This window comes from Psittacula echo, assembly GCF_963264785.1.
Source record: "Psittacula echo genome assembly, chromosome: Z".
NCBI lineage: Eukaryota > Metazoa > Chordata > Aves > Psittaciformes > Psittacidae > Psittacula > Psittacula echo.
The window spans coordinates 66146338-66290516 of NC_137742.1; the positions used below are offsets into that span (position 1 = coordinate 66146338).

The 144179-nt window shown below is 38.9% G+C and overlaps 1 protein-coding gene across 1 annotated transcript; it reads left to right on the forward strand.

The window, feature by feature from the left end:
* Positions 1-46860: 46860 nt before the first annotated feature.
* SNCAIP (synuclein alpha interacting protein) lies at positions 46861-95257 on the forward strand (the record flags this gene model as incomplete). Its single annotated transcript, XM_080638038.1, has 11 exons — positions 46861-46917; positions 54694-54766; positions 63730-64592; positions 66540-66719; positions 69873-69986; positions 75385-75510; positions 79414-79583; positions 85175-85267; positions 87727-88783; positions 90544-90614; positions 95173-95257. The coding sequence occupies 11 exons, from the start codon at positions 46861-46863 to the stop codon at positions 95255-95257; spliced, it is 2889 nt and encodes a 962-aa protein (XP_080494164.1).
* Positions 95258-144179: the final 48922 nt, after the last annotated feature.

The following is a 144179-nucleotide window of genomic DNA, read 5'->3' on the forward strand; positions in this document are numbered from 1 at the left end:
GTTGATAGGATAGTTGATGTGATAGTTGAAGCAGGTTAGAAATTAAATTCATTCCATTGCAGCATGTTCATCCTACCATCCCCACCACATTTAGCTTAAGCAAAATGCAGTAAGAATGAAGCAGAGATTCAGCTCGAAGTAGCATTTTTCATTACTCGCCAGTGTTGTGATGCTGACCATAAGGAAAAATGCAGGATAGATACAGCGTGAAAGTATGGAAATGCAGGTTTCTACAACTGGTCTATCAAAATGCAAGGAGCTAAAGTAATAGAAGGAGAGAGAAGATGAGTGATAAATAGATCACATCCACTCCAGAGAAGTTAGATGTGGCAAGTAAATTTTCATTTTGACAACAATTACCCGTGTAGTTACATACACAGTTTTGGATCAGATGATGTTATTTTGCTTGCTTGCTTTTTCCTGATGATACTTTTTTTGAGGTTCCTTTCTTATTTATTCCTTGGTTAGTGTTACATATGAAAGAATGACATGAACTGAAAAAAAGCAAATAGGGCAAACAGAAGGGATATGTCAAGTCATGGATATCAAATCTAAAATAGCAGCTGGCTAACAGAATGTTTGGCAAATGGAAGAACAACACCAGAAATAAGCATCTTGGTGCTGGGTCAGAATTACTTAATATTCAACTGCATGAAATGTCTTACTATTTCCTTTAAGTCAATAAGGCACTGAAAAGCCATTCAGCAGTACAAAGACAAGCTATTTCAATGCAATGTCAGAATACATGGTTAACAATGAGCTGTTACTGGCAGTGGCATTGGATTTTTTTGTAAAAAGACAAAAAGAATACATGGAAGAATTCCTCCGCCTTACAAATGTCAGTTAGGCACCTGCCTTATGAATGTCAGTTGGGCACCTATATGGGCACTACTCTTGTTTTCTTCAACAAAAGAACAATACATTATATAATTACTCCATATGGTCTGAAATTCCTTGAAAGTGTTTCTCTTACAGTTAACACTGCTCTGACCTATTTTCTCTCTGGATCTGCTGACTGTACTCCTGACCTTCTTACACACCAGAATCTAGTTATCACCCATTCACACTAGACCCAGTATAATTCCTCTCCCGTATGTCTCCTATTTTTCTCTATCCATTGTGCCTTCCTTTTCTGCTTTCAGGATTCTCTCCACTCTTATATTCCAGACTATATTTGGAAAAAATTTGTGAAGTCAGAGTGTTTAATCTTGACAGGTGCTGAGACTGTAAATTTCCCTGCTTTCCTTAAATGGGGTGGCTTCAAGGGGAAATGTGGGGTTCTGGCCCCTATCAATGTCAGATCACTATTACACTTGTCTATTTTACCCTTAAAAGTCACAAATCCTTCTTAGCTAATTCACAGTTACCTCCATGATCTCCAAAGCTTGAACTTTCATGTATATTTTACTTCTGCTTATATCATCCTTAAGTGAAAGATCTGACCTCATACTCTCAGGTCTGATTCTAAACTTGGCCTTTTCATGCTTCACCACTGCTAGATACCCAAAAAGAAATAGCTGGCAAAAGTACTTTTTGGCTGGACAGGAGACAGCCTGTTTTGACAGATGGAGATTTGGCCAGGGTAACCAATGAACCTCTGAGCCTTCAGGCTTCATCATTGCGGCGTACCATACCTGGCCCAGAATAATTTCCCACAGGGTGAAGGATGTGACAGCCTATTGCTGTACAAATTCTGATACTTATAGATACAGTATCTTATCCAGTAGGTTTCTTGGTTAAACTCCAAATTCTTGATGTAGATTCTTTGAGGCATTCAATTTGGACTTGGCAATCACATAAAGGGTGTGGGGGGATGAGGGCTGAATAGCTCGATACTCAGGTTGGTCCAATGCCAGCTCCCAGTTTAAAGCAACCAAAAAGAATTTCTAAACTATACCAGCTGCTAGCAGCTCCAAAGGAACCATTTGCCAGGTTAGCACAACACAGTGCAGTCATGCCTTCATTGTGCAGCTTCCAGATCATGCACTGGAAGGACAGATTGTGTGTAAGAAACCAGCTAGATGTTAACATAAAGCTTCCTTTCAGAAATTCTGTTCTGGCAGGTGACAAGTTTCAAACCCTTCTGTACTTCTCTTGTATGGCAAAGAGACTAGAAAGAGAGAAGATACAATTCTACATCTTTATTTTCCAAGCTCTCAGTAGGCTAAGTATTCTGGAGTTGTTCTCATTATGCAGGCATACCACAATAACAACAAATATCTAGAACAATGGAGTTGTCACTAAACACAGAGACTGGTACTTCCATGGTGGCCCATGGGTGAGGAACATGCTGCCAAGAGAGATTCAAATAAATCTGTTTTCTTCTGGAGAAAAGAAAATTGGAACCTGTTTCTTTGCCAGTTCAAATGACAATTATATCTCAAGAGAAAAGACACAAAAGAAAGAGGAGGAGAAAAGGAAATGTCTGGAGAAAGAGAAAAATAACTAGTGTACTACACAATACAAGGAGGACAAATACAAAGAAAATATGAATCCTACATAAGATGTGTTATCATTGGCTACTATTACGATCCTTATTGACATATTGAAAGGAAGAAAATGAAAGATCAGAGCTGGAATCTCCATGTGTGTAAATCAGCATCATTCTTCCTTGACCGCAAAAAGCTATGGCAATTTAGAACAGCTGTCATTTGGCCCATATTGGGTTTTAGGGGTTTTATTTATTTGCTTTATTTTTGTAAATCACAGTGATGATCACGGGACAGAGCTGTGAATCCCATGGGACATGTCTGCTGTTTCAAGTTTTCTAAGTCTTTTGAATGCTTAATGCAATGCTATTTGAATAACTAACAAAGTTTTTTTTGGCAGAAACCCTATTTGGTATCAGAACAACTAAAAGATTACTTCAAATGATAATTACCAAATTGTGTTATTGCTGGTTCATAATTGCATGTTTCAGTGTTGGGAAAGCGAGAAATTAAATTCTGCATCATTGACCATGTCAGGAGAACTGTTATTCTGAGTTCAGAGAGAGTTAGTTTAGACTTCAGTTCAGCTTCTGCTTTGAAAAATGCTTTCCTCGTTATAAAGAATAACATGGTGTTCCTTAATTAGGTTTTGCCCACAGAACTTACCTGCTTGTCAAGTTTACAAAGAGTACCATAATCTCATATGCCTTTATAATTGTGAGTCTTTTACAAATTATTTATTGCAGACAAATATCAGTGCATATTACTTAGTAGCAAGAGTGGTATTAAAAAAGAACATAAATTATTTCTTCTTTAGCTCACAGTACTTTAAATAGATATGTGCTAGACAGCAGAGCTGGCAAACATAAATAATTACAACCGTGAAAAAAAAACAGTAAAATACAACATAGCAAAGGAAAAGGCTGTTTGAAATAATCTTGTTTGTAACTGCCTTCTACAAGAGTAAGAAAAATAGGCTTCCATTATACAAGTCATGCAGTAGTCAGTTTAAGTCAGTTTGAAGGTTCACAAAACAATTCACTTTGTCCTCTAGGAATGTATAATACCACATAAAAAATGTTTGATTTGAAATGCTGATTATGGCAAATGAACTATTCTCCTGTGCTTTTCTTAGTTCACATTACTATTTCAGACCTTATACATGAAAGTTCAGGCAGGGAGGCCATTTTAGTAAGCTCTGGTGAACATAGGTCTGCTAAATAAGAACTCATGTGAATGGGATTTTTTTCTTAATGTGAATTCTAATGTTCAGAAGCATCTTGTCAGCCACTGAGGAAGTGAAAACTCCAAACACCTGATCACAAAAATGAGATTCCCTTTTCTTTGATGCTACAGGTGAATTGCCTGTTGCTCAGCACAAAGCAGCACCTTTGGTGAACGTGGCCATAGCCTCCTGTCAACACTCACCACAAAATGTGGATCTACTCAGCTTCTATTTAACTGCCTTTTTTTTTGCCATCATCTGTCTCAGTATATTGAAACTTTGATATTATTTTTACCCAAAGTAGTACCTTTGATCTTGACAGTATTTTGAGAGGTTGTTTAAGAAAGCATCACAATGATGTGTCTGTAACTGTAGTGTGGCTGCTGTTAGCACCCTTACTTTTACGAGAAGCAATGCAGACCACTGCATAGTCTCATTTATTAAGGTAACACAAAAGATGAATCCTGTCTTCTAAGTGATTCACAGAGAATTAAGAGGGGTAAAGAATCTGTGCTTACTTCCAGTAACTTCGAGTTTTAGCTATCACTGTGGCAAGTTCCTTTTATATAGGTAGACCATGCAGACAGATGTGTGTATCTGTGTGCATGTGTTGTGTTGAAATCCAGCAGGAAAAGAAAATAGAAAACAGACACCTCTCTAACTGCTTAGAAACTCATCATCTTGTTCCCCAACCTGCCTCCACTGATAACTATTGCAGAACTCTTCATTTCAGCAGAGAAGTACCAGGCCCCAGTACAGGCATTTGGTCAGCTCCCAAAGCTGAACCTTTTCCATCCTAACTTTTTAATGAGAAATAGTTCTCCTTTCTCATGTGGAGACTTATTACAAAGTAGTCTTCAAGTCTTGCTTTATCTTCCTCTTAGGCCTATGTCACACAGTCAGATGGTTTCCAGAGATTTCTCCAGACTGTTTTATTCATTATTTTAGCAATTACCTAAAGATTGATTGAAATGTCTTGATTTGACCTAATTCAGGACATGCACCCTTCTGCCAGGAGATTGACAGTAAGCACGATGTGAAATTTCTCAGAATAAAATTATAAATGGGGGCATCTTCAAGACAGTTGAATTAGTAGTGATGTATTGATTATAGCTATAAAATTTTTCATTATTCCATAGGGTTGCTGTGATTAGAATTCACTTCTAGCCCTTACAAGAAGTAAGGTACAGATTTTGCTTAAGTGAAACACAGTATTTGGTCTTAATCCAATTTAAAGGGTTGCCTAGTCAGGATTTCCTCTAGTGACTCACTCATACCCCTACCGAACTGGAAAAGATATGTGTAAATCAACATTGAACTAAACCTCCAAGGCTTTTGCCTTCTTATCTTATCTTTATATTCTAATCATAACAAAAAAAAAAAACAAACCAACCAACTGCTCCTTTTTTTCTTTGTTTTTCTTGTCTAATGAGGTCACATCAAAGAATGCAGGTCACACATAGAGGATGGAACAAAAGTGAGGTGTAATTCTGGACAGCCAACTACACATGTACTCCCAGTATAAAGCGGTAGCTGAGTAATCCCACAAGCATCATAATGCCATGAGTTGACGGGGTTCAGCTACTCTGTGGGATCTGCTTCTGTGCATGCTCACTTTCTGATGAGTGCAAGCTCACCTGCCACTTAGCAAGAGCACACTTGCCACTTAGCAAGTGATCTGATTTCAGCACAGGAGGGACAAGGAGCTACACCAGGGCAGTTATGGAGCAGAGATTGTAATCTGTTCCACGGTCCATTTTACCTTGTGGCAACCTATTTACATGGCTTATATTCAAAGGTGGTCTCTGTATGTATTGCAGAGGAATAACAGATTAAAAAAACATGTATCAACATCTGTAATTGCTTTGAAGACCACTCTTAAAAGCTTTCCAATTTGCCAACATTAACTTTCAGAATGAAAATCTGTGATGTGAAGTACTCATGAATTTGAAGTTGTAGGTTTTATTATTGTCGAAATCTCAGGGAATTAAAATATATCCTTTATAATCTATCAAAAAAAAACCCAAACCAAAACCCAAAAAACAAACAAACAAAAAAAACCCAACCTCCCCCTCCCCCCAAAAACAAACAAACAAACAAACAAAAACCCACAAAACCCAAACAAACCAAACCAAAATGAAAACCTTTTGCAGAGAGGCAGAAATAAAATCCGTGAGAATGGAAACCTTATTTACAGCAGGCAAAGGCAAAACTAAAGCCAGTGTCAGAACTTTGAAACTCCTAATAGCTGGAGGAGAAGGTGGACCAAGCATACATAATTTAACAGTGAAGCTAATTATCTACTACAGCAATGTTGTTAGGAGTGTAGTGATCAGGATTAGACCACTTTCTGAAAAACATTCTCTAGTTCAAACAAGAATTACGGGTCTTTACGCCAGAAGCTAGGGTAGTTGATTATGGTAATAGTCCCTGCTATGTACTAGCTTTCAAACCATACATATTTGTTCTGCTGTTCTGCACAGTTATGCTGAATGTGTAAGCAGGACCTTGGATGCCACATTGTGAAATTCCCTATGTGCTTCACCCAACAAAACAGATCAAATCAGTAAGTATTTAATAAGGCCTAGGTTTGAGACTCCTCTCCACTCATGCTTGTTGTCAAGTAAATGGCTTCTTACAGCTGCAGAAAATACCTTCCTGCACATTCCCAGAAACAAAGCTGCATGCATTGAAAGATGTTTTTGAACTAATTATTCAAGTAATGCTGTCTCTTCTTCTGGATGATGATCCAATCTACATTCTTTGCAAGGCAATCTCTTGCTTTCTGAAGTTCATTGAGAGCAGAGCAGCCCATTGAGATCAGGTTCAGACATTATGAACATTGAAAACAGTACAAATACAGAGCAGAAACCCAATTATTTTTTATTGCAGTTCCAGGTATGCAGTCTCACGGTTCATTCAGATGCAGCAATTTCATGAATCTAAGATGGCAGACTTACTCATCAGCGAGTGGTATTGTTTGTTGTAATCAAAATGAAACAGTGAGTCAGTATACTTCCAACAGACTACGCAATCTTGTTTTCATTCTCTAACAGAATTACCCTAAACCTCTAATTGCTGTATTTTTACATGGTTTCCAGAATGAAAGTGTTTTTCTCAATTGTGTATATTATTTCGTATATTCTAGGGGAAATTGAAGATAGGGAAAACTAAAACCCATGTTTTTTGAAAGTTAGATACAAGGTTAACTTGATCTATCTCCCATTTAACTGCATTCAGAAACTGAAGGTAAATATAGGAACAATGCACCTCATTGGGGCTCACTCTTTCAAAATGAGTACATGAATTTTGTTGTGCTCTAAAATTGGTAGTTATACTGGTTCTCAACGTTGAATGGGATTTATTTTTCTAAAAGAGAACATCCAAGTGCCCTGATGACTGCTTTGAACGACTGTGAGTCATCAGGGATCATCATATGACTGAGTTAAAGCTTATTCTTTGTTATTTCAAAAGATGCACTTACTCTGTAATTGTTAGGTTTTGCTTAATATGATACTGCTGGTGATGTTTCTTGGTGGAGATATCACACATCAGCAGTTCTAGTCACCATTTGGAAGTCCACACACTGCCTTTATATATAAAGTACTTTAAAACCTCTGCAGCGTTACCTTTCAGAGCAAGGCTGGCCTGAAAAAAGAATGACAACATAGTGTATCTTACTGGACTCATCTCTTCTAGGCTCCTTTTGCCTTCTTTGTGTTCCTGCCAACCTTTTCCATTGCAGGACTGCTACACACTTCCAGGAACAAGCATAAAGACACCGAAGTTGGTCCTGCAGAGAAACAGAAAAGCTCCTGCAGGATGTGTCTGAATGGGCTTCATGTCTTAACTAAAAGGTGTTCATGTCTTCTTGAGCAGCATAATTTTCTCTGTGGTGAAAAAGCACCACACTTTTAAATCACCCCAATGTCATCTCTTGAAGGAATTTCAAAAGTAATGGAGGGTTTTTTCCCACCTTCATTAACATCGATGGATGTGATCACTGACAGATGCTGCTGGATCACTCATGGATGCTGATGGATTGCTACAGATTACCATGAGCCCTTGATGGGGGCCACAGAATTCAGAAGGCCTGTCTTTTCCCATCTGCATCCAACCATATGCTGTGCAATTCTGACACAAATATCAGCCTTAGCTTCATCAAGTAGAGACATGGAGGTTCAACAGACCATTAAAGGATACTGGAGAGATGTATGAGAAAGCAATGCACAACACATTTTTGAGCCACTTACTCCACTAGGAATAAGATTATCAATAAGAAGTTGCTTCTATTTCTGCAAAATTGTGTATCTGCACACACAGTAAGAAAAGTGCTAGTGTTCTGTGATTTTATGTAGGACAAAAAGTAATGATGGTGCCATGTAACTGGCAATAAAAATTAATCCTGAAATTTTTCAAGAACTGAAGTTATATATCATCATATAGCTTTTGTGCAGCCCTATAGCCTAATCAGCACTTCTTACTCAAACAATATTTCCAGAAATAAGTTCAGAAGTAGTTATATAAACAGGGCTATCAGCAGTAACTGAGATACTATCACATGTCACATGAACAAAGACATTTGGCAAGCTTTTATCTTACAAGTGGTATCTGCATATGGATGGTGGGGGTCTTTTTCAGTTTTCGTTTTTCATCAGTGTTGTTCATCAAGAAGGCCATAGTCCAATATAACATTGCGTTCTGGAGCTGACCTGCATTCCTTTCAAACCATTTAATCACACACAGCTGACCAGCATTCCTGTATAAAACCACCTAATCAAACGCATTACAAGCACCCCAAATGGGTACTTAATCTTCATATATGTACAAGTGTGAAACGTGCAGTGTCCAAATATGTCCTTTAATAAAAGCGAGTGACATAAAAGCAAAAGACTTTTCCAAAGTAAACCTCTACCCCACCACAATCAGTACAGACATTCTTAATGTGGTTAAGATAGTTAGCCTTGCACATGAAGATTAGGATTCACTGTAATTAATATTCAAGATTGCTTTCTACTCATCTTAAAAATGCAGTTTAAGAAGAAAGAAATGTAACAGTTTTCCACTTCTGGGCATGTATATCAAGTGAGCTGAAAAATATTTGAAAATGCATGACGCTGGGCAGCTAGATAGCTCGAGGAACATACCACAGAGGACTATACTTCCTTTCATCTGGAAAGTTGCTAGGTTTGGATGAAAAGCTTCTCGAGGTTGTTACTGTCTGATGACTGTGTCTCTGGATCAAGTGGAATGATTTATTTTTCTGTGCCAGTAGCCACACTTTGATTAGCACTTTCACTAGAAATCCCTATAGAAAGAACACAAAGCTGCTGAGCTGTTTCCCCAGTTTCCAGAAACACTCATCCAGAGCAGCGTTAACATGCTGCCTGATGTGGGCACACTTGTGGTGCTGCTAAGTGTGTCCTGCCTGCAACACTCTTCCAAAATGCCAAACTAGCATAAATTTACTTACCTACATGCATCTTTTGGTCTTTTGCAGCGGTTTGCTTATCAGAGAAAATTACATCTAAGGCGGCCTGTGTTTGAAATGTAAAAGCACAGAAAAGCAGTAGGAGATGGAAAGGTATATGAAGGGATATATTTAAGAGACACGATGGAAAAAAATGTGCCTATGATAAATAAGGAGGAGAGAGGGAATAAATGCTTGTTAATGCCGTGAAAGCAGGGCTCAAGACAGGCTAAATGACAAAGAAAACCGGCCCGAGAAGGTTCACTTTTCTGCTTTTCTCGTGCCACCAGATGCCCTGGTTACTTGGGCCGACCCATCTGCAGGCCCGGCGAGTCGCCGTCTGTCGGGCTTACGGGGCGGTCGGGGCGGTGAGGGCGACGGGGCCAGCCCACCCTTCGCAGTCCTGCTGACTCCAGCGCTGTAGCTGAAGGCACGGCTCAACCACCGGGGCAGGTGAGACGTGCTCAGCGGAAAGGCGATCGAGGGTGTCACCAGCCCCATCCGCGCCAAACAGAGGGAAGGCAGCAGCGACACTCTCCAGCTTTTGTAGCAGACCAGACCCCCTCCCCACCCGCCCCAACCCACTCCAAATCCACCAACTTCTTATTTTACACAGATGGGCATGGACCAACTCGGTATTTTCAGGTATTTTTACCTCACCACTCGACATGACGGCTTCGGTGCCGCGGGCACGGCTCCGTATAGCCGCAAACTCCGCTGGGGGGCATCACCACCACCTCCACCGCGGGCCCACCGCGGGGCTCGCCGGCAATGGGGTGATGTCGGACGGGGAGTGTCGCCGCCGGTACAGCCCCCGCAGCCAGTCACGTGGCAGCGCCCCCCGCGCCCCGCACCCGCAGAGTGCGGCGACATTGTGACGCAGCAGGCCCCCGCCGTGGCGGGAGAAAGCGAAGGCGCGGCGGGTGACTGGCCGTGTGTGGATGCGGGTTCCGGCCCGGGCAGCCGAGCGAGCTGCGAGCCCGTCCCCCAGTCTGCTGCCGGCCGCTGGCCGGTGGAAGAGCGGGAGGCGGGGCGGGGGGAACGGGAGCCCTCCCTGCACCGGCGGGGAGTGGCGGGGGGCGGCAGCCGAGAGGCGGCACCTGGGTTCTTCCTCCGTCTCCATCACTCCGCGGCTGCCGAGGAACGGTCGAGCGGAACGGAGAGGGGTGAGATGAGGCGAGTGGAGTGGGCGGGGGGCTTTGTTGCAGTCGCTGTCCCCCGGCGCGATGGCAAGGGGGGTGCAGGCGCAGGCCCGGGGTCCCCTGCAGAGGGTGCGGATAGCGCTGAAAGGGCCCGGCGCGTCTGAGGGTTCTCACCGCCGGCCTGTCACCGGGCGGCGAGAGCGGGGGGCGGGAGCGGGAGGAAGGGGGCTCTGTGTGTGCGAACCCTGGCCCCCGCCAGCCAGCCCCGGGGAAGTGCTTCCCGCATGAAATCAGGGCTGAACGCTGGGGTTTTATTGAGACTGAGCATATACGTGATGTCAGCTCTGCGAGTACCGCTGCACAGCCCCTCGGAGCACAGCGTAACCGACTGACACTCGAAGCCGGCGCAGATATGCTCCCGCTCTGCTCGGAGCCGGCGTCCCTGGCGGGCGCAGCCGTCCACACTCTCTGACCCACCGGGGCTCTCAGAAGCCTGGAGCAGAGTGAAGTAGGAGTTGCATGTGTGTAACTGTGGAAAGCAAATGCAAAGTTGTCTGTAGAAAAACTGCGCCTTGGGTCAGTCCAAGAGTGGTTTTGCAGCACTGGGGTCAGACGAGCGTTTTGATGTGAGCAAATGCAGTTTATGTGAAGGGGATCTCGAGGATTATGTCCTAATGGTACTGGATACAAACCAGCTCCTAAATAGCCTCAGTCTTCACTGTCAATGTTATCACCTCATGGCACTTTCAATGGTTGGCTTAAAGCCACAGCTCTTAAAGAGAGATTAATCAGTCACAACTGCTTCTCAGAAAGTCTCCCCCCACTCCAAAACCCACCAAAAACCTGCCAATGCCTATGTTTCCATAGAAAATCTTGGAAGCATGGCCTTGTTGTACACTGCAGTGATCCTGCCACAAAAGATAACTAAAATAGTTTTTAAAAAATGTATTCTGAAGGAAATCACTTTATAGTTGGACCCTTTTTTTGGATATTTAAATAGCTGAAGAGATACAATCTTAGCACAGGAAAATCAAAATGGCCTTGCATCTTGTGCAAAGACCTCCAGTCCTGCATCCAGGAATTATACTGAATGAGGTGCACATATTTAAGCCTTGCGCAGCATGCTGTAGCAGACTTTCATAGTGCCCTGCCCTTGTTGTATTTGGTAGGTGCATGTACTATCAGCACTCCCAAAGAGCCATAAGTGATACGACCCATTGGCTTACTACCATCCATAAATATGATCTTCTTCACCCTAAAATCGTCTGCACCTAGCTCATGGGCTGCAGGCTGAACATGGCTTCTTCATGGCTTCTATGAACACCACTTCTGTCTTTGTACTGCGAGTATGCCTGGTGCCATACTGGAGCCATATTTTGAAGATTTTGTACCTTAAGCTGGAAACCTCATCTTGAAAGGAGGCTTGAGGGGTTGCTCAGGAAGGAATTCAAACAGTGAGAAAGGATTTTGATATAACTAAAACAATTTCACTTGTCCAGCTGTCAAGAAGAAACTTGTCTCATTGCTATAGTTACAGTTCCAAAATTTTATAGTAACTTTTCGTTTAGGTATTTCTTCAGGTACATAGAGGCATATTGCCCATGCCTGGTGTGAAAAGGCTCCCTCTGTAAGATGGGGTGTGTTTCTTTCCTGTTTGGTTTTGTGTGTCAAAGACTGACTGTTCCACATTACCCAGTTACTTAATGGCATCTTAAACCAGTTCAGTCATTTTTCAGGTCTTTTTGTTTTCTGATATGTGTCATTGACTCAGTGTGCTGCAGAAAGCAAATGTGACTGGAAGAAGTGGGTAAAATAGGATTGTATCAGAGAACCAGTGGAGAGTTATCTCCAAATCCAAGGAGCCTGTAAGAGAGCAGCCTGCTAAAAAAACAAAACCAAACCAAACCAAAACAAACAAACAAACAAAAAAACCCAAACCAAAACAAAACCCCAAACCAAAAAAACAAGCAGCAAACAACCTCCTCGTTTGAGCAAATAATCCAGTGTGGACTTCTCAAAATACTTTAGGTGACATTTTGGCATAAGGAGATGAGTGGTCTTTCAGATAAGGAAGTCATACAGAAGGTAGCAAATTATATTAGATGGAAACTGCGCCTTTTTGTACTGTTCTTTCTCTGATGACAGTGATGCGGTAAGTATGACATGATTCTTTGGGGCCAGCTTCTGAGTTTACAAAAAGCTGCATGTAAAACAAAAAGGCTGTTGGACAGGTTGGATGAGGTGACTGAGTGGTGCCTTTGGAGATGCAGTCCCTCCCCTGAGTACCGTGCATAAGTGATAGGTTACTTTGCATTTGGGTTTTTTTATGATCGGAAAACCATAATCCCAAAAATACAAATTTTTGTAACGATTTTTTGACAAGGCATCAGCAGAGCTTCAAGAAATTGGAAAGTGCTTCCCTATTGTTCAGCCTTTAGGGCAATTAACTATCCCCATGCAAACTCCATAGCTTCAAGAAGTCTCCATCCCACAGGTACCTGAGGTGGGATACTGCCTGCACTGGTACAGCTCTTGTTCTCACACAATCCTCTTCCAGGGCATTCCAGCCCTTGTTATCTCTGCACTCACAACAGCTCTGTCCTGCTTGGACACTTGCCTGATTACAACCAGGAAGGGGAAAGCACCACAGCATTGCTGCAGCTGTTCTAGTTTCTGTCCTTTGAAATGCAGACATGGGGGTAGCTCTGCCTCCACACTGTGATGTGGTGCCAGCAAGAAAGGGGAGCACATAGTCAGAGGCAGCCTGGTGGGGGGACCCAGCCATCATGGGCAGCAGCACAAAAAACATGTTGGCAATAGTGCTGGGATGACAGCACTCATAGTTGTGGCATCCTTTGGTGGTCATATATGCATAGAGTGGTGTTACTGCACCTCACAAGCACGCAGACCAGAGGTTCCAGCAGTCTTTGTGGGATGTAACATGTTCCTTCACCTCACCTGGTTTATAAACATTTCCACTGACTAGATGGGATGTGCAATATAGTTCTGTTTCCACCCCTGTCTGTTTCTGATTACGTGCATGAAGCTGCAGAAGCAACCCATGGCTCACGAGCATAGTTAAAGGAGCAAGGAGGGGAAGAGAACGGAACAATTACCATTTTAGTTTTGATTTTGCTAGAATAAACCTACATATATTTCAGGTTGAAGTTGAAGGTAAAATGCCAGAATGAGGTTATGCTCCTCTTTCCTTATGCACCCATGTTAATCAATGCTAACCAAAATAAAGAAAATTTTATATTTTTCTGGTGAAAGTCTTTGTAAGGAACCCATTTGCCAATGCTTTAATGTATGTTAGTTAGAAAATAGAGTGATTGTGTTCATTGTCAAGATGAAAAGTATGTTAAAAGAAGTTGAGAAGGATTGGACTTTGGAAGGACAAATAGTTGTTCTTTTCAAATGCTGTCAGCATAGGACCATAACTAAGCTAAAGGAAATAAAGCTTAGATAATTAGCAAGAGGACTTGGATGAGCGTTGTGTCTGTGCTCTCTCTTTTTCTGGCAGACCTGCCTATTTCTCAAAGTAGGCAGAGAAGATAGGCTTACATGAAGCAGGTGCAGAGTAAACTCAAGGGAATTTGTCTTTAAATGCAAATGTGGTTGTATAGTAGATTTATATTCACAGTGGAACCATTGGAAATGAGAAAATAGAACATACGCATCAGATACCTTATTGATTTAAGGTCCCAAGAGAGTTTTTAACTGCAGGGAAAAAAGTAATTAATTAATTATTGTGGTAGAAATATCACCTGCTGTTTACCTGTCTAAGGTGGAACTGTAATTTCATCTTCTAAGATAAAATCTGAGTCATTCAGAGATCTGAAGATCTTAGGGGTATCAAAGGGAAGTACAGTCCAGCTGCCATAGTTTGGCAGTTGGTGCCATCCTTCATTAGCTGTATTTACTAGTATGTTAAGGAGCATTTAGAAAAGCTTGTTTTGAATATGAATGCAGTTGATTTGCAGTTTGATTTCTTTCTAAAGAATTATTGAGTAATGCTTGAAAATATATTTTTCAGATTAAATGAAGCATTATGTTTCTAAGGTTTGCTGTAAACATTTCCTTTTCAGTTCCATTTCCTCCCCAGCTCTTGTTTGCAGTCAGACTGCTGGCATCATTTTTCTTTGTTTATACCAGAGAAAAAGGCATTGTATCACTTATCTTTTAAACTCAGTCCGGTGCACTGCATGACCTCTCCTTGTGTATAAATCCTCCTGCTTCTCTCCCCCATCTGTTTTATTGTTACTGTATCAATCTGGAACTCACTATTTAAAATTAAATTCCAATTAGGAATTTAAATCTTCCCTTCAACCCCTCCCCCCCCCCCCCTTCCCCCCTTTTTAGCAAACCTATTTACATTTGTGAGTGAAAATTAGGCTGTACTTCACATGCACATGACAGGGGTATGTACATGATTATGATTTGAAGCTGCACTGCTCTGCTGGTTATTCACTCATGTACTTGTTCTGCAGGATCTGGCCATACTGACTAGCATTTTGTTAAGAAATAGGAAATACCTTTAACTGCTCAGACTAGTAGCATATAACTGCTGGCATGTACATATCTTGTGTTCTCTTTTACAAAAATACAACTGTAAATATTCGGCCTTTTTATGTGAAGTTGTCAGTTCCAGTTGAGTCACAGTAGTGAATTTATGAAGAGCCCAAGAATTGCTTTCGAATTGGCTTGAGGTTTTAGATATTGAAGTTGTCAGCAAGGTGAGAGATTTATTTCAATATTTGTAAATACACCATCCAAGATGTTTTTAAAAACAAAAACCAGTCCAACAAAATAAAGCAAAATAAAACTGCGAAATTTAGTGTACACAGAAGCAGAAGAGTGCTAGCAAGGTAAATAGGCTTCATGTCACATTCTCTGACCCACACTTCTGTCAGTCTAAGAATATTCATTTCTTGCACATTCAAAGAGTCTTAAGGTATGTGTCCTAATTATGTTAAATACTGGGATATTATCATTTTGGAAATTCTTACATTGAGCACTGGATAAAGCACAATATTTGTGCTTGTTGCTAGGACATGGGCAAAAAACTTATACTGAGTTACAGAATGGAATCACCAGGAAATTGAGTTATACTTACATAATTAATTATTTGCTTTTCGTTAACCTAAACCAGATTTTAAACTAGAGGTAAAGGGATTTATGGTGGCTAAATGTGAGCAACTTTGAATAAATATTGTAATCTTGAATTCCGCCAATGCTTTTCAGTTCATATCTGTGGACTCCTAGTTACCAGGGCCGCTTGACTAACATGTTCATGTTTAAGTTAATCTGCACCCTTGTCATAGATGTGAATGGAGTGAGGTGGTGTACCCGTGGAACAAGCAACAGGTTAGAAAAAGGAGCATTCAGCTTTTCGCTGTTCTTTTGAATATAATACTTTCTACACCTTCTTGATGCGGTATTTGCTTAAAGCAATTTAATAGCATAATCTTCAGGAGGCTGAGTTTGTATTCCTCTGTATACATCTTTGCATTAGTTATTTGTGCATAGCATTTTAAGTTTTCCATAGGAAAAGGAGAACTACTTGTAAAGTCTCATGATAACAGTAGGTGCTGTTATGGCTGAACAGGCCAGATCTTGGGAAAAATGCTGTCAAATCAATTAGTTGCAAGTAAAAGAGAATCAGATTTGTGATATACTGTTACAGAGCCCATGGTGCAGTTCCAAAAATTAATGTTTGGAGTGTTTGCATTTAAATTAGTACATTTCTGTTAATGTTTGTTTGTGTTAGTGAACCATGTATTATCTGTGATAAATGGTAATGAACTGCTTTTGATGATAAGTTGACTCTTAATTCTAGATTCAGGAAGCCTCTGTTTACAAATAGCTCAATGCAGCATTTTTTTGAACAGATTTTTGAGAGCACCAAAATCTGAGAGATTAATTTATTGCTTATTGTCCAGCAATATGAATCTGCTACTTGTGTGTATTACACAGATACAGCAGTTATCTTGTCTGCTCAGTAATGCTTTCAAAAGCATTGATACTGTCAGTCTAATGGGTAGGTTTTTCACGCCATACTTGGCAAATTTAGCTGTCATTCTCTAAAAGTGAACACAGCAATTAAACTCTCACCCACCTGCTTATAGTTGTTCTCGAAGGTCACAGATGAAGTGCATTAGCAAACAGAGTAGTGGAAAATGTATATCTGCTCTTTACTATGATGCTCCCTATGTGAAGGAGTTAACCACTGGCTCTCTGCACTTCCCTAGAAAGCACTTCACGAATCTGAGATGAAATGGCTGGAGTGGCACTGCCCAATGACTGGAGGTTAAGCTGTGATTTGAGTGCTGAGATGCCCAGGTCTGGAGAGCTAAGTGGAGCACAACTGTGCACGTGCTCAGGGTTTCCACAGAGAAACAGGCAACAGCAAGAGATTTTTATCCCCACACCCAGAACTTTCTTAATTTCACTGGCTCGCTTCTTCCCATGGTAAATTAGCCTATATGTAATCCCTGCTGCTGTGATCTGATTCCTACCACAACTTCAATCATCTGAGTCAACGCTAGCTTGTGTGTCTTTATACTGTCCTCATAAGGCAGCTAAGTATGCTGAAGAGCTGCATTCCTTCTTGACTCGTCTTCTGGCTGTGATTTAGCAAATGCACACAAAATCTCCCTGGAGTGAATCATTCATTACACAGTCAGTTTAAGAACATACGTAAATCCCTTTGGTCACTTGCTGGATGAATTGTAGTAAGCTATCCCCAACAGGATGTAGTGTCTGTAGTAGTTTATATTTTGTACCTAATAGATGATATAATGTTGCAGCTGAACAACAGACCACCATTTCAGGGGAGGAGATCCTGAATTTGAAGTACTTTAGCAGCTCCTGAGTTTCTGCATCACATCAAGTTCTGCCACTGGTAGCAGCAGTACTGGATAAAGGCATTGTTGGTTATCATGTTCTTCTGAAATAACTAGCCTTGAAATGGTAAGTAACTAATATGCCTGCTTAGGTTAGGGCTTCAGCATCTGGCATTGGTACTTTATTCAGCATCTGGCGTTGGTACTTTATGAAGAAGAACAAGTGCCATTTATACATGACATGGTTGCCTCCAGCTGCCTGTAGAGTGTAGCTGTGTCTCTTCATTAGACAGTAAAACTGGGTGAGACACTGTACCTGAAGGATCAGGTTAATCCAACCTCACGCTGTGAATCCTCATAGGAAAGGCCAACCAGCACATTATCATGTCCTCCAGGAGTACAAGGAAAGCATATTGTGTAGGGAAAGGAATTAGCCCAGCTAATACAATTTAGCATAATGGACACTTTCTCTAGCATATGTTCCTCATCACGTCCCATATGCTTTATGGTATGTTCCCAGGCTTTGGTTTTTGCAAATGCAGTTCTTAGACGAACATATCTACAGTAGCACTATTTCTGGATATGTCTACATTGTAGTTGAGTAGTATGATTACAGGACATCCAGACATATCTATACTAGCTTTGATCTATATCTGATGTGAAGAAGTGCCAGCCTAGACTTACTAGAGGGCTGTCCAAACCTTTTGGACAGATTGTTAAGCCATGCTGAAGTCTGCTTTTATCTGTTTGCACTGCTATTTTTAACTGTGCTGTCTAGATTAGCACTACCATGGATGCTCCTGCACATGCTGACATAAATTCATGACTTCATGCCCACTGCTTCCCTGCAACATTGTCAGTGCATGCTCTGCATCTGGGTCTAAGTCCCTTATTCTTTGTACTCATACAGTCTAGTTTTCTTTTCCATAGAGTTTAGCCAGTTATTTCACTGTTTAATTCCCTTGTGTAAGGAATTACAGAAAAGACAATGGAGTATAAGAGAGACTTCTGGCAATTATCCACTCTAAAAATTCATTTTATAGTCTCTCTTCCAAGTTTGATTGCTAATCTCTGCCTTGAAGAGCCTCCAGATCCAGGCCACACATTTTTTGCAAGTGGTAAAATCCAGATAAGAGAACAGGTTGATGGAGCAACGTTAGAAAGTTTGCATTTTAAAATGTTCTTTATGAAAGTATTGAATCTAGAGCACAATTATGTGGAAAAAAAAAAAACCCATTGTGAAATTATATGAAAGCTATCAAGAATGACAGTAAGGTTGTTGTAATAGGTAAAACACGGTTCAATTTTATTAAGAGGATTTGAATGCATTTTTAAGAGAAGTAATGGGGTTTTGTGTTCTGAATATTTCAAGGAAGAGCCCAGCACGACTGAGAGTTTCTTGTGGGCTTTGCTTTTTTTTGTTTTTTTGTTTGGTATTTTTTGTTTGATTTTGGTTTTTTTTTATTGTTTGGCTTGTTGCTGTTGTTTTTTTTAATGGATGTCGTAATGGTTGGTTTTGCTCTGTCAGATCAATTTTTTAGTTGCTCTATGGTTTTGTCAGTGAAGTGTGCTTTCGACTAAGGTAGCATGTTGTAAGAGTGAAGTTTGACAAGTATGCTTGCAAATGAGATTTTTTTTTTATTCAGAAAGACACTTTCCTAACCTTGTAAAAAAACAGCCAACCAACCAATACCTCAGAAAACAGGAAACTGATCTCCACCTAAAGATATAGTCTGAAAAGGTCTGTTGAATATCCAGTTCTTTCACTGTGCAGTATTCATAGTATTTAACAAAGACAAGGGAGAAAACATGGTTTGGAAATGGAAGTTAGGGCATAAAAAGATGAATTCATGCACATTTTTTCATTCCACAGAAGTATTTCACAAAAAAGCGAGTACTGTCAAAAAAAAGAGGAATACAAAATAGACTAACAAGGTGTATATTTCTGTGACATGAGATAGGCTATAGAGGAGTAAGGTGAAACTGAGCTTTTCAGCCTGGTGGAATGTTGCAGCTTACTTATCTGCCAAGAAAATATTTTGTTTCTAGATAAATGGTTGAACTGAAAGAAATAAAATATCCTCTCATCTTTCCTTAGTTATTTAAAACAACTATTTCTTATGTCTGACCTTGACACCTTTCAGAGGAAAAAGAACAGCCTTGGTTCACCGAATGGAGCGCAAGAATGCAGGAACAGACTAGCTAAACCTGATTCTAGCACTGCATAGACTTGAATAAATTATCGAACTCATTTCACTTATCCACCTATAAAATGAGAAGAAAATACGTTAGGAAAGTACATTAGCAGAATTGTCAATAGCAACATCGTTTTGTAATATAGAGATCTAACAATGTCTAATCTTTCTCGCTATGAAAACAATTATGAAAAGATTATTAAACGATTTTTCACTATGAAAAAGAGTCATCCTTTTTGCTGAATAGCTCCAGTACCTTCATAGGTGGTAGCTTTTAAATTAAAAAATAGGAGAGCCACTTTGTGCTGTCCTCGCTCTTCCCTCTTTTTCGCAGGTTGTGTGGTGATCAAGGATGTTTAACAAATACCCTTGCCTCATTAACTAATGGAGCTAGAAGGCACGTAGATAACGTGGTAGTACTGAATGTACTGAAACTACCACTATATATCATTATATAAGAAATGATAAGAGGAACTTGTTTCAAAGGATATGGAAAAGGTGGTAGTACTGAATGTCTTGCTTGCCTCAGCCACTACTAACAAGACTGGCCTTTGGGGGTGGAGCAAGGGGGATGTACCTTGGGGGTTAGGACAGTCAGCAAACTGAACATGCATAAATCCAAGGGTCCTGATGGGATGCACGCGAGTGCACAAGTATGAGTAAGGGATTGGAGCATTTCACATGAGCATAGGCTGAAGGTAGTGAGGCACTGGAACAGGTTGCCTAGAGAAGTTGTGGATGCTCCATCCATCACAGTGTTCAAGGCCAGGTTGCTTCTTGATTGGGGGGCTGGAACTAGATGATCTCTAAGGTCTCTTCCAACCCAAACCATTCTGTGTTCCCATGATTCTATGGTCTGGGGCTGTTCAGCCTGGAGAAGGAAGGCTCAAGAGGACATCTTATCAATATGTATGAATTCCTGCAGGGAGGGTGCAAAGAGGATGAAGCCAGGTGGTGCTCAGGGACAGAAAAAGTGGCAACAAGCAGAAACTGAAACACACAAGGTTTCTTCTGAACGTCAGGAAACACTTTTTTTACTATGAGGGTGACCAGCACTGGCACAGGTTACCGAGAGAGGTGGTGGAGTTTTCATTCTTGGAGATATTTAAAAGCCACCTGGATGCAGTCCTGGGCAACTGGCTCTTGCTGATGCTGCCTGAGCATAGGTGTTGGGCTGGATGAGCTCCAGATCTCTTGCACCAACTCTTGGACAATACTGATGAGCATCCTTGAAAAAGCTATAAAGATATAAATGATTTTCCATACAGGCTTAAACAGACTATTTAAGATTTAGACTAGCTAACTGCTGGATGGGGGAAAACCAGAAATGGAAATTGCTACCTGATATTTCTGAGTAGCTTTAGCTGTGCCCTGACCGAGGTAGATATCCTTTTGTAAGACGTGAAAGTGTGATCCTTCAGATAGACTCTGTATAAAAATCAGTACAAGCAAATGAATGTCCCCATGCGTAGATTTTGTAACATTGTAGTTTCTATTGTAGTGAGGTTTATTTCTTTAATGTAGTTTCAAAAATGTAATTCAGTTTTCTTGAGATGTCTCTCAAGAATTATTCAGCTGCTCGTCACTGAATTTTTCAGTTTCCCCAAGCCTTAACTGAAATAAAAAGTTCTTCTTTGACAGTGCTTACATTTACAGTAGTTTACACTGTTTACCTTCTAAGAATTTTTGCAAACAACATCATAGACTATGTTTAGGAAATAAGATATGAAAAATTGACAAGTTTTTGTCCTTTCCTCATTTAAATTTTGTCAAAATAAATATATTTGCATGGATGCTAATGGTCAAGTTCCATTTCTAGTTATGAGAAAAGTTAATATGTGCAGTGTAAGTGTTAAATGCTTTTTAATAGTAAGTTCGCTTTTAAAGTAAATACCTCGCAGCCCAGAAAGCCAACCGTATCCTGGGCTGCATCAAAAGGAGCGTGACCAGCAGGTCGAAGGAGGTGATCCTGCCCCTCTACTCTGCTCTTGTGAGACCTCACTTGAAGTATTGTGTACAGTTCTGGTGTCCTCAACATAAAAAGGACATGGAACTGTTGGAACAAGTCCAGAGGAGGGCCACGAGGATGATGAGGGGACTGGAGCACCTCCCGTATGAAGACAGGCTGAGAAAGTTGTGGCTGTTCAGCCTGGAGAAGAGGAGGCTGCGTGGAGACCTCATAGCAGCCTTCCAGTATCTGAACAGGGGCCTACAAGGATGCTGGGGAGGGACTATTCATCAGGGACTGTAGTGACAGGACAAGGGGTAACGGGTTCAAACTGAAAGAGGGGAAGTTTAGATTGGATATAAGGAAGAAGTTCTTTACTGAGAGGGTGGTGAGGCACTGGAATGGGTTGCCCAGGGAGGTTGTGAATGCTCCATCCTTGGCGGTGCTCAAGGCCAGGTTGGGTGAGGCCTTGGGTGGCATGGTTTAGTGTGGGGTGTCCCTGCCTGTGGCAGGGGGGTTGGAACTAGATGATCTTAAGGTCCTTTCCAACTCTAACTATTCTATGATTCTATGTATACAGTCAAATTTGTGTGATTCACCAAGTAACCTCAAATGAAAGTGGGCTGTTCTGAGTGACATGGAGTTCTTTTTGAGGGAGTTGTTGAATTCAAGGTTTGCTTTTTTGGGTATGGCCACAGTATATCCAGATGTATGCTCTGTGTCATGCACCCTGCCTAAGGCTGGTTCACATTTGGTTCATACCAAATGGAAGTGTAAGGCTGGTTACCCTCTGGTGCAACAAATCCTGACTGTGAGTAAAACCCCCTTTGCATCAATAGGAAGTTTCACTCTGAAATTTTAAGTATTAAAGTTTGTTAGAGATTAGTTGCTGAATGTCCTAGTGAATTTCAGTGTGCAAAGGATGGGACAGTAGAGTTGGTTGTCCAAAAGTGAAAAAAAGAGAAAATAAAAGGGTGATGGTCAAGGACAGTATAGCAAAGTGGATTGGCCCTTGTTGCAGAGAAAACATGCCTTCCATAGATGAGCAGGGCAGTGCGTCAACTTCACACAAATGGTGGATACATTGAATATGTTGTGACCTTTGCAGGGAATGTTACTTATATAGAAGTTTTCCCTTGAATTTATAATTAAAGATCTCATGAAGCAAAAAATCATCATGGGACTAGATGCAGGATATATATTTTGGCAGGCGAATGTAAATGAGGCAAGTTCTGAATTTTTTACTTCAAATACAGCATTTGAATATTACAAACTTTAGAGTGTACCATTTGGCATTAGTTCTTTCCCTGGATATTTCTAGAAGTAACAGAGCAGACTGCTGTGGGACTACAAGGTGTTGAAATTCTAATGGAGGATTATTGAATTTGGGTTGAAGAATTTAAATGAAAGATGAAAGATGCAGATAAGAGTTTGAAAAATGCCTTTTTCTCATCCTAAGAATAATAATAAAATAAAATTTAAAAAAAAAAAAAAAAAAAAAAAAAAAAAGGCAAAACCCGACATGACCTAACAGATACTTTCAGCATTTGAATTACATTGAGAAAAGATATCTCAGATTACTTGGTTTATTGAAACAACAGTTTGTAAATGAAATATGTTCTTCAATGAAAAAAGCATCTTAAGAAGAATTATGGGGATGTTATACCAATCAAATTAATCCCACGTTTTTCTGTGACTGGTGTCACTGCAAAAGATAAGATGAGTCAGGGTGTTGCATGGTGCTGAGATGAACCAAAGCCAGGATTGACCAGTGTGTCACAAAACTGCAGTTTCAGATTCTATGATTTAATTGAAGTGATTGTACTGATACTAGAAAGTTATGAAGAATCCCGGCCCCAGTGCTACTGCGCCCAGTGCTTCTGCTGTTGATTCAGTGGAAAAAGGAGAGACCTCAGTTTCTGATTTATATGAGAGTGCAATGAGTCACATCTGCTTTATTAAAGATGTTGATACAGAATTCCCTACCTCCCCCCAAACCAATGCATGGTTTGGAAAGGCTGAGCTATGCTATGCTTGATTTCATCCTAGCACAAGTGCTGGAGCCTACATCAGCAGTGGTAGTTGCCATAAGCCCTTTACTGCTCTGTCTTACTTTGGGGCCAAGTGTCTGGTTCCTGGTGGATGCTGTTACTAGGGTGTATTATTTTTGGATTTTTACACAAGAACTAGGCTACCAAAAGAAGGCATTTTTTCATTTCTGTAGTTCATGAACTTGCAACAGACCTGCAGATGTTGAATATTCATTATCTTTGCCAAAAGACTTCAGAAGCTGTGAGCACTTTTATGGCACAGTACTTTTCAAATTGTACCTGGAGTAAACTGTTGTTAAAACAGAATATCATGCATATTTGTATGTGTCACTGTGAAGTTGACATGGAATCATATGTAACCATTAAGTTCCTGGATGTTATGTTTAATTCTCCAAGAAGTGCATGTGCCTGAAGTTTTGCTTAAGTAAATACATGTATAGTGTGTACACTCGCACACACTTTCTCACTTGTTATTTTTGTTTGTAAAGTTTTACATTTCTATAGAATGGTTTTAGGTGACACATAGGCTTTATACTTTCAGCCACCATTCAGAATATAATGGTTGAATTTTCATTTTTCGGTGTGTTTTCCGTAGAGAACAAGTCATCGTTGTGTGGACTGATCGTTCATGGTATGTTATGAGGCTTGATAGTAAATGTGGAAATGCAAAGCAAGACATCCTTAGTATTCAAATAGTTATTTCTTTCTTATTTGACAATATTAGTGAATAGCTGCATAAGGCTCTGCTCGCTTTTTGCTTACATTAGCAGTGTACTGATTGTGTTGAATAATTTAGGAGTCCTGTCAGCTGATCTCCCAATTGTCGTTTAGTAATTGCCTCCTGAATTAAAGAAAAGGAATAAGTACTGGCTTTAATGTGGAGTGCACTGTATTTCAGTCACTAATATTCTCTGAAATAATGAAGTGAACTGCAAATAATTCTGACATGAAATAGCACAGCATTTTATGTCTCTCTTTCACTGTTCCAAGCAACCATGACTTGATTCATATAAGTCTTTGGTTCAGTCTCAAATATAAGTTTAATGGAGGATTTACAGAAATGTTGAACAGCACAAGTACTTGTGCATGATTGATGCAGTGTTCTATATATATTTTACAGATCTGCATTATAAATTATTTGGTGTTTTAGTATTAAAACCAGATGACAACTTACAGGTTTAGTATTATATATGCTTAGAAGATGGATATATACTCATACATACTCTCTTTATTTGTGATTGTTGAATGTCTACACTGTATTAAAATGTATTATTCATTTCTGCCAGCAATCATGAGTCAGCACAAAAAAATGGGCGCAATCATTTGAAAAATGTGCACTCACAATTTGCTTATATTCATCTCAAAGTTCAGATTACAGATGTGTAACCATTCATTTTACTGTTCTCAGTAATGAGTGAAAGCCTCCTGAGGATTCACATTTATGAACTTCTTGCATTGACACTGGTATTTAAAGTAGAAAAGATAGGTAATATGGAATAAAATTTATTTCTGCCATAGAATTTACTGGTATAAGAGGTAGCTATTAAAAAAAAAAAAACCACCATCAACACTCAACCTGATTTTGTTAGTTCAGCTGCTGTATTTTCACTTGTAAAGTCGTAAATTCAATTTGCAGTGGGCTTTTCCTAGTAATTCCAAATACTGCATGTGCAAGGAGCCACACTTTGGAGGTGAAATTACTTTTTTCCCTAAAATTTTGCAGGAAGTAGAGGAAAAAGATTAGTATTTTTTAGGCTTGCTTTATTAAGCAAGATTTTTCTGGTCAGAGCTAACAGTTTTAAAATGTCTGAACAACAGAAGAGTTAATTCCTGATGTTTCTGCTCAATCATAATTTTCCGTGGAAAGTTATGTCATACACAATCTCCTGATCTGTATGTGAATGTATTATTTTAACCTGGTTTTGGTGTTAGCGTTAAATTACTGGTACTCAAAACAAATGTATTTGAAGACTTTTTTGAGTAGCTCTGCTTAAGAAAATATTTTTTTAAAGCACAGAGGAGGTACAATGAACTAGTTACTAGCTGCACAATTTAAGCTTAAGCCTTTGTATATTCAGTGCTCCAAAATATACCAATGGCAGATTTCCCACTGTTGTACATGTTCTGTTACTGATTGTTCCAGATTGTGCTGCTGGTGTAATTTAATCTTATTCATAGTGTGATAGGATATGTAATTTTATTCATTTGATTCAGTTGTTTTTGTTTTGTTCTAGTTGTTTTGTTGGTATTATATAATTTATATTTCTTCACCATTTCAGTAAGCAAAGGAAAAAGCCCTTTCATAGGCCTTCTGCACAGAGCTATTTTTTACGTATTCCTGAGATCTCTCACTTTCAGAGGGTGTTTTGATTAGGGGGACAGTGTATAATTATAAATTCAATCTTAATAAAACCTCCATAAGAAAATATTGCAGTATCAATCCATTGTTGTATTTTTGGCTCTTGAAACAGTTCAGAATGCAAAATTAAAAAAGCATTTTTTTTCTTTTTTTTTTTTTTTTTTTTAATTCTTCAAACGTGTCAAGATAGATTGATGTGATGGGTGAGAAAGTGAAAATGATGTTTTAAATATAGGTATAGGAAAATATAATGCTCCCTAAATCTATTTTAGACCTCCAAGTGCAACATGGAAAACACGAGTTTCACCAGGACCAGCAGTTGCAAAAAATTCTTTCCCTGTAAATGGAGAGGTTTAAAACAAACAGGATGCTTGAAAAATTACAACACTTACAAAATCTTTTAAAGATATTTGCAGATTACAGTTTTTCTAGACATGGGCCTCCAGCATGGCAACATAATAAATAACCTGCTTTGGGGGAAATTGTTTCCATAAAATTGAGAAAGTGAAAAAATCACCAGTGCTGCATTTACATCACCATAATTCTGAAGAGTGAAGGAAGTAACTGTTTTTCTTGCTTTGGAAACTAAATTTAGTGTACATTAAGAAAGAGATAGTAATCTTTTTCTGTTTTGCATCCTTCACTCACACCATGTGGAGTACTCTGAGGCACCCTATCCTGGCTGAGAAAGATGGTGATTTGCAGCCAGCGCAGCTGATGCCAGAACTGTTAGGTCATTCATTGGTGAAAGCAGGAGGATAATCAGGGCTTATTCTTTCATAGACTCTGAAAACAGTGCTTTTCAGATTTCTGCAACTACCTTCCCCTGAGTTTAGTCTTGAAGAGTGGCTGATCTGGCAGCTCTGGTTTTCAGGCAGGTAGATAAATCTCAGTTACATTAGCGGCAAATCCTGTCTGGTTGTGCAATGTAAATCTGAATTTTAGATTCTGTATTATATTAGAGTGTGACATTCTGTAAAATCACTTGTTATATGTACTCTTGATTTCTGTATATCTACTTATGTAGTACACAACAGTGTATTTTCTGTCCTAGTGAGACTGCTGGCTGATTCTGAAAGATCTTGCTTAGACCTGACTTACACCCACTTCCCTTAGGATAGAAGTAACTGCTTAAAAGGTCCTGCTACATTTTAAGAGAATTTGTACTAGCCTTAACTAACTTGCAGGCAAACAAAAAAGCTGAATTACCTTGCAGGGAAGAGTGTGGCTTCATACGTATTTTGATGATGGGCTCTTTGAATCTAACAGTTACAGGATAGACTGCTGTTTCTACCACTTATGGTTCTATGGATGTGCATAATTTCTTGTCGGAACTCTCCCAGTAGTTTCTTTGTATGACTCCACTGCACTTCTTATGGCTCTGCATGCATTTCTGCAAACCCACTGCAGTACCGCTACAAAACTTAGTGGCTATCTTCGCTTGTGAAAGTATTGGATCTTTGAGTGAACAACCAAAGTAGGTGAAATTCTTCATAAATGGTCAGAGCTTTGAGAGCACAGCTCTGGATGAGGGTTGGACATCCTGTTGGATCCAGGATTTCAGGCAGATTTAGAATTCACTTGCCCCTCTTATTCTGCCTTCTCTAAACTCAATTACATTTTTAAGGTAGTCAAGTTGCAAAATTTATAGTGTGAATAACTGCCTTTTCAGCACAGTATCTGCACTGTAGTTGACATACGGTTTTACTATGATATCAGAACTATTCACAAGAAAGAACTGATGGTGATGACATAAGAGGCATTCATATTTTACATAAGCCTGAATCACCAGTTAGCAGAGGACTCTTGACAGCTGCAGACAATGTACTCTTTTCTTTGCCCAGCCAGGGTTCTTCTGGAATCATAAGACATCATCTCAAATCTTCTAAGAGCATTGGTGAGAGTTACAACTGACTTTTGAGTAGCAAAAATATAGTTCTTGGAAGATGGATTTACTAGAAAACAAGCAACCTAAGATCGTATTTGCTGGTAGCAGCTAAGTGCTGAACTGACATTTCAGTCCAGAGTTCCTTTTCAGACTGTACAGCTATGATAAAAATCAGTGAATCATCTGTATAATTGAAACACCATATGAACATCCTGGACCACATAAGGTTCCCAACTTCGACAGTATTCCACAATCCAAATTCTGGCATTGGCAATCCTTTCTTCTGTTTAGTAGGATATATGAACCAGGAAATCCTTGTTCCTCCCTGCTTACCAGATGTAATGCCCCTTTACCTTGCAACAAGTGAGTGGAAAAGACTGGAGCTGGTTTAAAAGGAATAATCTCTTAAACAGTTGCAACTGGCGCTGATTTGTTCTGAACAGTATTAAAGCTGTCTTCTCTTCCTGAAACTGAGACACATCCTACCTGGAGTGTTGTTGCTTGTTTCAGCATATGTGTGTGTGGGAAAAAGAGGCAGTAAAAGAAATACTCCTTTGTTGAAAAATGGAATAACAGTCTTACAGTACTGCCTAGCCAGCTGCATTTATTCCCAGTAAAGCAACTACACTTGTAACTTGGTCATATGCCAAGACTGATGATTTGCTTTATAGATGGATAAATTTATGTTAATAAAACTACAAATTATAGTGCTATTATCCACAAGCACAAGCTTTCCTATGACAATATTGTTTACTTGAAAACTAAACATTATAACATTGATGCTAAATTACTTGCACAGATTTTAAACCAAATCTAGCCAATCAGTGTTTCTGCTTACTTGTCAGTTGCAGATAACTAAATATTTGCTTGTGAAGCTAAGCTGCTGTCTGCCAAATGTTCTCAATTTTTTTTCTTCCCTCAGTAAATAGATGTATTCCCAGTTTCTAAATTTATTCTTTTACACCCTCCTAGGACTTGGAGTAGAAATGTTGGTTGTTGTAATTTTTAGTGAAAAAACAGAGATTGTGGTATTTGGCCATGCATTCTTTCAATAATCCCTGTCAACAGATTGTACTAAACATAACAGCTGTTTCTGGTGGGCCCAAGAGTCATTACTAGAGAAGAGTTCAAGGGTGCAGTACAGGCTAACTCAGTGGAGGTGGAGGAGTTGGGGGGCCTGCAAATCAAGATGATAGCTCAGTGGTGAGAGCTTAGTCCTTCTGATTTTATGATAAGAAGCTTGGGCATACAGTTTCTGTATCTCAAATTGCAGTCCCTTTCAGAGGTCATCCTAAGTGGTACGGTTGCATAATTTTCACTTGTGAAGGCTAGTGACTAGGAATTCAAATTGGATATCAGTTGATTGTTACTAGAGACCAGAACCATCTGGTTTTGGCATGCTTTCTTGGCCCTTTGAACAGAAATGTAGTGGTGTGGACAAAAATGAAGCTACTGCTGAGTAAAAAACAGTTACAAATCAGTCAATATGTAAATGTATTTCTGGTGTCCCATTCTGATTTATCACCAGGCCCTATCTGGTCATCTTCAGCTATTAAATTTCCTGGTTCTCACTGTCTAGCTCACTGCATGGTTTGATAGCACTGTGAATGATTTCTTGTTCAGTGAAGTTTGAGTAGAATATGTAGAAAGAAAATACAATGTGCTTTTAACAGTTTTGAAAGGTTCATCCTTGTTAATATTTTTGGTTTCCTGTTACCTTTGAAAATTTACACAGTTTCATTTTTCAGTTAAAAAAAAATTCATTCATTTGAGGCAGATTTTTGAGCTTCTTCATATGCTTCAACAAGAGGCACTAGACTGTTTCTCTCAGCTGCAAACATTTCCTGTTATCCAGCTCTGCTTTTTCCTACTGTTGTCACCCATGTCCATGCATTCTAGTGTTTTTCCAGACAACAAGACTGCTTTTTGGCTCCTTCATTTCCTTTCCATGTGTCCTTAATTAACAGTGACACCCACAGAAGTAGCTAGAGTCCTTTGAGGCAGAGCACTTAAAATATTAGGCTTTAAGAGAGTCACATGTAGTGGAGCAGGGGAGTTTGAATAGTTGTCTGGAGATTAGAGTCCTCCTGGATGGAAAGTAACAGAAGTGTAAATGAAAAGTTTTCCTGTTTGTTTTAGTAATTTATAGTGTGGAGTCAAACCCAGGAGATGGATTTAAACTTCAGTGGTAGGACATTTGTGGTCTGGTTTCCAACTGTAGTAGCAAGTCATTGTGGCCAGCTGACATCCAAAAAGTTAAAAATACTATTGCAATATTTTTGCATGTGGTAAAGGAAAACACACTGGTTTAGAAACTAATCTTACCGTTTGTGATGCTTTAACATGGAGAGCATTGGTTATAAATTCCTCTATGTTCATTAAAGCTCTGAGGTTTTTTCTTTCTCTGCATTTTCTGCAGCTGTTTCTACCAATACAGAATAAGTGTGAGAGTACAATACTGATAAATCAGAAAGGAGGAGTTCCAAATCCACTTTTAAAAAATGTAGTAAATTACGCAGGGCCGAAGTGCATCCATCGCCTTTCCTTATCTGTGCTATCTTTAAAACACTCGATTTAAACTTGCACAAATTATTGCTCCAGTTAGTGGGAGACAGTGGGGCATGCCTTTTCATCTGTCTGTTAAACAATTCTGGAAAATATAGCTGCTGAGAGAGGATGTGATTCTTGCTTTACACGGACAGTAGTCCTGGCAGAGTTCTAGCTGCTACTGGTTCTGGTTTTGACAAAAATAGATAATTACAGTAGGTGATGCTTCCCTTCAGGAAGACTAATTGCTAGGTGTCTGATTTGGAATATGGAAGAGGTATATTCAGAATAAAAAGTTCAAGATATTTTCTGCACTTTTCTTTGATTGCATTCAAAGTGTTTCCATGTCTCATGTGGTCTCTTTCTTTAACTGAATAGCCTTGTTAGATGCAAGAGGATAAAAACTCAGAAAAGAAGTAATAAAGAAAAAACAGCTGAGGAAGTCATGCTGTCCGTTCTGAGGAAGTCATGCTGTCCGTTTTAGATTGTAAAGAGTGATCTACATTTTTCAAGTGGTGAAGTTTTTTAAGATTTTCATCAATGTTAGTGTTCCCCATCCAGAAATCTGTGACTTTTGCATGTCTCTAATGGCTTATAGATATTTAGCTGAATGACAATTAGTAAGGTAGCTATGTTGATCTGTTTGTGTTTTTTGATGTATCAGTCAATAGTAATAAAAAAACTGCAGCATCAATTTCAAAGCCTCTTAGCAACAGCATAAAAAATAACAACTGCATTGATTTCTTTGATAATTGTCCTGGAAGAATAGTAGGAGTTAAATGCATTTCATTATGTTTGTATCATTAATCAATAGCCTATGTGTTGGCCTTACTGCATTAGAAGCCTGCAGTAAGATGCTGTCAGTGGAGTGTCTAGATACAAACTTTTGTGGCCTCTTTCATTGACTGACAAAGTACAGAAATCATGAAAATGGGAGAGAAAACAAATACTGCAGAATACCTGTAGCGAAAGGCAGATATTTGAAAGGAAATGCAAGAGTGATGCTCTCTTAATTAATCTAGCAAGTTCCTTAAAAGGACGTGAAGCATAGTCTGTTGTACATATGTTCTAGATTTTATAGAAGGGAGTTTGTGAGAAATATTTTCAGAGCCTGCTGGGATGTAGTCAGGATTATGGCAATTTCCCATAAGAACATGTGTTTACCAGCGCCAGCTTCCTTTTGAAACACTGCAAAGAATTGCTTTCATGAATAGGGTTGTTTTTTTTCTGTTTGAACAGGGAGAACAAACAGGATATTTTGGTCATAATGAGCAACATAATGAAATGATAAGTACATCCTAATTACAGCTTGTTTATATCATAATTATGCAAACAATTATTTTGATAGGTATTTCTGTTTCTGCACAACCCAAAAATTCTTTAAACAGTATTATTTCTTTTTTATTTCTCTTCTCTGTTAACTATTTCAATATATAAGGAAGACACTAAAATCAAAATGCATTGAAACCATGCCAACCTGTAAAAATGTACATAAAATGCAAAGGCTTAATCTCTGCTTTGGGTTTAGTTTTCAATGTTGTATATCCTACATTACTAGCATTATGATATCCAGTGTTTGAAATGAAAAATTTGTTTTCTTTAGATTCACACAAATTTATAAACCAGAAAAATAATAGACAAATAAATGCTTAGAGAAAGAAATCATTGTTAGCATAGTAGCCACCAGTACTGGTCCATACATCTCTTCAGATATCTGCTTGGAAAAATCCCATGGGTTACAGCTCTGGAAAGAAAAGGAGTCTGAATTCACTTGTTGATATACAAAGGCCACCTCTAAGCTGAAGAAAAATCCAGCTCAACAAGCAGGAAATCAAGCAGAGGTGGCAGCAGTCAGTTCTGCTTATCATATGGATGAGCCAGGAGCTCCTGAGTGTACTCAGACATGAAATGTACAAGAGTTGGAACAGGGGCTGGTAACCCAGGAGCAGTATAAAGTTCTTGTCTGATCTTGCATGGATGAAAGCCAAGGCTGACCTGGAGTTGAGTCTGACAAAGGATGTGAAGGGTAACAGGGAAGGCTTCTGTAAGTACATAAGCAGGCAAAGAAAGACTAGGGAAAACAGGAACCTGCTGCTGTATGGGGAAAGGGAACTGGTGACACCAGACACAGAAAAGGCCAAGTTACTCAGTGTCCTGTGTCAGTCTTTATGGGTGTAACAGGCTGCAGGAATCCCGGGCACCCGAGATCAGAGGAAAGGTTTGGAGCAAGGAAGGACAGGGAGGAGGACAAGGTGAAGGACAAGGGAGCGCTTAAACTGGACACACCTACATGGGGCCTGACAGGCTGCACCCATCAATGCTGAGTGAGATGGTTGATGGCATTGTGTGACCAGTCTAGATTATCTTTGAAAGGTTATGGTCTTGAAGGCTGGAGAAGACCAAATGTCAGTCCTGACTTCAAGAAGGGCGAGAAGGAAAACCTGTGGAAAACCAGAGTTTTTCCCCAAAAAGAAAAAAGAGATCAGCCTTACCTCAGTCCCTAGTAAGGTGATGGAGAGAAACTTCCTACAAAGCGCTTCCAACCACCTGAAGTGCAAGAAAATGTTCTAGAGTAGTCAGCATTGATTCAGGAAAGGCAAACAATGCATAACCAACCCGACAGTGTTCTACAGGTGGGTGGATGCAGGTGAATAGTAGGAGAGCAGTGGATGTTATTTGCTAAGATTTTTAACACTGTGTCCCATAACATCCATATAGACAAGCTGACAGAAGTTGGCGTAAGTGGACAGGGAGATGGATTCAAAACTATCTGTGTGGCTGCGCCCAGAGAGTTGTGATCAGTAACACAAAATTTAACTAATGGCAAGTCATTAGTGGTCTACCCCAGCAGTGAGTACTGGTGCCAGTACTGCTTCAGATCTTCATATGAGCTGTTGAACAGACCTGGACAATGGGACAGAATGCAGTCTCATGAAGTTTGCAGATGATACAAAACTGAAAGGAGTTGTGCTGCCATTAAGAGGGACCTGAACAGAATGATGGACTGGGCAGAGAGGAATTACACAAAGTTCAGCAGTGGGAAATGCCAAGTCCTGCATCAGGGGAGGAATAACCCCATGAATCCACACGTTTGGGGATAAGCAGCTGGAAACAAGCTCTGTCAAAGAAGGACCTGGGGGTCTTTGTGGACACCAGGCTGACCATGAGCCAGAAATATGCTGCTGTGGCAAAGGTAGTCAACAGACTTCTGTGCTGCTTTAGGCAGAGTTTTGCCAGCAAGCAAATAGAGGTGGCCCTTCCTTTCTCTTCAGCCCCTGCAAGGCCACACCTGTAGTATTGGTCCGGTTCTGGGCTGTCCAGTACAAGAGAGATACGGACTTATTGGAGCAAGTCCAGTGCCAGGACAAGAAGATTAAGGGACATGAGCCTCTTTCATATCAACAGAAGCTGAGGGAGCTGGGACTGTTGAGCCTGAAGAAAAAAAGGATCAGGAGAATCTTACCTATGTGTATAAATACCTGATGGATAGAATGAAGAAGAGGGAACGAGTCTATTCTCTGTGGTGCCCAATGACAGGACAAGAGGCAATAGGCACAAAATGAACCACATGAAATTCCATCTGAACACAAGAAAGCACTTTTTTTTTTACTGGTCAAACAGTGGCACAGGTTGCCCAGAGATACTGTGGAGTCTCCATCCTTGGAGATACTCAGAAGCCAACTGGACAGTCCCAGGCTTAACCTACTCTAGCTGACCCTGCATGAGCAGAGGGGTTGGACTAAATGATCTCAGGCCCCTTCAAATCTGAATGATAAGAATATCACACTTTAAGTAGTTTATTTTTTTGGGGTGACTCATGTATCTCTGGATGACTGGATTTTAAATTTATAAGTAGATAATTTTAAATGGACACTAGTATTTTTTGTATAACAGAGATTTGAGAACTATTATTCGCTATATTAAGCAGAAACACTTTGTCACTTTAGAGTCACACTGTCATGAAACATTAGTGGCGAGACTGAACAAGTTCATTTTGAGAATGAGCCATAACTGAAGATAACATGAAATACATATTTAAAGAACAGTCTAAATGAAGTAGCAGGAGCTCCTTACCATTTAAAGACCCTTTTTAGACAAGTGAAGGGAGAAACTGTCATGCCCAAATAGGGTCAGCGGCTGTCAGGAAGTAGTACTCCACAGCTTAGGTAAATGGGATGAAAAGTAGAGTGGAAATAAGTAGAACTACAGGATATTTTCCATGCTTGACTAGTTTAACACCCTGTAATATGAAATGGCTCAGAAGAATGAACAGTGCGTCGTTTCATTTTATCTTCTCTCACATGTAAAATCTTTTTTATATGGAGAACTGCTGAATAAGTAATGAGCTTATTGAAATTAATGGTTAAAGTTACTTTGTGGTCCGTGTGTGGGAGAAGTATAACAACATGTCACAGAGGAGAGGAAAGGATGCTGCTGCAGCATGCTCAGTAGAAACTATACCTCTGTGCATGGTACCTTGGTTAAAGCACTGCATTTCTTGCTGACATGAGTTGGCAAGTGGATAAAGTGGCAGAGCCAGACCACGTCCCACTTCTAATGCAAAAGTTAAGATGTTAGAAGTTGTAGTAAATCCCACCACCTGCTTTACTTGCAGTTTGGCTGTGGATTGCCTCCAAGGCAGCAACGCTATGTTCCAGTGTTCCAAATGTGCACAGAGCATCCAGTACAACTACTATCCTACTTTAGACTCTGCTGTCACTATATCGGTACAAACAGTGGCACTCTAGGAATAAATTATGGTAATAGTTATTGCTGTGTATTCTTGTGAGGTTTCTGTCTGGTCTTCCCCTCCATTTATACATATATGTACTTATGTCATTTACGCAGGAGGGTTGTTTGATCTGGTTTGGATCTGCATGTCAGTGAGTCTTAAAGTCCATGGAGTTAGCTGGTTAACTGAAACAAGTTGCCATATAAGCTTGAGTACAATGATGTAAGCATATTAATTTTGCATGACTGTAAGGTATTTTGTATTAAAAGCAAATAACTTTATAGTAGTTCAAAGGAAATAAAACCATAAATTAATCAAATAGAGCCAACTAAATAGCCCTTTTTCAACAGATCAGTTGACCTCTTATTTGTTTTGATCCTCTCATTAGTCAGACAGTGCCTTAGCTTTTGCACAATACTTGAATCACGTATGCTGTTTCAATTTTAAAATAACAGCTGTTAATTTCCAATTCCAAAGGTTTCTCCATCAAGCGTAATTGAAACAAACAGGTTTATTTTTCTAGGCCTCAGTCCACAATGCTCAAGTGCATTTATTTTGGCTGAATGCTTGAAGTCTAGTTTTCTGTATGCTTGAATGTTGAAGGAAATATAAACTGTGGGGTGGAAAGGATGGTTTAATTATGAGAAACCTGGGGTGGTTTGCAGTGAGCAGATTTCTTTCTTTACAGTAAAAACAATTCTTCACTTAGTCAGATCACTCAGTAGCCTGAATATTGATTTGGTTTTCATAGAATCATAGAATAGTTAGGGTTGGAAAGGAACTTAAGATCATCTAGTTCCAACCCCCATGCCATGGGCAGGGACACCCCACACTAAACCATGCCACCCAAGGCTCTGTCCAACCTGGTGTTGAACATCGCCAGGGATGGAGCATTCACAGCTTCCCTGGGCAACCCATTCCAGTGCCTCACCACCCTCTCAGTAAAGAACTTCTTCCTCATATTCAATCAATCCAAACTTCCCCTGTGTAAGTTTTAACCCATTACCCCTTGTTGTATCACTACAGTCCGCAATGAAGAGTCCCTCCCCAGCATCCTTGTAGGTCCCCTTCAGATACTGGAAGGCTGCTATGAGGTCTCCACGCAGCCTTCTTTTCTCCAGGCTGAACAGCCCCAACTTTCTCAGCCTGTCTTCATATGGGAGGTGCTCCAGTCCCCTGATCATCCTCGTGGCCCTGCTCTGGACTTGTTCCAACAGCTCCATGTCCTTTTTATGTTGAGGACACCAGAACTGCACACAATACTCCAAGTGAGGTCTCATGAGAGTAGAGTAGAGGGGCAGGATCACCTCCTTCGACCTGCTGGTCACGCTCCTTTTGATGCAGCCCAGGATACAGTTGGCTTTCTGGGCTGCAAGCGCACACTGAAGCCAGCTCATGTTCGTTCTCTCATTGACCAACACCCCCAAGTCCTTCTCTGCAGGGCTGCTCTGAATCTCTTCTCTGCCCAACCTGTAGCTGTGCCTGGGATTGCTCTGACCCAGGTGTAGGACCTTGCACTTGTCATGGTTAAACTTCATAAGGTTGGCATCAGCCCACCTCACAAGCGTGTCGAGGTCCCTCTGGATGGCATCCCTTCCCTCTGGCATATCAACCAAACCACACAGCTTGGTGTCATCGGCGAACTTGCTGAGGGTGCATCAGTCCCACTGTCCATGTCACTGACAAAGATGTTGAACAAGACCGGTCCCAACACTGATCCCTGAGGGACACCACTCGTTACTGCTTTCCAGCCAGACATCGAGCCATTGACCACAACTCTTTGTTTGCGGCCATCCAGCCAGTTCTTTATCCACTGAGTGGTCCACCCATCAAATTGATGTCTCTCCAATTTAGAGACAAGGATGTCGTGAGGGACAGTGTTGAACGCTTTGCACGAGTCCAGGTAGATGACATCAACTGCTCTGCCCCTGTCCATCAGTTCTGTAGCCCCATCGTAGAAGGCCACCAAATTGGTTTTGTTAGGTTGCTGTTTTCGTTTGGGAATGAAGAAGAAGAATTGCTCTCTCTTAATACTAAATTTAGTGATTATTCATGAGAGCACTAAATGGAGTAGTATTTACAAAAGCAAGAAGGAAGTACTTCCTAACAGCCAAATAGATTCTCCTTAAGGTGTGTGATGTCTTAGTCATACAGAGATTAATGGCAAAGCTTGTTTGTACTTTACTGGAGCTCAGATGTCATCCTTGGAGTAATGCTTTCCCTTTGTAGTAAGTTACATGGAATACAATTCAGCCTCCTAAAAAAAACCCCAACAAACATTAGAAACTGTGTCTTCATAACCACACTTTATCTTCACTCTGTTGGTCATGACAAATGTTTTCTTACAGACTGCATAGTGTCAGTCATTGTAGTTATTAAAGATACTTGATGTTAAAATGCCTCAAGTTGTGATGAATTTTCCATACAATTCATGGGGGTAGGTGAACCATACACTATTAGCTACCTTTAAGTGACTTCTTTGAAATAGAATTATAGAACCATAGAATAGTTTGGGTTGTAAGCTCACTTAGTTCAGCCCCCCTCCAATGAGCAGGTACATCTTCAACTAAACCATGGTGCCCAGAACCACATCCAGCTTGGCCTTGAATGTCTTCAGGAACAGGACATCTACTACCTCTCTGGGTGACCTGTTCCAGGGTTTTACTATCCTTGTAAACAATTTATTCCTTGTATCTTATCTTAATCTACCCTCTTTTAGGTAAACCATTACCTCTTGACCTGTCACAACAGGCCCTGCTAAGAAGTCTGTTCACATTTCTTTTATAGGCCCCTTTTAAGTGTTGAAAGGCCACAGTAAGATCTTCTCGAGTCTTCTCTTCTGCAGGCTAAACAAGCCCAACCTTCTCAGCCTTTCTTCGTAGGAGAGGTACTCCAGCCCTCTGATCATTTCTGTGGTTCTCCTTGGGAGCTGCTGGAGCAGATCCATGTTTTTCTGGTACTGGTGACACCAGAGCAGGAAGCTGTACTGCAGTTTTTATCTCACTAGAGTTGAGGGGCAGAATCACCTTCCTCGACCTGCTGGCCACGATCCTCTTGATATAGCCCAAGGTACAGTTGGTTTTCTGGGCTGCAAGCACACTTTGCTGGCTCATCTCCTTTAAGACTCGATAAGACTGGTTTATATCCAAGCAGTATGTGATCTTGAGGTCTAGGCAGACAACCAGGAAAAGTTCATTTTTGTCTGGCCAGAAACAAATAGATTTGTTCTTATCTAAAACCAGTGACTTTATTAGGAACAGAACTGGGCTCAGTATTCGTGCCTCTTCAGAGCTGTGGGTATATTGTTTCCACATGTCTGAAATGCAGGGTTTTTCTGAAGTTAAATTTTAAAAATAGCATCTTTTGGTCTTGGAAAATTGTTGTGCTTCACTGCATTCCTTCTTCCTGTCCTGTCAGTGTAGCTTGTACACTGATGGTACTTGCATGGTGATTAAAAGCAGTGCTTTTATTTTTACTTGCTTTAGAAGTATCATACTGTTACAAATTGCTGCTGTGAACTTTTAAACTCAGGAAAACTTCTGTATAAATGTGATAAAGGATAAGGTAATCCTGGTCGCAGAATTCATTCCTTCACGGAAATAAATCACGTCATTTTTCAGCCTCACTGTTAACTTTTTGGTTTGGTTTGGTTGTTTTTGTTTAACAATACATTGCTATTTAAAATTAATCTTTACTCTTTAAAATCTCCCTTTCTACTGAGCCTTCCTTTTATATATTTATTTTAAAATTTGACTAGATAGATAATTTCATTCACAATATACTTTTCTTGGAAAATAGAAGGAAGAAAAGTAAATAAAAGAAACTAGTACAAGAGATGTGATCAGTCAGTAAGACAATCCAGACACTGAGCATGGCAACTAACAGAAAAGATGTTATTTCATGTAAGTGGAAAAAGAACACTTTGAGACCCCTAGAAGGTTACAAAAGTTGGTTGCACAATGCACTTCACTGCATTATAATATCACAAATCCTTGTGTGACTTGGAAGTGTCAACCGAGTCTAACCATATGTCAGATTGTCATTTTATTTGACTGAATGAAGCGAAAGTGGTATGCTTGAAAAGAAAACGAACCTCCATTTGAGCTATAGTGTCATTCTTTCTATTCTTGAAGTCATATGCTTGAATATCGATTGATTTTATCCAAGTAATTTCTCACTTAGGACCAATGAAGAGAATGTAAATAAGAATGAGAAGCTGAGGCCTTCTACAAGTGTATATGTATAGTATTAAATATAAAATATTTCTCATGGCTAGATGATCATTGTAGGTCCCTTCCAACTGAAATTTTCTGTTATTTCTGTTCTATTATGTTCTGTTCTAATTCTGTTCAGATGAAACCGCAAGCTTTCTGTATCCTTGATGCTTTCTCCTTGTATTCTGCATTTATCACAGCTAGGGACCAGGGAGCATAAGAAGTAGTAAGAGGTGCGATAGCTGAAGAGGCGGTGGTGTTAGCCCTGACTGGCTTTGCTGGGATCCAGTGAACAAGCTTTCTTGCCTTCATTAAATAGTTCAGATCTCATATCCCCTAATTATAGCAGTGCTCCTGAACACAGCCTTTCTTTATACTATGTAAGAAATAGGGTTACAAGGAAAAATCAATTTTTGGTAGAACTTCACTGTTACAGAGGAATATGAGGATGGAGGAACTGAATTCAAGGCTCTAGATATTTCCTACTGCTGACAGATGATGTACCTTCCTGAACCATAAATTTTAATTGGGTGCTGGGCTTTTCACTGCATGCTGAATAGATTTAACATAATGTAGCATTACACTGTTCTATTTATATCAAAGTGAAGAAACTTGGGTTTATGCTCTTAGTATTTCTTAATGTTAGGGAATAAAATTCAGACGCTTACAAGATTTCAAACATTACTTGAAAAACATACTGTACACTTAAATTAAAGATGTAAGGTCTTTCCTTTCTGCCCATGAATCTTGTTCATCTTGAGCTGCTATAGTCTCTGATGCTTCGGAAAGGGCGATATGTTTGTTTTGTTATCTTAGAACTATAATTGTATGTAACCTTATCTCTTAATTAAAAAGCAACTGTCATGGCATTCTGGCGTTTAAAGCCTAAATCTTTAATATTAACTGTGCTTAAGGAAACAGCCTTTTGCCAACCACCATAGAAGTATTTACATCTGATTTACTTTATATTTAATTGAAAGTTTAAGTAAATCCTCAAATATTTTGGTGTAGCAGTTCTGAGATGTGGAAAATAAAATCCCCTGTGGCATTTAGTAGGATTTCTTACAGTTACAACCGAAGTAGACATTTAATTGACAGCAGATTATTTTATTGTTATTTGTTCTTGTTGTCTGTGTATCCGTAAATAATTAAAATAATGCATTCTTAATTAGTTATTTTGTTTTGGCTCAATAGAGGATATTTCCCCTGTGCTCCCTCTTGGATTTAGTCTTTCATGTGGAGCCCTGAGACTGTTTTTGGCTGAGGTACTGGATCAAATTCCTTTCAGAGCTACCGTATTTGCTCCAACCTTGTTGCAAAGGGCAAATCAGTTATGTTTTTTCAGTCCGCAGTTTTGCATTGAGCAGACAGAACAAGAAACAGATGCTTACCTGCTTTCTACCTGCCATGCCAGTCTCTCCATTCACTCAGTTAATTGACAGACAGCAAATGTTCACCTGTATGGTCTTGTTCTTGCCTCATGTGCTGTAGTATGGATGAAGAGATGCCCATGGGCTTCATAATACAAAGTCAGCATGAGGACTGGCTTTTAAAGCAATCCTGCCATTCCCACATTCAGTCTTCTTCATCCTCAGAAGGCTCATCAGCCCCTAGGGACTTTTGTTAGTGTGATTGTTTTCTTGAGATTGTGTGGTGACAGAAATCCAAGTCTTGATCTACCTTAAAAAAGAAATCTGTGGACAGTGTAAGCATTTCATCTCTAGGTAATGCATACCCTCAGTCTAGAGTGGAGTTTTAGTGTTTGCAGAAATTGTTGCATTTGTTTTTCTGTATCTAGTGCTTAATTGTTGGGGTGTTTTGTTTTGCTTTGTTTGGTTGTTTGGGGTTTTTTTAACTATCATTTTACTGGGAGTTGCTTTCTTTGCACCTTTTTTTTTCTTCATTCACGTAATTGTATTGAATATTTGTCAGTAACAGGAACTGAGTTCAGACAACTACTTTAGCTAAGAAGGACAACAGCAGATGAAATCTATCTTTTAGAAAAACAAAAAGGATTTCTGCTGCTGTTTGAAAAGGAGAAGGATGAGTTTGGGGTTTTCTTTTTGCTTTATTTCACAACCTAATCACTGTTTAATATCTGTTGCAGTGCAACATATGCAATATGTTATTATACCAGTACTATTACCACATTTGTGTGTGGTAATTTTTAGCTGGATTATTCCTCCTGGTGAAATTTTTTCTTCTAACTATATAAAAAAGCAATTTTTCTTGAGCACATATGGGTGATGTTTATGCAGCTTCTTTCTTTTAGCTGTGAATTCTGAGAGGAAACAGGATTTCTTTTACCTGTATAAAATGTAAATGTGTGTGTATATGTCTCTCTGCAAGCCAAATTTCCAGACAAGAAATGCCCTTTTCTGGATTAAATTTTGTGGCAGATTTAATGACTAGCTTCCAAAATGCAGCTAGGAAAATTGATCAGACATTTCTGCTGGCAGGCTAGAGACAGTCATCTGTATTGCTTTGGTCTTAATGCTGGAAATACATTATTCATCTCATGTCATTCTTTGCTGGCAGTTGCAATTTTGATTGCACTTATTTCTACCTTGAATTTGACCAGTTGTGCTTATAGTCTGCTAGTGAGTGATGTTCAGATTGTTTATACTTCTGGTAATATGCTGGATTCAGCCATCATTGGTCTCAAAATAGTCACAACTCTGAGCACTGTCCTTACCATATGGTTTGCATTATATATGGTGTAGTTCTACTATGTTGAATTGTATCAAAAAAGTGCACCTCTTGAATTAGACTCCAAGTATACTCATGGGAAATCATATTTGGCCATAGTATTTGTCCTGAGTTGCTGTACGGTTTTACCTCATCAAGTAAAAAAATAAAATCTTACAGCAAACAGAATGCATAACTCTCTTGCCCTTTCTTTACATATAACTGAACACTATTTTCAGAAAGGTAAGTTTTCCATAGAGAAAATATGTTTGTTTTGGTTACCAGTTTTCTCTTCAGCCTTTGTGTGTTTCATAGTCTTCATGTTTTGAGAAGACGGAAGATAACATTTTGGGGAAGTAATGTTGCAAGGCTGTGGAGTGGCACGAGGAGTTTTGTACACCTTTAGGTAAAACGTAGTCCATTTGTCAACCATGGCGGGATGCAGCTGGGGGTTTTTTTTCGGTTTGTTGGGTTTTTTTGGTGGTTTTTTTTTTTTTTGCTTAGTGGCCTCTTGCAATTTAGAACTAAGTAAGAAGTTTGAAAGGTTGAGATCTTTTTGTTCTAAAACCTTCAGATATGTGGTAACGAGGAATAGTAGTTCTTTTATTAACTCTATGCAGGTTTATTTTTTGGTTTGTTTTTTTTTTGTTTGTTTGTTTGGTTTTTTTTAACCTGAATATATCAAGTTTTAGCTGCAAAATAAAAATTTTATGTCTCTTCTTGATTCTGGCTTATTGTGTGTCATGCTTAGAGTAGCTTTATTTATCTCTTTCATTGATTTTTAAACATACTGATGAGGGGTTTTTTAATCCATTTAATTCCAGTGAAAAACTGAAACTCTGATAAGTTGTGGTTTGGTTTTAGGTTCTGTGCAGGTGATATAATCTATTTATGTCTTTAACCTTTAAACTTTTATATTTTAATTCTCATTCATACTTCATACATGTATCACCTTATGGAATAGTACTGGGTAGATTCTACAATCCTGTAATTTGTGTAGGACAGTACATACGGAGTTGTCACTTACCTTGCTTGTAAAACTGGCTTAATTACTTAGTTTCAGCTGGTAGTCATGGTGATAAACTGACAGCTAGTCTTTACCTCTGTGGAGGGATTCTGTGGTAAGTTGATTTTGCTTGACTGTCAGATGCCCAACAGGACAAGAAGAGAAAATAAGATTAAAAGGTTCCTGAGCTGAGATCAAGACAGGCAAAGCAGACTCAACTTGAGGTAAATTAATTTCATTTGTTGCCAGTTAGAAATAGACAGGATAGTGAGAAACATACACAAGACCTAAACACCTTCCCCACACCCCTACCTTCCTCCATTCAACTTCACTCCTGTGCGTCCTCCTCCCTCAGCAGGTGAGAGGGATAGGGTATGGAGGTTGCGTTCAGCTCATTATATTTAGTCTCTACCACTCCTTCCACCTCACACTCATCCCCTGCTCCTGCGTGGGTCCCTTCCATGGGGTGCATCCTTCAGGAACAGACTGCTCCAACGGGGGTCGCTGTGAGGTCACAAGTCCTGCAGCAAACCTGCTCCAGTGCGGGCTCCTGTCTCCATGGGGCCACAGCTCCTGCCAGGACGCTGCTTCAGCATGGGCTTCCCTCGGGATCACAGCCTCCTTCAGGAATCCCCCTGCACCAGTGTGGGGTCTTCCATGGGCTGCAGGTGGAATCTTTAACACCATGGACCTCCGTGGGCTGCAGGGGCACAGCTGCCTCACCATGGGCTGCACCATGGGCTGCAGGGCAACCTCTGCTCCAGTGCCTGGAGCATCATCCCCACCTCCTGTCTGCAGGGCTGTTGCTCTCACACATTCTCACCCTTCTCTCCCAGTTGCTGTTGCACAGCAGGGTTTTTTCCCCTTCTTCTGGGATAATATATTCCAGAGGCACTACCACTGTCACTGGTGGATTCAGCTTTGGCCAGTACACGGACAGTCTTGGAGTCAGTTGGCATTGACACAGGGGAAGCTTCTGCTGTCTTTTCACAGAAACCACCCCTGTAACACCCTGTTACCAAAAAGTTGCTATGCAAAACCAATAAAGTGTCAGTGCACTTTGCCACAAGTAAGCTATAATGTCACCCAAATGCAACATGTTAAAGCATAAACCTTAGAATCATAGAATAGTTAGAGTTGGAAAGGACCTTAAGATCATCTAGTTCCAACCCCCCTGCCATGGGCAAGGACACCCCACACTAACCATGTCACCCAAGGCTTTGTCCAGCCTGGCCTTGAACACTGCCAGGGATGGAGCATTCACAGCTTCCCTGGGCAACCCATTCCAGTGCCTCACCACCCTCTCAGTAAAGAACTTCCTCCTTATATCCAATCTAAACTTCCCCTCTTTAAGTTTTAACCCATTACCCCTTGTCCTGTCACTACGGTCCCTGATGAATAGTCCCTCCCCAGCATCCTTGTAGGCCCCCTTCAGATACTGGAAGGCTGCTATGAGGTCTCCACGCAGCCTTCTCTGCTCCAGGCTGAACAGCCCCAACTTTCTCAGCCTGTCTTCATATGGGAGGTGCTCCAGTCCCCTGATCATCCTCGTGGCCCTCCTCTGGACTTGTTCCAACAGCTCCATGTCCTTTTCATGTTGAGGACACCAGAACTGCACACAATACTCCAAGTGAGGTCTCACGAGAGCAGAGTAGAAATGCTGAAATTCTGTGTTTCTGTTAAGAAAGCAAAATCTTTAATGTGGAAAAGAACCTATAGACTTGAATATGTCATGCCTTTTCACAAGAGCTAATTCCTCTCATTACAGGGATTTTGGCTTATTTTAGTGGTTCCCTTTAAGAATAAACTTAGCATTTGGGAATTGTGCTTCTCACTAGTTTCACATTCTAGCCTCTTCTATTTCCTCATATTGAGCTGACTGAGGGCTTTATACTGTTTTTATCTTTTTGTATCTATCTCATTTCTCACTGCTTCACTCAAGTCTAACAGTCTCAGTAAGAGCCAGTAACAGGTAGTTGTGGTGGTTCTTAGATGCTGCCTTCCTCCCCAGTTTCTCCTCCCCAGGAGTTCTTTCTCTTTTTGCAAAAGAACACAAATACCCTAATACATTAAAGAGAATACATGCTTTCCCCCTTTTCCATCCTCCCTTTCTCCCCTTCCCTCCCCCTGCCCCCCACCTGTTTTCCTTTCTCATTGTCATTGTTTAAGCCCATACAGCAACCAAGCCCCTTAGAGCTGCTCGTAGACTTCCCCTCAGTGGAATGAGGGAGAGAATTGAAAGGGTACAAGTGAGAAAACTCGTGGGTCAGTAAGTGAAGCAAAAGCCATGCACACAATCAAAGCAAAACAAGGAATTCATTCACCACTTCACATGGGCAGGCAGGTATTCAGCCATCTCCAGGACAGCACAGCTCCATCACGTGTAATGGTGACTTGGGAGGATAAACACTATCATTCTGAATATCCCCCCTTCCTTCTTCTTCCCCTAGCTTCATATGCTGCTCATGACAGCATAAGGTGTGGGATATCCCCTGGGTCACTTGGTGTCATCTATTCTGCCTGTGTTCCCTCCCAGCTTCTTGTGCATCCCCAGCCTCCTCGCTGGTGGGGTGGGCTGGGAGGCCGTATGTGAGTACTGCTCATCAGTAATGAAAAGGTCCCTGTGTTATGAACAATGTTTCCAACGCAGATCTAAAATATAGCCCCATACAACCTATGATGAAGAAAATCAACTTTATCCTAGCCAAAGTGAGCACATTCATTTAGAAAGAAAATGATGCTGAATAGTGCTTTATTTTCAGTAACTTTCTGAGAAATAAATAAAAATTTGCTTTTTTCCAGCTTTTTCAGCTTAAAACTGTAGGTTTGCCTCTTGGTTCTTCTTCTAATAACTTTTCAAGAATAGGTGTCTTAAGATCATCTGATCTTTTCTCCATGGGTGCGGTGTTATGAAAGGACATTAACTGAGATTTTGTTTGCCAGCAGCACCTGCAGAAAAACATTTTCTTCCCTTTTCCTAGAACATTCTTAACTGCATATGAATGTTTCACACAGTGTTTTTATTTAGACCTACACAGCTGACTTCATTATTCATGGACATATTTCTTGGGAGTTGTCAAATGAATGAACTGGGCTTGTATTTTTTTTTTTTTCTCCTTCAGGCATTTCATTTTGTTATGTAAAAGTACTAGAAGGTTTTAATTTGCTTTCATAATAATACTTGACACTTATGCAGCACCTGTCATTATTTAAAAATTTTATTTTTCAGCTTCCTTTAAAATAGCTTCCTTGTGCAGTTCTGTTGTAGTTGCCTGTAGTGATAATGCACACCTTCATTCTAGTTAGGATTAAGAAAGTAATGAGGGTTTTATTGTCTTTGATCTTTTGATTGTTTAAGCTCCAATTTATTCAGAATTACATATTGCCTTTCCAGCCAAATTTCTTGCTTTGCAAAAGAGTTTTCTCTTCTTTCTCCCTTGATGTAAGGAAATGGTTAAAGCCACAGATAATAAGTTCACATTGATGTAATTATATTTTTGCCTTGGTTACTCTTTTGGGAGAAGTGCCCTTGCAGGCTGAGGAGAGATGAATCTCCCATGTGTAAGACACGGACTGCATTATGTGTTAGATTGCTTGTAAGTGGAGATAAGGTGTGATAGGATTTTGTTTTCTGTGCACAGCATGAGTCTTAATTCTTCCTTACCTTCTTGGGCAGAGGACAACTATAGTAACAGAAGTTGCTGTGTTCAGGCACGTAAAATAATATCATCCTTAAGGAAGATACATTATAAATGTAACTACGATTGCAGGGTTTGTGAGGATGCTCAACAGCTTATGTCTTTACACCTATACTGAACTTATGGAAGGACTGAGTGATGCTGAATCAAGTATTTTTGACTTCTGGTTCAAGTATTATTCTCCCTTAAATTTTAAAAAGGCTTCTTCATGGTATGCAGAGTAGAGATGGCAAATTGCATTTAGCTTTTAGTGTTAAATTATGAAAGACTTGACTATACAAGTTAAACATTTTCAGTAATTTAGCAACTATATTAAACCATTTCTGTGTAATTTTTGGCTCTTCAGTAGACAATCAATTTCTTTTTTTCTTAATTAGGTCTTTACTACTATGCTGACTCACCCAAAATGTCCATAGAAGAATAATGGAAGCCCCTGAATACCTTGATTTGGATGAAATAGATTTTAGTGATGATATATCGGTAAGTACAAGTCTTATTTTATTTGTTCAAGTTGAGATATTCTTAGATATCTCAATCCTGGTATAGCAAACTACACTATTATTGGAAGCCATACTCCTTTTTACTTCCTATGTAACAATGTTTAAATAAGTTGAATTTAGGTTACAATAATGTGTTTTTTAAAGGAGGTCTTGATTCCTGTCCTCCAGGTACTAAAAATTGCTTGTAAATCAAATTAATAAGAGAGTTATATTTCTGGGTTGCTTGTCTACTCTGCTGTCTCATATGAGTTATATGCACTCTGATGCTAGCCTCAGACACCGAAATGATGTTTACCTTGTTTTTAACTGAATGTATTTAAGTTGTAAAAGATCTCCTGCCTCTCTCACTTCTGAATTGCTCCTTTTCCAAATCAGTTTTCTCTCTGCCCTTTCCTTCAGTAGCCGTCTCCAAATATAACAAGATTTTATCAACAGGTGTGATACATCTACCTGTGATATGGTAAAGAAAGAGGCAGAAAGACTTCCAGGGATTCATAGACAACACTGATCCTTAGTGTCACAATTAAAACAACTGCAGCTGTAACTGCAAGCAAAAATGCTCTTCACCTTCATTGTTAGTGGTTCTTATAGGAAGCACTGATACAGTATATTCTATTATGATAATGCTCCTACTGCTAGTGTTTCTCCTTTTTGTAGAATAGAATTGATAATACTTTTAATGTCCATTTAACAATGGACTTGAATACATAATTTAAATCCACTAGAAGATAATTTATTAATTCAGTTTTCAGATCAAAGAAAGTGTTCCATCACTTCCTTCCACATTTTCATAATTTTATACTTTCTTTTTTAAAAAAAGAAGTTAAATTAAGGACCTGGTTTTCCTTTAGCATTTGGGACTCTTGATTCATTTTAAAACATTCCAGATGCTTTATTTGCAGACAGATTCCTTTTGGACAGGATTGGGGTTTTTTTAACCTATTGTAATGTTGAATTTTTATTAAAAAGGAGTATGGCAAATGTCCAAAATATTACAAGACAATGAGTCAATCTTAAGTGAATACTTTATGCTGGGCAACTTTCTTTTTATTGCACCTATATGCTAGATCATGTCCTTCTATCTGTTTCTATACTCAGTTTTGTAAAACTGTAAAACATAATAGATGTAACCTCTCCATGTCTCTCCCATTGTGGCTGTTGCTGCATACTGGTGGGTTAGGTTACTCATTTTTCCGCTGAACAGCTCAGGCTGCCTGCTTTAATAGGCTGTTCTTTCACTGGACACTGAACCTTGAATGAAAAAACAGCACAAATTATAGAGGTAACAGTTTTACTCCTTGCTTTAGCAGGTAGGAGAACAAAAGATTTGTTGCAAAAATACAGATTAACAAGAGAATTCATGATTATGCTAGTGCTCTACTCATATCTCACCATATACAATTTAGAGATACCTGACCTTCACATTTTATCATTAGCCTGCTGTGGAAGGAGCAGCTGCATAGCATCAGTGTTAGCAATTTATATTGTTCCTGTTTGCCGTCTGGTTCTAATCCAGTGCAGAACAATATTGACTAAAAATAATGGCAGCAAGAAGGCTGTTAAAAAGATGCACTTATAAATGTACCTGAATTAGAAAGCCATTGTTTATAGTCCAGACCCTTGTAGAACATTTCAGCCAAAATGACCAAAATGACATAAAAAATAGGAAATTGTTTGAAAAGGAAAATAGATATGTAAATGGGCTTGTTACTTTTTTTTTTTTTCAAACGTCTAATGCATTTGTGCATTAGAAAATGAAACTGTACATTTCTCAAATATTATAGATGCAGAGAGGTGTTCCATCCTTTTGAACCTTTTCATGGCCCTCCTCTTGACCCGCTCAAACAGGTCCATGTCTTCCTTGTAATGGGGGCCCCAGAGCTGGGTGCCATACTCCAGGTGGGGTCTCACGAGAGCAGAGTTGAGGGGGAGAATGCTGTGTAGCCCAAGTACAGTTGACTTTCTGGTCTGCAGGTGCACATTGCTGGCTTATGTCCAAATTTTTATCCACCAGTATCCTCAGGTTCTCTTTTCTGCTCTCTATCCCTTCATCCCCCAGTCTGTACTGATACTGGGGATTGCCCTGACTCAGCAGCAGAATCTTGACCTTGTTGAACATCATGAAGTTTGCATGGGCCTGCTCCTCAAGCCTGTTAATGCCCCTCTGGATGACATCCCTTCCCTTAAGTGAATCAAGTGCACCACCCATCTTGGTGTTACATGAAAACTTTCTGGGAGTGCATTCAATCCCACTGTGTCATTGATTAAAATATTAAATACTATCAGTTGCAGTATGCATCCTAAAGGGACACCACCCATTACTGGTTTCCTCTTGGAGATTAAGTTGTTGACTGTAGCTCATTGGGCATGGCCAATCTCTTATCCCTCTAACCATCCATCCATCAATCCCATACCTCTCCAAATTAGAGGCAAGGATGTTGTGTAGAGCTGTGTGAAAGGCCTTACAGAAGTTGAGGTAGATGACATCTGTAGCTGTTATCATTCCATCATAGAAGATCACAAGATTTGTCAGGAACGATTTGCCATTTGTGAAGCCATGTTGGCTGTCTCTAATCACTTGCCATGGTCTTACTGGGCACTGAGATGAGGATGACTGGTTTGTAGTTCCCAGGTCCTCCTCTTTACCCTTGTTAAAAATTGATGTGATACTCACTATTCTCCAGTCACTGGAGACTTGAACTCACTGCCATGACTTTCCAATATATGATTGAGAATGGCTCAGCAGCCACCCCTACCAATTCCCTCAGGGCCCTGAAATGCAAATGAGATGCTTATTTGGAAACTAAGATGGTACTATTCCAATATCCACAGTATATTTGACTGTGGTTGACACAGCAGAATAGGTTTCTGGGACTCCTGTTTACATTAAACAAAAATAACATTCTGTCTGCAATGAAGCAATGACATTAAGCAACCAAGCCGTATATTTTCATTTATTTCTTCATGAATAACTACTCACAGAAAGGAAGAAAATAATTGCAACATATAAGTTGCATTAAATGGTAGATACACTATTAAAAGTATATTTTAAACTTCCTGCTTTTTCCCTTAAATTTATTCCTGGCTATAAGTTGTATGCTATTGTTAAGGTTACCTGAAGGTTTCCTAATCCTTTAATTAAAATTCTATTGCACTGGCAGATTGTGCAAATTTAAACTATTTTATTTCTTTGTTTGTTTATTTGTTTCTTTATTTGTTTACTGAAATAATGCCAAATGCCTTGGTCATGATCAGAGCTCCTGGTGCTAGTTAAACTGTTTGGGGTTGAGTGTATATATTATTGTTCTGATCATTCAAATAGCTCTGCATGAATAAAAGCCTGGCTCAGTGGTGCCAGTGCAGGACTGGGCCTGATCGGAAAGCTTGTGAAATGTGAGCGCAGTAAGTTAATTCAAACATAATTAAGCAGCTACTGAATTTTTTACAGATTTTGAAACAGCTTGAAAACTTCTTCATGTCAACCTTTGTCTTGCAGGGCAGATGTGAACTATGTGTGGTCAGGAGTATGGCTAATGATCTAGCCTTCCATTTATTTGGCACAGGGCACCTCCTGAGCCTATTGTCATCCTTCCTTGGCAGTGGAAGGAGCTGGGTCACCCCTCAGGCTTTTACAGGTGTACAAGCAACACACAGCTAGACTTTGCCCACCCAGCTACCAGGGCTGAGCAGGGAGGATCCTACATAGCTGTTCAGGCACAGTCCCACTAACTGCAGCAGATTGATTTATTTCCCGTGCAGCTGATGAACTGATTGATAATTCTCTTTTGTCTGGGTTTTGGTTTTGTTTTTTTTTTTTTTTTACTCTCTGCCTTTTCAAAATGAAACAAAATGCAGAAGGCCACTTTTAGTGCTCATAGAAAGTGATAGATTCAGGCAGAAATTTTGTACCCTTAACAGTGTTAGTAGTGTCTGTATAGGTATTCTTTAAAGGGAAGGGTGACATACAAAGTGCCTGTGTAAGATGCTATAAACAATACATAGTGCAAATAACCAGTGATCCAAAGATGCTGATCACAGTCATTAAGTGAGAAGTTTATTTTGTGGAGTTTTTTCTCACATGGACTATGCCAGCCTAATCTGTTTTGTCCACTTTTTTGCTCTGGAGCCACTAAAATTAACACTACTATTGGGAAAAGTACTACTTCAGGCCAAGTATTGTTGCTTTACTCATTCCCAGTGGAGCTTGCTATTCCCAAATTAATGTCTAGGAAAAAGGCGTTGTACAGTTATAAATTATTAAATCATCAAATGTAATAAAAAGGTATGAATTTAATGGAATTTAAATATCAATGAAACTGTTTTTCACTATAGCAAATAAATTAAAATGGGATTTAAATGGCTTACAGTAATAACAATACTGGAAACAAATTATCTGTAATGAAGAAGATGTCTGTTGTCTCCATCTACACAAAAACAAAGAGCTGTGAATATAAGAGCAGTCACTGTTGTCTTGATGCAGTGGAGGTGAATTTGTTGAGTTTTGATACTGACTTCAGTTGGAGCAGGATATGGTCCTTAATGTTTTGGAGTTGTCATGGTTTTGATGAGGTGGTCTAAGAATTACATTCTGTGTCCAACTTTGCCCATTTTTTATTTTTTTTCCCCTAATATCTCCATTTCAGGAGACATTAAAGGTATTCTCCATAACAGAATGCTAAGAAATAACTTCTGTTTTTTAATTTGCATCTTTAAACTATTTAGTATATACATTACTATGCTACTATTCATGATGCAGTATTCCTTCTTTCTGATACTTCTCAGACACAGGTGAATCTGCAAATGGCATTTAAGTGGCACAGCACAAAACAGCCTTTCTAGAGATTAAAGGGGGTTTTTTTGCATGCGTCTTTTTTAAAATTCGTTGCATTAAAATTTTAGAACCATGTGAAATTGAAAAGGTTAACATTTGCATTAATTCAGATTCTGTAGTGCAGTTGCACGTAGTGAACAAATGTTTTGTACAAGGGAGGTTCCATTTTACCCTGAATTAGTAGTGTCAGTTGAAGAAAATTGGGAATATCTTGCATTTGCATGGAATACTTTTCTCTTGCTTGCTATTGATCCTGTTCTTCCATCTTACAAGGTTCTTAAGGGGTTTACTGAAATTCACTATTTCAGGTTGGACATAGAAAAAGAACCCAAACCTTGAGCATTCATTATCCTGGGAAGAAGCCAGAGAAGATGCTTTTAATTTTGTTACCGAATTTACCCATCAACCACAACACACTTTGATTAAATATAAAAGATCACAGTAAGCATTGACTAAGGAAGTGTCTTGATGTGCCTAGCTCTCACATTGTCACACCTTTGGGCATGGGCCTTGGCTCTGGTTGACTTGGTTATCCTACTGGTGAAATGTAAGAAATGGTATTTAATTTTGTATGTAGAACAATTCAAAATTAATAAATGAAGAGTGGGAAATAATCTATTTTAAATGCCACTGAATAAGCATGAAGCCTAAAATTCTGTTCCAGGGGAGGGTTGCAATCTCAATTGCTTTGCAGTCCCTCTGCGATACTTCTGATAACCTTGAAATTTTTTGTTGAAGAAAAGCTAACAAATATTACTAATTATCAGAGCTGGGGATAAGTGTATGAGAGAAAGTAGTTCTAGAGGGAAGATCTGGCAATGGATTGTGTTTGTGGTTGGGAAAGGTCCACTTTAAAGAGCAATTTTAGTTGCTTCCTGGATCAAAAGCCAGTTATCCACATGTTGACCACAAAATACAGATGGCAGAAATGTAAATGCATTGCAGGATGGAGGTGAGTGGGAGGAAATCTGTTAATGAAATCAAACCAATATGATTAAAATGCATAATGAAATTTAGAACATATAATAGATTTTTGGTGATCAGAGGTGGTAACTGGATACATTTTAGTGCAGTGTCGAAACAGAAAGAAAATCTGTTCTTCCAGGAAAGAACAGCAAAAAAGACAAAAAGAAAAATGGCTTTCTGTTTTTGAGGTTGCCTGACAAAACACATAGCAATGGAATACAAAAAGCCTCATTCTAATTGAATTACAAACTGTGTAATAGTTTAAACTGTACCAGCTGGTCTTATGAAGCTACCATATTCCTTGGAGACATGTTTCTTGGATTCTCTTAAGAATCTTACTAGACTAGTTCAACATTGCCTTCTGAGTCTTTGTGCTGAAATAGCAAGATGTATAGCTTAAAGCTCCATCATTATTAAACAGTAACCGAAGTGAAGCACAGCACATGGTGTTTGGGCATGTGTACGTTTAACTCATATTAATTTGTATTTAGTAGCATCTTTCTCGCTGTCTTTGTTCTCGTGCTCTTTGTTGCTTTAGGCTGTCACATCCTGCAGCCACAGCCTTATTAGACTACCTCTTATTTAATGGGATTGGAATCAGTGGATAGTTCTGTGGTGTGCTACCCATTTTAATTAATAAGTTTAGTATTGATCCTGGGAATACTTATGAAAGACTCTTGTTGTAGTTAAGCCTTCTCAATACATCCCTGAAGCAGGCCAACAAGAGAAAAAGTAAGGCATGGGAGGTTTTTGAGGCTTAATAAAGTAACTACAGTTGATTGAGCAACAGTCTTAAACTTGCGCTGGAGAAGTAAATTACTTCTGCAATTGGTCACAGGAGGTTAACTTCAGCTTGTTTTGAAGTAGATTGCCAATTGTGATTAGAAGCGCATCAAACTCAGAATGACAAACTGTCAGCAAAAAGCAGAAAAATGTATGACCATTTATTTTTTGTATGGAAAGCTTATGTGGTTTTATACGTAGTTGTTTTGCTTCACTGGTCAATAGCACACCAGCTAAAAATATCTGTTTCTTTGAAAACATATGGTGTTTATATATTCCTTAAAAATTTTCAGTTGTGCTAACCATAAATGCAGTTTTGTGTTTTAGTTTCCAAAATACTGGTTTTAATAGGGTTTTTTTGAATATGAGCAAAACCATTGATCCTTCACAGGCATAATGATTTTCATTTGTTTAAGTGAAGATTCCTGTAACATTTAAGCATTTGATTAAGGAAGGTTTGCTATTAAGTAACTTCTGTATGTCAGAAAGCATAGCTTTATAGCACTGGATCATGTGTCTTACCAAGAATATTCCACAAGTTTATAAGAATAAGATTTTCTCCTTAGATACATATGTCATCCCCATTTTTTTTCCATTTTAATGATGAATTCAGAGGATAATATACTGATTAATATCAGACATATCCTGTCACATCAAAGTAATAATGCAAGTGTGTTTTAATAAAGCCTAGGTTAGACAAATGAGCCTGTCATCTAATATGTGTATGTACGTGGATACCCCTCTGAAATCAGATCTCTACAAATACAAAATATTGTCTAAATATAATACTCTACAAGTACAAATATTCTGCATTATTTCTACATATTGATTTGGGAAAGCTTGATGTTTACTTTGAAGCCTAGATCTATTCTCACCTTTGATGTATCTTGCATCCCATGGAAAGGATGGAGATATAAAATGTGTTTGTGATTTGAATAATGGTGATCTACAGGAAGGAGAAAATTGAGGTGGGGAGACACTTTGCTGTAGCTTGAGGGAAACATCCCTCAAGGTGGGACACAAAAGCAGATGTCATCTACTTTTCTTGTGCAGCCTGAGAAGACCATCAGCCTGTTGGAAGTACCCCTGGGTTGCTAGATATAGGCTGTGAGCACAACATTACTTTTTTTTTTTTTAAATGAATTTACTTCATATACATTTTTTCTTTTTTTACAGTATTCCGTAACTTCTCTCAAGACCATTCCAGAATTGTGTAGAAGGTGTGATTCACAAAATGAAGACAGATCAGGTATGATGCCTACTTCTGTTCACACATAGTTTTCTAGGCTGCTTTGTATCGTGTGCAACTTGGCAACAATAGCTTCTTGGCAGTGTTCTGTTGTTTTGTTTTCTCTCATTTTTGTACAGCTTTCTGGAAACATGACTTTTTTTTTTTTTTCTCCCCCCCCCCCCCCCCCCAACAGATGTTAGTTCATTAGAAGGAAAAAAGTTCCAAAAAAGGATTTGGCTGTATACAGATAAATGTAGGGCTTCATCTCAGCAGCTCCAAACCACAGTATATGCAACAATTTACTTGAAAACCCAAGAAACCATTGGTGACAAGACGCAATAATGTAGGCGCCAATGAAAAAATGTTGGATACATTTACTACCCATATGGCCATGACCAGTTTGAGGGATGATGTTTTGCCAGAGTCTGAAACCGTATCAAGGATGCTACATGATAGAATCTACTCTAAGGCATACTGTAATAGTTAAGATTAAAGCTGAGTTTTTTAGTTTAATAGTGTAAACTAAATGAAGAATCATGGCATATATATAAGAACCAGCTGGAGACCTCCCCCCTCCTCCCTGACAAAAAGTGCTTTTAGTGTTGGTTTTCACTCTGTAAATCAGATTAATCTGCTTTTGTTTTTCTCTTTCTGATGGAGCGGAAATGAATTGGTGAGAGGAGCATTTTTGTTGAGCTATGAAAAGTTTATTGCGTTTTCTGATGTTTTAATTGAACTTCCATTAATGTTGTTTCATCAAACACTTTTATAACAGAAATGCAAGACCTGGAATTTATGGGATGGTAGAAAGTTTTAAGAACTGTGCTATACTTTGGCAACCTTTATTTCTCTATTTCGTTTCAGAGAGTTGTAAATGCCAAGGTGTGTAGCTAAGTCAAAAGCTTCTGGGAGCTACTTCTTCTACCAAAGTCATTAAAGGCCAGGTCATCACAACTGTGTGCCACTGCCCTTGGCAATAAAAGAAAGCAAAGTTCTCCTTAACATACCTGTTTGCCGTGTTACTGCCCTCTTATGGCACAGCAGTGATAGCACATGCAGTATTACCTGCTGCAGGTGGATGCAAGGAAGAAGCAGAAAGGGAGAGGACCCCTGATTTACCCCTCTCAATTTAGGATCAGAATCATAGAATAGTTAGGGTTGGAAAGGACCTTAATATCATGTAGCTCCAACCCCCCCTGCCATGGACACCTCACACTAAACCATGCCACCCAAGGCTCTGTCCAGCCCGACCTTCAACACTGCCAGGGATGGAGCATTTACCACTTCTTTGGGAAACCTGTTCCAGTGCCTCACCACCCTCACAGTAAAGAACTTCTTACTTATAGCTAATCTAAACTTCCCCTTCCTAAGTTTTAATCCTATCACTACAGTCGCTTGTCTCATTGTACCATTTCGTGTCTCATTCTACTGCAATCTTCCTCCTGTCCTCTGCCATCCTTGCCTCCATATTCATAGAACCATAGAATCATAGAATGGGGTTGGAAAGAGCCTTAAGATCATCTAGTTTCAACCCCTCTGCCACAGACAGGGACACCTCACACTAGACCATGTCGCCTAAGACTCCATCCAACCTGGCCTTGAACACTGCCAGGGATGGAGCATTTTTAGGTTTTCCTGCCTGAACTTGTACTGTCACTTCCCTATATTGGACAGCACTGGCCAGTGATCTGTACCAGTGGTTCATGTGGTCATGTGGTTCATGTGGTCATGTGGTTCCTTCCTCACCCTTTTGCAAGATGTGTATGGAAGTCATGCAGTCATTACAATCTCAGTCCTGACTCCTTTGCGTTCTTCCTTGGATTTAGAGAATTCTGACTCAGGAAAATTCTAAGGGACCTTTGGAGTCAAAGTACCCCCAGATGACAAGGTAAAAGATACATGAGATTGGAGAAAAGCTACAGGGCACATCCTGGTTTACCCCCAGTAAAGCGTGATTAAGGGTAGATATTTTCTCTACCATCATGCTTCAAAAGAGTTATCTTTTTAGCTAGCATATTAACCACTAAGGTGGGCATTGTTCATCTTCAAGATAGAAAATTAGAGTATAAAAATGGATCTATCTAACTAAACTTTCTGAAATTAAGTGTTAGCCAACCTGTCCATTAATTTCCAGCACTGACTAATGTAGAATGATGAACTGAAACAGAAATCAGTCCTTTATGCTTTTGTTATTAAGCATGAAATTGGTTGCTTTCTTTCTGAGCAGATTTTATACTGAGCAGATTTTATAAGGCCCCATGAGCAAATAGTGCAAGACATCTGTGTTCAACAAGCTTCACTGAGCCATACAGTTGTTGAAGTATATTCTGTCAGCTATGATGACTTTCGGTTGTCATTAAATGTATGTCTCAAATGAGGACAACCTCCTATTCTAAATCTTTATTCACAGGTTGATAAAAGGAAGTTCATTTTTAATCTCCAGCAGTTATCCTTCTGCACTCTATTCATTACCAAAATAGCTGTTATTCACAAATTATTCAGATTTGTTTCCTATTTGAGAAAAAGAAATAAATCAGTGAATATGAAATTGAACACACTTTCAGTCTAAAGCTCATTGTAGTTATAAGAAAAATTAAGGCAAAATTTGGTCTGGAGGCAGTGTTAAATGGCATAAATTTCACTGTTGTGCTCCAGATACCTCACAGGTAAATATATCTGAAACAGTGAGTATTTATTGATCGAATACTGAAGAATTTTCTCAGAAAAAAACAACAATTAGTGTGCATATCACAGTGACACTTGTGATGCCTGTATATAAGCTCCTTTTCTACCTTGTTTTCACATCCTGCCTCTTCCTGTTTTGCACATTTTGTGCCAGAATGACCTCTTCTGATTTTTCAGTAGAACTTTACTTACTACTTTGCTTTCACATAACTAGATCAGTCTGGACAATGGTACACACAATTTATTTATTTTGATATTTTCTTTTCCTCTTCTATATTCCTCTACTTTAGAAATTACAGCTTTTGTATTGTTCTTCCTCAACCCTAGGTAAAAAAAAATTATTAGTTCACTGAGGCTTGTATTAATGTTTGAATCTCCTGGAAAGTGCATTGTTACTTAAAAATATGAATTATTATTTACCTTGTTTATCATTTCTTTCTTCTTTACAGTAGCTTCTAATTCTACTTAAATGGGAGTAAACCTTCTCTGTTCTTATCTGTGCAGGGTTCTTTAATTCTCATGTGACAGATCTTACATTAAAGAACCTAAAATGTATTTCTGGAAGTTATTCATATATTAAAACTGTAAAACAGTGCCACCTTCAGTTAAAATTGTTAAATATGATTTCAGTGATATTAATAAAATAGTAAATAGATATTCAGAACTGGTTTTGATTATGCATTTATATGAAAGGCACATCCCTTCCTCCGTCGCTTGAAGTCCCAGTATTGCTGCCAGTGTTGGGTATAAATTTATGTTAGTAGCCATGATGAATTTTCTAAAAGTTTCCCTAGCGTAGACAACAGCTCAGTGTCCGTATACAAAATGAGAATCACAGTGCTCTAAATGGACCTAGAATGAGTAAAAGTCTTAATTGATTCAAGAGTCTGTGCTGAAGTCATATCACAGGGAAGAAGCTGAAGCATTTCTTTCACAGGACAGTAACACTCCAAATGTGAAACTTTGTACATACTTACTGCAAGCCCCTAAATGATTATCTAGTACATGAGCAATACAGTCAAATACTGCATTTTAAAAGAATATTTAATAGCATAGGTAGTTGTCAATGAAAATTGCAAGCTTCCTTAATGATGATGATCGAAAGTGAAGAAAACTCCAAAAGTGAATTTTTAAAGCAAGGAGGAAGAGTTTTAGGGAAAAAAAAATCATTTGAATGCATTTGGCCTTTGTGGCAACGGAGTCAACCTAGCAGAGTTTGTTCTTATTTATATAATCATAGAATCCTAGAATGGTTTGCATTGGAATAGACCTTCAAAGATCATCTAGTTCAACCCCACTTCTATGGGCAAGGACAGCTTTCACTAGACCATGTTGCTTCAAGCCCCATCCAGCCTGGCCTTGAGCACTGCCAGGGATGGGGCAGCTACAGCTTCTCTGAGCAATGTGTTCCATTGTCACACCACCCTCACTGTAAGGGTGCAAGACCTTGCACTTGGCTTTGTTGAACTTCATAAGGTTCACACGGGCCCAGTCCTCAAGCCTGCACAGGGTCCCTCAAGATCATTTCCCTCAAGCAGACCAGCTGCACCACTCAACTTGGTGTCTTCTGCAAATTTGCTTAGGATGCCCTCAATCATGCTGTCGATGTCATTAATGAAGTCATTGAGCAGTACCAGTCCTGACACAACCCCTGACACAACAAGCGAGGAACACCGCTTGTTATAAATCTCCATTTGGACATTGAGATGTTGGCTGCAGCTCTTTTGGGTGTGGCCATCCATCAAACCTATCTCTTTACATCAGTGATAAGAATATTGTTGGGCACTGTGTCAAATGCCTTACAGAAGTTGATAGATTACATCAGTAGCTCTTTTCTTGTCCACTAATACAATTGCTCTAACATAGAAGGCCATTAAGATTAGTCAGGCATGATTTTTCCTTTGGTAAAACCTTGTTGGCTGCCCCTACTCATCTGTCATCCGTATAACTGTGATTCAACCACAGAGGTTCACGGACTATTGAAAGATAGGTATGATGAACTCATCAAATCAGCAGGTAGTCTTACCATAGTCTCTGGGCTTACAAGAGTTCATGTAGTGCAGTGTTCTCCATTATTCAGTTTTGCCATAGTTATTGATTGCACAAGTACGAAAAAAAGTTTGAAATGCAGAGAATTTAGAGATAGCACAGCCTGGATGCAGGTCAGGTCATTAGGTGAAAGTGTTAATGTCATTGATGACTGATGAATGTTTGGATAAAAGAAAGTCATGCAGTTTTTCCCCTGGACAGTGTTTCAGTGCAGTTTGCTATAAGACACTGCTCTGGACCAAACTGAGAAGGAACAGAGACAGCAAGCTAAGAGGCTCAAGAGTTTCACTAAGGGATGTAGCATAGTAATGGGGATCGCTGGTTGCCCCCTGTGGAAGAACAGGAGTGAATTGATGCTCTTTTTCATTCCTGTTAAACTTGTGTGTAGGGTGTAAAGTGATCTAGTAGAGCAACATGGACTTATCTGTCGGCCGATCTGCAAATGACTCAGATCTTTACATCCAGTTTCCTGCTTGCCAGCACCACTGCCTGTTGTATGTCCCAGCTGTTCAACAGCAACATTTGTTGTTACAGAACACTGGTCAAAGCTTAAACCTAAATGAGTCCGTGGTGATGAGGACAGAAATACACTGTTCCGAGTTTGACCATTTCCTCAGGCAGTCAGTGCTCTTTGAATGTGAGCCGTTCTGGGTTCATGAAGATCTGGCGTAGCAACATTTACAAATACCACTCTGCAGTATGTTCGGTTCGTTTTGTAATGATAGTGATGTGTGATATGCAGCCTTTTGCCACCTCCTATTTGTGTTACCAGTGCTGTAAACTTCATGAAAACATCATCATTTAAAGAACGCTACTGTACCCATATGCCAGGGAGACAGGCTCTTGTATGCACACGAGCAATGAATTTCAGTGGTAGTTTCCTTATAAAGCTAAAGTAAAAGCTGAGTTCTTTGTTATTTTCATTATACTCAGGACAATGTAAAGGTATTCTGATGTTTGGCATTAGATTTTAAGTATCACAGAAACTGCCTGTCACGAGGGTAAAGTTTCATCTGTGCATGAGGTAGTCTTGTGATTGGACAAAATTCATATAGTTAGCCTATAATTCTGCAGATGCTTATGTACCAAATATAATTCCACCTCTTGCCTCCCTCTGCCCTAGATACAGAGATGATGTTGAAAAATGCTCTGAAGTCAACAGATGCTTCCAATTGGAAATATGTTACAAGGATTTTATTTTTTTTTTTAGAAAGTTCAAGGTAAATATGGATTCCTAAAATAAAATCTGATGAAGTGAATAAATTGCAAGACAAGTTACTCTGTAATTGTGCCCTTATTATTAGCCCCCAGTAGTTTTAGGACTCCTATAAATAAATAAATGAACAAATACAAAAACTAAAACCAGTCATTCAGGCCTCTTTATTTGTATTTTTGCCTTTTCTCATCTTCAAGGAGAGCATAGAGCACAATACATGGTGAGAACAACCTTTTCAAATTTGACGCTCACAGGTTTTCATCAGATACTATTTTCTTTTGTTCAAAGGAAATAGTTTAGCACCTCTGGTCCCTCAGGCAGCACAACCGTTCTTTACTGATACAAATGAAGTCTCTCAAGTTTTTATGTTCCTCTCTCATTTTACTTCAATTGGACTGTCTAAATCTCCATATTAATGAATAAAAGTTAAACAAATAATTTTGACACCCTAGTTGGAAAAAAACATTGTCATCACTTTTTTACATTTGAGATACTGGTGCACAGAAAAGATACAGCTTATCCAAGATTATACCAGAGTTATTTGTCAGACTCTGGAATCAGGAGAGCTGCTCTGCATTCTAGTTACCTTCCTTAAACTCAGACAATCCTTTACTGTTGTTTGTAAAAGAATCAAACAGCACTTGTTTGACCCAGACTTTTAATGGCCTCTGCCCAAGTTCATAAGTATGGAGAGATGAGCAAGAGGTTTTTCCCGTGGAGCAGCTGCTGAAAACTACTCACAGGACTCCTGCTGTGCTGGTGCTTTGCTGCATAGGCAGCATTTGATTTGCTTCTTCAGGTAACAAGCATCTGAAAAGAGAGTAGAAGAGATTCAAGCCATGCCTTGATCCACTCTGGCCTATGGTTTCAATGCTCTGTAGGCAGAAACCATGTTGTTATTGCTTAAGCACTGATGCAGCCTGTACAGCAACCAAGTAGGAAACAGCACAAAGAAGGATTGTGTCTACCAGTCTAACTTGCTTTCTTCCCTACTGCTGTGTGGTTAAATGCCATATTCTAATAATTTATTAGATGCAGTGTAAATTTGTCATCCCAGTTAACTGAAGAATATGTCTCTAAGTCAGTAAAAATATTGCTAACCATTCTCTGTATTCCAGTTTGTTTTCTGGAAAAACAGTGTTTGTAAAGGGGCGTTGGGAACAAAACCAGCAAAAAATGTGGAAGTACCTTACTGTGCTCTAACTGTAATGAAAGAAAAGAGAAATACATGACTTCACAATGATCCAAGACAGATATGTAACAAAGGCCATTCCTTCTTCACAGTATCCAATTTTACAATTTTGTCATCAGTGGTTTATGTAAATATATGTGTTATTAAGGTTAGAAAGTGGAGAAAGACAAGCAACAAAATAAATGTAAGCCTAAATAAAGTGACAACAAACAAAATGTTGATGCCTTTTCCTCTGTCTAGACCCCTGTGTTGAAAGCACTGTTTTCATAAAACTCAGACAGAATTCATTTCCATACTGAGTGCTTAATAGTTCCTGTCAGAGCAAAACAGCTGGGAAACATATGGTATCCATTTCCCTGTATCACTTGGAAAAAATTTCACATGTAAATAAAACCAACATAAAAGTGTAGGCCTTTGAACCTAGAATCTTATACAATACATAAATAAGTCAGTACAGTGTGTTCTTTGTATTGGCCCACTAAGTTACATGCCTTTTCATTATTATTATTTTTATTTCTTCTTCGGAAATATATTCTTAAGCACTTCCAAAAGCATTAAGGTAATTTTCAGACATCCGTAACTACTAAGCCGTACTAATCTTTTACTTCAGACATTAATGTTGCGCTGAAAGTGTATATATCTGTTTCCTTAGGAAGGTGTTCATGGCAAATTGTGTGTTTTGACCACAAATTAGATCCCACTGATATGCAGTTAGCACATGTAATAAATCTGCTTTGTTTAAACAGTATTCTTGACTTTTAGAATGCTTTAACTCTTAGTGTACCTTGAAAGGGGCATAGAAAATGTGTAAATGCTTTAGTGGTTTTAGTGCTGTTCCTCCACCAAAAAAAGACAAAATAAGGAAATCTCTGTGTCAGAGTTCTGGGTCTGTGAAAGAGTGCAAGTTCTGTAGGATAAAGTTCAAGTTCAGTAGGATTAAGAGTTCAGGTGTCTTGAGCTCCTTTTCTTATCTGCAAGTCAGATTCACTGGTCAAACTCCAGATCCTGCAGTGCCCTGAAATAATGGTCTGGAATGTCCAGAGCTATGTATGTGTGCGGGGAGTGCGTGTACAGGTTACATATGTAAGAGATGGAAAGCTTGGCAGAGAAGCCCAGCATAGAGAGAAATGGAAAAGGAAGCGTCATGCCTGAATAAGTAGGGTTAATTTTCAGATCAGAGACTCACAGAATCGTTTAGATTGGCAAAGGCTGCTTGAGATCATGTAGTTCAAAAGCCTTCCTTAAGCAGAGTTAGCTGGAGCAGGTTAAGCTTAGGATTGTGCAGTTGGATTTTGAGTATCTCCACAGATGGAAGCTCTGTGTGAATGTCTCCGAGTAACCTGTGCTAGTGTTTGACCAGCCTCACAGTAAAAAAAGCATTTCCTTGTGTTCAGGATGGATTTTCATGAGTTTCACTTTGAACCCATTGTCTCTTGTCTTGTCAGTGGACATTGTGGAGAAGAGCCTCACTCCCCCTTCTTCCCTGCTTCCCATCATGTAATTATATACAAAGATAAGATTCTTTCTGACCATTCTCCAGCGGACAGGACCACTGTAAACACCACTAAGCTCTTATTGATGACCATTACATGATTAAAACTACTTTATTTGTAATTGATTACAATGTATGTCCTATTTGAAGAAAGTTTCTTCTCTGGAGTCTCAAATTCTTCATTTGTTTTGATAGAGATGCTGTTAAAGCTGCTTAGATATGAATGTGTCATGTCATCATTTAATTCTTGTTTCCAGTGTTTGGTCAAGTATATCTTTAAAGCATGCTGTATCATGTCACCTATCTGGTAGTAATTACTTCTAAATCACATTCTTCCATTTCTCTAGTTTCCAGCAGCAGCTGGAACTGTGGAGTCGCCACTCTTGTTGGAAATGCACAGAAACCATCAGGAATTGCAGATGTGTGCAATAAATTCAGACCAGTGAAGAGGGTTTCCCCGTTAAAGCATCAGCCAGAAAGCTCTGAGAACAATGAAAGTGATGACCACAAGAACCGGAAGGGAGAATACCAGAAAGGTAGTGATTCTCAATCTGCACCTCCAAATGATGACCAAAGTCCAGGAGAAGAAGAGAGCCTTAAAAGCAAAAACATTGAGCCTGCTGTTATGCTTGGGGAGCTGGAGCACTATGACCTGGATATGGATGAAATTTTGGATGTGCCTTATATTAAATCAAGCCAGCAACTTGTTCCTTTTACAAAGGTAGTTCCTGAGAAAAAACTTTTGGGTGTGTGTTCAACAGTGAATGGTCTTAGCAGCAAGACCTGCTCTGCAGGGAACACAGAGAGCTCGCCTGCTAACAGCATGCAGTTCTATGTGCTGTCTCCTGTGAAAGGCTCTCAGCTGAGAAAAACACAGCCTATTGTCCTTGATCAGCACAAGCATTTAACAGAAGAATTAGAGCTTTCCCAGCCTTTAGTGAAGTGTAGCTCAGTCCATGAATCCGAAGCCCAGGGTAAGGGCTTCCTCAGCAGGACATTTGTTGATCCTCATGCTCACAAAACTGAGAAGACTATGCCAAACTGCCACCTGAGGACTTTCCACCTGCAGACAGCAGTGGCAGAAAACAAGCAGCCAGAGGAACTGAGTATGAACTGGAACAGTGTAGGGGGCCCAGAAGAGAGGAGCGAAGAAGGAAAAAAAAATAAGAGCATCTTAAATATTGTAAAGGAAGGCCAAATATCTTTACTGGTAAGTATCATCCTTTTCATGAAACAAGAAGAATAAAGGTGATGGGGTTTATTAAGCCACCAAAGCTGATGAAGCACATATTTTGAAATGCTGCCTTTTTTATCTTGTGTGCTTCTTCATAATTGAGCATATGGGCTTCCAAATGGAAAGTTTTAGTCTTTAAATCAAGTGTGTAACAAAACAAAGATACTAGTTTTATGTAAAGACTGCCAAGATTGCTAGTGTATGCAGTACACTGAAGTCTTATAGAAGGCATGAGTTTGAGCTATTGATTCACTTAAATATTGAATTTAAATCTTAATTGAGTTTTGCCTTTTACAACATTTGTGGGTCGCTTTGTACAATTATTGCTGGTTTACCTCAGTTACTTAGAGACTGATGATGGAAACAGAGGGGCCTCTGTTGTATTCTGATTATTATTCAGCAGGTTTTATGCTGTCTTGTTGCCGCAGCATTCACAGGCAGGAGCTTTCTCAAAAGCCTCATTGGCCTCTGACCCATATGAAGTTTTTTAGTAAATTCTGGCACGATGATCAGACACTATCAGTGATGGTTTCCAAAGTAACGAGATGTAAGTGAACACAGTGATTCAGAGCATGTGATTTCCACTCAGGACCGCTGATGGAGGCACAGTGTATGTATAAGAACTGGGTTTGTTAGATTTTTGTTTAGCTTCTCTGTTTACAAGTCTAGCTCAAGCACAAAGGCATGCTATTAACGTAGCAGCAGGAACAAAAGCAGATATTCAAAGACTAGACTGAGGCACAAGACAATATTAGACTGCTCAATAAGAAATAGAAGCAAATTAAATTCACTCTGAAATAGGAACGGAGAGAGGAAAAAGAGGTCACCATAGGTAGATAGATAGTGAGAAAATGTGTATTATTCCCAAACAGTTCAAAACTTTTGCATGGAATAGACTAACTTAACTATACTCTGGCAAGTCTGCACACCTCTAGGAACTTACTTCTGCTACTTCTTAACTCCATCTTCTGTCTTTTGTTTTCCTTTTGGATTTTCTCAGTCCAATTGTTTTGTCTCAAAATTAGACTTGAGAAGAAAATGTATCAGCTCATGCTTGTGTAGTCCTTCACATAAATATTTCAACAAATTTTTTAAATGGAAACAAGGTACCACATTTGTCCCACATGTGTCTGTCATGTGGCTTAACTTCATTTTAGATGGTGCTTAAGGCAAACTGCCACTTTTGTGATGAGCAAAATTAATCAGGAATTTTTTTTTTAGGAGTCATAGATGTTTTCTGTTCAGTTACTCATCAATATCTTTCTAAGACTCTTACCAGTGGTGCCACATGATAGGATGAAAAACACAGGCAGTTCCATCTGAATACAAGCAAGAACTTTGTTACTAAGCATTGGAAGAGGTTGCCCAGAGAGGTTGCAGAGTCTTCTTCCCTGGAAATATTCATGAGTAATCTGGACATAAACTTCAGCAACATGCTGTAGGTGACCCTGCTTGAGCAGGTGTCAAGATGACCCCAGGTGATCTTTTCCAACCTCAAGCATTCTGTAGTTCTGTAATATAATGGGAAAAAAAAAAAAAAAAAAAAAAAAAAAGAAAAGAGAGAGGAACCAAACACAATGGACAGAAATTATGAAAATCTAAGTATTTTTGCTGCTACTTAATTGATCAAACTAGTACAAAGACTTAAAACTACTCAAGATCTTGCACTGACAATTGCATGACAATTGCATGAAAATGAGAAACTACAAGTGAATCAAGGCAGTGCAAATCCCATCTCTGTCCTTCTGTTAACCGTAGCGATGTTGCGTACAGTGAGGTGAAAAGCTTCTGATTTTGAGTTATAAAAGAACATTCCTATGAGGAAACATCTTTGTGTTTGGCTTGTGTCTTGGATGTGAGGCTTAAATATTCTGTATATCTTTTTATCCTTAGGTGTAACTAACATAATACTTTTTTTAACAGCCACATTTAGCTGCAGATAATCTGGATAAGATCCATGATGAATGTGACAACAACCTGTTACATGTAGCAGCATCAAAGGGACATGCAGAATGCCTGCAGCATCTCACTTCTTTGATGGGTGAAGACTGTTTGAATGAACGAAACATTGAGCAGCTAACTCCAGCTGGATTAGCAATAAAGGTAAGCTAGTCTTTGTCTCCACTGTAATCATAGAACCATATAACACTCAGGGTTGGAAAGGACCTTAAGATCATCTAGTTCCAACCCTCCTGCCATGGACAGGGGTGCTTCACACTAGACCAGGTTGCTCCAAGCCCTGCCTGTCCAACCTGGCCTTGAACACTGCCAGAGATGGAGCATTTACCACTTCTTTGGCAACCCATTCCAGTGCCTCACCACCTTCACAGTAAAAAACTTCTTCCTTATATCTAACCTGAACTTCCCCTGTTTAAGTTTAAACCTGCTATCCCTTGTCTATCGCTACAGTCCCTGATGAAGAGTCCCTCTCTGATACCCTTATGGGGCCCTTCAGATACTGGAAGAATGCTATGAATGCTCTGCAGCCCCTCTTCTCCAGGCTGAACTGCCCCAACTTTCTCAGCGTGGGGTCTCACGAGAACTGAGTAGAGGGACAGGATCACCTCCTTCGACCTGCTGGTCACACTTCTTTTGATGCAGTCCAGGATACGGTTGGTTTCTGTGCTGCTAGAGCACACTGCCAGCTCATGTTCAGTTTCTCAGCAACCAACACCCCCAAGTCCTTCTCTGCAAAACTGCTTTCTGTCACTTCTCCTTCCAACCTGTAGCTGTGCCTGTGATGGCTCGACCCAAGATCTTGCACTTATTACTTAGGAAAATGTGAAAATTACTGTTGTTGCTGCACTAAAATAAAACGTAGTGGTGCACAGGAAGGCTGATAGTTAAACATACTGATTCTGGTTCTTTAGTAAGTGAGATTGAATAGTTGGATACCATTTCTTTTATCCACTAAATACCTTAAGAAGAAACAAGGAAAGGGGTGAAATACAATACAAGAGTTTCTTATTCTTCTGGGATTTTATTGTTATTTACTCCTTGGGAAAACTTTAGAAATGGAAAGAGGACTGGTGGATTCCAGGTTTGCATCTTTGAGACATCTTTTCAATGACCCATGGCCCTGATCCAGGTTTCAGGGTTGCGGTTTTCTTTTAATTTTCTGGGACAAGCCATATGATTATAAACCTAAACTGATAGCTAGTTGTACTAATGAAATGCTATTATAGAAGTCAGGTATTTAGCTTCAATACCTTGGCTCATGTCCAAACTGAATAGTTACAGTCTGCCAATTTAAAGTCTTACAATTTTACTTGGAAACCATTTTCTTTCTTGGTTTTTTTTTTTTTTTTTTTCCCCCAACCTTCATATATATTGTGTTTATAGTCAAATAAAATCTTTTGTCTTTTTCTCCAGAAAGCTTGGCTTTTTTAATGATTGGCTCGTTTAGTTTTTATAATAGTTGAGCATGCTTTGACATTCACAGAAAAGTGTGTAAATGTAATGGAGTTTTTCATGTAAATGGAGGTGCTCAGGCCCAAGTGTTTCTAATGGTGACCTGCATGGCTGAACTTGACCTGGATCATTGGAAATTTCTTGACAGCCTCGAAGTAATTCAGCATAATTAAACTTTGTAGTCCTTGAGTCTTACTTCCAAAGTGGTTTTGCATACTGATAGAATGGACTTTATTCATTCTTGCTCTTATGTTATACCATTCTAAGTTCCATAATGTTACGCCATGTGGGGCATGCACCTGTGTTCTACAAGAAAACTTGTATACAGGAACAGAAATTTCCATGCAAGAGAATTTAAACAATTCATTGATGATGCATAATGTTCCCAGTAAAGAATTAATTAATTAAAACTAATTCTTTTGATTATAGTACTCTTTCTGACCTTTAGCTGTGAGCTAGAGAGCAAAAAATGGAGTGCTGTTATGTCGTACTGTCATGTTGATAAGTTATTTAACTAACTGCAGAGGAATCCTTTCCATGTTAGCAAAATTATCTTATTTAGCAAGTAATTTATTAATTCTTTACCTTAATTTTAAAAAATACAAAAATGTTTCACTAGTTGTGGTACAAAGGAAAACAAAATAAAAAATTATTACTTAGTCACTAATATTCGAACCCAAATATGATAAGGTGGATTTTTTCTACTATGCTAAAAAGAATAGAAGTAGCTTCATTGTTTCACTTCATTATTGAAATTGAGAGAAAAAAAGAAAAGTAAGTAAAATATAATGATGTGCATTTTTGTGTTTATATGCATACATTACATATGGAAAGAATAAGACAAATATCAGTTTAATCTTATTCCAGTTTTTATTTCTCCCATATAATTTTAAATGGGTTAATATTTGTTACAGTCTTCTCTTTGTTTTTATAAAAATAAAACTGAAACTTTAAATGGGTATTTCTTTCCTTCTCATGATAGCTTTTTCAGTTTAACGTACGCAAACAGCTTTTTATATTTGTGTATGTTGATCTCTCTGAGGTTTTGACTGAGCAATTGAAATACTTGTTTCAGCTATAAAGAATATAATAGCCTTTATGAATATGAGAGCTGAAAAACGAAGTAGGAACAGGCTGGAATGTAGGTCTTGCAAAACTGCATTTAGCAAGGTACCGTTGCTGAAAAGAAGCTGCTGGAAGAGGAGCTGCTAAAAACTCTTGCCTTTACACTGGGCCACAAGCGTGCTCTGAAGAAAATGTTCATCTCTTTCCAAAGCATCTACGTCCCACTTCACAGTAACTTGCAAACTACTAGGAGTGTGCATAGCAGCTTGGGAGTCTTGAGACTAGGCTGTAAATGTGTTCAGGCCAAGAATCACCTCCTTGTTTCTGTTTATACAGTATCTATTAGAGATAGGTCCCAATCCATGAGGATTAGGTGTTCAGATACTACATACATAAGAATAATTTAGGAAGCATGGATTTGAATAGTGATTAGTGCCTATCAGAGTTTGTATGGAGACTGTTCAGTCTGCTCCAGCAAATTATCTTATTTAGTCATTGAGCCTTGCTGTACAAGTGATGAAAACAGAACTATTTTTTTTCTCTGCAGTCTGGACCAGGTTGTGTATGTAATACTGTTTGACTGCCACTTTCACTGTAATCAATAGCCAAACAGTAACTCATAGGGGACAAGATGAACAAGTGCATTACATGACAGCAGATAACACATTTTCAAACAAACTGGAATTTCATAATATTTTAATAATTCTAATAAACTTTTCTGTGTTTAGTAGATGTGTTTTGAACAGAAACAGCTGGAATTTATATTTTTTATTTGTTTAGAATGGCCAGCTGGAGTGTGTTCGATGGATGGTGAGCGAAACAGAAGCTATTGCAGAATTAAGTTGCTCAAAAGACCACCCAAGCCTTATTCATTATGCAGGTTGCTATGGCCAGGTATGACTTCAATTTACTTTTTTACATAGATTATTTAGGTGCTTGTAGAAGAATTTCAATGTAAAACATTATTATCATTTTATGGCTTTTAATTACAGGTGTTCTTAGTTCAACTATAGAAAATCTTTTCCCACTTAATCTCTGTATTTTTTTCAGTATTTTCCTTCTTAAATTGGGGGGAAATGGGTGTGTGTGTGGGGGGAAGGTGCTTTGTTTCTTTCTTTCTTTAAGCTTAAACTAATGGCTTGGAGAAGATTAGCTGGCGTATCAGGCCAACCTATAAATCTCAGGAACATAGAATCATAGAATAGTTAGGGTTGGAAAGGACCACAAGATCATCTAGTTCCAACCCCCAACATCTAGGGAGATGAGCTGTCATGATACCTAGAGGACTCCTAGGACATACTAGAAAATCATCAAACATTTGGGGATAGTTCACATTTCCTTTCCAGGAGAGATTAATCTCAAAAAAAATTTGGCAAAGTGTGGCAATTCAGGAATTCAGTGTATTGGCAGTGAAGTGTGGTGAAACTTGAACACCATCTGCCTACTTCTAGCCAGTTTTATTGAGAATTACATATAAAAATATGTTGTAAATCAATCCTCTTCCACACCTCGCTTATCTATAAATCTAATGATGAGAAACCACAAGAAGTACAGCATTTCAGTGCTGTTCTAATGTCTGGGGAAACATATACCACTTAATTGCACCACATTCTCATCCCACAAAGTCTGTTTTTCCTAAGTAGACTTTGCAATAACCTCTGTTCAACTTTCTTTCTCCAGGATCTTCTATACAAAGAATAGTGATCGATTATTTTTCTATAACCTCTTTGGCAGATGGGCCAGTTTATCACTCAGTTTCTACAACAGAGATTAAGAATAAATGCAGAAACCCTACTATTTTTGTGCTAATGCTTTTTTTCTCTTTACTTGTTAAGCGAGAACAAGCAAAATATAACCACTATGAAAATTATCTTTTTCTTTCCTGTACAAGTTGTCTCATTCAGTGCCATAGAATTATGGTGGCATATTTCTGCTGTTAACTGATCCTGTCCAGGCATGAATTTACTGAAGGGGGAAAGAAAGAGAGGCAGCAGGCTTGGAAGGCTGAGCTGGAAGTCTACCCTTTCTCTTCCTGTTTCATTAGGCACAAAGACACAGTTGATTTCATGCTCTGCAAAGACCGCCTTTGCCTTTTTTCCATTCACCTACTATGCAGATGTTATCAGTGCAAGTTAGGACCCTGCTTAATATACTGATTGATGGTGTCCTGCTTTCCACAGCAAGTTTGGCCTGTAAATGTAGCGCTGAATTTAGGGAGGCTTGGAGCCAGATCAGGATTGGATTCAAGAAAGATGTGTTTGCTACTGGGAAGAAAACGTCTGGAAAAAAAAATTTCACATGAACTTACATTCATATCTTCAATTGATTAGCCTAATTTTGTCCTCATCTCTGAAAATATTTGTACAAGCTAAATCCAGTACGCTTTGGGGTTTTTTTTCAGTCAGCTATGCTGTCTAATGCCAGGAACAGACCTGGCACCCTTTATATAGATTCTTTTCAAAGAAGGATGGAAGCTCTACCAGTTAAGAAACACCAGCCACCTATGAAATTTAAAAAGGTAATATATAAATTGCTGACAATTTTTCTTAGTTAGCTGAATGCCAAAGAAAGTTCACATGTAATGGCAATTATCTTTTATATATATATATATATAATTCAAAAATATCTTGCAAACATGAGGGAATGTTGAGGCTAAATGTTTGCCAGACTGTCTTACCCAGCTGTGTTAAGACAAAAAAAAACAACTTTGAGAAATTCAAGTATGTAGCTGGCACTTTCCTCAAAGTTTTGATTTATTTTACTATTACTTACATGAGAGATAATCCGTGTAAACACTAGTCTTGGCAGAATTACAAGAGTAATATTTTTACAAGGCAGACCTGTTATTGAATCATTTTCTAAAAGAGTCAGTCCATCCATTGTTTCCCCAGGCGTTAGACATGGCCACCATATTTTTCTTCAATAAATATAATTTAGAATGGGCAGAAAAGGGAGTTTGTAGCAAAGCTCCTATTTTGAAGGTCATCAAACCACAGTCATGGCCTGACTCCAAAGACATTGCAATAATATTACATTTTCCAGTGAGAGAGGAACTACATAAGTTCATGTGATGGAAGATAGGAAGAGCTTAAAGTCAACCTGTAGCGTGGTCAGCTGCTCCTCCTATCAAGGGCTTCTTTAGGCATGGGATTATGCAGGAAGCAACCAGGGTTGTTGGTAGTCCTCTCCATGCCAGGTATAAATCATAGGTACCTGGCAGATTGTGTACCAGCTATGTCTGGCACAGTCACCATGTGACAGGAAGAAGTGGTGGTGCAGTCCTAGGTGCACATAGTAGTAGTTCCTGAGTAAGAGTTTCACAGGGCTGTAATTTCTTCCAACACGGATACTGTGGTAGCATGGACTAGCACAGTAAAGCAGAAGGTGGGGTGGAATGCCGAGGGTTTGTTGCCTCCAAGCTCCAGACAGTCTAACAGAACTTTAGAGAAGCAGAGCTACAGCATGACTGAGAACCTAGAAAGGATTCCGAACACCACTTGACAATGGTGTAATGTGGAGAGCACAATGGGCAGGACAGTGTGACATTCAGGTATGCAAATGTCTAACAACACACCTATTTTTCACCTTCAGGATGTTTGACTTCCTGTCTAATGTCATTTTTGCAAGAATAATGTGTTGTTTTCACTCACTGTGCTACGGTGAAGGGATATTGGGAAAGGTATCTTATTTAATTAATATCAACTGATGAGGTTAAGATTAGAGTTGGTCCTCTTCACCATGCTAATCTTCCATTTGTAGTCTAATGGTTTAAATGGTGCTTGTTAGTTCTTTCTGCTCCAAAACCCAGCCAAAGGCTTTGGTGGAGCCAAAGCCTGCAGCCTGTCGCAAAGCAGAAATTACATATTGTGACATTTTCCCAGAATCTGTTTTTAGGGAGGCTTGAATTATTATAGGTCTAGAATATGTGAGAGAGGTTATTAACCACTGCTACAACATAAAGCCATTGTACGTCTTAGAAGTATCAGATAGAGTAAGTAATTTGTCAGTATTTGTCAGTTCCTGTTACATAACAAATATGTGATTATTTTCGATTATCTTAATCTCATGAATTTTCTGACCTTTCATTTTGTCTGAGTAAATTGAGTTGATTGTTATAACCTATTCCTAAGAAGACTTTTGTCTCAAATAGATAATGTGATACTGAAGTGATACGTATTTTCATATATAATTTTTCATTTTCCCTACGTGTAAATGAAGAAAATAGATGGGTTTGTGGTTTTGTTTTGCTCTGGATTGTTTTGTTTTTGTCAAGAGTACATTTGTTAAAAAATATGGTCATTTGAGAGAAACACAAACTGTTTGAGTAGGCCTCTGACTTTGAGCTTGTAATCAGCTGATACACAGACAGTCCTAAGTACAGATGATTACCTTTAGCCTTCCAGGCACTTGATTTCCATGTTGATAAGATAAATGACTAGAAAGCATCATTTGCTCCATGCTGATAGTGATCATAAAATTACAGAACATGCTTAACATTTTAGTTCCTATTATGTTTCAAATAAATATATGATTTCAAAGCTGTAGTTGTCTTCCAGTTCTACAGAGGAGTTTTGCTAATATATTTTTCTTTCAATTATTAAAACATAAAGGCAATTCATAGGAGTAGTGTAATCCTTTTTCACCGCTGGCCAACACCACAGGCATCTCGAGAAATTGCTCAAAAGTATTTTAAAAGGGATATGTGATCTGAAGTCATCTCTCCATGCTGGCTGTCAGCTATATTGGGCATTCAGCCAAGGAGAAGTAAATATACCTACCCCTTCACCCTGTAATAAAAACAAAACTGCTGTTAAAGTGGAAATATGAAGAAGATAAGTTCCAGACAGACTAGCCCTTTGAAGCAGTAAGCAGAGATCCAGGTGCTTGAATAAGCAGAATCATTTGGAAGAAACCTGAAAGAGTCTGAGAATCCATCTCCTTTTCCTTGATATTGAAATTTCTGTGATACTTTTAGACAAAAAAAAAAAAAAAAAAAAGAAGATTATGCTCAAGGTTACTAGGTAGAATTTCCTTTTCTCATTTTTATTCTTTCTCTTTCCTACCTGATTACTGCTCAGAGTCCTAGACATGTTTTCAGTACTGTTTCATTTAGGTAATTTCGTTCTTACAGGCCCATGTATCTGACTGTGAGTGATTATGTACTTAGTATCGCTGAAGCTACTGAGGTACTGCAGGTTAAGTCTGTGTGTTGGTGTTTGCCTCAAGACTGGAAACCCTTTTGATCTAGAGCTCCTAGCTAGTATAGCACATGATAGATATCAATGGAAGATAGGAAAAAATATTTTTAAATAAAGTTTTAAGCTAGAAAGTAATTTATTCTTTCCAGCTATTCAGATCCAAAAAGTGTGACTACAGCTGTAGTCAGCTACCCTTTAATAGACCTCACTTTTTTATGTAATCTGTAGATTAATTCTAGATTTTCATTATGTATCACGTTCAGCAATGCACAATGAAATTTAATCTGGAGAGGCATGGAAGGTTCCTAGAGAAAAGAAGATTTTTCCAAATAAACCTGCTGGGAAAAGTAAGAAATAGAATAAGCATAGTGCGCTTATGTAAACTGTCCATTGCTAGAAAAGAATACCCATATAAATGTGTATACATGTACACTGTAAATGTGTACACATATACACTGGCATACATATGCAAAAAGCGATGTTGAAAAGAGTTAGGTTGGCACCTCAGTTTTGGCTTCCAGACTTCCACTTCCAAGTCTGCAGTTCATGTTTTCCCATCCTTCCCAACATGCGGTCACATGCAAACAGTCAATTAGTCAATACTCTGAGAACTCAGGGTAGAGGGATTTCCTGGGTTTAGTTGTATTGCTTCTCCTCTTGCACAACATTCCAGAGCTGGGCAGGTGATAGGTTTGAAGAATCTTAACTGCTCAGCAATGTGACCTGCATGTACTCCTGCTTTAATTTTCCAAAGAAGCTTGTGAGGTCTCCCCTGCAATATGCAGGTATGCATGCTTTTGAGTGAACAGTTTTTCAGAATTGCAATACAGTAATAACAGTACAGTGTTACAGTACCCATATTTTTCCTAGTATGTCTTTTTATAAAACAAAGTACTTCAGCTTATTTATCCAGGGAACAAACAAATAAACAACAGAGGCAGACCCATGATACACTAAGTCCTACAAAGTTAAGAGAGATGAAAACAAGGAAGTACTGGACAGTATTAGTAACAGAAGACGGTAGCCATAATCTAGCACATTTAGGTCTTTATTCTTTTTTATTTTTTGTGACATCTCTTTCCCCCTCCCCCTAGGAGAAGATCCTTCTGTGGCTTCTTCAGTTCATGCAAGAACAGGGCATTTCACTGGATGAAGTTGACCAGGATGGAAATACTGCTGTTCACATAGCTGCTCAACATGGTTATCTAGGATGCATACAGGTAGAGTGATAGCTGTACCAGAAACCTCTTTACATCAAATGACTAACAAAATGATTATAAGAGATCTTACAAGAGGGAATAATTATTGATACATTAAAATGTACTAGAATGAAGACTTTTTAAACAGTAGGACTCAGACTGAAATACTGAAAAGATTTGGATTTAGATTCTGTTGTCAATTATGCTATTGTTAGCCTAACATAACTGTTGTATTGCAAGAATAAAGCGTGCTTATATTGTATTGTTTATACATGAGCAACTAATGTATATGTTTTTGTTACAAAAGGGCAGCCAAAGTAGAGACGTGTACTCTTCTAATATTTTTCTTCCAGTTCTTTTTCCAATGAATACTTGTAGCTCTCCTGCTTAGGGGAAATCTAACAGATAAGTTTATCTATGTTGAAGGATTTCTACCCTGAGTAAACCATTCTTTCCAGACTTAGAATTTTTGAATGTGTCTATACTGAATAATGCAGTGTAACGCCGATTTCTAACTATTTCTCCCCGAATCGGCCTGGCCACTGAAAGCAATATAGTTGTGTTTTATAGAGTTTCTGAAAAGGGTAGTTTGTCCTGCTACGAAGGCTTATGCAGCTATAGTACTTTTGGGAGCCAGATCTGAATAAACCAGTTTGGATACCTATTTACAGTACCATTGTCAAGTGCAGACATACCAAAAAAGCTATAAGGTTGAACTGGATGGCTAGGTTAAACATCTCAACTCTGTAGATTTGCAGTTGAATTGCTGATGTACTTTTTGGCCATCAAAGTTGCTAGAACTTTTAGTTAAAGAAGTACATTTCAGTGTTCGGTGTTGTCGGCACTTAAAGTGAAAGCTGATTGGAGAAGAAATAACAATAAAATTATTTCAGAAAGGTATTTGAGAAACAAATTAGTCATTGGATAAAAAAAGATAAAAGAATAAATAACCATGTGGCAGAAAGTTAAGAAACAGAAATCAAAGTGATCAAGTCAGGTAGGGGAGAAAAACGTGTATAAGAAGGAGAATTCCCAAAGTCTAAGGACTCAGATATATATCAGTAAATGAGTTAATCCTGTTACCATACATGACAGCATTCTTAGTTCACTGCAAATACAGAAAATTTGTATTAATTCAACCCTAAAAGAAATACAGCTAGTCAGTTCTCGTTAGCTAACCTCTCCGGAGTGCACAGTTACGTTAAATCTGCAGATGCATAGCTGCTTATTATTATTATAGCAGTCTATCTATATACCTGGACACCAAGAAGACATAACTCCACAAAGCCAGTTTGAGAGTCTCACACAATGAAAAAAGGAAAACAGGTGACAGCCGAGCTGAATGAATAGACTTGAAAAGAACACAGTCAAATAGATTAGGAGGAAGTGACTATCTGCATTTTCTCATTGATGTCTGTCTTTTTAAGATGTCAGGGATGGACCCTCTACAAACTCTTATGAGAAAAAAATAAGCATCATCACATCCATGCTAAATTTAGTGGTTTTAATATTGTATTGTAGACAAGCTATAATCAGTTGGAAAAAAGTGGATAGAAGAAATGTTGATGATTTACTAGGGAGGAGCACCACTGTGGTAGGGTGTGTTGCTAGCTCAACAGTGCCTCATCAAGATGGGCAATGAATTTCAAAGAGAAATGAGATTAGATGATTTTGAACAAAGTGGTGACATCTGCAGGCTGTTTTCATGGATAAAACAAAACAAAAAAGAGAATAGCCCTGCTTTCCCTGTGAAGAATGAACCTTAATAAATAACTTAGAATTCTCAATATTATCTTATTGTAGATAAATGTACAAATCAAAAAGTGTTTTGTGCTGAAGTGAACCTAGGAGAAATAAAACATGAAATATCTAACGACAACAAAAATATACAATGTTAGTAGTGTCATTTCATGAACACCTCAGTCTTAAGTGTAGTTGAGGTTTTGCTGTGCTCTAAACAAAATAAGCCTTCTTCCCAGTGAGTTTATAGTCTAATTAAAAACAATATACAGTGAATGATATGGTAAAAGGAAAGAAGTGATAAAGGGGGCATGGAGATTCTAAGTAGCATTACAAAAGATGGAGGGTCACCAGCTGTCAGTGATTCGCTGGCCCTCTCATCGAGCTGGTGACATTCTTACCATGTTCCAAACTATAAGATTGCTTTTTTCAGAACTTTCCCTTCTTTATTTTCTTTATTGGAAAATTAAACCAAATTTATTGACATGAGATGCATTGAAAGACTTTTGGTAAGTTCCCTTTCTGTATAGATTTAGCAGCCCAGACAGATCACCATTCGTCTTCTCCGTAAGCAGATGTAGAGGTCTCTGTGCCTGCTGTTCTTAGCCAACAAGGCCACTCCAATGGTTGGTGGGTTACCAACTCTGCTTGCATAAGCCAACCAAGAGCTCAGCCACGCAATACCTCTTCTTCATCTGTATGTGTGATGTTAGTAATGCTGTAGTTTAAGAATGCATTATGATTTTGTTCAGAATTTTTTTCCAAAGTGCTATGAGCAGTGTGTATCTGAACATTGCTGAGAATGTTTAGGTCCTATCTTAAATGCACGCCAGTAAAGCAAATAGTGCATAACACTGATTACATAAACAGATTGAAAAGGCTGAAGGTTTGGTCTCAATTCTTGATTCAGTGATTGGATGTCTTGAGGTCAACCTGACAGAACTTCGTTGCCTTTACAATGCTCTGGATTCAAGTCCCCAAAGTAACTCAAATATCATGCTCACAACTTAGATAGTTCTTCAACAACAAGCTAGGTTTCTTTGCTAGCACTGTGAGTAACACAGGAGTATACATCAAACTATAAGCCATTGTTTCTCTAAAAGACTAAAAGTTGGCATATATTTGAGTAAATCTTTAAAAGAGAACAGAGAGGGTAACCAAGCAAGTGCAAAGCAATGAGACTTCTTTCAGCATTAAAAACACACACACAGAAAAGAACCCCAAGCAAACAAACAAAACCAAAAACAAGAGAACAAAGCAAAAAAAAAAAAAAATCTAATCAGATTGGAAAAGTGATTGTACATACATTTTTTTTTTCTGCAAAAAGAAATTTTTGTCTGTCTGACCTAAAGACATTGTTGAAAAGTTTCTGCCATATTTTTCATATCTGAACATCATTTGGCTAAGGAATCAGGAAATTGAGACTGAGTCTGCTGAGTGTTTTAAACTTAAATTAAGAAATTAAGAGCTCAACCAGGAAAGGAGTCAGCAAATATTGTAGTAAAGACTCTCCTAAAACGAGATTCTAAGGGTGTGTTGCAGTGCAACAACAGAGATCTCAAGAACAGTAGATACCAGACCTGGTAAGCCAATACAGCTGATCACTATCTTCAATAAATTGGCTAGCAATGTGCTCACTCTGCCCAGGACCCTGACGTTATCAAGTCATTTGAATTGCACTTGCCTGTGTCTTCTTTTTTAAAATTAACCATGTTCCGTAATGCATAGACACATGCATCTGAAAAACTTTTGTTACTGTAGCTCAGTATTGATTATCAGGAGATAATAGGTGCCTGAAAGTAAATCTTGTGTTTTCATTTGATAGTCCTGCTCACTGTATGAATACTTAAAGTCCTACTGTATTGTACAAACAAGCGAACAGAAGACTAAGTAGAAGTGCAAAGGGAGAGGAAAGAAGAATATAGCCTTTTCTTAGTTCTTCTGAACAACAGCTCATTCTTCTGTATTATCCTTGCACCTGACTGATAGATTTTGGTGGTACGTGTTTTGAGCTCACTCTGCATACAAACTTGCAAGTGACAGATTTTTAAAAGTGATTGGCTTAGACCAGCATTTCCAAGCATTTTACTCAGGAGTGATTTGGGCCCAGCCAATATTGCTCTTGACTAGAAATCAGAGCAGAGACATTTACAGATGTCAGTGTTTCCTTTTGTATTTTTACAGACGTTGGTTGAATATGGAGCAAATGTCACCATGCAAAACCATGTGGGAGAGAAACCCTCGCAAAGTGCTGAGCGACATGGGCACACCATGTGTTCCCGCTACTTGGTAGTTGTGGAGACGTGTATGTCATTGGCCTCCCAGGTGGTCAAGCTAACTAAGCAGCTGAAGGAGTAAGTGTTTCATTGCTAGCATCAGGATCATTCTTAGAACAATACCCTACTTTGTCTTCAGTTTATTAGCAGTGCCTCTTTTCTGCTTCTTATGTATGATACTTTCAAGTCATATTTCTACCTTATTTCTTCACTCTTTCCTGTTCTCAAGAATTTGCCCCTTCACCTTTAACAGCTCAGTTTTTCAGCTGTTCTCTTTGTAACAGTTTGCTGTGAACATAGATGAAAGGAGTGGGAGTGGAACAGGGTATGTATGAAGCAATCTGGTCCCTTTTCTGTTTGCATACCTAGGGATCACAACATTGCTGATCATAATTTCTGTTCACATAGCGTGCTTTTATATACAGTGAGTTTCTTTTTCTAATTACAGTGCTGGGGGTTGATGTTGGAAAAAATAGTGAAAATATTGGCGGGGGGGGGAGGGTTGGACTTGAAAGCTCACCAAAGCCTACAATGGCTTCTCAGGAAATATGCTCTGTTTTTTCTTCATAGGAGCTGGTTTAAATATTTTTGTATGGTTTTTATTAAACATTCTGTAAAAAGTCTGTTATTTTGAAACATGAATTTATGCAATTGGTTGCTTTTATTGTAGATGCAGTTACTGTGACTTAGTATGTTGATAGGCTCTTAAGACTCTTAGAAAGCATCCACACTGACCTACCGTTGTTTTGACTTAGATGCATGATGAAGAGCTTGTCAGCTACCACAAGCCATGAAAATAGTTTCTGATAGTCCTATGTACCACGTGTTTTGTAGTTGGTTCATTTGCTGGGAAATACTAAAATATACAAATCAGCTGATATAAAAGGAAAAAAAAAAGAGAGCATACGGTATTTCCTGAGTAGCCTGCTTTACCATCTGAATCATCTCAATATATAATGAAATTTATTTTCCCCATAACTCAGCAAGAAAAAAAATGCACACGCCAGGAAGTAGGAATGGCAACCTCAGATTCTCCATGTTTCAATTCTTTTCAGTGCTCACCCGGTATTTGATATGTTATCTCTCATATGGGAAAGCAAGACTTGTTATGTCAGCCAGCAGGCTGTTTACGCCCATAGAAATAGTCTAGTTCTGACAAAAATACTACCACTTTTTCAAGTCTCTCCCTGTCATCTCACAGACTGCACACATAGGAAGTAATTTAAATTATTCTTATCTGGCTCCTGGTGGGTTCCTTTACTTGTCTCAGCTGGGGTTAAATCTGCTTCCTTCCAGCAGCCTGTTTTTTCAGGCTTCAGATTTAGCTCTAGTAAATGCAGCATAAGTCTTTTTTTCCATGTCTGCAAAGAGACTGAGTCTGTTGTGCAATCCTGTTGCAGTTTACTGAGGCAGTGAAATACTCTATTTTCTGCTTGAAAGAGCAGCTTCTGTGTGGCTATTTGGGCTGCAAGCTTCAGGCTGTGAGTGGCTCTGATAGAAGCAATGGACCATGTTCAGAGGCCCATGCTCAGGAGTTGTAGAGGACGACAGAAAAATCTTGCACTGCTTTGCAGGCCCATCCTGCATAAAAATCTGAGTACATGCCTGGACATCAGCATCTTCTCAAGCATATTAACCTCTAGCATAACAGGAGAATTCATTGGCTACAGCAGCTCTGAAGATCCTGAAAACACCAGATAGCAACGGATGGAAGTCCAGTTTATGCTTAAGCACTTCAAACTGCATTTACATAAGGATAGCTCCAACTTGGCTAGATCAGCTGGCTTTCCTGTATTTCGTCCACCTACTTCAGCTGGTGTTAATGGACAAAGTTCTAGAGACAGAGGAGCTATGATTACATCATGATGGATTACGTGAATGGTTCATATCATCACATAATGTGCTTCACAGCCTTCCCTCAACTGCTGTAAACACAAGCTGATCATTCAGTCTTCTTTTATTCTGGGTACTTAGTAGCCTCTCTTTGATAACACTGTATCTCCCCAGCTATAGGAAGACCAGAGTGGTTGGTATGGTGCAAAAACAGCAGCACAGAAACTGTCTTAGACCAGCACCTGCCAAGACCTGTCTTCAAAGGTCCTAAACCAAAGAAGGAAGTACTTTCTTTTGTTCTCTTTTCATGAGCCCTTGATCATCAAGGCAACACAGTGCAGTTCTAGAGAAAAGTGATCCCAATTCATCTCACTTTTTGGAGCCATTCCTGAAAAGAAGGTCCACAACCAAAACAGTAAAATCACATTTTGCCGGAGTCCTCACATCTTTCAGCAACTTGATCCAAAGCAGCTCAACAAATGCTCCGTTGAATCTTCACAAGGTTATTAACTGAGACTTTTTCTCAAAAGAGGAAAGGAACTAAAAAAACGCAACTGTTACTGGTTTCAAAATAAAAGCTTAGGTTTGCATCTCTTGCTAATTATAGAAGTTTTCTCAGTCCAGTAGGACTTTCTGAATTAAACAAAATGTTTTTGACACAGAAGTTTCTTGCAGAGTCTTTACAAAATATTGCCTTTCATTTTAATTCCTGATCTCCATAAGTCTTAAAGTCTTAGTTATTTCCTCATTGATTTAACCTGCTTAAAAAAACCCTTAGATGCCAGTGTAGAGAATTCCTACTTTCACAAATACATAGTTTCTAGCACTGATGACATTAGCAGTAATGATTTGTATTGTTTGGACTTTCCTGGCCTGAAGAGACCAAGTCAGAACTAATGATATAAAATTAATGCTTCCCTAGACTACTTTTACAATTCTGCTTCATGACAGATGGTTCTGCTTACACTCCCAAAGGGCTGCACTGTCCTACATTTATGGGCCTGGATGTGCAAAGCCGTTACTCAGTGAGAAACTTGTTGATCCTTCTGATACACAAGCAAAAATCTCTATCAAGGCAAAGATCAAAGCAAACCATGAGTCAAAAGATGAAGATGAGAGAGTGGTTTAATATCCTCTTTTCTGTGTTCTGTAAACAAAATCCATGATTTTCCTGAAACTTCAGAGGAATAGCTGATAAACAGCTGAATAAAAAAGTTATTGCAGAGGTTTGCTATGATGTGTGCAAGTTGCTAGTGTGTTTTGGGGTTTTATATTGGCTTAGGTTTGGGGGGAGGTAGTGTTTTTTTTGGGGGTGTTTTTTTGGTAGTAAGTGATATACAGACATGTAGTAAGAAACCCAGTATATACTTCACAATTATCCATTAATCTCTTTTCTACTTAGTTCAGCTGTTCTATTTTTAGCTTCATAGAGTGGCCATTCCTTTATTTGAAACAAAGCAGATAAGTAAGGCAACATACTACGACAGATACTTCAGTAGAGTCCAATGTCTCAGACTGTTCCTTGTTGAGTTATTGAGCTCCCTGGTTCCATTAGGCAATAGTTGGAATCCACAGTTGTCTAAGTAGACACAGAAGCGTCATTACATATTACTTACTGTGAACATTGTCTAAGCTAAGACCTTCAAAGTTTGGGCATTAAATGTCATAAAGTAAGTAGACCTTTTTACCCCTGAAGCTATAGTGATCCTGTCTCCTAAATCAGTCTGGTTTTAATACTTAAATATTCCAAGAAGTTATGATCCCTCATTTTCAATGTTTTGTTAGATACATATGTGTATGTTATATATCTTTAGGGACAGTTCTGGCGGGATGTGTGGGTTTCTGTGAGCTATTTGCTAACTAGTTAAACTGTGAAAATGAAGGAAACTTCAATTCTTTTAGCATAATAAGATGTTTAAGTGGAATGAGAACTTTAACTCAGTAGAAGAGATGTCAGAGATTTCCATTACAGCTAAAAGCATAAGAAGCTGTTAGCTACATTAGTTAGATATTTAGAAATAGAAATAGAAGGAAGAATAAAAGGCAAATAAAGCAGATAAACTGCATCACAATCTAATCTCAAAATGCAAATTTGCCTGGCTCTTAAAAGAGAGTATCTGGGAAGTTGCAATATAAGCCAATGTTGACAGATGGTAGGAGTAATTTTAAAATAATCTAAGGAAGTGTGTAGGCAAGAGGAAGGAAGATGGAAAATTAAAAGAAGACAGGATCTACATAAAGCATGTCTGTATTGTAAAATGTGATGGCAATTCAGTATGTCAAAATCTTACTTTTATTTCTGTAGAGCAGTTTTCAGATCCACTCTGATATCTTAAAACTAAAAAGTTTGGTTTTCTGCCAGCCCTGCAAGTACAACCCTAGTCTAAAAAGTCACCTGGAGTCATTCTGGCTTTCACATTGCCAGTTACAAGGACTGCTCTTGGAACTCAGCTAACTCTTCTGCTGATGGCATGTGAGCTAGGAAAGAGTCCAGCTCACTGGTGAAGAACTGTATTAGTTCTGCAGATCCAACAAGAATTAAAGTACTAAAAATATATTACTTCTACAGCAACAGAAGCAGAGCCTGGAAGAAGCAGGTAAAAAGTCATTTTCACATGGTGATTTTATGAGGACCAGGAAATAAAACCAAATGTACCAATTATATTCCAGATGAAAGGTACCATACATAGAGTAACAAAAAGCTGTAAGTCTCTTGGGTTTCTTAGTAGTTTCCCAATAATTCTGTCTGTGCAGTGTTTAGAAGCCCTGGAACTTAGAGGTCACTAAGCAAGATGGAATGTTAACTGTAGTGGTTGACAAGCTAAAGGTATGGGTGTTTTGATGTTAGAATGGAAGGTCTAAATTGGATGGGAGGGAAAGGGAGAAAAACTTTTTTAGGCAAATAGAGCTAAGCCTTCATTTTCGTAGAACTACTTGGAGGTTTGCAGGTTATCTTGTAGAACTGAGTCCTTCTGACGGAAATAAGAATGTGGCAGGATAAGAGAGATTATGATTACATTTCAGTGGTGAATGGAGTCTGTAGTATGGTTGTCACTTTCATACTACTAACAATATGTACTATCACAATTTTTTGAACAACGGTCTCTTAAGTTATTTACAAATCAGTGCAGATCACACCACGCTGAAGGCTACTGTAGGTACAGCACTACTGAGTATAAAGTTGGTGTAGAGCACAGGTAGGATCTGTGATACATTTGGGCAGCAAGCAGATGTGGTTTTTTCCTACTCCACTGAATTACACAGAGATCATACTTAGCTCCATTCTGCAAATGAAGAAGATTAGACCAGTGGGCAAAGGCTTCTCTCTGAGTTTATTTGCAGATAGAAGAGTAGAAAGCAGTTGTCTGAGCTATCATTTAGCTCAGTAAAAGCCAACTACCAAATGTAGGATGTGACTTCTTAATCTGACCCTTTCCTTTTCCTTTACGCTAACAAGTAAGAATCAAGTGGCCTTACATTTGTTCTGCCATGTCTTTGTTTCTGGGCTATTATTTTCTGTAAGTCAATTGGTTCCAACGAACTGCTGCTTCCACATTTTCCTTATATGAAGTATAATAAATAATCTTTGACAGGTAAGTATCTCTCAGTTGATCTTGTGCAGTGATCACAAAATATCCACAGGAATTCAGAGACAAGTACAAGCTCTCTGTTTGTGCTATTATTTATAATTTCTCTTTTTACTTACTATATAAAGTATAGGTGAAAAGGACTTATTTTTTGAATACAAAGTTGAATGGGTAGGATCAGTTATCCTGTAGGTTGCTAATGCTGACAGTTTTACAATTCAAGGTAAACAGTGTTACATTTTCTTGCAGGCAGACAGTGGAGCGTGTTACATTACAGAACCAACTTCAGCAGCTTTTAGAAGCCCAGCGGTCAGAGGGCAAGTCACTGCCCACGTCCCCAAGGTAAGGTGACTGGAATCGTGCTGCAGTCTGGATTTGCATTGTTTCATGGTATATCAGTTGTCAGGAGAAGCTATGACCTGTCTAAATAGTATATGTTGGGTTTTTTGGGGTTTTTTTTTTGTGAGCTTGAAGCTGAGCTTCTAGAATGTGAAAGCGTGTAATGTGAAATAGTGATTGGAAATTCTGACTTATGAAATGAACAGTCTGTATTTCCCAACAGAGTGAAAATCAGATTTACAGTAGAACAGAATATATTTTGTATTAGATGAATAGCAGAGGAGCCTAGAAACCCCTAGAAACGTTGTAAAGTTTGATCTTGTAGTGGTCCATACAGTACTGCCAGCAGTAATTCATCCAGTTACCAACAAAACCTGCTTTTGGGTTAATAAGACTCCTTATGCTTCTTAAATCTTTTGGCTTCATTAGATTGCATAAAAAGTCAAAATTCCAAAAACTTTATATATTGTTTACATATCCTGTCAGAAGTCCCAGAAATACACAAAAACTGAGTGAGGAGGAAAGTAAAGACAGATGACTGGATCTGGAGCCTACTAACATATCTCTGTGGCTTCTGCCATAGACTTCCAGTGTGATGCATGGAAGTCAGGCAAGCACATGACTTCTCTCTGATAACAATCTGAAGAAAACTTTGAAAGGAATTAAATAACTCACATGCAAATAGGACTCAGTTTGTCATGATCTTCTAATTCAGTTTCCTCTCTGGAAGACATATATAGTGCTCCTTGTTTCAGAGTTAGGGAGTTTCATATATGTTAAAATGTAAAGCTAACAAAAAAGCTTCTGCAGATATTGATGGTCAGAGCTTTGAGTCATCAAGTATGAATTCATAGGTTCAGTGACTGCTTTTTTTCCACTCTTACAGAATCCCAAATGCTTTTCTGGACAAGTGCTCCATGTCCCTCAATTTAATATGTCAGTGCTTCAGACAAGTGCAAAAAGTTACAGAAGTAGATAACAAGGACATTGGGATTGGAGATGCATGTGTGAAGAAATTTCAGCTAGGAAATGGCTTTAAACTCCAAACTCCTTCTAAAATAGAAAACCACACTAGAAAGAGTTATTTTGTCCCTTTTTTTTTTAAATCATGGTCTTTGTCTTCCCTGTGTGCCAGCTCAACAGGAATAATGAGACCAATCTCTGTTCCAGCTTATTTGGTTTGTGTGATTTTTGCTGACTGGTCTCACATCTGAGTACTGGTGAGAACCAGGACTGGTCTTCTTTAAGTATCAGATAAGATCATTTGAGAACAGATATCTCATCATTCATTATTCCTGTAAAAAAGTGGGTTTCAGTATCCTTTTAGTTAAGTAAGGAAGTCTGAAAATTATACTGTTATTTAATGTTTTACTTCACAGTTGGATACTACTCTTCCTTCCAGCTAGAACTCACTTGTGGATATTATCGTCATCCAAGTAGCCAGTAGCAGATCTAAGAGAACCTATCATTTTTACTAGGAATGTCTGTGGTAGATACATGCATATTCTTTCATGTTTATTTCAGTTTGCCACAGGAGAAGCAGGAGAAAATGAATTGAAGATGAGGTGGCTAATACAGGCATGTGAATTTTATACACTGTGAGAACTATGGACTCATCAGAAGTTGCTTGTGAAAAAAATAAATTAATTTCATGAATTCACTGCCTCATACTAACCTTAATTTTATCATCTTACACTTGCTTAGAGGAAAAGGGGTTAAAAATAAGAATGCAGAGTATTATGAGCTCTGGCATATGTCATGGGGAAAGAAATGGTCTCTATAATTTATGTTCTTTGCAAATCAGACTTGTTTGAGGTTGCTGTTCCCTTGTTCTATAACATTTGGAGTTCTGAACTTCATTATTCTAATAGTATTGAAATAAATGCATGTCGCCTTTTTCATACTTTTCAGTATTTCATATCTGAAAAGGTTTTGAGCGCAAATTACCTTGACTTTTTATGAGGTCTTATATGGCCAGACTTAATACCAGATGGAGTTTAGATTTATTAAACAGTTGCTGTACAGATAGCTGGTAATTTCACAGTATTTAGAATAACCTAATTTTTTTTTTTTTTTTTGGGTAGGAGGCACTTGGCCTCGCAGGGTTTTTTCACCTTTTAAAACATGTCAACTCCCACAAATAGGAAACAGTGGTCTCTCTAAAGTTTTCCTCGTAAAGTCATCTTTGGCATTGAAACAACCATTCTAAGCTTTAATTTCAAGGAGTTTTCTTTGTAAGAGAAAGGGAAGAAACTCAAATACTATTTAGGAGTGGAAGCAGAGTTACATCCTTCTCTGTGTGATCTTTGCTGTGGCATCATAGTAATGAATTCCATGTGGGTAGCAATGAAGAGGGTAAGTAATAATAAGCTGAGACAGGCACACAGACTGGAAATGGCAGTTTCACTTTTTATATGTGCATTAATTTGGCTGTGGTATTTTCTTCTCTTTTTTTCTTAAAGCTTACCATCATCTCCTGCTTCTGGCAAACCCCTGTGGAAACCATCTGAAGCAGATGAATTGTCTCCACCAAAAAGTAAATTAAACACCCAAGATGGGATTCATATTCTTGGCAGCTTGGGAACTTCTAGTCGCACTCGAGCCAAGACAAAAGATGAGGACTCAGATAAAATCTTGCGCCAGTTGTTAGGGAAGGAAATCTCTGAAAATGTCTGTACGCAGGAAAAGCTGACTTTGGAATTTCAGGATGCTCATGCATCCTCCAAGAACGTGAAGAAGATTTTGCCAGAGAAAAGGGAGCTGAAGTTAGCCAGACTGAGGCAACTGATGCAGAGGTCACTTAGTGAGTCTGACACAGACTCAGCTAATTCTGAGGACCACAAGAACACCCCTATGAAAAGAACTGACAAACCAAGGCCTCAGCCCATAGTGGAGAGTGTTGAGAGCACAGAGAGTTTGCACCTGATGATTAAGAAACATACTTCTGGAGGAGGACGTCGCTTCCCTTTTGGTATCAGGGTTTCCAAGTCTGTGGATGGCCACAGTCCTTCCCCTACTTCAGAGAACAGTGATCTGGATAATGAAGCCCCTTATCAGCCTGGTACTGTACCTCAGAGCCAGTTTTGTGGAGGTAACTCTCCATCCAGCGTGGATGCTGCTCAAAAGGTTGCCACCAGCCCTAAGAGTGCTCTCAAGTCTCCATCTTCAAAGCGCAGAACCTCCCAAAATTTGAAACTCCGAGTAACTTTTGAGGAGCCTGTAGTGCAGGTGGAGCTAGCAGAACCAGAACTAAATGAGGAAAAGGATAAGGACCGGGGCAAAGGACTTGCACGGGCTCCACTCGCTTCTGGCGAGACAGCAGGGGATCAGCTAAAAAGGCCTTTTGGAACCTTTCGGTCCATAATGGAGACGCTGAGTGGCAACCAAAATAACAATAACAACTGTCAAACAGCTAACCTGATCAAAACCTCATCAACACTGCCTTTTACCTCATTAGGAAGGAAGACGGCAGACAGCAAGGGAAATCCAGCAGCTCTCACAAAAGGAAGAAACAAGCCAGTGAGTGCACTGAAAGGAGGAAGGGCCTTTTTTTTTGACTCTTGTCTCTTTAAGCAGTGTATAAGTTTGACAGCTTCTTCTTCCTGCCTTCCTGTAGCAAAAGGATGCACACAAATACTTGACTGTGTGTTGTCTGTAGGAAGCTCTCCTTTGTTTTAATTTTAGAAGGCTTTTTCAAAGAATATTTACAGAGGTATTGCTTGTGTGCAGAGTCTGTTTTCTTGGTGCACATGATTCACATGTTCTGTGTTGAAAGCTTTCTGCAGAGACATGACTCACCTGGAGATGATGTTTGTTGTTGCTCTGAGTGATAAGTCATACAATGAGAATGTCACATTTGAATCCATATGATTTCTGAGGAGTAAATAATTGAAGATCTAGCCCTGTCCTGTTCTATAGCCAACACCAATGAGAGCAACACGATAAAAATAAGTGGTAGAATACAAAGAGGAAGAATAGCAGAGATGGTCCTTCCTACCCCTGTTGGAGATACAGCCCTCCCCTAGGTGATAAAGCCGTCAGTACCCTTCTTTGCCCACCCTCTTCTCATGGTATGGAGTCTTCTTGTGGCAGAGCATATCATACTGGTCTGCAGCAAAATGTACTGGATCCAGGTTATCCCCAGGAGTTCCCTTTCTGGGATCACAACAGAAAGAGTAGTGTCTCCAATTGGGGAGGCTGGCTCTCCTGTTCAATAGAAAAGAGAAAACACTTTGAAAAAGATGTATCTTCCAAGAGAAGAAAAAGAGGTATTGAATTAAAGAGACAGGTAGGAAGTGCTGTGAGCACCATGTATTTGTAGAGTGGAGAGAAGTGCGAGCATCTGGAGACACGATAAAGAGCTGAGTGAGAGGCAGTGGTAGATGATTTAATCCTCTGTGAAAGACAGGGTGTGAGGGAATGGGTGGATGGAAAGACATGAGGCAAAAGAATAATATCAAGATGAAAAAAGTAGTTAAAGCAGGCCAAAAGGAGGAGGAATAATGAATTATATAGTGTAAAAAGTATGACAAGGTAGTGGGAGAAAAACACAGGAAAATCTTAGGCATAGAAGAGGCAAAATGAGCATGGAAAAGAAAGAGTGGAAACAGAGAACTGGGAAACAGTGAGTAGTCCATATTAGTGGGTAGTGCTAGAACAGTAGTGCTACAGCAGAATATGAACTTAAATACAAAATTCAAATGGGACCTCATAAGCTGCATTGAAATGGGACTGCATTTGTTAAATTTTACTCAGAATCGCAGGATGAATTTTACTGATTCGAGCCTTTAAAAGGCATATGCCATCTAGTCAAACAGCCAATTTAACACAGAATTATTTTAATAACACAGTGGCAATTTTTTTTTAAGAGTGATTCAGATTTTATGGTGACAGAGAAAAGATGGTCTGTCTTCAAAGGTGTTCTGGTAAGAGTGCAAGGTTATGAGAAGTTTCCACAGTTCCATAAGAAATTTGAAGAATTGGATGAGGTAATCGTAACAGTATTGACACTTACACTGTAAAATACATCTGTGAAAAGGCCATGTTCTCATGTCATTGTTGCCAACATCAAAATTGTGGGAAGAATACATTTTCATACCAAACCAAAGGACCAAAGTACACATCTCAACAAGGTAACAGGTTCAGCCTTATTTATTAACTCAAAAAGAAATCTGTTTAAATGTTATTGTGGCTATTTGCATGTTTTGTTTGCCTTCCATGTTATGTATGTAGGAAGCTCAGTGCATGTTTTTAACTGATACGATGTTGTACTTCCTTAGGGTCTTTACTTCAGCTACACCAATCTTTCCTCTAGCATGCTGAATGAAGAACTTCTGTGTAACTATGCTTGGTATGTGCTTGTGCATGGTGATATTTAGCATTAATGTTTTTTTGTTTTTTCAAATTGCATGTCTTTGCTAACTTTATTCATAACTGAAATACTGTAACTGATTGATACGTAAGAAGGGAAATAGATGAACAGATAAATATCTAAATTCCTAGAAAAGCAGAAATGTATGATGGATTTCTGCTGATGTCACCATTGAACTGGCTACAGATTTTGAGTTCCAAGTAAGTATAGAAAGTATTCATACTTGTAAATCCACCAGGGAGTATAGCACACTTTGGCTGAGTATTCAGCCTCTGTTGAATGAAAGGCAAGTACCAGATGAGAATGGAAATTAAATTTCCTCTCATGAGGAGAGCAAAGCAACTACACTTCATCTCTAAATGGAGACTACAGAGAACATGGGGCAGAATGCTGTACTTTTAAGTCTAGTGCTCTTCTGTTTTCACACATTTTTCTTACTTTGGCATTAAATCGTTTTTTTAAAAGTCTGGTAACTTTGACTGTATTCAAATTCCTTAATTTAGACATGTTCCATCAGGACTATTCAGGCAGATAGAGACCAGTCTGTCAAGGTCCATAAGAATATACTGGAAAAACAACATTTGACAAAATGGGATTTTATTTTACAAGCAAATGCTGAGTGAAAATTACCTGTCATTTTTATTCAACTCTTCACACTCACAAATTTTTGTGATGATCATTTTTTCTGTTAAACTGAGGTGTAAGTCCTTTCATTAGGCCTGGAAATGACTGCTATTAACACCATAATTGTACATTTGAATGGAAAATTATAAACTAGTCATTCTGCATTTTGAAAGCCTAAATTTCCTTCAGGTTACTCTTTTCTAAACACCTAATTTTGTTGTTATTCTTGTTAGGTGTTTTTCTAGAGCCGGGATGTTCCCATGCTTAAAAACTCAGTTTCCATAATGGAAATGGGAGTCTTGTTCTGAAGTCAGTGGCACAGTATATGTGAAACCAGGTGGAACTGCGATATTTCCAAGAAGTTTCATTCTCTCCTGAAAACAAAGTGGGAAATTCTAGTGCAGAAAACTGACTGCGCAGCAGCAGTCTGAGGGAGCATCATTGGGCAGCCTCCAGTCAAAACACCCAGCTGCCTATCCAGACCATGGAGTAACACAAACTGATTAACCTCATCTTTATGTTAGAGCTATCTCCCAGGTGTAGCCAGTTGTTGTAATTTGGTATTGCCTGGTGTAAATGCTCTTGTGTGAGAAGTCCCTGGCAGCACGGCGTTTACCCAGAAGCAGCAAGAAACACGAGAGGTTTGGCTGCTACTGCAGAGCTGCAGAATCACCTGCTGGAAGCGTGAAGGTTTTGCCAGAAGTGCCTAGAGGCACTTCTTATCCAAGCACCTGCCCCTGTGATGGTGGGCATGTGAAAAGCCAGAGACTAGGAAACAAGGAGCAGAGTGCAGTGGCAGCACAGCTGAAGGAGTCTGTTGTTGTACCCACGGATTACGAGAGAAGTACCCACAGATTAGGAGAAGGGGAAACTGTGCCAGAGACTGTTGGCATGAGATTTCCAAAAATCGCGTAAGAATGGAAGGTGTATTGTGCTTTTCAGAAATCAGACCTGAGGGCTCTCAGAGCTTCTTAGCCAGCCTTTGTGATGCCTTTTATCGTGAGTTGTGGTTTTTGAACAGCAAAATGGGTTCCTGTCATTAGCCCCATGCATGCTGCCCTGTAGCCTCTGAAATTTAAATAAGAAGAACATCACCATGATGTGCCCTACAAGCCACTTGACACTTTGTGAATTTTCCCTGTATGGTCTGTAGGGACTGTGTAATTACCATTTCAGAGCTGTTTTGAAAAAAAAAAACCTTTCTGAAAATAGTATGGTCTTTGGTGTTTAAAACCTTTATAGATTGTTATATGGGAGGGTTATATTTCTGGACACAGTCACTAGCCCACAATGACTGTAGACCCTTATATAGCAAATTTTATTAGTATCTTCTGAAATCCGAAGTCATTATACAAAAATCTACCTTGAGTCAAATGACATTCCTATCCACCAGTTTCCAGCTTCTTTTTGTTCAGCTTCTGTTTATTTCATTTGTTTTATTTTTTCATTCAAAATTCCAAAGTACTTCAAGGCTTTGTATATTACTTTTTCAAATTGGTCACAGCTTATTAGCAAGGGATTGTACAACATTTTTTAGTGTCCTTTTAGAACTTTATGCACCCTATTTTTCTCAAGGCACTAGAGTAAATTTTGGATATGCAGGATGGGTTGGGTTATTTATTCCCCTTTTGGAAGGATTGGCTACTTTCTTGCATGTTACAGCTCCAAGCAAATGCCTGTAGTTTTTTCCAGCTTGTATGTATGCCAGTGAACAGTTCCTTCTCACATTTTAAATCATCTGAGATCTACAGTCCATTAAAGTAACCACTAACTCAACATATCAATACGAACCCCTTAGCTGCAGCTATAAACAGCAAAAATTGCTTCGTACATCAGGGGCAATCAGCAGAATCTACCATCAGGTTTCTGTCAAAGGGTAAACTGGGCATACTTCTAAAATAAAAGTGTGTGGATCTCACCTAACAGTTATCCCACTGCCAGGCATAGTGCTGAATAAATGACAACTTCAGATACATAGTCTAGAAAAAGGATGCTTATCTGGATAACTAATAAAATAGTTGCCATTTGAACTAGTAAAGTATAAAATCAATATTGGAGTAATTTAGGCCTTGTCCCAGACAATTTACAGTGGTTGTGAGCTGTTATGAGCATGCATCAAGCGCCTGTTGTATGAGGGGATATTTTAGTATTTCTGTGGTAACACAGGCACCAGAAGATATTAGAAATTTGGTTAGTAGCTAGTAATGTTAGTAATATGGTTGCTTCAACTCAGCAGGCACTGTTGTAAAAGGCATGTCTGTTCAACACTACAAACTACAGGCACCTGCATTAGCTAAAAATGATTCTCTCTGAGGTCACAGTGCGACTGTAGACCTGCAAAATAGTGCCTTCGGAGTGCCTAGTGAGCCCCTACATGGGGGACTCCTCCAAAGGGTCTTTCAACACTACAAGTCTAAGCTAATGAAGTAGTTAATTGATGTAAATTATCTTAGACTTAGAAAGCATCCCTTAAAAAAGCTCCATGGTTAACACTAAACATACTTGATAATAGCAATGCATGGTAAATGCCAAAATGTTAAGTGCTACTCTTTTACCTCCTCAAACCCAGTCCTACAAATTCTGTCTTCCCTAGTTCAATTCTATCTTTTGCTCTTGCTTTGGGTATGTGGCAGCATAATTTAGATGAATTAAGGGGATTTTAAAATAAAATGATCACTTGTGCCCTCTTATTAAGACCCACAGCTGTGGTCCCTGGAAAGGACAGCTTCTGTTAAAACCTGAAATAATCATGAGGTTGTCTGAGCATCCTAAGTATCAGTCTCTTGAGGATATTTGGTTCTTTGTGGTGATTATAGACTGGAATAAAGCTATTCTGCTTTGTAAGAATTAGGTTCACAAGTATGCGAGTTGAAAGCAAACATTTTATACACATACTCTTACCTTTCACTGTGGGTTTTTAATCTCCTGCTGGTATCTGTCCTTTGCAGCAACAAAGGAGTTTTACTGTTTAGCAGTAATAACTGAAAATAAGCCTAAAAGGCCTTCAACCTGTTTGGAAGTTACTGTGGGCTGAATGCTTAATCAAAAATCATTCAGCTGGAAGGTTAATTGAAGAGTAGGGGAAACATACTGGAGATTAAGAACAAGGACATATGAAAGGAAGTGAGGAAACTGAATGTTACAAATGTTTAGTGTTTCATTTTTTTTATACTTTAATTGGCAAGCTATCATTTCAGTCTTATACACAATAGATGGATTTAAAGATTATTTTATTTAATTTAAATTTACTTAGTGTGGAGATGAAGATGCACTGTAGAGAAATAACCCTTATCTATGTATCTAATAATATTAATGATTTTAATAGAGATTTTACCTAAATCACAGCGTTAAAAAAGATGCAGGGCCCATATCAGAAATCGAATTGCTACTTGCCATTTTTCCTGTGGCTTTTGCCACCATGTTCTACTTAAGTAGACACATAAAGTAAGTCCAATGAATCAACTTCTGAAAGTATTTATTTCTTTATGATGACTTTTAACGGAGACTAGATAATTCCCTTACCAGTAGAGTCAGAAGCAAACAGGGTATGTCTCATGTTTGTTGTAGTGGATCTTTTTATCACTATGATACTTTTCCCTAAAAGAAAAAGAATTTTTGGACATTCTTTTAGTTATTACCAGAACATTATGACAGTGTACCAGTTAATGCCATGACTTAAAAAGGTCTTCATTGTCCTATTGGTTTACTGTTTTGATTTCAGAATAGGAGCTACAAGAAAGTAAGAATCCACAGTATTAAGAAGTATTTTGTGTAGGACATGTTCAAAGAAATATACAGAGAGAGGAAGATTGATTAGAGTTCAGGACTTGCAAATGGAGTAGAACAGGCTATACAAACACAAGGCAAACCCCTCTATATTGTTAGTGAGTAATTTTATTCTTTCTTTCTCCAGGCATGATGACATCAATGGGAAAAGCCAGAAACCCAGCAGTCAAAAGAGTATTGAAGAGCCAGAGCTGCAGGAATTCTTCCTCTAAACCACATCTCAACATGTCTCTCTTTGTTTGAAATATGTCCTTTTTGAAAAACTAATATGAGACATGTCCCTCACCAGCAAAACAGCAGTTGTTAGGATGCCTTAATTTGTAGCAGTTAGACCATATACAAAACTTTTTTATGATATATGTGTATACGTAACTTGTTTGTAAGCTGTGCTGTGTAAAGGCGTGGGTGAGCAAAAGTAACAATTTGAAAATTGTTATGACACAGGCAACCTCCAAAATGTTTGTTGGGCCACAGAACACATTTTGTACTTTGTGTCTTGCATGGATATATTGTCATATATCTTTATTCCCCTTTGTCAATGGCATATACTGTCAAAGTTGCAGCCAGGACTCTGCCTGCTCAGCTCCTCAGTGAGACCAAGGCAAAAGCATTGATTTTTTGAGTATGTTTTGTCTGTTGTTATTTCTATTTTTTGTAAAAAGGAAATAAAGATGATGTTAATAGGACATGTTGAGTGCAGATACTTTTTATACTTCACTGTTTCATCTTTAAGCCTTAAGTGCTTTATTGGCCTTTCTGGTGTTCATCTGATACTGAGACAGTGTCCAGTACCATGATTCCAGTTCAGTCAACCAGTTGAGTCAAGAATTGTTTTAATGTTTAGTGATCCCTTTTCAGCTTTAAAATGTGTAAAAATACATAAATAAATAAATAAAAATAGAAATAAAATTTTTAATTACTGTTTATTGTTACTTGCCAAACACTAGCAATGTGCTTAGCAATCTGCTAAGATCTAGTCCATATTCTGTCAAAAATGTCATGATCCTTTTACTAAATGTTCTTTTAACCTTTCAGATAAAATACAATCTCTTACTGAACTCACTTTATTTCTGGTAAACTGTGAGTACATTCTGCAAATGTGTCATGTGGCACAGCATCCAAAAGCAGACTACTACACAATCTTTACTTGACACATTTATTTATTTCAGATATGTGTGTTTACATTTGTGTTGGTTATATTGATCGCTTTCCATTTGAAGACTGCTACGGTTTGATGAGAAAGATCCAAATGCATGAGGATTTATTTTACTGACTGTTCTAATAGAACATAGGGAAGTCACAGGCAGTTTGCCAAAGAAATTTTTTATCACAAAGACTATCATAGAATCATAGACTGGTTTGGGTTGGAAGGGACCTTTAAAGATTGTCTAGTTTCAACTTCCCTGCAGTGGGCAGGGATGTCAAAAATGACAAGATCATGTAAATTAAATTCCTGCAATTGTAGAACTAGTAAGTAAATAATATGGACACTCAAGAAGATTTTGATTAAGTACAAAGGAGTTGCTTTCTGTGCAGTTTCTCTTGCCTGTTTTTGCTGTGTTCATATTGACCATTGGACTTCCTTTCTGGTCAGTGATAAGAGAGAGGGACTTCCTGAGTATGATTCATCATACATATTATAGATATCTCATTTACAGGAGTACAAGTCCCTTCTTATTTACTACAGGGGAAGTTGAGGTAATAGATTTCTTGGAAGAGTTACATGGTACTTGGACACCTTTAACTAAGTGAGATAAAGATGTCTTTCTTTCAGTTACTCTTCCGAGTGATGTCACGTTTAGTCATACAGCTGCCACGGACCAAGGTGACTGAATGCCCCAGGCACCCTGCTTATAGGCTTTGGATAAGCACAAAGTACTACTGGATAAAAAAGAGCCAATGGAGGCAACAGCGAAAACCCCCACAAATAGAAACAGCAAAGGCCTGCACTTACAGAAATGAAGTTCTGATTTTCTTTCCACAATTCTTATTTGTCACTTGGCAACACTTGGATTTTTGAACTAAGGTGATAAACCTAGCACTCTAGCTGACCTGAACTGTGTTGTTTAAAGAAACAACCAAACCTCAAAAAATACATGTCAGCCAGGAACAGCAATACCTCTAACAGGCCTCCTGTCATCTGCGTGTGTAAAAAAATCTGAATGCAAAGTGAAATGAGACATATGTGCTGCAATTGCCAGAGTGCTGAAAGAGAGCATGAGGAGAGATCCTGTGTGTGGTAGATGGGCTTAAAACAAATTGGCAGGTAGCATTTTTGAAAGATGAAGAGAGTTAACTACACTCGTATGAATGGCAGAAGCATCAGTCCTGCTGAGTGTTCTTGACTGGCTGCAGATATGTAAAGTCTGCTAGACTAGATATGTGTAGAATCTGACTGAAACAGGGGATAAAACTGGACTTCTGTGGAAGGATTTGAAACAAGGTGTAAGCATTGTCAAGCTCCAGAAGAAAGAAATTGCCTGTTCTGGAGACAAAGGATTTAAATGACGTGCTCTTTGCAGGGTATCTGTTTCTGTAGTACATTTTCATACAGCATATGGTGAATCAAATTATGCAAGTATTCTATGGCAATAGAGGTTACTAAATGAGATGGGATTGGGATGACAGAAGATCTTCAGAGTCTGTGGTCAAAGATACCTGCTAGGTAAATGATGAAGACTCCTGTCCCAGGTAATTGTATAACTGAATACATCTGGGGAGGGCTGGGTGTTTCAAGTGAGAGCTACACGTGCTCTTCATATGGCTCTCCATGGTTCGTGAGCACACTGGGGCAGAAAGCAGTTTTAGTGCTAGCTGGTGCAAAACAGGTCAGCTTGATATAAGCATAAAAAGTAGTGTCTGGAGGGTTTTATCTCTAGAGAAGTTGAACTCGTGCTGTATAAACTGCTGATTTCATTGTTCCTAATTTGTAGTTTCTTTCCTACTTAGGGCCCCAAAGCCCACATGTCTGATGTTATTCCTATTAGAGAAATGCTGATTCTATGATCTTCAGCTGGCTGAAGCTTGTGCTCTGCATATTTGTATCCTTAGTAGCTATAGAGTCCAGGTGCCATAACTCCTGTTTGGTTTAGAATCCTCCAGGCAGATCCCTCCTGGCGTGAGTCTAAGTCAGGCTTCTGTCAGCAAATGAAAGCATTTTGCAGAGGCAGAAGAGCCGACATGGGATTTTGCAGAGAACATCTTCAGAAAATATCAGCCAAAGATTTTAACAGGAGCTCAAACCCCTTTGATTACAACCCTTGGCAGAAAAAGTCCTCTCCTGTCCACTCAGAAATTTCTAATCAAAAGAAGATAGTGAAGTCATTTCCTAGTGAACCATTGTGTGTCCTAATAAAACTGCCCATAGATACAAGGAAGGGCTTTTTATGTTCTGTCACCCCCAAAGATGTCAGACTAAGAGCTCTCTGTGTTTGTCTGATAGTTCTGTACCAAAGGTAATAAATAGGGTGTTGGAGAGCCGTAGTGAGTTCCCAGTTTTATATAATTTCTGTTTCTTCTCTTTTCAAGAATGAAAAATCATATGCTAGGAGCCTTGTTTTTTTCATGGTTGGCTGATTCACGTTTGTTTCAAGTATTTTGAGATGGGCAGTCTATGGCTACATGCAGTGTTCAAACTGCAAGCAGGAGACTTTATTTCATCAACAGGATGGTGGGCTACACTTTGTTCTGCATTAGTAGAGCAGCACTTTAGTAATATTTTTTCTATTTGCCTCTCAGTCCCCATATTAGAGGGCAAATACATTGGTTTACTGAGTTACTAATGATTAATATAGGTATAGTCAGCATAGTTGGTGTGTGAAGGAGATGTAGGAGACAAACAGTTTAGGTTTAATATTAATTTCACTGTAACTGCCATTCAGAAGCCTTTTTATAACATCAAGCTGACATAAGATCAATGGCACAGCAGAATACAATTGACAGCATAGCAGTAAAAAAAAAAAAAAACTATATTCCAACATCCGCTTATTTATAACAAAATGGTAACTGTCACAGAAGGTTCTCTAAGAGCTGATTTGTTGCGTGTTTCATCACTTAGCATTACAGCAATGTCAGAATATGGCCATGCAACACAGTCAAAAGTAAAGTAAAAATGTCAGCACATCATATGGTAGCTATGAATTAATGGATTAGTGAATGGATGTCATAGTGAGACAACTTTTGTTTGCATGTCAACTAAGATTCAGCTCCCAGTACCTTTGAAATATTTCTTATCCTTTTAAAAACCTACTTGATGAAAATTTGACAGAAAGGTCTGTGAAAAATATAGTCCCTGCATTTGCAGCATCCAACTGCAAGGCTTAATTGTCTGTTGTGAAATGATTTCTCAATTATATGACAGGAATAATTTCTCAAATTGTATTTAATTTCCTATTGTAAGTTCAGAAAAGTTTTTCTAAATACACATTAACTGTACTCGAGTATAGCCTGTTGTTCAGATAGCTTTTGTATAACCTTGATTCTCTGTTCATAAATGCATTTTGGAGTTGCAAGTAAGTACACAATTGTGCATGAGAAATGGGTACAATGCATGACCTCTAACCAGAATGTCTGTCAGTCACAGAACTATGTTAAGTATATGTTGCCCAAGTGAAAAAGCCCAACCCATGCACTGTACCTGCAGTACATGCTCAGCCTCTGCACTATATCACTGACATATCACCTTCTTGTATACACCAGACATACTGCCCACTATTTGTACCCATATTTGCCTTGTGATATTGACCAGCCAACATGTAACTTGGACCCAGGTATTAGAGATTTCAGCCAGGAGAAATCCATCCTCCTTGCACACATTTAAACTCTAGTTTTCCACATACGCCACATTTTGTAACATTGACTGGTTTTGTCTAACAGAAATGGATAACTATAAATATAAGCTCAAGCCATCTGTTTCCTGAAGAACATGTTACTCTTTGTCTTTGACTTCTGCACAGCTATTTCCTTTCCCACTCTAACTGCTAGGTGTTTTGCCAGGGTGCTTACTGGCAAGCAGTGTACAGGAGGAAGGAAAGTAATTATTCTGGGTATATTTGGGAAACTGATAAGAAATCCTGAGGCTATTAGAACACAGAGCTAGCTTTTTATCTCTTCTGCCAGTCAGCAATACTGCTCCAAGAAAAGACAAAATAAAAATTAGGTTAGTCTGGAAGGGAAAGAGCCTGAAAGGAGTTTACCCTCCTTCCTCTACAGACATGAACATAAACTTACATCTAGATGGTATAAAAAAAAAAAAAAAAAAAAACCAAAAAAAAAAAAAACAACCCACAAGTGACAAAGACAAGACAATCGTCTTCCAGTACACAACTAAAATGGAGGATGGGAATAATTATCCCTCCTTGTTGACCTGCACATTGTCTACTAAGGGTAGAACAAGAAGCAGTGAATATAGAACTATAGCAAAGGGGATGGAGGTTATGTGTTAGCAAAACTTTACACAAGTAATGATAGCATTGGAATAAAGAGCCTGGGGGAAGATGTGAGAAGGTCATAATTGGAGGGTTTTAAGAACAGGTGGGAGAAACAACTGTCAGAAATGACATGCCAGCAACAACCATCAGAAATGCCATGGGGCCGACAGTTGAGTTTGGATGACCTCCCAAGGTCTCTTTCAGACTGCTCTCTTTTAATGGGTCTGTGATTCAGCTGCAGCAGAATTAGCTAAAGAGAGAGAACTGCTGAGGTCTTGCAACTCTTAGCACTGTCAAGACAACCAACAGTTCTGCCAGAGGTCTGTTATATGTCATTTATTATCTGACAACATTGGTCAAATAATTTCCACATACAGGTCTGCTAAGGAATCAAATAGGTGATATAACTTTCAGCTTCCTTAAAAACATCTGCCCCCATTGTGGCAACTTCTAAAGTAAGTTTCTGGTCTATTCATAAACCAGATAAAATCTTTTTCTTCAGTGCAATACCACTTATCACTTTTCACAGGTGATGAGAACTTTTTCTGAGCTATAAGAAAAAGTTCTTTTACAGGATCCGCAGATTTCACTGTGCATGGAGGTAAGAGGAGAGATCACACAGGAGGTAAGAGGAGAGATCACTCACTGAGGTAGATGACCAGTCCAGGTTTAGTGAAAAGGAAGAGCCTCCAGCAGCAGCTGAAGGTGCCCATTTTGGTGAAGAGCAGCTAGCAAGCAAGTTAGTAAAGCAAGTGTGGGATGAGAAAGTGACAATCCCGGGAGTGATCCTGGTTCCTTAGTTCCCTTCCTTGTTGCCTGAACATGGATTCCATCTTTCACTAGCTCGGGCTATGCATAAAAAAGCATCCTAGAGACACCAACAAGATAAACGTGGCTTCTCCCAGCAGCACAGGAAAAAGTTACTTTCACTGTTCTAGTGATAAAGGGCTGAGCTCCTGCTGTGAAAAGGAACTGGTGAAGGGCTCTTGAAAACCAGAGTTGATGCTGCTGCTGCTGCCAGATTCTCAGAGGAAAAGGATACAGGAGAATTACATTTTCAGCAACAGCTGCTGTCTAAAGTACTCATCAATAGCTACTGTATTTTCCACTTCTCTGACACCTGCAAAGTGGCAGCAGTGCTACTGCCTTACCCAAATGCCTGCTTTGCCAGGGAGGGAAGCAAGGCCTGTGCAGAAAAAGAGCTGCACTGAGAGAACACGTGTAAAACAGGAACATTTTCTGTTTTCCAGAAGGTCTCACTCGGCAATACACAATAGGATGTTGGTTACAACCGTGTCACTCCAGGTCTTTTATTTGCATGTGCAGGACCAAGTGAATAAATCATACAGCAGCCGCATTTGTATAAATTGCTTTCTGAGACACTTGATAGCAAAAATACCGTTTAGCTCATCCTTTACAGATGATGCTACAGTTCACAATTGTACTTTGACTTCATAAAATCTAATTAGGAGAATGAAATATCCTCAAAATCTACATCCTGTAATTTCTGTATCCCCTGGAAGTGCATTTGCAGGAAATAAATATATTCCTTTAACCGAAGTACAAGCAATGCTGTGTGCAAAGTGCTGACTGTTCTCACCTAAAAGACACTCGGATGTATCGCTGGCTTGAAAGTGTCTGCCTGATATGTTCCTGGGCATCCTCTTCTAAGCTGCTCTTCTGAAACTATGCTTCCTCTATAGTATGAAGTTGTTAGAAAACAGTCAACCTTCTTCATGAGCATCTCTAATTCTGTGATGGAAAATTGCCACCCACTGACATCCAGTGTCAGCATTGGAGATGATTTTTGCCAGTTTTCAATTGAATTGTGCTGTGTCTTCACAAACCCCAAGGTGCTTTAGGTAGATGCTTTAAAGAGTACTTCAAAACGTTTAAAAACGCTGTGTACAAAGATTGCACACAAATTGTAGCATAGGTATCCATACTGAAACCTTTTTCTGTCTTCACATGAACAAGCTAAGCTAATGCTGCAACAAAGTGCACAGTAAAAGAAACAGAGAGAAAATCCTTTTTATGCTACAGCATAAAAAAAGTTTGCTTTTTATTATACTTTTACAACAAACATAAAATATGCACGTAATTAATTAGGCAATGTGAAATAGACAAAAAGCATCTGGGAATCAAATGCTTATATATGCTCCAGTTTATTTTCAGGTTTTATTTATAAAAGTCCACTACAGGGAAAGTAGAGATGATTGCTCTTTTTGAACTTCTTGTTTCCTTGAGTAAAGAAATTTTACACATGAAAAATAGTAGGCACCTTTGAGGAGCTGTTATTCATCCTTTCCCGCCTTTTTCAGTAGAAACAGAGAAGAGATCTGTACTTCAGCATAAAGTTTTTAGTCCAGAATCTGGGTGTGTAAAACAGGTCTGTTATTTGTTCTGAACAGCATCTGAAACAAGGACCAGGCAATATCCAGCAGAGACTAGTGGGAAGAGAGTTTGGTGTTGATTAAAACCAAAGAAGCTAAGTCACTTTGAGATCTCCATTGCTCTCTCTTAGAGAAGTGCTTTGCAGTCAAAAAGTCACTTCATACTTCCCTCATAACTGCACCTTTTGAAGCTAGTGGAAGTCACCATCTCTTGGACTGTTCAGTCAAGTACTCGAAAGGACGTGGAACTGTTGGAACAAGTCCAGAGGAGGGCCACGAGAATGACCAGGGGATTGGAGCACCTCCCGTATGGAGACAGGCTGAGAAAGTTGGGGCTGTTCAGCCTGGAGAAGAGAAGGCTGCGTGAAGACCTCATAGCAGCCTTCCAGTATCTGAACGGGGGCCTACAAGGATGCTGAGGATTGGACTATTCATTAGTGACAGGATGTAGTGACAGGACAAGGGGTAACGGGTTCAAACTTAAACAGGGGAAGTTTAGATTGGATATAAGGAAGAAGTTGTTTACTGAGAGGGTGGTGAGGCACTGGAATGGGTTGCCCAGGGAAGCTGTGAATGCTCCATCCCTGGCAGTGTTCAAGGCCAGGTTGGACAGAGCCTTGGGTGGCATGGTTTAGTGTGAGGTGTCCCTGCCTGTGGCAGGGGGGTTGGAACTAGATGATCTTAAGGTCCTTTCCAACCCTAACTATTCTATGATTCTATGATTCTATTCTGAAAGCAAAGAGAGCACAGGGACCCAGAAACAGGAAAAATCAATTTCTAACAGAGAATGACTTTTCACTTCTACCCCCATCCTTTAGATGAATGGATGGATGAGTATATAGATAGATATTCTTTTATACATATACGTAAATGTATGTGTATATATATAAAACAGAAGAATTCAAGATGGCTCAGGTATAAGATATAACTTAACAGCTACCTGTTAACCTTAAATGTTTTCTCTGGAATTTTTTGCTCCTGATGTGCATTTATGTAGCAGAACATCTGTTAATCAAACACTGCTTGTTCAGAATAACGGTAACTTCAAAGCAATGAAAGCATGTCGTGCAAAGCACCAGGGAGCTGTTTAAGAAATATTTTAGATGAAATCCTTTTCAGGAGCCAAAGTTTTCCTAATCATATATATAGAACTTGATACAACATAGTTTGGAAAGATTTTATGTACAAACACTTTAGAAGTTAAGTTCAAACTGTGAGCATTGAAATTCTATTGGAAACCCGGTAACTGCAAAATTGTAAGTCAGTAGTATAATCATCCGATTAGCAACTATCCTTAGAGTATTAGTTTCTGTATTTTGGATGCTTATTTGTGCCATTTCAAGTGCAGCATGCTCCAGTTTTTAGAGCGTAGCTCTTTAGATTGGTCTCTAGCTTCTGGCATTAAAGTATTACAGGAACATATTTCAGCAAACTGTTGACAAAATTTTTATTGCAGGGACCAAGCTGTTAAAAAATTGGGTTTTCAGGGAAGAATGCAGACGTTGTTCACATGCAGTCGTTTGGGTGCTAAGTGGAAAATGAATGTTATCCTGAGTGTAGAGAAACTCCGCAGCCAGGCAGACCACAGCAACTTGGAGATACTTACTGCTGGGCTGCCTCACTGACCACCAGAGGGAGACAGAGCGCGCAACAATTCAGGATAGCTCTGGAAGCGGCAAGAAATTCGCAGAGTGAAGGTAGCGCAAGATCATGCGAGTTTCCAAAACAGTGCGATATACGTATAATTACGAGGCTTTACTGCTTTGCTGTTTTCCTCAGGGTGTGCTTGCAAATGATGAGAGACAGGAGAGTAAGTTCGCATCAGCTGAGGACAAAATATTCCCGAATAAAGGCAAACTCACTGTTAGTCATTTTATTTTATTCCAAGTTAACGCAATACTTCTGCAATGGTGAATGGTTTGACCTAATCAACATAGAAGCACTGTGCTTTGTTGGGGTGCAGCCTTGTTGAGACAGAACTTAAAGGGCATTTGAGACTTCATCTTCAAACCAGAGGTAACCTGTTGTTATTAAAGAGGGCACGACTACACTGACAATTGTTTCGAAACTCATAAATAATAATAAGGTAAGTTTTGGTGGCCATAATACTAGGGGGAAAATAACCCTAGTTTGATAACCACGGTACTTGTAACAAGACTGTGTTACACCATGGCTCAAAAGACAGCAGAGCTCATTTCTGTCTGGGTGCCAGCACTGGACACCTGCAGAGAAGTGAAATCAGCTTGTGGATGATGAACTCCAGCCTTCCCTGTTTCATCAGCCAAAAAAAATGGTTTAGAAGTCTGTGGTAGTGTAGCAATGACTGCTGGAAAAAAATCTAGCCGCCAAAAATCATGGTACTGCTCCAGATAATAGGCCTGCAGATCTCAGAGGCATCATAATTACCTGGATGAGATGGCTTCTCACAGCTACCACAGTTAATCAGCATCCTCTGTTCTCAAGAAGTTGTATTTGATAACTGTCTATCTGCTAAATGTCTTCATTCTGCTTTCTATCTCACTTTATTGATAGGAAAGAAAAAATCGGCAACTTAATGATTTGTAAGCAGCTGGGCTGTCACAGACTGTTTTTCACTAGAAGACTATTCAGTGTCATTTCCCTGACATCTCTCAGAGCAGAACCATTCTGTAATGGTCAAGATAATGTGGACTCTTAAGTACTCTGTATTCCAAAACGCACACACAGAATATCTATCATTTTTTCTGTGTGCCACTCACAGTTGCAGGAGGAACAGATCACTTACACAGCACTCATTTCAAATTACCAGGTACACTACAACTTTCATCTATTCAAATACAGGGACATGTAGAGTTATTTAAAGTATAGGAGGGGGGAAAAGAAAGACAGCACCTTCCACAGCGTGGAAAGGAAAAACATTCTGTTAATCATATAGCAGGTATCTCATTTTGTTCTGTTCAGTAAAGTGCCTTCACGTACGGCTTCAGGCCTTGGTTAATTTTGGCTATTGCAACTGTTCTGCAAAGTGTCCCATATGCCCGTTCTATAAACCATTTCTTTTGTAGCACTAAAATAATGCCATTTGTGGATTGGTCAGGCCAACAGGATTAGCTGGTTGTTAATTGCTTAGGCTTGGCTTCATTGAAAGGTTTTCATATTTAAACACCTCAAACAGATAAGCAGACACATTCTGGTCTTCTTTTATGCTACCTCCTCTCAGATTTGCTGAGTTTCTGCTAGTTATAACATGAGTTCTACCTAATAGATAAAGAAAATAAGACATATTTATTTTTACAGCTAGTACATACATTCATCTGAATATTGCCTGAATGATAGGTTTCTGTCCTCATCTAGCATGGTTTCCTTCAGGAAATCTCTGTTAATGCAAACGGAAACTTAAAAGCCTAACATTGTGTCTATCTTGAGCATCTATTGTAAGATCACATTGAAAAATAGACAGTACTATTGCTTTTATTTCATTGGAGTTTTTTCCTCTTTTATTTAGTCATTTACACTTTATCCATCATGATAAAATTTAGCCGTCTATACTGTGTCATATGAGCCAAATTTTCCTTCTAAAGAAGTTCCTTGGGAATTTTGTCATTATTTTTCAGCTATACTGGGATTTTTTTCCCACTGTTTACAATTAAGTAATGTCTTTTATCTCCAGAGATCTTCAGAGTTTCTCACATGCTGTGGGCCAGCCCCCAGTCATTCTTACTTCTTAGAAAAATTTGTCTCCAGTGATGGGATTTAGGTTTTAGTTCAGCACATGCAGCATTGGGTGTGTATATATAATGGGTTTATATCAAAAGCAAACACAGTTTTGTGAGAGCTTCAGTCTGTGCATGCACAAAGACAGACTGTGTGTTTTAAAGATCCATTGTTTCATTTACTGACAAAGCATAACATGGGAGAGCCTGATGAGGGGCAACAAAGATATTAACTATTTTGGCCTGAGAGTCAGTAAGATAGCTGAAGAAGCAACTTCATGCTTTCTTACCGTCTGCAAAAAGATTTTCTGAGCTGGTTGGTACAGGCTGCTACAGACCAGGAGTGAGCTCATGCCTGTGTCTGTCTCACAGAGCTTCCTGCTGCAGTTGCTGGAAAGCCCATTTTCTCTCTCTGCAGTTTCAGGCAACTTTGCTAAGGAAAGACCATGACATCATGAAAGTGGAACACACAAGACTTTCTATGAGAGGCCAGCTTCTGAAAACTAGGGTTTCTCCCCTTTTATTTAGTCTTTTGATTCAAAAAATAAGTTACAATTTGAGAGTAATAGGAAACTGCTAATAAACCATCTTTGATTTCCGTGGTTCTCAGTGGAATCTAAACTGCATCAGCCACTGATTGCTGCTCAAATTCTTCTTTACGTGCACTTGTGTTCTTTCTCCTTTCCTCTCTTTTTGGAGGAAAGGGAGGGTTAAGTCCATGTCCTCACAAAGGAGTAATAGTTCTTCTCAAAAGACAAGTCACAAGCAAGCTATTTAGTTGTAAATGTCTCACTGAAGAATTGGTACACGAATGAGACATGACTTCATCCTTTAACCCACACGCTTCACTGGTCTGGGGAACCCTGGTGGGTTTGGCCCATTTTAGTCATACTTGTCATGGGAGATCCTTAATGACTTAGTAAGGTAGCTTTAAAAATCTCCATACAGGATCCAGCATATGGTATATTTATTGGCAAAAGTTAATCCCCGTAGGAACAAGTTCCGTAGTAACAAATGATGAATTATGTGGCTTCATAAACATTCATGTCATCAGACGCACCATTGACGTTTTTACATTTTCAGAGGGATTTTCTGCTGTGTGCAGTTTCTCTGGTTTGGAAGTGAAGCAGTTTAACAACATGTCCTAAAGGAAACAGGTAATCAATAATTTCAGTTTTGGTTACTTTAAAAGGTAAATGAGACCCACATATTTGTTGGGCAAGTAAGCAATCCAGGGTTTAGCAAAGCTTAAACAGGGCCTAACAAAGGACGTGAATACTCAGTACAGGGATACAAAGTCGAATTCCTTGATAGGAGGAAAGAAGCAAGAGTAGATCAAAGAGGTCTCACAGTGCCAGAGGAGAATATGTTCATTTATAACATGCTTTTTTGGGCAAGAAGTAAAATTAGGAAAATACCTCACCCCAGTGAATAAGTCTGTTATGAATTTTAACAGAAAATATTTATAAGGTAGCCTTCAGTTAGCAACTAAGAGGATGAATCCCCATTTAGGTTAACCTGAGAGGTGATCTGAATTTGTTGCCTGCATCCTGTGATTATAATTTTGGTCTTCAGCTTGTTAGGTCACAGAAACTCTAGGAACCATATTGAGAACTGGAGAAGGACTACCTAAAATGACCACACTGAAAAATGGACCAAAGAAGACAGGAGTATGGTCATGTCTGGCTTTCCTCATAGCTTGAGACTGATCTGCTCTTAGGAACAGCGTCTGAACCATCAATTCAGCAAGATAAGACTGCTGCTGGAACCAAAGCACCACTTCCAGCAGAATGGTTTTCCAAAACTAACATTTTAAGATCTGATAGAGAGGATCAGCTATTGCTATGTGTATGTAACACTCACAGCTCTGTGTGTACAGTATACAGTCTGTGCTGCATGCAAGTACCCACTGACTACAGCACAAGCATAGCTGAAACAAAAAATGCTTTCTTTTTCTCATTGACTATAGTCCACCTTAAATCCAAAACTATAACCCATGTTGAGCTAGCTGATGAATTTGAGCTCTTCTGCCCTTGCCTTAATCACTGCCACAGTCTGCTGTACCCAGAAGTAATTCTGAAAACTGTGTGCTAGAGCTGGTATCAGGTCAGGAAGTCCATGTAGGAGAAATGGAACCTATGTTTCACAAGGTGAATCTGCTGCCAAGTGAAACTCAGGAATCCATATCTACAGCAGTAATGTAGTTACTTTTGGTCCTTGTTTCTTCCAGCACTCTGCACAACAGCCGAGATGAACTAACATAAAACGGTGTTGCAATGCGTGTACGTGCTGTGCCAGCTGCGGGCAAATAGATAGCTGTTGGAAATACCTTTTTCCCTTGTGAGCTAATCCGTAGAAGGTGTGTAAGTAAACATGAAGGTAAGTTATCTTGATTGTAATTCATTTGTAATTCAGATGTGAGCACAATTCTGAGGAACAGCTAATATTAACTTACCACCCATTGCATTATGTGCCCCTAAGATCAGCGCTAGGAATTGTGCAGTGATTAGTCAGAGAGAAAGGATGAGCTGTTGGCTGGACTGCCACCAGTGTTTCTCTGTTTTAAGGTATTTCCTATGGGGCTTTTCTCCATGGCTTGTCGGGGCTGGACCGTATTTCACTGTAGAAGCAGAGCAGGGTTGCAGATGCAATTGAGCTAGAAGTGCTACCTTCATCACTTTTGTGATACTGACCAGAATCACAGTGTGGGTGCAGGAAGCTGGGCATTTTCACAGCTCCCCTCCCATTAAACATCTCAGGCTGCCCACCCACACCCACAGGGGCTGTTCACCAGACACCTGACAACTACCTCCCCTATCCTTGCTGCTCACCCTGAGGACTCAAGGCAAGCAAATGTCTTGTCAGCATCTCAGAAACAATTCTAGAGGTCCCACTCACTCCAGAAGTAAGAGGCAAACCACACTATGCTAGCACAGGCACACTGGAGTAATTTAAGCAGACTGAATTACTTGGGGCTTCAGCTGCCAAGAGAATTTTTGGGCCCTTAGAGCATTTATATGCCCTGGGCCTGGGCTGCCTTTTCCATCCCATCGTGACTAATGGTCTTAATTGATTGGAACTGCCAAGCCTGGCTGCCAAGCAGAATATTTTACAATCCCAGTTCTATTTATGCACCAACAAATACAAAACTCAGAAAAGAAAGTGTGAAGTAGGACTGCAGAAAAAGAAGCAGAAAAGAGAGGACTGTGAAATGATGAATGACAAGGCACTGAGCAGTGATACTCCATGCGAATAGCTGTTCCTGGTGCTAGTGAGTGCTGAGAACACTTCTAGAAACAAGTCTATACAGATCTATGACACAGCACTTGACACATGTTTTGAGAAGTTGTCTTACTTTGATATATCCACTGGCCTCTGCTGGAGATGCACTTGCTTTTCTGCTTTCAGTCTTTTTCAGGGACAAATGCCACCTAAATTTATCAGCTTTGTCAGAGCACTTTAAAACATAGAACTAAACCTGTTACAAGATGACAGCCACAAAGGATCTTAGTAAGAGCAGATTCTTTTTATTGAGAAAACCCATTATTTGGAAAGGACCATTCTCCTCTCAGGCAGCATTGCAGCTTTTTTAGCCAGTTAGAGTAAAAGATGTTGTCCTTGTTTGATTCCTGCTGCTAGCCAGAATAATCAGTGCATGTCTACTTATCACAGAGGAATCATCTTGGAGGAGCATTGTATTTTTAAGGCTCGTTTTTACACCAGCACATGATAACCCAAACATTTACTACAGCTGATCCTATCTAAAACATCTTTTTTCTTTCATTGCTACTTAAAAAAGACACAGGAATAGTAACAACTTCTCTCACATCAGCTCCTCAGCACTGACTGCAAGCCTCTGCAAGCCTATTTGGCTTACCTTTATTCAGATGACGCTAACCCTCCAGTTAGTTATACTTTTTGTAGTTTTATGTATGCATCAAGCTTAAAGGAAGCACTTGGAAAAAGCCAGAGAATATCTCAAGTAGACCCCAGGAGGCAGGAAGGGTAGTCCATAAGCCATGACTTTCACTTTATCCAGATTCGCATTCTCTCTGCTTTTGCTCTTTAAAAAAAAAAAAAAAAAAAAAAAAGTTATTATGGACTTCTGCTTCCTGTCAGTCTCTAAGCCCAATCTTTCCTACAGCAGAGGCTGTCTGCTACTCATCAGCCTAGAAAAATCAAAAAGTGACAAGTGGATGTATTTCCAATACTTGGTAAGAGCTTTTCTGAGCTCTTATAGTATTTTCTTTGGGTTTCTTGACTGTAGCAGCAAGCAATGAGGCTCCTGGCAGAGACTGAAAGCAGATAAGCTTGTCAAAGGACAATAGCAAAGCAAGAAGATTCAGTAAGAATCTGTGTTAGTTGTAAATGAACACAGCCTCAATCAAAACAGAGGAGGTAGATTGGCTCAGAATTTCTTCTGGGCCAGAAGATCAGCGCCCCTTCTCATACATGAAGTAGATGACCTGATCTTTTGTGTGATCCATCAGGAGTGTTTTATAAGCAGAACTGCAACACAGTCATTTGTCACTGTAGGGCTGGGAAGATGACTGCTGAGTTTTGCCCTTCTGTCTGCCTCCAGATATGAAAATTGATTGTATATTGATTGTATGGTGTATTGGCTTACTGCTAACATCGTAAATAAGGGCTGTAAATCTGCCCACTTTTTAACAGCACCAGCTAAGCTAAGAAACTGTCTACATGGGATGAGTGTCCTACCATATTTCCCATCCAGGCATTGGCAGTGGCAGCAAGGGTGAGGAAAATGACTAATTATCTCATGTGACATAATGTGCAATTGTGGCATGACCAGGTAGCAACAGGCACTGATGCAGAAAAACGCTTGTGAAGTGGCCTGCTCACCTCTTTACTCCCACGCAGCCTTGCTGCAAAGAAAGATACTAAACTTTCCTTTTGGCATCCGTTTAGCAGGTCAGATGCTGGCCTCTAGTATTCCCTCTAAAACAACAGAGCAGTGCTCAGGAGCGCCAGCGCCGACCGAAAAAACGCGTTTTCTCTGGAAACTCCTTTCCTCTCCGAAGGCAGCAGAGGGGGCCCTCGCCACGCAGTGGGCAACCTCCTGCCCCGCAGAGGCTGCAGCTGGAGAAAGGAAGTTATTTGCCGAGTTCTTTAACTCAAAAGGATGCTCTGTAAGGTTTGTGTGACAAGGCAGGTAGAGTCACCGGACTCCTGTCTGAACAGAAAAGAAATACAAATTCAAGTTACCAATGCAAAAGAAGCGTTACTGTGTGTGGGCAGCGGTGTCCTTCTCCTCTTCCTTGCACCAATCCTCCCTCTCTGCTATGGGCAATCTGAGAAGATCCTCTTCCCCATCACTCCGCAGTGACTAGTGCAGGCATATCTGATGGTTTTGCTCCCTTTACTAAGGCGCAGTTTGATTTGCATGGTTTTGGAATGGGCAGGACTCAAACACACACCCAGTGAGACTGACTTGCTTCCTCTATGTTCAGGAAGATCAGACACAAAGGGTGTCATGCTCTCAATCCTGCCTGATTTTCCAGGAAGGTAATTTAGAACTACACATGTTTGCAGTCACCATGAATAGAGAACACAAAATGGGAACTTTCCAGAATATTTGCCTTTTGCGTATCAAGTGTACAGAGTGAAACTGATAAAAACTACTAACTTTATCTACTACTAAGTAGTAGAAAAATACGAAGTTTCCACTAACAAGGCAGATTTTTTTTTTTTTTTTTTTTTAAATCACACGAAGAATTAAAGGATAGGTAGTTATCTAGCACCGGTAACCAGAATTCATCTTATTTCTGGGCCTAATTCAACAATACAGCATTAATGCCAACGTTGTAGTGCACACAAGTATTCACAAGGGAATCTCATTGTACGACTCTGTCATAAAGTACGCTTATGATTACAACTATCACTGAAGAAGAGTTTGGTTTAGATTATTATTATTTCCTGAGATTTCATGTTCTCTACAAGAATAAAAGAGTAGAGTTGCCATGTGGAAGTTGTTCTTGCCACATGACAAGAATTAGGTGATCTTCGAGGTCCCTTCCAACCCAAATCGTTTCATGGTTCTATGATGGTGTGTGTAATTAACACTTACTCCATTTGTGTTTATTAAGCAAGAACTGTATATCTTAGCATAAAAGACAATCAATCACTGATTCAGCAGCTTACAATTCAGAAACAAAACAGAAACAGGAAAGAAGAACGAATGGCAACAAAACCTTTTTTTTTTTTTTTTACTTGTGACGTCCATCCTTTCCCTGGGATTCCATGTTATACAGATGCCTCACTTCATGAGGTGGGTTTCTGTATTCAAGTACAATGTAACACATGATGTCTGATTCCTCAAATGGACCAACATTTTCATAACAACCTAGAAAAGGTTTTATGTGGAAATTGTAAAGTACTTCCTCATCCTTTCTGAAGTGGTTGGACAACAGATAGGCTGCAAGGGAAAAGCAGGGATAAAAGCACTAGGCTAAATAATTTTGTTTTAATATCAGTTTTGAGAATTTATGCATAAAGAATATCATAATTTCCTTTTTCATAATTTACAATCAGTCATCTGATTATTTAAAAGACATGATTAGCATGTATTTCTAAACAATATGTTTCCCTACAGGAAAATTCACAAGAAATATCGAAGTTACTGCACTACTTATTTCATGAAGTATAACTTTTTAAAGTATGCAGAAAATAACTGTACACCTTTCAAGGAAAGTTTTTGTGATAAATTTTTTTCATATTGGTCTTTTGGGGTTTGTTTTTTTGCCAAACACATGGAGAAAAGAGAAATATGTTGAGCATACAATATTGATTCAGATGGCATAATCAAACAGCACTGTCCATCCATCAGAACAACCTGCTTGGGATAAACAGTGGAAGCCAGCAGGAAGGTAATATCTTCTAATGGGAGGAAAAGTGAGGAAGAAGCATGTGAAACAGAATCTAAATGAAGAATTTGGGATGAAAGTTTTCTATCTTCTCCAGATTTGTGTGGCAAATCCATCCTTAGGAAGGCATCACAAGGTAACATCGAGCTGAACGAACTTAGGACCAGCTGAAGCACCTGTCCTGCTGCACCTCACAGCATATTATGGCTATACCCTGTGCATAGACCTCATGTGCCCTCACAACAAGGAACACAAACTCCACAGAGATTAGGAGCTGAAACTAGGTTTGTGGCCTGTAGCCACAGGAAGCTTTGCAGGTTTGTGTGTTTCTCATACACCCAAGCAGCAAGAATGTCTGGAGAGAGAGAACAGGTCACAGCATGAGAAAGACAGAAATATTTGCTTGCAAGCATGTGCCTCCTTGACCTTTTGACCGTCTCATGTCACCCCATGTGTCAGCCTAGAGTCTTGGAGCCATTTGATGTGCCTTTGTGTCAGTGAGCAGCCAAAAAGCACAAGGGAGCTGGGACTCAGGCTGGCTGTTATCACTCAGTGATGCTGTAACACTGAACACATTTCTAGTTACCTTAGTCCTCAAACTTTCACTGAAACCAGTCAACACTTCCAATGCTTCTCCAAGTTGGGTAAGGAAGCACTGCTGCTCTAAGTTTCCTAATGAAAGAACAGTGGCAGAGTAGGTATGTGACTCTCATAGCCTTTAAACATCACATCGGCAGTGTACCTCTTCTCAACTTTCTGATCAGTGCTGTACCAGGGTGTCCCTTCAACCACTTTCCCATGGGACCACACACCAGATACACTAGAGTTCCGTGGGAGTTCAAATCTACCTGGAAAGAGCTACATCCTCTTTGAACAGGTTGCCCAGGGGGGTTGTGGAGTCTCCTATGTTGGAGATATTCAAGGCCCGGCTGGATAAGTTCCTGTGTGATGTACTCTAGGTTATCCTGCTCTTGCAGGGGGGTTGGACTAGGTGATCTTTTGAGGTCCCTTCCAACCCTCGGGATTCTGTGATTCTGTGATTCTATGAAAATTGTGCCTTAGAGATTTTGCTTTTCAAAGGCTCCTGGCATATAATAGGTTCTGTAGAAAAAAGTTGGAATAATAAATGAGTTCATACAGTGTGCAGGAATAACCTGGGATTCGGTTTTTCACAGTATCCAGGAAAGCCACCCTTTATTGGCTTGCATTATGCTGCTGAGGTGCTGCTGCTAACCTGGTACTACTCCTTGACCATCTTGACTAAAAAGGGAGTGTTTGATTTCAGAACAGAGCATTTTTTTATTTTAAATGGAATAGAAAAAAATTGATTTTAAGCCCTAATTGCATATATGTCAATTAACATGTCACAGTTAAAGGCTGCTGTTGGAGGCAACCACTGTAATTGTATATGGACAGTGTTATCTAATTTACCCTGCTTTGAATGATTTACTGGTATATTTTGCTATGGGTTGCAGTATCTAGTTTTTTGATAATCTCTTTTCTTTCTGTTGTGATTTATGAGATGGCATTTCTGCTTGTTTTATACCAGCATGTTATTTTGTCAATCAAAATCTCTTTGTGCAACAACGATATACAAAAAAGATAGTAGAGAGCAATCCGTAGAGAGTATCTAATGTTTCCTTTAAACAGATTATTTAGGGGGAAATACATCAGAGGAACCAATTTGCAAACCAACGGCTGGTTATATGTAAAGAACAAATGCCACAAACAACACTCTGTGGGTTTGCTTGTGTATGTTTTGCAGATCTGTGCAGTTGTCTAAATGATTAATAAGGACAAAATAAAAATTCTTTTTTTCCCTTTTGAGTCTTTGTACTTTTTCCTTCTCTCTCCTGATGGTGGAGTCATATCCTCTGTCTTTGCTGCATCACGTTTCCTCCTCACCTTTCTGGCCTCATCTGGGTCCAAGAACAGAAACGGCACAGGGCCTGGCTACTGCCCCTCTCTGCTACACAGGCTACTGCTACAGGCTGGGGAGGTTCAGAGGTTTTTATCTGATTTGGTGGCTTAGTGCTCCTTAACCACAGCTCATGAATGAAAAGAGGATGGAACAAAACCTAAGTGTTCCAGGCTGTGTGTTCAAGGGTCTATATATGCATCCCAAAGGCAAGAAATAGAAAAATAAGCTAGTTATGGTCCTTAATATCTTCTAGCCAGATGAGGTGCTTCATTTGATCTCCTCCTATGTGGGTATCAAATTTGGATTTCATAATACATAATTTTATAAGCTTTTTCACTGATCACTCACTGAGCTTATTTATAAAAAACATTGGAATTTACTGAAATTAAATAAAATATTCTTTAGACCTATGAAACACGTGGTGTACTACAAACTCTCCACAAAGTACAGTAATGCAGTGACAGCAATGCCAATACCATTATACAAAGTAGAGAGAACAATGTTGTAAGGCTATGCAATGCTTAAAGGAAAATTTCATGTGAAATTTTTTTATGCTTTATTGGAACCAGTTCTGCTTACACAGGCACCCATCCAGATAATTAGTGTGAGTCCCAAGCAGTTGAATGGTGATGTACAGTACATGCAGGCAGCCTTCTTAGATCACAAAGAAAGGTATAAGCACAGTGTTAAATTGGTGCTGTTCAGTTTTGTACATGTATAAATTCATGGTTCTGTTTCTGGCAAGAGCAAAAATAAAATTGTCTTATGTAGGGATTGAAATTCACTCAAAATATTATCAGCTAAAACATTAAATGTCTGATTATGGTTTCAGTTATTTACTATATATATGATTCAGATGTCAGCATGATATAATCAGGAATTTAGATGGCTACAAAGGGAAAAAAAGAAAACAGCGATAAAATGATCTCTGTTGACACGGAGCAAATACATGTGTCTGAAGTAACTTAGGAAGCTGGAGCCTTTTTGCTGATTTCAAAGAGCTTTGGAGGGAATGTAAAATACTTGGTACACTATTGCATGAGGTGTGCTTATACCTTTAATACATGTCACATATTTGACAGGAAGAAAAAGTGAATCTATTTTTAGAAGCAGACTTTGCCTGAGAAAAGGGAGCATGAGAAAGTGTAGTTCCCAAACAAGCTGCGAATTGTTTTCGGGTTAAGTGACCAGAAGGCTTGATGGCCCTACTCAGAATTACAGTACAGGTTTACGTGCTTGCTTTCTCCATCTTTAGGTCTGCATTCACAAGTTCAATGGATACTAGGTGTTTAAGCGGAAGATCACTATTTATTCCCTTGAAACAAAAAAACTTCACAAGTTCAGGTACTTGAAAATATGCAACGTAAGCAAAAGCAAGACAGAAAAGAAACTAACATGCTGCTGATAACAGAAATTCAAGAGTGTCCTTATTTTCATAAGAAAGTTGGTCAGTCAAAGACCATTTTTCGAGGAAGCGACAAGAGAAGCAGAGTGCTGGTTTAGATGGAGGAAATTAACAGGTGTGGTATTTTGTTATCTTTCCCACAAAACGTAAAAATTCAAAAAATTAACTGTGCAGGCAATGTTCAGAGAGTATATAAACCAATGGCTTTTTTTAAATCCTTTACTAATCCCTTACTTATCTCTCCTACTGTACATGCGTTGTTAACAAAGATACAAATGGAGCAGAGACATGCAGGCATTCTAAAAGAGTTAAATTCCAATATTTCCAGTTCAAAATGCTGAACACCCTCCACAGAGAAAGTCTTTGCACTGACCATATCATATTTAATTTTTAAGATTTATGAACATTTTCACACTATTTATTAGCTCACATATGTGTATTTCTGGATTATTGAAATATTTCACTTTTTAAAAAAATTCTGATAGATATGGACATTTAAAGATAACGTAATGATCACCTTTGAATTATACCAATGTACTAAATTTTCATTATATTTCAGGAATACATAACAGGAGTGTAATTAAACTTCTACAATTTTTATGTATATTTTATGAGATAAATCGAGTTAAATATTTGTCTTTTGCTAAAAAAAAATACTTCTAGTGGAATAAGACCAGAAGTTGGTCCCTAAGTGATATTCCAGCCCTTTTTTGAAATTTAGTTCAAGATGAAGTTTGGTGAAAATAATATAAGCTATTGATAGTGAATGCACTACTTATATCTGAGATACAGGCCATTCATGGGAGTAATGAATTTGGCATTTGGATGTTCCATAGACCTGCAAGATTTTGTTAAAGGATACAACGCAACTGGAATTTTCAATCTGCTCTATTTCAGACAATTTGAAAGAGACACGGCTAAGAAACACAACTTTGTTTAGCTTAACCTTGGTTTTTTGTTTTATTTTATAGGTTACTTCCATCATTTTGATTTTAAAATTGCAGTAGAGGGGAAAACCTTTGCAGATATGACTTGTATGATCAAGTGTTCTTGATTCCACATCCATTCATTAGTGTATATTTTAATGGCTAAATGTGGGGGATTATCAAGTCGTCAGGTGTGGAGGTGTCTGTGACAATATTGTTTAATGCTAGATATTCTTCTGAAAAATCTACTCTACTGTGCATTGTGTGTATGATGCTGCTGCTGGAGAAGGTATGAAACAAAGTTACAAACAAAATAGACTAAAAAAAAACCAACACAACTCTTTAGAGACTGGATAAATAGTAAGAAGCATGTTTAATACAACTAATTTATAGATGAATGTGGTGCCAAGCCAGAATACATTAACAAGGTAAGGCTGCAGGGTCTCTAGGTAAGATAATATATTGCTTTCATTAAAAAGCAATCTGCATGGACCATATCCACTAACACTGGAAACTCTGCAGCTGTCACCTTTATCAGGGGAACAAGAGCAAGCCACTACATTTTAATCACTGGAGTTTGTCAGGAACGAAAAACAGCCAGCTTCCAACAAATCAACAGACATGTATCCTGATAAGGAGAGTGAATTGGAAAAGGACAGCTACACCCCGCACTACACCACCTATTCTGGAGTGATCAAAGCACTGTAATTGTATCAGATAAATCTACTGAATTAGGCTCTGGGATGAAACACACATCTTTTCACAAAACAAATGCATGCTTACCTGAGTCATCTGTGACATATTTCACTTTTTAGTTGGAGTATTCCCAGTAGTCCACAAAGGCATCAGGAAAGAAAAATAGGACACTTGTATCCAAAATCCAACAGCATTTTTTCCAAAGTACCTTTCCTGATCATTACACAATAATTAATATCTGCACTGCAGTTACTGAACTATTCTTTTGAGTAGCTCTGCCAATAAAAGTAAACATAAATATTTGCTAATACTCCTAGTATATGACTTCGTCATATCTGATTTACACAAGAACAGGTACTATTTTTCTATGGTAGATAATTATTCTTCAAAAAGATGTCAGTAAAGAACTGAGAAGGGCAATGCTTGGTATAATAAAAACTTGAAGATTCTTGGAGAATGCATATTATGAGAATCAAATTTTAACCTCTGGTGAAATCACAGCTGTATGGCAACTATATGGTAGGCAATGGATATGAACCCTATTATGGATAATACAACAAGAATTTCCTGTTATAAAAGACACATTTACTATAAAACTGTAATGGAAAATAATTTTTTTGTCCAAGGGAAATATGGAAATACTTGTTTGCTTGTGGAGGGACAACTGTAACTTTTTTTTTTTTTAAGGCAGGGAGAGACTGATAGATAAGACTTTTTTTTTATAGACTAACACAGTAAAAGAAAATTAGGTTTTGGAGGGAATTAAATATATCATCTTCAGAGGATTTACAGTTCTAACTCCCCACTAATGGACTAAATTGGCTAGCATTAGCCCATTTTCATGAGCTGGTATGGTCCTTGTTGGCGGTCCAGGTGAGAGCACTTAACTAAACAGGTGGCTACCATTACACAGCAGTTGAGGCTCTTAATCAGCAATCAGAAGCAAATAAAATAGTTATTACCTCAAAGTAACAGTATTCATTTTCAGAAATACAACTCACAAAGGATCATTACTGTCGTCTGTTATTTGTTACTCATTAGAAGACCAAATTTAGATTATACAGGTCTTGTTATTTATAGAATTTTAAAACTTTCTAGCATTCAGCAAATATTCCAAATAAATCAATTAAATCTATGTTATTGGAACCCTTCAAGGTAGTTTTGTATATCAGATCCGCTCTCCCACTGCTTATTAACATACAGTAAATAATTAGCAAACGTCAAAGCCAAAGATCTCAGAAATTATTAGAGTTCATAACTAGAAACAGTGTTGTTAGGCTGTTCTGAGAGCTGAGCCTCAGAGAAAATATCCTGTATTTCCTCCGTGAGGACACACATCCCATCTACAGCAATTAAAAAGGCATGTGGAGGCAGGCACTGACAGATACAGTCAGGTCACCACAGAGACTCAGCAAAGTGCCTGAGCAGTTGTGCAGGACACGCATCCAAGCCTCCATTAGAAGTCTGAGACGCCAGGATTCTGATTTCCACAGGCGTGGAGCGTATGTGATCTGTAGCTGTGTGACTGCTGCTCCCAGAGCCCCTTTACCAGGCTTACATGATTATGCCAGGGCAATAAACCAGAGTTAACGGGACTGTCTGCCATATCTTTCTGCTGCTTGTAGGCCTGGCTGGCTATCCATGAGAACTGCACAACCTGATTACGGCAGTCCTGTGCTAAGCAAGTAGCTAAGCAAACCAGCCCCTGTCACTTTCCCCGCTGTGTTTTTGTTCTTGCTAAAAGCAGTGATATCCAGGTATCACTCCCCATTGCTCAAACACACAGAGAGAGATACGTACGCAAACACTGTTCCCACATGCTCAGCCACACTGTAGAATGAATCCACAAATATATTATTTTCTCTGGCTTCACTGGGAGATTTTATTTGTTTGTTTGTTTGTTTGTTTGTCTGTCTGTTTCATATCATGATGGCCCAGTATGTCTTAACTGCTACAGACATGGGGACACAAGGTTTTATTCTGATGGCTGTAAGAAGCTCACTAGACTGCAAAGAAAACGTATTGTTTCCAGGGTCTGCTTAATATTACAGTTGATCTCAAAATATAAGAGAATGATGTTGCTAAATTATTCTGGAATGAAACTGGGAATTATGTTTGCATTTTTTAAATTCTGCAAATACTTATCTATGAAAGAACCCCAGACTGGATTTTATCATATGCTTGAAACCTATTGCTTAGCTGAAGACAAGAAAGCCAAATATCAAATCAATTTATTCTTATGTTTCAACCCTCAGAATCAATTATTTTTTATCTCCTCTGCATTTCAACAGTCATTTTAAGGGTCGAATAATATCCAGAATGGCATGAGAATCAAAGATTTCTTTTTGGCTGTCATTTTCTTCTGGAATAAAAATTTGTGTAATCCATCATCTGAAGAGCTACTGAAATAAAATCACCAACACTCTGTCAACACTACGAAGAAAGTCCCATTGTTTTTCTGTTTTCTTGTACTTTAGAAGAGAAGATCTGAGTATTTCATGTTGATTGCTTGATTGGCTGCACTGGGACTCTTTAAAAATACTAAAAAATTCACCAGCCTGGTACAAATCAAACACAAGCTTCTATCAATCATGAGCCTGGGGTATTATCAGAGGTTTTTACCCAGAAAGATGTCATTAAAAGTTGCAGAAATTAATTGGTGCCATTAGCTGTAATGGTCTTTCCTGACACAGTTTCTCAAATGTAAAGAAAAATTATGGATAAGGCAAATTCCTCATGGGATTTTTAGAGATGCCTGCTTTGTTCTGTTATTGTTTATTGCAAATGTTATTACTGTGATCTATTGCCCCATCATGCTTTGTCTATACTGCTTATACCATTTCACAGCCCACAACAACTGAGGGCTTCCGTCACTGATCAAGATAGCATTTATTTTTAAATTCTATGTTTTATATATTCCTATAGTGATCTCTAGGTGTTAATTCTGTGTGTTTAAAATTTCATATTCAAACAGATCTTGTTCTGATTGATTAAATGTTGCCAATGATCTTCCTAGAAATATTGTGAATCTTCTCTCAGAATGCTCATCTTCCTCTCCAGTAAGTTTAATTGCTCTACAAAGCTGCAGAAGCTATTAGTTTGTTTCAATTGTTCTGTTTTGCATATATATGAAACAGGTCTGTTAAAAGACAGTTCATTCCCTTCCTTTCTAAATTTATTACTTATAAGACTATCTTCTTAATTACAAGTTAGATTATCCTGAGAGCTAACCTTCCAGAAAGGTAAATCTTTAAAAAACAAAAAACTAAAAAATTCAGTCTATGCCTTACAGCAGTACAAATATAATAGCAAATTAATCTCCCAAAATTGGATCTGAGATTCACAAAAGGTTTCATATTTAATACCAGCCGGTCTTCTTAATACCGTCACTGAAGTCACATCATGCAATTATATTGCATTGCATTTTCTATTCTGGTTCTTGAAAAATCCACTTAAAGGCATTTGGAACAGTAAGTCTTGCTTTAAAAAGCTGACGTGAATGAAACTTTAAAGCATACTTTTCTTTATTAAACCTCCTCAGAATACGCTGTGTATAATTTATCGGACCTTTAATTTAACCTGTTTGGTGTTTTCTGTAAAACACAATAGATTGAGTCAGATATGCATTGGCAATATCACCAAAACCCAGTAAACATGGGCAAAGAGGATAATCCCTTTGCTATCCTACAGTTTCAGCAATGGGAGGGTGGGGAAGAAAGAGGGGAAGGAGCTTCCCCTTGGGCTTGGGCTTGGCCTCATCCTACTCATGTGTGAAGTAGTGTAAAAAGGACCAACACCTTTAACCATTTGCCCAGCCTTCAGTCTGTAAAACAGTGATGGTTAGCCTGTCATATTTCAGTTTTAATCTCCTTCTGTAGTATGTGCTAGTAATCTATCTCCTGCACATGAATTTTAACTCTGTCTGGTGGTGCCATGCCGCTACTCTACATAGTTCCAGTACCTTCAGTGTACAGCTTTCAAACACACACTTTATCTCTTTGTGTCTGTTGGTTTGGTTTTGTTTGAGTAGTTTCAGCACTGTGCTTCAGCATTCAAATTGATTACTGTGTGCTAAAGCTATGAATCCTTGCATAACCCCAGCAAGAATTTACTGAAAACAGGAACAATGGGCTGCATGGGCTCAAGGGATCAGTAACACAAAAAAACGCAGTTGTTTGGTCCGTATGTTTTGTTTTCTGTGGCATGGCTTCTCTTGCCACTGAAAGTCCTATGCTATGGTAGGTCTTTGGTGGCCTATTTTATGTGGCATTATAGTCACATCCTGGTTGTAGTAGTTAAACATCCCCATAGCAAAAGTATGACCATTGTTATTTAGACTGTTGCTGTCACTTCAGAAAAAAGGTCTGCATTTTAATAACTCTAGAGGGTGAATATGGTGTTTCTCATAAAGGCAGCTTCTGCACAGCAGCATGGTGAGACTGAAGGTGTTGACAAGTCCCATCCTGTGAGTCTCAGATCAATGGGAAAGGTCTTTCTTTACCCACCATTGGTGATATCCAATACCACTACTCTGCCGTCTTTTTTTCTTTTTGTTTATTGTTCCATCCTCATCTCTCTATTGTGGGTCAGACATCCCATATCATTTAATGGTCCTCACTGGGAGTATTAGGGAGCTGGTGAGAACATCTCTGCATGCTTGGTATCACATCAGGTTCTTCAGGCAACGCTACCAAAGTGGCACAAATCTAAGCTGAAGCTCATAGTGACACTGTTCCCATCTGGAGTTGTTACTTTTAGGACCACTAACATCACTATCCATATAGATAGGCACTTGTGGGACAACACCGTTCAGCATTAAAGAAGACTGGGTACACATGTTTCTGCAGTATCTGGAGCTTAAAGTAGTGTTTAAGGTTGGGATCTTGCCTCCCTTTGCCTGATCATCTCCCAGATCCATATGACTTTTTCAGGTGCTTATTATGATTATGGGGCTGAAGCCATGTAGTGGAGGTATGACACAGCTTGTCTAGTGAAATGGCATTTGCAGAAAAAGCTGTAAGTAGGCAGATGTATCTTTTTAAATCAACTAAACCAACTATTCATCATATGGTTTAGATTATTCATTATTTTGTAAAGTTGTGATCTATTCTTAAACATCTGACAAAAAGGCTACATTTGACAGATGGTTTTCAACATCCAGTTCAACTCCCTGTAATTCATGCCTAGAAAGCTAAAATGACATGTCTGAGATCTCATAACCACTGTGTGTCTGTTTATACTGAAAATGGAGACTGGGTTGCATGTCAAATGCCTTGCTCATATTTGCTTAATTTCATGGGAAGAAGAGCTCTTGGGTGGTATTCTGTTTCTTCTTTCTGATTTAGATAAACTTGTACAAATGTACTCAGAAGCAACGCATCAGAAAGCTCCTGGGTGCCTACATGAGCAACCTGTACCTAGCGCGCTCCCTTGACTGCCAGCTCCCAAGGTGAGGCCCTGAGGAAATAATGTCTCCAGACAGGGTGGGCAGTTATCTGCTGCAGTCAGTTCTACCATGCAGTGTTATTTTCCTTACACCTTCTGGGATAAGGAGGCAGGTTGCCCTCACTCACCTTTAATTTCCCCCAGGGGAATAGGATATGTAGTATGGATGCAAGGGCACCAGCCTGCCGGAGCTCAACCTCTTGCTCTGCCTTCCTCCAGGTTGCAGTAGCAGCAACCAGGAAGTCTCTGAGTGGTATTTCCTAATTATAGTCTATGTATTGCTCTTCTGACAGCCATCCTTACAAAGAGGTATAAAAATCAGTCTGCCAATGTGCTCTCGGAGTGGAGTTAAGTTTTCTTAGAGGATATTTTCCTGATTTATTGAATCTGCTGGTCACTTCAAAAGTTAACAGAGGGAAACCTTCATTTTTATCAGGTCGTCCATGTAGTCAGGCTATGAGCCTCTGTATAAATACTTGGCAAGACACACACACACAAAAAGGCCCCTTGTGCTTCCTGTAGTGTTGAGGCAGTGTGAGGAGGGCCTGTTTCTGATTTCTCACTGGTGTAGTTGTGCTGCACACGGAGGTGCAGAGACAATATGTAAGAATGCAGCCAGATCCTTTTAGAGCACTGGAACAATGGGATGCAGATCAGACCAGACCAGGCCAACTGTTTTTCAGAAATGAATGGGGGCTTAATTCTTAGTCTGTGTAAACTGGCACAGCTGTGACTAGCTTTAGTGGGGAACTGTGGCGATTTAAATCATTTGAATGGCTGGCTCCCAATGCAGAGCAATGAGAAATGTAGGACAATCAAAAAGAGACATAGGCCATTAAAAGTATGTTGATAATACAGATTTTTTTACATATATACTGCAGGCTTGTCTTTAATCTTTAAAATTTTAATCTTTTGCTGTCTTTAACACAGAAGATGATACATTTTTTATATGCTTTCAAAGGTCAGACCCAAAGTCATGCTCCTTTAGAGGTCTTATGGCTGTTTGTGCTTTTTTGATGTTTGTATCATCATGCAGACCTGATAAGTAGATGAATGACCATGATAAATGTGCATAATTAGAAAGTGATAAGAATTGCAGCATCTGACATGAGTTATGTCTCTGTTGTCCAGAAATGGAGATGCTCTACTTTTATCTTTACTGTCTAATTTCTTAATTAGAAAGAAAGGATATTTTCCACCCAGTGCATATGTATTTGGCAAGCATGCTGTCTAATAACAAGATATCTCAGCCAATGACCTTATTATAGATACTGCTGCAATTTCTTGTTTAAAAATGTCTTTCCTCCCTGTAAAGCAGGAGCCACAGGACCAAGCGTTATGCAGTGATACATAACAAAAATTGCTAGACATAAAATCTGATAGGAAAGAGGGATTAAGGCCCAATCCAGCAAGCTTTTGAAAATACATATTCATTTTCTCACATATATGGTCTGGTTCAAGTTGCTGGGATTAGTTACATGAGTAATGACACACTTGTATTCTGAAAACCTAGCAATTGAGGTCAGATTCTAATCTGAGATCCCCAGAAAGTCTGGATCCTGAAAGCCTTATAAGGGCAAAATTCCCTCTAATGAGATTTCTCCTATTGATAGTACTCTTGCTTTAGAAAGACAACAGAAGTGTAGCCATTGAAGAAGTCATCTAATAATGAGCCTCTACATGCTGTTGGAGAACTAGAGCTGTGGATATTTATAGAAAATGTGGTCTGTATTCAGCAACCTCGACTTTCCAGAAATCAAATGAATGGTCTGAATTAATGTACCATTCAGCACTGGGTTGCCTTCAATCCAGTGATCGTTCATTGTCTTACATCTCTACTCTGCAGAGATTCACACACTTGCATGCTTTTTTCAGGCCAGGCAGTTCCACTGAAAAAGGATACACCTTTATGGAAAAAGAGCTTTATGGGATTGAACCTGCTTCTCTCAAAGTGAGTGGCAAAACTGTTCACTTGAGTGAGAAGGAGATAAGATTAACATTAATAAAGCTATACCAAGTTAAGAAATTCTGCATGCTGTGAGCAGCAAAACTGTATTGGCTCCAAAATCTCAGAAAGAGAAATCAAAATTAGTCTCTTTTGCTTACTTGCTGCACAACTGTTGTAAAACTGTATTTTATTCTGCCATTTAATTACCCATATTATTTTTCTGTTACAATACCAAATTACTTGTGCTTAAAAGCTATTATGAATAGTTGAAAGCAACTACTCCAGAGAACTGCAAAAGCATATTGTGCCTTTGTTTTTGTTTTGCTTGCATCAAAAGGCAAAAGGTTGTAAAACATCAGAAATACTATGTGTAGCAAAGAAGAAAGAAACATTTTGTGAAGTGTGTTTATTTAGCTTTTCTTGGTTTCCTTTCAAACTAAGATTTGTTTCCTGGAGGCATTACAATTTAGTGAGACAAATTAGGCTAAACTTTTTATCTCTGGTGGTTTGCACATGCACTGATTGAACTAGTATTTCTTCTAAAGATTGCCTAGGAAGATAAATGAACAAGAGGAGCAATTAGAGTAAGGAAAAACTAAAGATTGGCTGACATGATTTAAGTTTACCTCTAAGGCAGTTTGTCATTTTGTCTCTATAATCTCTATCAGAATTGACTAAAACCGTAAACATAAATCATTATTCTAATTTATTTCACCATTCTGTGGTCTGGGAGAAGAAGATTTCATTTTTTTCAACAGACTTTGAGGGAGTCAAGCATTTGCGGAACTTTTTAATATAATAACAAAAAAAACCCAAAACCAAAAAAACCAAACAAACCCTACAAACACACACAAAAAAAGCCAGCCTAAAGACTAATTGATTAATATTTCAGCTTCTTTAAAGTTTGATTTTTTTTGGTGTTAAGCCAAGAAATGTTTCTATTACTATTAGTAAAATATCTATTAAAAATTCAGAATAAATGGGCATGGATTTTATTTTTTAAGTGACTGCATAAAGCTTAATGCAACACAAAATGTAATGCAAGGCTATCAGTTAATACTTCACACTAGACCAGTTAATAAGGAGCCTTCTCTCCTGAGATGCATCAGAACAAAGTCTGTAGGACTTTCTAATACCTTTGTGGGAGGGAAACCAGTAGATATCTGAGGACATCCTGCAGTATAAATCTCCATGGGCTGTCACAAGGCCTGTTATAGACTCTCCAAAAATAGAGCTCTGTATATCTTCATTAGGAACTGTACTAACAACACTGGCAGCCTGCAATTTTATTCAGACACTGTGGTAAAGCAAGGATTATATTATGTTGCTCTTGTCAACTGAAGATTTCCTTATCAGTGACTTTAAGGAATGGATTTTCCAGTGCCATTTAGACATCCACATCCTGCTGACTTGCCTATTTGTGAATGGTAACATTTGGTATATATGCTAATGGCAGCATTTAGGCACATCACTGCCTAAATTTTTCACCTCAAGGAGCGACATCAGAGATTTTGTCTCCCTGTGTCCCTTTATGCCTGCACTCCCACAGACCCCTTAGGGCACAGGCTGTGTGCTCCCTGATTTCACCAGCAGCCAGCCACACCAAAACCAGAAAGAAAGAAGTATAGTTCTGACAGCTAGAAGCAATGAAAGCGGAAGAGGAAATTTGTCTCCAGGTCTGGGAGGGCAGCCTGCAGCTAAATCTGTTTAAATATATTGTGTATATTCTGAGAGTATTTCTAAACTAGGGGTGGTAATTTGAGAATGGCTGGAACTTCAGGATGCTGTTTTCCTATAGATTCGTATCTCTTTGTTGATTTGCTTGGTAGTCCAGGACGGATAATGTCTGCCACAATCATTTCTCCTGGCAGATTATTTATAGTTCTCTCTGCCCTGCCTTGGCACCAGTTTTCATGAAGCCATGAAGAGTTTAACTTTCTTTCAGACCACTCTCCCTGCATCTCCCATAACACTATGTAATCAAAGGGTTCAAATGATGTTATAAGGGAATACAGAAAGAAACATTACACATACATGCAGAACATGATTCTGTAAGCCATCGGTAAATATGATAAACCAGGATCCATCAATAAATATTTTTAAGCAGAAAGCTTTAGGGTTTTAAGAAGTCTAGCTTGCCTTGATGAATGTTGTAGTTACCAATCTTCCATGTCCATACTCTATTTAATTTAGACTAAATTCAGCACAAAGAGAATATGGTAGGAAAATGTGTCCTTCCATTAATTCACTGCTGCTTAACATAATGCACACACCACATACATGCACATCTCACTGAGAAATACGTACAGGATTTGGTGTTCCACTGATTGCACTGGACATCCACTGTGGGTGGTAGTTCATTCTCCAGCCAACAGTGATCCCATGTAGTCCCTGCAAACTGCACAAGCAACCTGTGGGGGTGGGCACAAGCACTGGGATAAACTTCACTACCTGTATTTTCCTTTCCTTCTGCTTTAGGCTTTTTTTTTAACTCCCTCTTTCACTTCCAAGTATGATTAACTGAAATCCCACTCTTTCAGTTTTGTATTTCTAGACCAGAGCTTTTACTAACTTAGCTGCATGACCAGCTATGAACACAAACAGAAACCTCTGACTCTGAACAGTGAGATTCCCACAGAATAAAACAGAATTGCAGGAGCTTTTACTTCTTTTTCAACTTGATTTCCTATCTTTTTTCTTAAAAAACGTTCTGCGAAAAGCTAGGTGAGTTTCTTATCTTTCCCCCCTCCCTTTCATAGGTGGACTGGCTATTAGGGCTGGAACAGTAATTTCCATAATTAATGGCAATGTGTGGGAACAATAAACCACTCTTGCCCAAAAATGCCAAAGACTTCTAAACTTCTTTGAAATAGTTCAAAAGTCAAGATAAGCATTAGTGATGTAATGAACCAAGGTTAGTTCAACTGCTGCCTTGGCCCTAAAGCAAAATATGTGATTGCAAGGAGCAAATATTTCAGTGCTCTCTATACAGGTAGGCCAAGCTAAATGAAAGCCAGAAAATTCCCATTTAGTTATAAATTCACTCAATAGAGGGAAAAGAGGCAAACAGTGCCAGGTCTCCTCCCTGAGCAGGAGAAACCTGTTGAGAAAAGGCGCTTCCCAAATTTGAACTCCAGAGGGCAATAGTCCACAGCATGACAAGCATATAGTAGTTTATTTAAAAAAGGTAATTTCCAATACCTTTCTTGATACTACCAGCAGGGCGGGATTCATGCCAACAGACACATCAGAGGTGAGTGCAGCACGTACAGCCAGAGTTGCCAGAAGCGTAGCTGGTAACAGAGTATGGAGTTATTTGGGCTCACATCATTCAAGCTGCAAACACTCTTTCACAGCTTTGTTAATGCAACACACTATTTAACTCTGATTAATCAGGAACAGAAATATCTAAATATCACTAAATTCCGTAATATCATATCTGTTTTTTGAAAGGTGCACTGAATAAGGCCTATGTTTTTCAAGAAAACCACACCAAGTCTTGCTATGTCACTGACAATACTTGTAAGCCCCCCCTCAAGCCTCTCACAGCTATTTAGTTGGGTTTATTTTTGCCTTCTTTTTAAAACACCTAAGTTTTAAGGTTTCTACTCTTGTGCCATCAGCTGGAGCAATAGCACGGGCTCTTAAAAATTCCACAAAGCTGTTGGATGATGACATACTTGTAAAGGCAATACCTATGATGCCAGAACATTCCTATTTACCCTGATAATCCCAGAAATGGGCACAGTAATTACAGATTTGTTATCCCTGGGTGAGAGTCTTATTTTTAAAGCTGGAATCACCACATGGGCTTAATATTGCCATGCTTGCCTTTAGCTAAATGTAGAATCTGTTCTATTACCGCCTTCATGCTGAAAGCCCTACATTTGCCTGATGTAGATACCTGAGGGTTGTATTTCCTTCTGTAGTGATAACCTCTTGTGGCAGTGGCATTCCACTGTACTCAGGGAGATGCTGCGCAGTGAAACTGAAGAGGATCTTTTTTTAATTATTATTCCTCCTTACTAATAAGAACAAAATTTTGAATGGAAGTACTGACACAATACAAAGGGGCACTGAGTGAGGGGATCATATCCAAGATAGAAGTAAAACTCGAATTTACCTTTAACTCTTTGAGTTCAATGTGAGTTTAAAATAGAATGAGCAAATAATCTTTCTCTGACAATTGTGAAAGCCCTGGCATATGAATTCACAAGTCAGGCAGTAAGGGTTTATAAGAAAACTGTGATTCGACAATCAACTTTACATGTTCATAATTAGCAGTTTATAGCTAAGGGAAAACAAGTGGTCTAAGCAACTTACTCTCCCATTCTTCAGTAACTGATTCAGCCAGGGTGGGTGGGGCTTAGAGCAACCTGGTATAGTGGAAGGTGTCCCTGCCCATGGCAGGGGATTAGAACTGGATGAACTTTAAGGCCTCTTCCAACCCAAATCATTCCATAATTCTGATTCCTTGATTCTATGATTTTGTGGAGAAGGTTAAACAAAGCTACATGTACTTCACTGAAGCATCTGATACACTCTAACATGGAATATCATCAGTTAAGGTTGAGATTAACATCAGAACTCTGAATTTGATGGTAATTTGCTAAACGGAGGTGGCAGCTTGCTCTTTTGAACAGGAGATTAAACAGCTACTCTAAGGTTACAGGTGGAGCTTCTGAAAGGTTGTGATGGGAAATGATATTAGTTAGCAATCTTTGCACAACAAGTTATATACAGTTGTCCAAGATGCAGAGCTGAGAGGAACTGTCAGCAGCAAGGGATTCAAGTGTCCTACAGGAGCAACCAAGTAACAGCGAGAGTTAAAGTAACAGAAACAAAAGAAAACTTAATCATAAAACCTGCCCAATTAATAACATAGGTTCTGGTAAAAATCTGTGCTACGTTTGAGAAACTTGAGAGACAAACAGCAGTGATCATAGATCACAATACAGCCCTCAATCATATGAGAAGAAAAAACAATGATATATATATATATATATGACGAGAAATATTGTACAGCAACATTGTACAAAGATTTGCTGAGACTTCATGAGGATGTATGTGGCTTGTAAAGTTTTAGTGTCTGTTAAAGATTGATGAAGTCTGCAGGTGTTAAGAAAGATGTCCAGGGAAGATTAGTAGCTTACGAAGTCGTTCCCTTCTACTCATGTCTCTTTGATGTGTCTTCAAGGTGAACAGAGTTCCTATACTCTTTTGACTCTGATGTCACAGAAAATGGCTCTTATTTTTGTGGATCTGTAGTTGTCATTAATTTTGTGAGTTACATGCCACTCTTCCAATTTCACTCACAGACTCTCTTTCTAGATGTTCTTTATTTTGAGGGCAAGTTTTTGGAGGTCTTTTCCAATGGTGTCTTTTCTGAACAGGGAAATGCAGTGTGCTTGGCTTTTGACAGAATGTTTCTTCTTGCCTTTTTTGTAGACTTAGAGTATAAAATGTTTCCTATGTTCCATGCTAATACCAATGCTATAACAAACCTCAAAGTTGAATTGAAGTTCTGAAGTTATATGAAAGAACACTTTTAGGTTAGGAGTAGGTGTGCTGCAGACATCTCTGATTCAAAACTGAGGCAGGCAAGTTGAGAAGCCTACACAGAAGATACGTTAATCCTCATCCTACAGTGTGACCAGCACAGAGTGTAGTAGGGGGGGTAGTGGGGAAGCAGGGAGGTGTATTCCATGTGCAAGAAAGATTTTCTGTAAGTTTTAAATCATGTCTTTGGTAGGACACATTAAAAAAAAATAAAAGCTTGCATTGAGGCACAGTTCACATGAGCCTGTCTTTGCCTCACTGAGCAGCTTGGCATCTGTATTAAAAAATAAAATAATAAAAGTAATGCCTAAAATATGCAAGTAAAGCTGCCCCACGTTACCAGAATTTCCATTACTACTGATGTATATCAGTCTTCATATATGTGAAAACAATTGGTTTTGCTAGATCAAGCTTGTCTGTTTCAAAAGCATGTTGTACATTTTAATGCCAAACAGTACTACTTTTCTGTGAGTTTATATTTATTAATTATGTGCTGCCTTTTCCACCCTTGCTATTCCAAATCTCTCCATTCCATCTACTTGCTACTCAGGACACACACAAATTAAGTGTGTTATACAGTGGAATAATGAGTATTTAATGATGCAGTTTTGTTCCCTATATATTTTAATAATTATCACTTAAATTTATATCCTACCTTTCTGACTTTTGGGGCCTGTTAGAGTTTTTGGGCCCGCCTGATAGAGGCTACAACCCTACCCTGTACTTTGCTCTTTGAAGAATATATCCTTTGCCAGAGCATCTTCCATGCCGGCCACAGATTTCCAGCATATCCAACACTTTAAAAAGCCCCTGTAAGTTAGTTTCCACTGTTTCCACAGTTTCCACCGAGGGTCAAGGTAAAAGGGTTGCACAAATAGTAGCAAGGGGCTGTGTTTTAAGGTGTCATCAAATCTTCCCATACATAAACCTGCACTGAGCTGTGTTTAATTATTTTTATTTGTTTTTCTAGGAATGTTTTATTGAAGTATCATAGTATATAAGTCCATACTGCTGAGGTATATTTTATTCAAATGCATCTTTCAAAATGGGAGAAAAGGTAGGACAGACAAAACGTGATTGCTAACAAGAGCTCATACTACTTTCAAAATGCGATGTGGCAGGCATTTCTTCACACTCTGGGCAAATGGCACATGGTACCGGGAGACATTAGGTTTTTAAAAGTGAAGTTAAACTGATAAATTAGACTTCATTTATTGAACAGCAGTTACATCCAATTGCCCAGGGAGTCATTTGACACCTTTGAAGACCCTGCTAACTTAATTGGTGATAGTTTGGGGGCTGAAGGAAACATTTAAGCCTGTAGCAGCAGGACACCATGCAGCATGAAAATGGAGAAGACAGGCATTCTTACTGACAAGGGGAGTCATATATAGATTTTTGTGTCCATTGTTTTTGCTTATTTGTGTGTGCGCTTTACTCAGTCAATCAAATATAATTGACACCACTGGGTTCTGTTGTTTTGTGGATGACAGGAGTTAATGCAAGAGAAAAAAGCTGGAAGTAAACTTCCCCCTGAAAGGCTGTGTAAAGGTTTTTCCACTGGGCTAGTGACATTTTTTGCTCAATTGTATTAATTGATGTAGTGACAAGGCAGTTGGAAAGATGATGGATACTGATCACTACACTTTTCTTTTTTTCTTTCTTTTTTTTTTTTTTCTAAGTGTCTGGGCATTAACATAAACTCTGCCTTTGTGTAAGAAGTAGGAATGTAGCCAGTAATAATGTAAAATGAAGGTTTAAGGAGCTGCAGACAGAGTCTGTGGGACTCAACAGTCACTGCTGCAGGTTAGTATAGAATGAGCAAGGAATGTTACCTCAGGACAGACTTTTACTCAGGACACCCATGTCCCCACCTTGACTTTTCTGTTCTCTTTTTTTTGCATGTGTTGGAGCCCTCCAGATGGACCAGTTTCTTGCAACAGTTCAAAGGGCTAATCTGGCTCTTCCTTAGATTTAAAGTATCTTCAAATTCAGGTTGGAAACATCATTGCCTGAATGAGGTGACAGAGGAGGTCAGTAGATTTCGGCTTCCACAGTTAGTTACCACAGTTAGGTGACTGGCTTCCAGCTCTGCAAGAGTACAAGTGTGGTGATCCTTGGATTTACTATATGATGTAGTAACTAACCTGTGCATTTCTGTGAGGATGCTGACAAGATCACACACACATTATTACTGTGCCCCAGAGGTTTCCACAGAGGACACTGTAGTCCCAGCACAAAGGAGATACCTCACATGAGCATCAAGCAAGTTCAGAGACAGAGGCAGAAGCAATGTGATAACACAAGCAGAGCATTGCCTTTGAATATGCATACTTGATTTGAGCTAGCATAGACATCAATCAGTCAGTTTCCTAAAGGATACCATCTCTGGCATTGTCTCAGTATGTAAATTCCATAATCATAATCTTAGTTTTTGTGAAAAGACTTGTTTCTGAACCTCATTCAAAGGAGGTGGCTAAAAAGGAAGTTTGTAAGAGTCCAGGATTCTAATAGAGAAAGTCTGAGGCCTTGATACAAAAATGTAAGTACACCTGTAAATCAATGTTAAGGTATTTTGTATGAAACCACAGGTTGAACGAATATTGAACCAGCCATACTCTTCCATTTACTCATTGTCTGCCGTTGTGGTTACTAGGCTGTGATGATTAACACATTCTGTGTGTTAATGTTCTAATTAAAAGCTTGGCTTTAAACGTCCCACCATCTTCTTCTGGACCCTGTTGGTTAAGTCCTACAGGTTAAGTCCTACAGGTAAGAGGAAGTTTTTCCCAGAGATCTCATCTAGATGCAATGTTTCATGAAGAAAATTCAGATAAATTCAGGAAAACCAAGGTTCCTTTTTTTTTTTTTTTCTTTTTTTCATAAATAAATCATTCCTATGGGTGCCTCTATGCCATAAATATTTGCTTCAGCAACTTGAAATAGAAGAGTTGTGCCCACAGCTTCAGTGATCTGTATTCACTTCCTCCACTACCACTGACATTGTGTGTGATGGTGGCAATTTAGAGTGAAAGCCACTAAAGGACTTAACATCTGCTCCTACTGGAAATTCTCAGTACAAAGTATTTTCCTCCCACAGCGCAGAAAGCCTCACAAGAATAGGATGCCCACAAAAAAGGCAACCTGTCTAGGAGAAGTCCAAGTCAACCAAAAGGAAATATCTGGAAGAGAGAGATATAGCTCTGTTCTCTGTGAGCCAGCGAAGGGTGGGGGGATACCTCTTTTAGCAAGAACTGTAGCCAGGTACAACCTCTTTTCTCTAGATTTCTAACACAATTCTCCTCACACAGCATGTTTCAGAGCTACATTTGCTCACAAGGAATGGTGTCTGGTCATGGGTTCACTGCCTTCCTCTTTCTGATGTGAAGCAATGCTTTGTACCTGGGCTTGGGAAAGCATCATGACCCCAAGTCTGTATGAAACCAGATGAAGGTTGTGCCTTTGGCTCTTACTGGAGCTGTTTCAGGAGGGGATGGATCCAGCCAGCCTGGAGCCAGGTTTTTGCTGATGGTGACTGAGGGAAATCATTCTCCTATTTGAGCAATGAACAGTTTGGTGCAAGGCTTCTCTGATTGTTCACCAGCAAAAGTGAGTATGAGTTTTGCTGGTGGACATATGAGAGTCTGGAAACTCTTTTTGTATTTGCAGACTGCAAAATTATTTTACCTGTATTTACCTGTATTGCACAAATCCCCAGGAAATGTGCAACAAAGAGAATACATTGTTTCCCTCTGATTTCAAGTCTGACAGACTTTCCCCTTTGGATGCCTTGGTGTGCCTGATCATAGTGCATAGTGTGCGACAGAAAAAGCAGTCAGTCTCCTGCAAAAGCAGGTATCTCTAGAAAAAAAGTGGAAACATTTGCAAAATAAATCATAGATAATCAAAAGCAGATGTTAAAAGAACGTACACAATGTTAGTGTGGAATTATCTTAATAGTCAGTGAAAGAGTAATAAATAATTTCTTGTTATTCCTTTGGTGCCTATTGGTGCAGTTTTCCCATTTGGAAAGTGGAGGTCCATCAATACAAATCTGCAGTCAGTTCCAAGTATTTGACTGTTATAATTTCTAGTCTTACTCAAAAGCCCCTAATAATCTGCATACAATTAGACTGTATAGAAGACTGTCTACTTTTAGTGTACAAGTTGATAGGAAATGAAGAACCAGTCAGAGATGCATTTCTGCTTGAAGAATGCCAAGAAGCTATCAAAGGGAGAGCCATGAGTTTCATATTTCATTGAAGGATAGAGTTGTCTACCAACAGTGCAGGCTCCTGATATAAAAATTGATACGTTTGCATACATATGGGAAGGAAAATCTTTGGTTTTATAAGGAGGACTAAGGTCAAGTAAGAGGGTTATAGACACTACACATCAGCAAATAAGGAAAAGGTAGGGAACGGCAAGCCATCTGAGTGAGGGAAAGGGACTCTTCTTTGACGTAAGCTTGGTGCAAGCAGCTGAATTTCTGTTCTGCTGATTTTTCAGCTTTGAATTTTGCATGTGCAAGTGTTTTGCCTATTTTCAGATTTTATGGGCAATTAATGTACTTAGCCTGCTTTGATTAGTGGCTTAAGGGAACTGGAAGACAACACAATGTTCCTCTCCTAAGGATGTGGTGAGACTACAAAATGGGGCCCAGAGACACTTGAAACATTTCAACTCCTCAACACATCTTCCACACTCTAACCAAAGGATACGAGACACACCTTTGAGCTGCACAGCCCATGGTAAAGTGCACATCACAGGGACCAAAGGAGGCAGAAGCTTCTCAGTGACTGTTGATGACACTGAAGGCTCTCTGAAGGCAATGAAATACTGGGACAGAGGCTCCAGTTTGGAAGGTCACAGAAGAAGAAGTGTCACGTTTGTGAAAATGAGATTTTCTCGCTCAGGTAGGAACTTGCAAAATGATGAGGAAGCCAAAAGTCAGTGTCTTGAAGAAAAACACAGAACTTAAATTATTCACCTGATTAAACAGAGCCTTCATGATGAGACTTTCAATTTTGTTGTCAAGGTCTTCAAAAGCATTTGAATTCCATTAATTTCAATACACTTTCAATCACACCCCTGTAATGTCTAAGGACATACAACAGTACAACATGGAGTATGACACAGAGGTGATTTCTCTGGGGACAACATACACAGCAAACTGCACAACCAAATACGGAGCTCAGTTTTTCTGGAACTGGTGCAAAGACTTGTCCTTTGAAATATACTGTTGCTTCAAGTGGAATTAGGATATTACTGTCGCTGTAATTTGGCAGACAGATTGCAACATGTGTAAACAGAACCAGCCACCTTCTACTGCCAGGGAAAGCACCACATGTCTGGAATTGTGAATTTCTTCCAAGGTGGTATGAAAATGGTAAGGTGTTATGTGAAGTCCCCTGGAGGTCCAGCACAACAAATATGCCAACAAAAAGGACATACACACAAAGGACGATTTGGACATACGCACGTGAAATGGGGTTTGGAACAATTTTTATCATTATTACTAATCCTTCCCCTTTGGATCACTTTCATACAGTTTTCAAAGTATTGATGTCACCCCGGAGTTGACCTTACTGATTAATCCTTCAGAAGTTTGATCATATATGTATTGATTTATGTTTCTGTGATGTGTTGTGTCTTTACATGAAATAGGAGCATGGCCTGGCACCACTGAAAAAATCTGTCAGTGGATGTTTTGTTCCATTTCATCAGGAAATTTTTGTTCTATACAGCACTTTTATGAACAGAGAGGGAGTTATTTCCAGTCATTCACGAAACTGAAATAGCTCCGCAACGTTAGTGCAGTGTGAAACAAATGTACAGACACTCCCCTTGCAGATGTTTTTAATTTTCTGTTTAATTTTTCCAACGTAATTATGGCAGTGTGGGAAACATTGGCAGCAATGGCTGAGTCTGTAGTGAGCACCTTTCTGTGTTTCATTATGAAGTTGGAAATACTCCTCTGTGCCAGGAAGAAAATCCAGCAAAGCTTGGGAACTGTGGGTCTAGAATCTTCTATCTTTTCACAGTGGAATAGGTTCTACTTTCAATCAAAACTCAAGAAAATAAAAAAGGTGAGTAGTGGTATTTCTTGTTGAGATGGTGAATATCCTAACTTAAGCTTCATCACAACCTCTTTTTCAGCTATTCTTTGCTTGTTTACATGGTAAGTAGTTAAGTCCCTAAGATAAACAAGTGGAAATCCTGATGCTAAAAATTGGAAGGAGCACTGAATTTGTTCAAAGCAAAATGCTTATCAAAGTACTCCATAAACTGTCATTTGTGGGAGCTGTCATGCCCTTACGAAAGCTCACTAATGCATGATATAGCTTATCTTTAAATTCACCATCATCTACTGAAAAAAATTCATGCTTTTGTATTTATTATTCTTCTTGAAGTATACTGATTGCTTCACAGAAGACATGGAAAAGCATGATACCTATTTAAGAGGCTTTCAGTGTATGCTTCAGCTGTATCACAGTAGTTGTGACAAAAATGGAAGCAGCAATGGATGTATCCCAGCATAAAAAATGTGTGGTTCTACACTGTAATACTGAGGAATACACTCTCATACTGCTGTCAGTTCCTTTATGTTTAGTCATATATGCTATAGCTTCTAATCAAGCACCATTTTTTATTTCGAAACCACCATTTGCATACTCCTTTGGATCCATATGCATGCATATGGATGATGATGCGCATTAGGCAGCTACAAATCTATCCACAATTGTATTTCAGTGTTGCTTTATCTGTGTGTAAATGCAAGTTTGTGTTTGGTGTTTATGAAAAGCTACATTTGCCTACATATTCTCTGGCTGGCTTTGCAGCAATGGAAAAGCTGTAGTGTTCTCATAGACAAATTAAATGAGGTTATACTGTGTGTGACGTGTGCTGAGACCAGCTCTGCCATGCAGAGAAATGCAGCTGATCTATCTGTACATGCCAAATGAGCTCAACAAATTTTGTGATACTCCTTTTACATCTTTGGTAGGTAAATTTTGTCTTAAGATACGCGGGGGTCCTGACTAACCCACTGAAATTGTGGATGTAAAACAAGCAGAGGTTTTAAGCTAGAGAAGGTTGGAACAGCTGTACCTAGCTGTCCTTAGAATCATTAATGCCTTGTGGCATGTCTCCAGGTTATGGCATGAAGCCACCACTGCATCACTTCTTCAGTTTCCTATGCACAGCACAGGAGAATGCAGTCTTAGACTCAGCCTTCTTGCAGGAAATACTATGGGAGCTGGCTTTTTAAATATACCCACTATTGAGATGCTTATGTAATTAAGATTTTCTAATGGCCCTTATTGGTATGCAATGCCTTTTCCTAGTCTATAATTAGCATCTAAATTATGCATATTAACTCAAGATTTCATAAGGCTTCAAAGGATCTAGATCTGAAGAGTGCATCAAGGAAGCAATAAATATTTTAAGGAGTAACGTGTAAAATGCTATCTGCATGTGGAGGTTATAATGGAAGTGCATTACTTTTGGTAATGTCTTGGGTTTAATATCCTGAAATTTTGATACCTGCAGTATAAAATTTGTGTTTTGTAAAATCTAAAATTGCAGCCCATCAGAGCACTGCACTTCTGCTTTTTCACTCATAGTCAAGGCAGGTGCTTTGATGTATATGCAAATATGTTAAATTTAATGTTCCTTTTATGAATGCAAGCACTTGCCAGGATTGACTGTAAAATCTGATCCCTCTTTAGTAAATAAATGAAAGAACAGCTTTTGAAGAGGTTTCTTGACAATTTTTATTAAGCCTACTCTAAAACCCAAAGTCATTTAGGCAGAACAATGAAATTTAGTAATAAAAATAGAGAAGGGTCGGGAAACATAGAATGATGTTGAGCATTTCAGTGGGTTGTCTTACCCTTCTGTTTTTCCTGAACCTATGCTAATGTCATATAGGTCTAAATTTTGTTTAATCACCATGTTTGTGTGTATGCTTGCATTCAGCAAGCAGGATGTCTTTTTCAGCTGATTTAAACCAGCATTTTGGATCAATGCTGTTAGTGTTTTACATCACTGGAGAATGCTGCCTGTACTATGAAGCTGGCATGCTAAAAGAAAAAACTAGGGGTTTCTTGATGTAGGGTGCATCTTCCTTAACACATTCATAGGTGAATGAAAGTGTGATGTGCAAGAAATACTTGACACCCGATGCAGTTGGATTCATGTAATAGCCACAATAGTTGTAGAGTTCACTCTAGCTTTTGACACCTGCTCTTCATCTACCAAGTGTGATCACGCTTGCATGCTGGGATGAAGTTGGCAGCATTTTTGCAGGTCCTCCAGGCACTTGTGGTTTTTAATTTTCACAGTAATAGATTAAAAACAAGCAGAGAAAACTGTTGGTGCGGTTATCCAAAGTTTATTTTCTCTTTCTGTTTATTTTCCTGCAATTGCTTCTTTAGTGTACCCTATTGATCTAGGGAGGGGAGGCTTAGCACTGTGCTGCAGTCACATGCTCCTTGGGAAAAGAATAAATGATCTCAGGAAAAGAAGGGGAAGAAAGGATATTAAAAATAATAATAATAATAATAATAATAATAATAATAATAATAAAAAAAAAAGCCTGAAGATTGACGGGGGGCCCTTGTGGATTTCTTCTTACACCAGAGCATCATTTAAGTCTATGTTCTTCCATCTACCTTGTTTGCAGTAAATAGCTGCCCATTATGTCAGGTCAGGCAAGCGCTGTGGCGTCACAGCTCAGCAGCCATGATCAGCTTGCCAAGCATGCAGGGGATGGCCTCCAGGGAGCAGACGTGTGTGTCAAGTTCTTGAGCTGTCAAGGCTCAAAGCGACAGTTTATCTGGAGGGTTTAAAACATCCTTGCAAAGTTTCCCCTTCTTCCCTTCCCCCCTCCTCTTGTTGACAATCTGCTTGAAAGAAGACAGATGCCAAAGCAGTTTTCTTTAGACCTGTTTAATTCCACAAGGTGCAATGTACCACAATGTACCAAATATGATTCTGCCAGTCTTTCAAGAGACCAAGTTGAAGAGGCAGACACGTTGTTGTGGGGAGGGCAAGGTGTTCTTTATGCAAGCACAAATATTTCCAGATGAATCTGATTGTCGTTGTACCTTCCTTATGTTCTTTGTCCGCAATAAACAAACTGTGTTAAAGTTCCTTAAGCAAACAAAGAATTGCGTATGGGATGACATCTTTCAAGATGCTTTTCAACCCCATTATAGTTGAATATTTTATAGCCCTTTAACACAGCACTAAGTTATCAATATGATATATATTGCAGCATTTTAGCCTTAGAACAAAATAGGGTTGTCTGCAGATTTGTTTGCACGAAGGCAAGATTTGTCTTGTAAACAGAGCTTAATCATCTATGAGAGCATATCTTAAAATACCAGTTTTATATCACGGCACTTTTGCAGGCTGATTCTGCTCATGGTATAAATCCATAGCCATTTGTCCTAGACATTATGTCCAATAGGATACACTTTAAAAATAGAACTTCTCAAAAAAAAAAAAAAAGGTTATTTTGTACTGTCTTTGTAGTTTGTTATCCTCTGATCACAAGGAAGCACATTTTCACTCAGGGCTATCCTTTTTCTGCTTCTAAGTGCCTTTTGCCACACAGGAAAGACAATTTCTATATTTGCTTCCCAAACTACACCTGTATCAGGAGGGGATGCATACATTTTCAAGACATCTCTTATTTTACTGTGCTTACTTTTTGTCTTCTACAAACATAACCCAGGCAGCTGGCAACAGAAAAACTTCATTTGAGATGATCCTGCCATTGCCCATCTCCATAGAACAAGAAAAGCAATTAAAGAGTGAAGAAAAACTGAAATATTACTTCCTCGCCACGACTTTTGCCATGTTTGATCTCTGAATAATTTCCTTTCTCCACCAGAAGTTGCAGAGTTTAGAAGAGCTTCCAGGAGGGAAAGACATAGTTTAAACTGGAGAGTAGACAGAAAGGCGCATCAGGTTATTTCCCTGTTTTCTTCATTCTTCAGACAGTGCCCTTAAGGTGCCTGCAAACAAAAGTGAACAAATGATTTGGACTTCCATATGCATACCCTCAAATTCAGGGCCAGCAAACCGGCCTGCATGTATATACAGTTCTCTGTATGGTTTCACAGTGCTGATCATGATGCATATGCACACAACACTGAACAAAAAGGCACTCTCTCACCCTTTCTTTAACAGGTAACCAGTCAGTTTGGGGTTAGCATCACGACTTCCTGGTAGCTCTGTCTGGTTTGCACCTTCCAGAAGTCTGTCTGGAAAACTTCTCACATAAGCCCCCTGAGTAACCACAGAGGTCCATTATAACATCCATCCATCTTTCAGTATCTATTCTTCAGAAAGGAAATGCTCATAATAAACATATTTGCAAAAGACATGCAGCCAATGTCTGAACCTCTTCTTAGAGGTTCCTTACTGAATGTCTTTTGGCACCCATTGTCTTTTCAACTGATTTCTATTATTTTCTTCTAATTTCCAACCCAAATTCAGATAAAAGAAATCTGTACTGACCCTAATACCACTAGCAATGGCATCAAGTCTATTTCTCCGGTCTAGACAGATTCCAATGTCTCTCCAAGTTTTCTTAAATGTATTATGTTAGATACTGCATCCAAACCTGAATTGACAAGTTAGTTACTCCCAGCAGGGCAGTGTTAATCTCAATCAGATAGATACAGCACAGAATGCCTTACAGTAGCACTAAGCTTTACATGTGTGGCCTGCACCATGCCAGATTTGTAGCATGCACTGCCTGGAATCAAATGAAAGAGAGCTCAGTCACTGTGGTAATTTTCATTTTCCCATACTATCAGCAGGCTGTTAAGATAATTTTTGAGGAAAAAAAATTGTTGCAGATCAGTTGTCACAGGTTATTTATTACTAGATTGCTCTGCAAATCTTTTTGAGTCATCCCCTGTACTTTTGCCTGGAAGCTAATGAGCCACTGGGTGAGCATCTTGGGCTACCTCAGGTCTGTAAACTGAGTTTGGACACCCTGGCATGGAGATGCCAAAGTGCAAGGTCTCTGAGTGAGTTTCCACTGTTTAAAAAAAAAAATAATTAAAAACCATAAAAAGCCCCAAACGAAACAAAACAAAACAAAACAAAACAAAAAAAAAAAACAGGAAAGTAAGCTCCCCCAGTGCTAAAATTTCACAAGGAATGCAAATACATACAGTTACTTTTAGGCTCCTCAAGCCTATGCTTATCACAGCACAGGCTCAGTGGAGTGCTGAGTCACAGTGGAAGTTTGGAGTTACATCTGGGTATGTGATCTCCAGATGGTGCTCTGCGTGCTTGGGCAGTGTTGCTCCTCCATGCTACTGCTTTGCAAAGACAGCACAAGATATACATCAAGAACAAACCTACATTATTTTCAGCCCCAGTCATCCCCTCTCTTATCTGTTGCAGTGCGTACCGAGTGTCAATGGCTGGTATTCTTCCATTTTGTTGTGTCCATCATCCTCAGTCTTTTTGGGTTTTTTTCCACTAAATGACTGCAGACTGTGTGAAAAGGCTAGCAAACGGAGCAAAGGTAACACTCCATGTTAGAGATTCCTTACATCCTTTGCATAAGTTGGCACATGGCATAGAAATGCTCATGAGGCAATTAACCATTTTTTAATTAAATGGAAGGTGTGAAGAATGTATCCTAAGCATAGGTATATACTCTGAATAATGAAGTATTGACCATGATTTTGCTCTCTATACTGAATAACAGAACAAACCTGTGAAAAATATGTGATCATAATACATACAACCAATTGGAAAACCGCATAACTGGCACAATCAGACTTGAGGGCATGATGCACTATGCCAACATGGTGTTGTTTCAACAATTAAATTATTTGTTTTGTCTGTAAAACAGAAACTGAGCAGACAGTTTGTAAAGATAGGTTTTTTCCTTAAATGGTTTTCACATATGTCTCCATGGAGAGCAATGTTTATTCATACTCCATTGGAAAGCAGGAGTTAGATTATAGAAATTGCCAAGTACCACAGTGACTGATGAATGCATACGTTAAAATTATTTTTTCCTATTACATTGAAACCAATAACTTCAATATATCTCCTCATGAATGGCTTGCGTTTAAAATCACTCTTTTTCTGTCTTTTCTACATCTTCCAGTAAATCGAGAAAGTGGTAGGGTTAACTATCTAACGGAACATTTAGATTTGGGGTTGACAGGGGCCTAGGAGCAGTGAGCCTGTTAACAGCAGCCCATAACCATGCCTTTTGAAAGAGCTCTTCCATGTTGTTTTGTGCAGGCTTTGAAAGGTATTGTCACCATTGTCAGAAAGCCTTCCTGAACTTTGAACAGTGTTTTTAAAGAGATGTATGGATATGGCTTTCTCCACTAAAATTCAAAATTTCAGAGATGGTAAGAGAACTCAGGATAGTACTGTTAGGATTCTGTTAGCATCCTACTGGTTTTATGGTGCAGTGAAAACTCACTAAGTCATACTTTGGGATACCATACTTTATCCATCTCAGGAATGCTCAGAGTTATAACAAAAGAGCACTTCAATTAGTAAAAAACAGGCCATAATCAGGAAAACAGGATTTATCAGAATGAAGTCCTCAAGTGTTTTTGTTCCCTGTTAAAATGCATCAAACTCAATAACTGAGCTATATTATTGCAATTCAAAGAAAATTTACCTACTGATTAAAAAAATGTCATTAAAAGGAAAAGGATTGGCTGTAAAAGTCTTTCCCTGATAAAATGTGTTGACCTAAATGATATTCCTCAAAGGTAAGTCAGAGTGTTATGTGCTGTTCTCTTATCGATTGTTGATTCTATGAGTACCTCTGGGAA